General features: G+C 51.8%; 4 protein-coding genes across 15 annotated transcripts; 3 read left to right on the top strand and 1 right to left on the bottom strand.

The window, feature by feature from the left end:
* Positions 1–1,231: 1,231 nt before the first annotated feature.
* On the top strand, positions 1,232–44,630 carry DMC1 (DNA meiotic recombinase 1). Of its 10 annotated transcripts, none has more exons than XM_008257039.5 (14): positions 1,232–1,338; positions 3,875–3,958; positions 4,497–4,541; positions 5,738–5,884; positions 8,221–8,303; positions 16,317–16,369; positions 18,710–18,751; positions 20,217–20,289; positions 26,795–26,886; positions 27,248–27,321; positions 27,451–27,565; positions 27,911–27,971; positions 40,705–40,821; positions 43,347–44,630. In XM_008257039.5, the coding sequence occupies exons 2-14, from the start codon at positions 3,908–3,910 to the stop codon at positions 43,414–43,416; spliced, it is 1,023 nt and encodes a 340-aa protein (XP_008255261.1). In that variant the 5' UTR covers positions 1,232–1,338; positions 3,875–3,907; the 3' UTR covers positions 43,417–44,630. The 10 variants fall into 10 exon arrangements, 8 of the variants coding, with proteins under 8 accessions (XP_008255261.1, XP_089163766.1, XP_069907600.1 ...); XM_002711392.6 differs by having other exon boundaries at positions 1,248–1,371; XM_051845925.3 differs by lacking the exon at positions 1,232–1,338 and adding an exon at positions 2,098–2,223.
* Positions 44,631–62,835: 18,205 nt separating this feature from the next.
* Positions 62,836–82,443, top strand: DDX17 (DEAD-box helicase 17). Its single transcript, XM_008257043.5, has 13 exons — positions 62,836–63,262; positions 67,843–67,993; positions 69,259–69,358; positions 69,889–70,022; positions 70,229–70,294; positions 71,714–71,855; positions 72,178–72,338; positions 72,427–72,599; positions 73,727–73,837; positions 74,049–74,110; positions 74,734–74,793; positions 78,679–78,915; positions 79,557–82,443. The coding sequence occupies exons 1-13, from the start codon at positions 63,213–63,215 to the stop codon at positions 80,060–80,062; spliced, it is 1,953 nt and encodes a 650-aa protein (XP_008255265.1). The 5' UTR covers positions 62,836–63,212; the 3' UTR covers positions 80,063–82,443.
* Positions 82,441–90,561, bottom strand: KDELR3 (KDEL endoplasmic reticulum protein retention receptor 3). Of its 2 annotated transcripts, none has more exons than XM_002711393.6 (5): positions 90,380–90,561; positions 86,566–86,666; positions 84,833–84,991; positions 83,840–84,092; positions 82,441–83,174 (listed from the first exon to the last, which is right to left on the bottom strand). In XM_002711393.6, exons 1-5 carry the CDS (start codon positions 90,468–90,470, stop codon positions 83,134–83,136), a joined length of 645 nt encoding a protein of 214 aa, XP_002711439.2. In that variant the 5' UTR covers positions 90,471–90,561; the 3' UTR covers positions 82,441–83,133. The 2 variants fall into 2 exon arrangements, with proteins under 2 accessions (XP_002711439.2, XP_089163765.1); XM_089307639.1 differs by lacking the exon at positions 90,380–90,561 and adding an exon at positions 87,063–87,371.
* Positions 90,562–99,650: 9,089 nt separating this feature from the next.
* KCNJ4 (potassium inwardly rectifying channel subfamily J member 4) lies at positions 99,651–119,456 on the top strand. Of its 2 annotated transcripts, none has more exons than XM_051845911.3 (2): positions 99,651–100,210; positions 117,419–119,456. In XM_051845911.3, the coding sequence occupies exon 2, from the start codon at positions 117,458–117,460 to the stop codon at positions 118,784–118,786; it is 1,329 nt and encodes a 442-aa protein (XP_051701871.1). In that variant the 5' UTR covers positions 99,651–100,210; positions 117,419–117,457; the 3' UTR covers positions 118,787–119,456. The 2 variants fall into 2 exon arrangements, with proteins under 2 accessions (XP_051701871.1, XP_017197584.1); XM_017342095.4 differs by lacking the exon at positions 99,651–100,210 and adding an exon at positions 109,382–110,250.
* The last annotated feature ends 483 nt before the right edge of the window (positions 119,457–119,939 follow it).

Below are 119,939 nucleotides of genomic sequence, written 5' to 3'. Positions count from 1 at the left end.
TTTTATTTTCCATCCAGATGGGGTTCCAACTTCGCTGAGTTCACTTTCCCGCTGACTTGAAATGCCACCTTCATCATAGTCAGAATTTTTGCATGATATGAAAGACTAAGCTTTTCTGGTCCTCATTTGAATAGAAAGGCTTTCGTGCGCACTTCGTAACTCCCTGAGGGCTGCTGCTTTAACACTGGCAGGGTTGCACACAGCCATCGAGAGGGCAGCGACCCGCCATATATAAAGTTGCATGTAACGTCAGTGTGAACCCGCTGCTCCCACGGAGACGACGCAGCGAGCAGATTTCCATCCTCGCCCCGTGGATCTGTCAGCACCGAGCTCACTTCAGTTTCCCTCGCTAGCGCACGGCGCAGAACCCTCAAATATTATGAACACTTCTCCTCCCCAGCTGTCACTACACCGAGCCACATATGGTGCAGCTCCCTACACCATCTCGCTGCGCTCTTGGCAGCTCCTCTGCTCGCCGCATCCAGCCCCGCAGCTGCTGGGCCTGCGGAAGGGGGCCCGAGCAGAGCCGGCCCTCCCGCGGGGCGCTCCCTTCACGGACCGAGGACAGGCTCTCCGGTGGGCTCCGGCGGACAGTCCCCTGCGGTGGGAGGGGGCTACAACGCCGACAGCCTCAAGGGCGTCCTGCCACTTAAAAACTTCCAGTCAGGAGGAAACACTCCATCCTGAGTGGACAGCGTCGGCCCCAGAGAGGGAAACCGGGGACTCCGAGGCGGTGGGGACGGGCCCCGAACCAGCGTCGTGAAAGGTGGAAAAAAACCGCGAATCCAGCCTTGGCGGGGAGGAAAGGCGGCCCCGCGGGTCTCCGGCCTCCGGCAGCCACTTCCGCCCCTCCCCTCCCCGAGGGCGGCCAGCCCAGCGCCCCTCCGACGTCTCCCCCAGCCCCAGGGCCGCCCCAGCTCTCTCCTCGCCCCGAGACCCTCCTCCTCCCCAGCACACTTCCCGCGCGGCGCCCCGCTGCCCCCGCTGCTGGCCACCCCGCGCCAGGTCCGGTGGCTCCCTGCCCCTCGGCCGCAGCTCCGCCCCCTTGCTCTGCCCGCTCCCCACGGCCCGCCCCTCGGCCGGGCCCCGCCCCTCGCCCTGCGCCACGCCCCCTCGCCCTGCGCCGCTTTCCACGGCCGCCCTTTGACTTCGCCCCGCCCTTCGGCCCTCGCCCGCCCCCTCCCTCTGCGCCCGTTTCCTCGCCCCGCCCTTCGGCCCGGCCCCGCCCCCTCTGCGCCCCGCCCCGCGGCCCGAGTCCCGTTTTGGCGCCAAACCTCAGCGTTCTGGGTCGGCGTTAGAATCCTGTCAGCTGAGGGCCGGAAAGCCTGAGTGGGGGGCGTAAGAGATTCGCTTCGACAGTCCGGGGCCACCGTGGGTCTGAGCGGAGCGGGTGGCCGAAAGGGAGAGGCCGTGAGGCTCTGAGGGGCCTCCGCGTTGGGAGAGCGCGCCGAGAGCTGGTGTCGCTGGTGTCGCGTGGGTCGCGTGGGTCGCGGGGCCGGGGCCGGAGACCCGCGTTCCGTGCGCGGCCCGGAAGGCATCTCGGATCTCAGCCGTTTCCCGCCTCCGTATTTGAGTCGCGTGGAACCCTGGCGGTCTCGCCCCGTGACGGGAGCATCGGGGGTCGGGGGACGCCCCGGGGAGAGGAGGGTCCCCGCCGCCCCGCCACGCCCCACGGCCCGGCGCTAGGTCGGTTCCTTGAGAAGCACCGGGACGGCCTTTCCGTCTGGTGCGGGCAGGTGCGTGGAGTGATTTTCCCTCCACGAGGTCCGCTGCTGTGGAATTGGAGGGAATCCCACCCATAGCCGAGGGACGGGGTTCCAGAAGTTTCTATGGAACCCGCTGTTCCCAGGCACTGCGTGGTGGCTGCTGCACCTCTCTGCCTTGACGCGCCCCCTTTGTCCGGCTTCACCCCGACTTTGGTGTTAAGTGAGGAAATATAATAGACCAGAAAGAATGGGCATTTGCGCCATATTTTATTCTAATGGACACAGTTATGTCTTGTAGCTTCCTAAGATTTAAAAAAAAAAAACTACCGTGTTAAATCAAAGACTCTTTAACTTAAAAAAAAAAAGATTTATTTATTTATTTATTTGAAAGAGTTACAGAGAGAGGCAGAGACAGAGAGAGGTCTTCCATCCACTGGTTCATTCCCCAGATGGCTGCAACGGCTGGAGCTGAGCCGATCCGAACTCAGGAGCCAAGCCCTTCTTCCAGGTCTCCCAGGTGGGTGCAGGGGCCCAAGCACTTGGGCCATCTTCCACTGCTTTCCCAGACCACAGCAGAGAGCTGGATCGGAAGTGGAGCAACCGGGACTCAAACTGGTGCCCATATGGGATGCCGGCACTGCAGGTGGTGGCATTACCAGCTACGGCATAGTGCTGACCCCTAATCTATTTAACTTTTATGGGCTCTAATGTAACACTGGGTATCCATATTTTTTAAAAAAATATTTTTGAGGGTCCATCACCTTGGTGCAGTGGTCTAAGCCTCTGCCTGTGGTGCCTGCATTCCAAATGAGAGTTGGTTCTAGTCCCGGCTGCTCCTCTTCCGATCCAGCTCCCTGCTATGGCCTGGGAAAGCAGTGGAGGATGGCCCAAGTCCTTGGGCCCCTGCACCTGTGTGGGAGACCTGGAGGATGCTCCTAACTCCTGGCTCCGGATAGGCCCAGCTCCAGCCATTACGGGCACATGGGGAGTGAACCTGCGGATGGAAGAACTTTGTCTCTCCCTTTAACTCTACCTCTGAAATAAATAAATATAAAATCTTTAAAAAAATTTTTTAAGTTTCACTTTATCTGAAAGGCCAAGAGAAACAAAAAGAGAGCTTCCATTCACTGGTTCATTTCCCAAATGCCTGCAACAGCCAGGGCTGGGCCAGGCCAAACTGAAGTGTCAGGAACCCAATCAGGGTCTCCCATGTTGAGTGGCAGGGACCCAAGTACTTGAGCTTCTCAGGGTGTGTATTAGCAGGAAGCCAGAATTGGAGGTGGAGGAGCCTGGACTTGAACCAGGCATTTCCATGTGGGATGCAAGTGTCCTGAGTGGTGTTTTAACCGCTGTACCAAATGCTTGCCATAACTACCATACTTTTAAATCTAAAAAAGAAATCATGACACTAGTAAGAACGAAGAAACAAAGTAGTAGTATTCTGTGAAAAACAGCTAAGAGCACCCATTCATAAGGAGCAGCAGGAAGGAAGGCATTTATCATATATGAGAAAGATACAATCTATTGAAGTTAAGTTTGAGGAAATGACAATATCGAGATTCTTAGAGTGTTGTTAAAAATAAACACAAATTTAATAGCAATGTACAGTTCTAACAAACATTCTAAGCCAAAGGCAAGGATGTTATACAGTCATGATTAACTCTGCAGTCTGAAATCAGATTAAAAAAAAAAAAAAAAAGTATGGGCCCAATGCTGTGGCATAGCAAGTTAAGCCACAGCCCCCATATGGACTCCATCCAGAAGAAGTTCCTGGCTCCTGACTTCTGTCTGGCCCAGCTTTGGCTGTTGGGGCCATTTGGGAAGTGAATCAGCAGGTGGAAGATCTCTGTGTGTGTCTCTCTCTAGCTGTGTCTTTCAAATAAAATAAATAAATCTTTTTTTTTTTTAAAGTGAGCAGTGTTGAAGAAAAAAGAGAAGAAACAAAATAAACCTCATCCCCACCGCCCCTCGCATCCACACCCACAACAGAAATAATGCCCCGTGCCCAGCAGGAAGAAAATAGGCCAGCCCGGCCTTTCCAAACAATGTTGTGCTTACTGTGCTTCTCTGCTCCTTGGTGACTTTGAAATAAAATCAAAGCAGCCTCTGGGCAAAGGATTTTTTACTGTCCAATCTGACTATGTAAACAATATTTCTTATTTTCCCAGAATTGACTATTTTTTAGTTGCTCACCTTTCACTATGAAGGAGGATCAGATTGTGCTGGAAGAACCAGGATTGCAAGATGACGAGGTATGATGAGAATGCAGACATCCAGTCCTTGCTCAAAAAAGTTCCTTGTCTGTTAGCTACTGTTTTTAGAAACTGAGAGCAGAAATAAGACATAGTTATATATTACAAGTATGTAACAACTTGTTTCTCAAGGGGTGCTAAGATTAGCTACTTAGCAACTGCTATGAGAGTATGTTAATGACAACTGGATGGCCATACTGGTACCTGTGTTCACTGTACCCAGTAACACACTCTTCTGCAGGAGAAGAAAGTTGAGAAGACATATTTAAAATGTCAAATATTGTCCCACTCCTTTGGGTAACAGTTTTAAAGTTTTAGGGAGGCTATGACAAAGGTAATTGTCTTCCCAGCCCTTTCAATATTGGTGCTTTGAATTATGTAACAATGTGTTTAGAAAAAAATTATTGATCTTTTATCTGTCTAGAGATGTGGAATTTGAGACAGTTTTGGAGTGACTCATAGTTTTGAATTAACTCTTTAAACATGTGAAACAGATATGCAAAATTAAAACTATTTTTTTCTATTCCATCTCCTATAGGAATCTTTGTTTCAAGACATTGACCTGTTACAGAAGCATGGAATTGTAAGTAGTTTTTCAATGCTATATTAATCATCCAATTCATTTTTCTCCGCATCAGCCTTACTGACACTTGGGGTGAGGGTGGGGCGCTGTCCTGTTCATTCCAGGCATTTAGCTATATTCCTGGCCTCTATTCACCATATGCCAGTAGTACCCTTCCAGGTGTGACAACAAAAAATGTCTACAGGCATTGTCAAGTGTAACTTAGAGGGCAAAATTGCAAGTGTTCAGAAGTCCCTCCGCACCCATTCCCTAGCTCCTTATATGTACTGTTTTCATGAACAGAAAATGTAGTTCTTGGGGCCAGCTTTGAGATACCTCAGGTTAAGCTGCTGCCTGTGATGCTGGCATCCCATATGGGTGCCGGTTTGAGTCCCGGCTGCTCCACTTCAAATCCAGTTCCCTGCTAGTGTGCCTGGGAAAGCAGCGGAGGGTGTCCCAAGGGCTTAGGTCCCTGCCACCCACATGCGAGACTTGAATGGAGTTCCAGGCTCCTGGCTCGGCCTGTTGCAGCTGCTTGGGGAGTGAAGCAGCAGATGGAAGATTCTCTGTCTCTCCCTCTATCTCTGTAACTCTGCCTTTCAGATAAATAAAACTTAAAAGGAAAATGTAATCCTGTGTGCCAGGTGACTGAATAAATGATGTTGGACTTTGAGTAGCCAACTAGATGGATTTCAACTGTAATCAAGTAGTAGTAAAACTGTTGACATTATCTTTTGAAGCCCTCATATTTAATCTCTTTCAGTTGATTTTAGAAAATAGAAACAAGAGAAAATCCTGGTCCTCTGGTGATGTAGTTATTTGCATTCTCCAGGGGCAGATGAAAAAAATTTTACAAGAACATGTTGGAAATGAAATACTGTAGAAGAAAGGAGCTGAACTGAGGGGGTGAAATGTGTGATAAATTTGTTAGCTTTTCCACCAACAGACTTTTATTTTGAATTCCTCGTTACATTGCCATGGACTCAGTAACATTCTTGGGAAATCAGGGCACAGCCAGAACATTTGGCAACCTGCTGGGTATGTTCGACTTAGATATTTCCAGAACATTTGGCTACGTGGTGGGCGGATTCCACCTGGTTGCTTGTATAAAATTGGCATCCTGATGAGGGAGGTGGACACAAAAGCGCATGACATAGTATGGGAGCCTTTCAGCTTGGCGTTTTATCAATCTGCTGTGCCCATTCTTTTATTTGCAGAACGTGGCTGACATTAAGAAACTAAAGTCAGTGGGAATCTGTACCATCAAAGGGATACAAATGACAACAAGAAGAGCCCTATCCAATGTCAAAGGGCTTTCTGAAGCCAAAGTGGACAAAATTAAAGAGGCAGCCAACAAACTGATTGTAAGCAAAATCCATTCTTTGCCACTTTAGAATGACCCTGTGAGTCTTCATAGCCTTCCTCAAGAGAACACCAGGAACTGCTGTCGGAACTCTGAGTCCCTGTAGCTCACGACATAGTCTCCCCATGTGAACTTTTTCTCACTTCAGTTTCAAAGCAATAGCAATTCATTTCTGAAAGATAGAGGTGGAGGTTAAGAGACCTAGAACATTAACGAAGGTAATTGTTTTAACTGAAGCTTTTCTTTTGGTCTCCTTCTAAATTATGTCTCTGGCTTCTTTTTCTTTGCCTTTCCTTCTCCTTTTCAACTTGTTTGTTTCTACCTTCCTTATCCTTATGGCCTCCTCAAATATTATACCAGGAATATGCTCCGTGAGGCTGCAGAGCTAAAGTAACCCCTGTCTCCTAGCTGGGCCCATGAACGGTGAGGGGCCCTGCAGCTCTAGGCTGACAGACAGAAACACACATGCCTTTGACCAGGCTCCTGTGTAGAGCTTTGGGAGACCACTAAAGTACCAGCTCTGGCAGTAAAAAGCACAGGACGGAAGTCTGCAAGCCTCCTGCTTTGCAGAAGAACAAACCTCTCCATTTCTCCAAGTCTGTGTGAGGATCCCATTAGCAAGTCTAAGAGCCACTTTCATTGACAACCATTTGGTTTCCTTCTTCAGAGACAATCAAGACAGAGTGATACAGGTGGAGGTAGTTCTGAACTGGGCGAGTACCGAAATGAGCTACCCTGAATCAGGCTCAGTGGCTGTAGCTGAGTGTACTCACAGGTCAATTCCACAACTGCTAGGGTGGCTGCGGAATCCCTGGAGCAGCACCCAGAGTTAGGGAAACCGCTACTTTATAGCTCCTATAAAGGTTTAAAACTAAACCTGGTTTTCAAAGAAAAGACTCCCCCTCCTTTTTAAGCACCATTTAAACACCCAGAGTCTTATCCTCCCTTATCTAAAGCTGTTTATTCTTAAGGAAAGAGAAAGAGATTGACAGAGAGAAAGAATGAGAGAAAGAAAGCTGGTTTCATTGGACAGTGGTTTTAAACACTGGTGTATTTCAGAATCAAAGAGAGAGAAAAGAAAGCAAGCAAGCCAGCCAACAGATGGTCACTGAAGTAGGATAGGGCCTGGGCTTGCTGCCACCCCCACTCCCAAATCCTCCAGAGTTTGAGAGCCACTGTGATGCTGTCAAACAACACACACTGCAGACCCAAGCAGGGCCCATTTTCACTAGATTCTCCACTGCATCAGCTGTAGCTCAGTAATTCAGCGAATAAGTAGTCTATCATGTGAAACTTTGTCACGTGAACAGTGAAAACTGGAATTTCTGTGCCCCTTGAAATTTCTACAGTTAGAAATAAAAGATGGTGTTAAACAAAATCAGCTGAATCCTTCAGTAAAATGTTCTGATCAATGGTGTAAATATCTTTAATCTTGACAGCTATCCTATTTAAGAAATACTATTGTATCTCTATTTAACCCAAAAGAAGAAGCTGAAATACAATATTAAGTAGTTTAACTCCACATCACACAGCTAATAAGTATTAGAAATATATTATTTTATATAATATATAATATAATATAATATAATATTATATTATATTATATATTAGAGCAATAGGATGGTTCCAAAGCATGTGTTCCTAACCACGACCCTGCTATACTGCCTTCAAAGACGGATGAAGGTGGGTTGTTGGCAAAGGAGTTAAGATGCTGCTTGTGGGAACAGTGTTGTGGTGTAGCAGCTTTAGATACCTCATATGATGCCCTCATCCCATATCCAGGTACCAGAGTCCTGGCTATGGGACTAAAGAGCCTGGAAAGGCAGTGGATGTTCTACTTATGTGGCAGACCCAAATGGTGTTCCTGGCTCCTGGCTTCAGCCTAGTCCAGCCCCAGCCATTGAGGCCATTTGGGGAGTGAACCAGCAGATGGAAGATCTCTATCCCCTACCCCCATTTTTTTTTTTTAAATGCTGCTTGGTACACCTGCATCTGTATCAGAGTGCCTGGGTTCAAGTCCCAGCTCTACTCCCAGTTCCAGCTTCTTGCTATTGCAGACCCTGGTAGGCAGCAGGTGATGGCTCAAGTGATTGAGTCCCTGCCATCCACATGAGAGACCTGGTGTTGTGAGCATTTGAGGAATGAACCAGCAGAAGAGAGATGTCCGTCTGTTTCTCTCTGTATCTCTGCTTCTCAAATAAAAAAATTCTAATTAATAAAAAAAAGACAAATGAACCGTACTCATATTGACAATTGAGGATATAGTTTTTGTCAGTCTCTGAAAGTAAAACCATCATCTTACACATTTTTTGTACTTTCCTTTCTATGTTTCTGTAGGAACCAGGATTCTTGACTGCATTTGAGTATAGTGAAAAGAGGAAGATGGTTTTCCATATCACCACTGGGAGCCAGGAGTTTGAGTGTGTATCTCACATTTTTTTTATAACCATCAAGCAGTTTTTGGAATACCATGTTCCTTTTCCTGTAACTGGTTGTTATTTCTACTATAAGTACTAGAAATAGCTTCTTCTTTCAAAGTAGTTTAGTTTTTTCTTTTCTTTTCTTTTTTTTTTTTGAAAATGCAAACTGAAGCAAATTCCAGACTGTAGGAATGGGATTAGATTACTTATAAGAAATTCAGGTCCAAAACACAAATAGCTCCTGAATCAGCCTGTAATAATCTACAGACCACTTTAAGAAATCAGTTTAATTTTTCACTCTCGTTCCTTCTCCCTTGATGGGGGTCATTTCTTTTTACTTTTAGGTTTCATTTAAAGAATAGTTATTAGATTGAATGCTTTAAAAAGCAATGATCCAATGTTTGTTTTTTAGCAGCAGTTTTTTTTTTTTTTTTTTGTTTTTTTACAGGTAGAGTGGACAGTGAGAGAGAGAGACAGGTCTTCCTTTTTACCATTGTTTCACCCTCCAATGGCCACTGTGGCTGGCGCGCTTCAGCCGGCACACCACGCTGATCCGAAGCCAGGAGCCAGGTGCTTCTCCTGGTCTCCCATGCGGGTGCAGGGCCCACGCACTTGGGCCATCCTCCACTGCCCTCCTGGGTCACAGCAGAGAGCTGGACTGGAAGAGGGGCAACCAGGACAGAATCCAGTGTCCTGACCGGGACTAGAACCCGGTGTGCTGGTGCCGCAAGGCGGAGGATTAGCCTATTGAGCCACAGCGCCGGCCCAGCAGCAGTTTTAACATTCCTTTTCATTTACTATCATATTATTTCTAAGACATAGTCATCATCTTCCTAATGCAAATTGACTAGAATCTGGGTTTCTTTTTTCCTTACTAATTGCCAAGATCAATTAAAACAAAATCAATCTCCACAAAGTATTCCTCAAAACCCTGGCCTCCAAGAAAAAAGGATTTCATAGTCAGATATGCCTGTGGGTCAGATCAGACTTCACAGGTCTAAAACCAAACTTCTGATCTTTGCCCTAAATCTGCTCCTCCTAGAGGTCCCTCAACTCAGATCTGACTCCTTCCCAGTCCTCAGATGTAAAACTGCGGCGTCATTTGTGGCATCTTTCTTTCCCCTCACACCCTAACTATAATCCATTTACAATTCCTATTTGCTCTTTCAAAATGCAGCACACAGATTACAAGGAAATACAAGGGATGGAGTAAAAAAGAAGATACATAGATTAAAAGAAAGTTAAGATATCATGTAATCGTAATGTATAGATTTTATATGGATTCTGATTCAAACATCCTACAAAAAGCAACACATATGACACAGTTGGGAAACTGAATACTTAGTAGATAGTTGGTTTGAGGAATTACTGATTTTTAGGTATGGTAGTTATAGTGTGATTATGTTAAAAATGAGAGCTCTGGAGTGGTCATTTGACCTAGCAGTTAAGAAGCTGGTCAGGAGTGCCTTGATGTAATACCTGGCTCTGCTCCTGATTGTAGCTTCCTGCTAATGCAGACTGTGGAAGGCACAGTTATGGCTCAAGTGATTTGGTTCCTGCCACTCATATTGGAGTCCTGGGCTGAGATCCTGTTCCTGGCTTTAGTCCCAGTTGGTACCATGTAGGTATTTGAGAAGTGAACCAGTAGATGGAACTTTCTCTCTCACTCTCTCAAATAAAAATTAAAATAAGAGTACTTGTCTTTTAGGCATACATACTAAAATATTTAGGATGAAATGAGATGTTATCTCATATATACTTAAAATAGTATAGGAAGGGATGGAAATGACTGGAGGTTTATATGAAAAAAGATTGACCCTGAGTTGATAGTTGCAACCAAGTGATGGGTACATGATGGTTCATTATACTGGTTTTGTCTATGTTTGATATTTATTATTCACTTCTTAATGAGGTCTACTCTGACCACTTTACTTGAAATTATAAACTTCACACCTTCATCTGCTGTATTTCTTATATCTTTTTCTAGTCTTATTTTTATTGATGCCATTTAATAACATCTGACACACCACACATTTTGCTTATTTACATTTATTGGCTGATCTCCCAGTAGAATGAAAGCTCCATGGGTGAAAGATTTCTGTCTTTTATTCTTTGCCAAGTACACAAAACAGTCTCTGGCACACATCAGGTAATCAGTGTTTGTTGAGTGAATGAATAAACAAGTACTGAGTGGAAGAAGTCTGGGAAATACAGTCTCCTCTGTATTCTTCATGCTGGCTGAGTAAAGGCTCTAAAGTCCTGGAGTGAAAAATACCTGTGTGACTCAGCGTGCTCTCAGACTTCTAAAATCACAGAACCTTTTTTTTTTTTTTTTCAAGTAACAACTAAGGGAGAATTATTGGGACATCTCAAAGTAAAATTTTCAAAATCAGCTGGATCAACAAAACACTTGATCAAATGACAACTTGATATTCTCCAATTGTTCTACTACATGGTAGCTTAAGAACCATTGAAGGGCCAGTGCTGTGGTATAGTGGGTAAAGCTGTCACCTGTGGCGCCAGCATCCTATATGGGCATCGGTTCAAGTCCCAGCTGCTCCACTTCCCATCCAGCTACCTGCTAATGTGCCTGGGAAAAGCAGCGGAAGATGACAAAAGTGTTTGGGCCCCTGCACACATGTGGGAGACTAGAAGAAGCTCCTGGCTCCTAGCTTCAGAGCAGCCTAGCTCCACCAGCTACGATCATTTGGGGAGTGAACCAGCAAATGGAAGATCTCTGTCTTTCCCTCTCTCTGTAATTCTGTCTTACAAGTAAATAAATAAATCTTAAAAAAAAAAAACCTATCAGGCTAAAAAACTGATTACTATCATGGTAAGTTTTCTTTTTTGTTGTTTTTAAAGATTTATTTATTTATTTGAAAGATAGAGAGAGAGAGGTCTTCCATCCACTGGTTCACTCCCCAAATGGTTGCAACAGCCAGAGCTGAGCTGATCCGAAGCCAGGAGACAGGAACTTCCAGTTTCTCACACAGGTGCAGGGGCCCAAGGACTTGGGCCATCTTCCACTGCTTTCTCAGGCCATGGCAGAGAGTGGAGTCGGAAGTGGAGCAGCTGGGTCTCGAACTGGTGCCCATATGTGATGCCAACTCTGCAGGCAGCGGCTTTACCTGCTACACCACAGCGCCGGCCCCCATTGTAAATTTTCTAGTGTCGTTGATGCAGATACAGAAAAGATCACTCAAAAGTTGGGTTTTTAAAATTACTATTTGATTAATTAAAATGTTATACATTTTTCCCTTAAGCTTTAAGTCCATTTATAAATCTACCAATCTTTAATTGGACTTTTATAATTTGGTTAACTAGACTCCTTTAAACATTTTAAATCACACTTATACATTAAGAATATTTTATTTTGTTAGCCTGAAAAGAAACTCAGATCAGCTCTCTAGAATAAACAAATACATTTGGAATTACAGAGTACACAAGCTATGCTGGGCCATAAGGTGTAGCCAGAGCCTCAGAGGAAAGGGGACTTTTTTTAAAAGATAAAAAGTCCCTGTGAGCTGCTGGAAAACAGGGTTACAAAGACCAAAGGTTACAGGAGTTCGTTACAGGCACTGGTGTTAGCTGATTGGCTGAGACAACCATCCTCTAGGCCAGTGTTCTTGTGCAAGCGGCTTATCTGGAATACTGCATCTTGGTGAAGTTCTTGAGCTAAATCGATACATCGTTACCAGTCTACCTGCAGGAATGCCTCATGATAAGCCTTGCAGGAGGACTTCTTTCTCTCTTTTTTTTTTTTTAATTTAAAGCTTTATTTATTTACTTGAGAGGCACAGTTACAGAGAGGGAGAGACAGAGAGAAAGATCTTCCATCCACTGGTTCAGTCCCAAATGGCCACAACGGGCTGAGCTGGGCCGATCTGAAGCCAGGAACTGTTGCCGGGTCTCCTGTGCAAGTGCAGGGGCCCAAGCACTTCTGCTGCTTTCCCAGACCATTAGCAGAGAGCGGGATCAGAAGTGGAGCAGCCAGGACTAGAACCAGCGCCTGTGTGGGATGTGGACGCCGCAGGTGGATGCTTAACCTGCTACGCCACAGCACTGGCCCCGGGCCTGCTTATTCATGACCTCCTCTGATTCTGTTTTGTTAGAGTTTAGCATAAGTGACTCTATTTTAGCACCAGCAATTTTCACAATTTCCTTTACAAATCTTATTTGTCTAACTAGTAACAAGTAAAATCTTCCCAAATATCTAAATGTCTTTAGTAAATCTAGAAGTACAGTGAGTTTTAGGTACTCGTACATGTCGAAATACTATTTATAAACATATCATTTAACCTATCAGAGGCTAACTATTATTATAAGAAGACAAAATGTGCTTAAATTATGAATGTCCTTGGGGCTGGCAGTGTGGCATAGCAACTGGGGCTGTCGCTAAGGACACCAGCATCCCGTGTGGGTGCTGGTTCATGTCCTGGCTGCTCTACTTCCTATCCAGCCCAAGTATTTGGTGCCCTGCCTCCCATGTGAGAGAAACAGATGAAGCTCCTGGCTTCTGGTTTTGGCCTGACCCAGCTCCAGCTGTTGAGGCCATTTGGGGAGTGAACCAGTGGATGGAAGATCTCTCTCTGTCTGTCTGTCTGTCTCTCTCTCTCTCTCTGTAACTCTGCATTTCAGATAAATTAAAAAAAAAAAAAGTGTTCTCAAATACCAAATATGAATCACTTATTGCCAAATTTAATATGAAAATAGTAATCTTTGGGTTTGGTATGTGTCTAGGAATATTTTATTTTATTTTTTTATTTTTATTTTTATTTTTTGACAGGCAGAGTGGACAGTGAGAGAGAGAGACAGAGAGAAAGGTCTTCCTTTGCCGTTGGTTCACCCTCCAATGGCCGCCGCGGCCGGCGCACCGCGTTGATCCGATGGCAGGAGCCAGGAGCCAGGTGCTTTTCCTGGTCTCCCATGGTGTGCAGGGCCCAAGCACCTGGGCCATCCTCCACTGCACTCCCTGGCCACAGCAGAGAGCTGGACTGGAAGAGGGGCCACCGGGACTAGAACCCGGTGTGCCGGCGCTGCAAGGCGGAGGATTAGCCTAGTGAGCCACGGTGCCGGCTGGAATATTTTAAAAATACTATTTCTACACTTCATTCTAAATTTTACCAAGTTTCACAAAATAAACAATTATGTTATTTCAAGTAATTTGGTGTACCCCTCCAGCTAAATTTTGGGTTTACCTTTTTGATTGATTGAGATTGCATAGCAATCAGAGATTTCTTCTGGGATTTGGTAGAGCTATAGCCTTTCAGGGCGATTTTTCTCAAGCTGAGAAGGGACATAAAAGCTCTTAAAATCTTGCTAGGCCTGTAAGATCTCCAAGTGCGTGCCTTCCAAATGGGGTGATCTCTCAGCCCATGTTATTATTATTTTTTTTAAGATGTATTTTATTTGTTTGAAAGACACAGTTACAGAGAGAGGTAGAGACAGAGAGAGAGGTCTTCCATCCGCTGTTTCACTCCCCAGACGGATGCAACGGCCGGAGATGCGCCTATCCGAAGCCAGGAGACAGGAGCTTCTTCCTGGTCGCCCACCTGGGTGCAGGGGCCCAAGCACTTGGGCCATCTTCCACTGCTTTCCCAGGTCACAGCAGAGAGCTGGATCGGAAGAGGAGCAGCCAGTAGTAGAACCAGCGCCCACATGGGATGCTGGCGCTTCAGCGCCGGCCCCTCAACCCATGTTCTTTAGATTTAAATTATTCAGGTCAGCATCTAGAATATTCTTTTCCTCACTGAAGTCTACAGTCCTCAATAAGTTTGTGGTGGGGCCAGTGCTGTGGCGTTGCAGGTAAAGCTGCCACCTGCAATGTCGGCATCTCATATGGGTGCTGGTTCGAGTCCCCACTGCTCCACTTCCAGTCCAGCTCTCTGCAATGACCTGGGGAAGCAGAAGACCCAAGAGCCTGGGCCCCTGCAACTGCATGGGAGATCTGGAAGAAGCTTCTGGCTCCTGGCTTTCAATTGGCCCAGCTCAGGCCTTTGCAGCCGTTTGGGGAGTGAACCAGTGGATGGAAGACCTCTCTGCCTCTACCTCTCTGTAACTCTTCCTTTCAAATAAATAAATCCTTAAAATACGTTTGTGGATAACCTAACATGTGCAATTTACATTTAAATTGCTCTCTTAAAGCATGTACATGTAAATTTGTTGGATTATCTGTATCTCTTAAAACTTTGCTCTGTGATCACATCTCAAAAGTCAGGCTTTTACAATTTTCAAAGTGTATCTACTATGTTTTAGTACAGTTAACACAATTAATATTTATTGCATTAAAGAATGAATGAATTCATGACTTAATTTTATATCTTTTCATATCATGAACATTAAACACTAAAACACTTGGTCACTAACCCGCTGTTCCATAGTGCCAGCCCCTGAACATTTTCTATTCTGACATGTGTCCATAAAGTTGGTCTGTGGAGCTGGTGCTGAGGCATACCAGGTAAAGCTGTTGCTTGCCTTGCCAGCATCCCATATGGGTGCCAGTTCAAGTCTTGGCTGCTCCACTTCTGATCCAGCTCTCTGCTATGGCCTGGGATAGCAGTGGAAGGTGGCCCAAGTCCTTGGGCCCCTGCACCAGGGTGGGAGACCCAAAAGAAGCTTCTGGCTCCTGGATTCAGATCGGCTCAGCTCAGGCCATTGCGGCCATTTGAAGAGTGAACCAGTAGATGAAAGACCTCTATCTCTCTCTCTCCTCCTTTCTCCCTCTCTCGCTCTGCCTCTGCCTAACTTTTCCTTTAAAATAAATAAATAAATCTTTTAAAAAATTTGGTCTGTGTAAGATATGCCAACCATGTTGAGAGAGAGAGAGAGATTTCATACACTGGTTTATCCCCCCAAATGGCTGCAATGGCCATGGCTTGGCTAGGCAAAGCCAGGAGCCAGGAGTTTCTTCCAGTTCTCCCATATGTGTGCAGGAGCCCAAGCACTTGGGCCATCTTCTACTGCTTCCCCAGGCACATTAGCCGGAAGCTGGATTAGAAGTGGAACAGCTGGGACTCAAATCAGCACTGCAGATGGCAGCTTTACCTACTATGCCAAAGATCTGGCCCCTCTAATTACATTTCTTTTTTTTTTTTTTTAAGATTTATTTATTTATTTGAAAGTCAGAGTTACATAAAGAGAGAGAAGTCTTCCATCTGCTGGTTCACTCCCCAACTGGCCTCAACAGCCGGAGCTACACTGATCTGAAGGCAGGGGCCAGGAGCTTCTTCCAGGTCTCCCACTTGGGTGCAGGAGCCCAAGGACTTGGGCCATCTTCTACTGCTTTCCCAGGTGCACTTAGTAGGGAGCTGGATCAGAAGTGGAGCAGCCGGGACTCGAACCAGCGCCCACATGGGATGCCAGCACTGCAGGCGATGGCTCTACCTGCTATGCCACAGCACTGGCCCGCTAAATTACATTTCAATCTAAAGCATAGTGAGACATAAGGACCTTATTAACCCATTTACTATTGACATGCAGAAGTAAGAGTAGGGCTTATAAGCTTTTTTTTTTCTTTTAAAGATTATTTATTTTGAAAGCAAGATTTACAGAGAGAGAGAGAGACAAAGAGAGATCTATCCACTGGTCTACTCCCCAGATGACTGCAAGGGCCTGCACTAGGCCAGGTGGAAGCCAGGAGCCAAGAGCCTAATCTGGTGTCCCACATGGGTGATGGGGGCCCGATCACTTGGGCCATTTTCTTCTGCTTTTCCCAGGTCATTATCAGGGAGCTGAATCAGAAGCAGAGCAGCTGGGACATGAACCAATGCCCGTATGGGATGCTGGCATCACAGATGGTGGCTTTGCCCACCTACTATGCCACAGTATGGCCCCGCAAGTTGTTTTGTTGATCCACCTGCCCATTCACAGTAGACTTTGTGATCTGAACATGAGGAATGCCGTTTGTCCAACCTAGAATTACTGTTAGATAGGATACTAATGATATTAATATTTTCCCCCTTCTTGTTATCTCTATTTTGATTCCTGTTACTAATGCTTTCTTTCTATTTCCAGTAAGTTGCTAGGGGGTGGAATTGAAAGCATGGCAATCACAGAAGCTTTTGGAGGTAGGTACAACCTTAGTATTTATTGTATGAAATTATATCTACATAATTAAGGAAACAATCAATAGTGTTTGGTATCTGTTTGGGAACTTATGATACAGTCACTGTAATTGTGGAATCACTCTGGACTGCAGTGAAAATGCATACCAACACACACAGATGGGTTTCATTGGTATTTCCCATCCTTTTATCTTTGATTCCCATAGAAGAGAATAGAATTTTTCCCCTTTTAAGATAATTGAGGGGCCGGCGCTGTGGCACAGCGGGTTAATGCCCTGGCCTGAAGCACCGGCATCCCATATGGGCACCGGTTCTAGTCCTGGCTGCTCCTCTTCCAATCCAGCTCTCTGTTATAGCCTAGGAAAGCAGTAGAAGATGGATCAAGTTCTAGGGCCCCTGCACCCACGTGGGAGACCCAGAAGAAGCTCCTGGCTCTTGGATTCAGATCAGCTCAGCTCTGGCTGTTGCAGCCATCTGGAGAGTGAACCAGCGGATGGAAGACCTCTCTCTGTCTCTGTCTCTGCCTCTCTCTGTAACTCTGTCTTTCAAATAAATAAAATAAATTAAAAAAAAAAAAAGAAGAAGATAATTGACGGGCCAGCGCTGTGGCACAGTGGGTTAATGCCCTGGCCTGCTTGCAGGCATGCCATATGGGCGCCAGTTCGAGACCCGGCTGCTCCACTTCCAATCCAGCTCTCTGCTGTGGCCTGGGAAAGCAGTGGAAGATGGCCCAAGTCCTTGGGCCCCTGCGCCCACGTGGGAGACCCGGAGGGGGCTTCTGGCTGCTGGCTCCTGGCTTCGGATCAGCGCAGTTTTGGCCGTTGTGGCCAACTGGGGAGTGAACCATTGGATAGAAGTCCATTCTCTCTCTCTCTCTCTCTTTCTCTCTCTCTCTCTTTCTCTGTATAACTCTGAATTTCAAATATTAAAAAAAAAAAAGATAATTGAATAATGAAGCCAATCTTATGTTTAGACAGTGCATCTTCCAGGAACATAGAGATTAACTTCTCTCTTCCCTAACTATATCCTCTATTTTTTAAAAATCAGTTTTATGCATAGCTTCATTTTATACCACATCTGACAATTCAGTCTTAGTTGTCCTTTGTCCTTAGTCATAAAAAACTAAATCTGTTTTGTCGTTATTTTTTTCTACTGAGTTGGGAAATAAATCTGATTTCTGTTGACTCTGACTTACAGGTTTACCTTCTTTATTGATAGCTGTAAGCTTGTTGCTTGATTTTTTTAATATTTTATTTGAAAGTCAGAGTGGCAGAAAGGAAGAGACAGAGATAAAAAGAGATCTTTTATCTGCTAGTTCACTCCCCAAATGCTGCAATGGCCATGGCTGGTCCAGGCCAAAGCCAGGAGCTGGGAACTGCATCTGGGTATGCCATGTGGGTGGCAGTGGCCCAAGTAGTTAGGTCATCCACTGCTCTTCCAGGCACATGAGCAGGGAGCAGTATCAGAAGTGAAGCATACAGTACCTAATCTGGCACTCTGATTCAGGAGGCGGCATCACAAGCAGTGGTTTCACTTGCTGTACCGCCACACCATCTCCTGTTGCCTGGTTTTAGTCTGTGAGCATTGAGTGGGCCTCAGTAGGTGAACAGGATTCCTCTAGAGAGAACTTGTTTCTGCGGTACTGAGTGACGCCACCTGTTTGAGGGCACCTCCACTTCCCCTGAAGATCTCGGTTCAGAGGAGGCCCAGGCTTTCTTTCTTATGACAGGAGTCTTAAACTTTAATTTATCAGGCTCTTCCTAAGGAAAATTTGGTTTAGATTATTTTTTATTCTAAAAGACAGCACTGTGGAAAAAACTGTAATATTTTATATTATTGCTATTTATTTATTTAAATATTTATTTATTGAAAGTCAGAGTTGCACAGAGATAGAAAAAAAGGCAGAGAGAGAGAGGTCTTCCATCCACTGGTTCACTCCCCAGATGACTGCAATGGCTGCAGCTACGCAGATCCAAAGCCAGGAGTCAGGAGCTTCTTCTGGGTCTCCCATGTGGGTGCAGGGGCCCAAGGACTTGGGTCATCTTCCACTGCTCTCCCAGGCCACAGCATAGAGCTGGACCGTAAATGGAGCAGCCGGGACTCGAACCAGTGCTCAAATGGGATGCCAGCACTGCAGGCAGTGGCTATGCCATCGCACCAGCCCCTATATTATTGCTATTTATACATGTGGAATCCATTTATGATAGAAGAGATATTTTATGAGTGAGATTTGATGGTTGGAAAAGAAAACAGTAATATTCTGAGGCCATTTTTATGACATGAAAATATCTGGAAAATTAACAGTATGTGGTTTTATTTTATTTTTTTTCCTGTAATTCACAGAATTTCGTACTGGGAAAACTCAGCTCTCTCATACCCTCTGCGGTAAGGATATATGACAACACCACCACCACCAAAACTCATCACAGTTACCGTTTACTAAAAGTCCCTTATGTGTCTGGTACTGCATATAATTTCATGGAGTCTGAACAGACTTGCAAGGAAACAAGCTTAGGGAGATTAAAAAAACTGCCCGTGGTCACACAGAGACCAGAGCTGGTCTTTGAATGGGGGATGCTTGAGGTGATGTGCATGTGCTGCCCATGAACACTTCATGGAAATAGACAGAAGGTTAAAGGGCATAGGAGTGTATTGGCAAGGAGAAGCATCCACTCTCTCAATTGTCCCTATTCCATCTTTTCTACAAGAATGACAAAAAAAATCTATTGAGTCTTAGAATCCTTTACTGGTTTTTTGTTTTAAGATTTATTTATTTATTTGAAAGAGTTACAGAGAGAGAGAGAGAGAGAGAGAGAGAGAGAGAGATCTTCCATCTATCTGCTGGTTCACTCCCCAAATGATTGCAGCAGCTAGGGCTGGGCCAGGCTGAAGCCAGGAACTTGAGACTGTACTGGGCTGAAGCCAGGAGTCTGGAATTCCAACTGGGTCTCCCACAGGGTGACAAGGGCCCAAATACCTGGGCCATATTCTGCTGCTTTCCCAGGCTTATTAGTAAGAAGCTGGATTGGAAGCGGAGCAGCTGGGACTCAAACCATCTCCCAAATGGGATGCCAGCATTGCAGGCAGCAGCTTAACCCACTGCGCCACAATGCCAGTCTCAGAATCTTTTACTTTCCATTGAGTAAGGTTGGCCCTAAGAGAGACTTAAAAACAAATTTTCCTAAGACAAATTTAAAAAGATCTCCTTTTACAAAAATGCACTGAATTTATTTAAGCCTAACAAAGTGCTTAAGAAAGATCATAAAATCAAAATACGTGATCCAGTGTAGGCTCTGCCATTTATAGCTGTCTGAGCCTGGGCAAGTTGCTTCACCTCTCCAGTAAGTGCCAATAAGCCTAGTGCCAAATTTAGGGCTATTTTGAAAAATAAAAGAAATAATACATGTATCTGGTGTAAACTAACTCCTTAGTATTAACTACTACTAACTAAAATATAAATGCACTTAAAGTTTTTGGCAAACACTAGTTGAAAGGTAACTTAAATGCATTATATAGCATAAATTATATTTGTGATTATTTCTTCTAGAAAATTAAGAATATTTAAATTATATCTCCATTTCTTTGGAAGAACTATCTTTCATGAATATTTCCCATTGTGAGACATACTGAAATTCTTTGTTGAATTACTACTATGCTGGCAAAATACTTATAATTTCACCACTGGTTACTAATATGAAAATATGTCATGCTGTTTAGAAATTAAAGGACAGTGATTCTTCGCTAACTTTACTAAAGAATTGCAACCAACATAAATATAGTGTTTATTTATAGATTCATTTGTACAACATTTATTCATCCTAATTAATATTAATTTTCAATTGCTCCCCAGTGACGGCTCAACTTCCAGGAGCAAGTGGCTACCCAGGAGGAAAAATTATCTTCATTGATACAGAAAATACTTTGTAACCTTTTTATTTAAATAAGTTGCTAACACAATAATCAGTGTAATCCTCATCAAAAATACCAATGGCACTTTTCATAAAACCAGAAAAATCTGAAAATTCACATGGAGGCTAAAAAGAACACAAATAACAAAATTAACCTTGAAGAAAGGAACAAAACAATATCAGATTTCAGATATAGTACAGAGGTAGTATGATATAGTAGTGTTACTTCAAAAGAGTTTGTTTGCAATGTATCTTTTTTTTATAATCATCCCATAAGCTAACCATGAGAAAAATCAAGAGGAAAACAATCTCTCAAATCACTTTCAATCTCTTAAATCACTTTCTATTTAATAAGTTTTACTTCTTTACATGGGTCTGATGTAAAACTGACATTTCAAACACATGAGAGGAAATTATAACTTACTCATTTTATTATCTTTTCTAAAAAAAGACTTATTTATTTTATTTGAAAGGTAGAGTTACAGAGAGGCAGAGGCAGAAAGAGAGAGAGAAGTCTTCCTTCTGCTGGTACACTCTCCAGATGGCCACAATGTCCAGAGCTGTGCCTATCAGGAGCCAGGAGCTTCTGGGTCTCCCACTGGGGTGCAGGGGCCCGATCACTTGGGCCATCTTCTACTGCTTTCCCAGGCCATAGCAGAGAATTGGATCAGAAGTGGAGCTTTGGGGACTGGAACCGGCACCCATATGGGATGCTGGCACTGCAGGCAGCAGCTTTACTCACTATACCACAGCACAGGCCTCAAGAAAAAAAAATACTCATTTATTGATTTGAAAGGCAGAGTTACAGAGAGGCAGAGGCAGAGAGAGAGCGAGAAGTCTTCCATCCACTGGTTCACTCCCCAAATAGCCTCAACAGCAAGAACTGGGCTGGTTTGAAGCCAGGAGCCAGGAGCTTCTTCTGGGTCTCCCATGTGGGTGCAGGGGCCCAAGGACTTGGGCCATCTTCCACTGCTTTCCCAGGCCATAGCAGAGAGTTGGATCGGAAGTGGAGCAGCCGGAACTTGAACTGGCACCCATATGGGATGTGGCCCTGCAGGTGGCGGCTTTACCTCCTAAGAATCTCTTCTTAATGATAGGGAAGACCCACACAAGTTTTTAAGGCCATTTACAAGGCTGCATCTCTCCAGACTCATCGCTCACTCACTGTTGCCACTCTAGAAGGAAGGAGATGGGGCCAGCATTGTGGCATAGCAGGTGAAGCCTCCACTTGGGACACCAGCATCCCATATGGGAGATCTAAAGAAGCTCCTGGCTCTGGCTTTGGCCCGGACCAGCCGTGGTCTTTATGGTCATTTGTGGAGTGAACCAATGGATGGAAGATTCTCTCTCTTGGTCTCCTCCTCCTCTGTAACTCTGCCTTTCAAATAAAAAATAAATAAATCTTAAAAAAAAAAAAAAAAAAAGGAAGGGAGGCTGGTGCCGTGGCTCACTAGGCTAATCCTCCACCTGTGGCACCGGTACCCCGGGTTCTAGTCCTGGTTGGGGTGCCGGGTTCTGTCCCGGTTGCTCCTCTTCCAGGCCAGCTCTCTGCTGTGGCCCAGGAAGGCAGTGGAGGATGGCCCAAGTGCTTGGGCCCTGCACCCCATGGGAGACCAGGAGAAGCACCTGGCTCCTGCTGTAGCGGCCATTTGGGGAGTGAAACAACAGAAGGAACGGAAGGAAGACCTTCCTCTCTGTCTCTCTCACTGTCTACTCTGCCTGCCAAAAAAAAAAAAAAGGGGGGGGGGGATGAGTCTGTTCTAATCTGCTCCCGGTGCCTTTAAGCAGGCTTTGTTATTAAAATTTGAAGACATAATACATCAACAGTTATTTGTTTTCTTTGTTAAGGTGATTTCTTGCATCCCAAACTTTTCCCATATTTTTGTTTTACTGGAGTAAGTACTTAGGTACTTTCAGAAAAGTAATTTAAATAGCAAACTTTGAACCCTCTGAAAATCCCTTTATTTTGTTCTCACTCTTTTTAAAATATATATATATATATTTAAAATTAAATATATATATATATATACACACACACACAAGGGCAGCACTGTGACGCAGTGGGTTAAAGCTTTGTTCTGCAGTGCCGGCATCCCATATGGGCGCCAGTTCTAGTCCCGGCTGCTCCTCTTCCAGTCCAGCTCTCTGCTATGGCCTGGGAAAGCAGTAGAAGATGGCTGGAGTCCTTGGGCCGCTGCACCCGCATGGGAGACCCAGAAAAAGTTCCTGGGTCCTGGTTTTAGATCAGCTCGCCCGTGACCTTTGTGGCCTTTTGGGGAGTGAACCAATGGATGGAAGACTTTTTTCTCTGGCTCTACCTTTCTCTGTAACTCTATCTTTCAAATAAATAAAATAAATCTTTAAAATATTCATATATATATATATATATATATATATATATATATATTTGCATCTCCGTAAAGAGAGAGAAGAGAGACAGAGAAGGAAAGAAGGCGATATCTTCTACTTGTTTGAGAAGAGAGACAGAGAATGAGAGAAGGCAGTATCTTCTACTTGTTCACTCCCCCATTGCCTGCAACAGCCAGGAGCCTTGAACTCCATCTGTGTCACCCTCATGGGTAGTAGGGAATCAAGTACTTGAGCAGTCATCTGCTGCTCCCAAGTGCATTAGCAGGAAGCTGGATGGGAAGCCAAGACCTGATTCGAGGCACTCCCGATATAAGATGTGGGCAAGTGGCAGCCTAACAAATGGTACCACAATACCCATACCTGCTTTCACAAGCTAATCTCAAATGAACTTGAAGGTTAATTTGACTGGTCATAGGGGCATTTTCATGGGATATTTCCATCCTATTGGGTATCTCCTCCTTTTATCCCCATCTTTCTGAGTCACAGAAATCCTTTAAGGCTATCATTTAAAGGCCTGCTTTTTCTGATCTTCTCTGGTTACCTAATTTAGAAAACCTTGTCCTTCTTGACCTACTATAGAATTTTCTGTCTAAACTACTGGTGTAGGAAAACAAAGCAAAACAACCAACCAGAGAACTGTTTTAAGAAGACTGTATTGGGAAATTCCTGACCCAGGAAGTCTCTGAAGGAGACTTCTAACTCAGGGATGGAGGCTGGAACGGGCTTTAGGAAGGGGGCTCTGTTGGAGTTCAGCTAGTTTCAGAAATAGTTGATTAAGGAAGATTCTCAGGGAGGAATTGTTCTTGCAGATTAGCTGTTTGGGCAATTTGGATTTTATCAAGAAAGAGAGGACCAGTTGAGAGTTACAGCATGCAAGAGGAAGTGAGAAGAATGGGAGGGGCAGAGGAACCATGGCAATGGCCACAGAAGGTTCTCATTCTTCTGCTGTCCCCATGTCTGCTGCTGGGTTTTGATACTTTCTTTTCATGTTTCTATTTTGTCTGTAATTATGTTTTAAACTTACCTAGGCCATAGATTGTCTTATATCCTCCAGGATGCTTTGCCTTGATAATTAGTTAATATGGTAATAAATTCTATATGGTTATCAGTCAATAAATGTAGATTAATCTGAACTTCCCTTTAGAATAAACTTGGCTTTATACCCTTGATCGCATGGTATCCAGGCTTTGTAGAAACTGATGTGAAAAACATTTTTCATTGCCTCTTCCAACTCCTGTTTTCCTTGACCTGTCCACCAAAAAAAAAAAAAAAAAAAAAATCTAGTGTAAAAAAAACTTTTTAAAAATCAAGTGCTTTTGCTCCTGTACCCACATGGAAGACCAAGAAGAAGCTCCAGGCTCCTGGCTTTGGTCTGGCTCAGCCCTGGCCCTTGCAGCCACTTGGGAAGTGAACCAGCAGATGGAAGACCTCTCTGTCTCTTCCTCTCTATAACTCTGCCTTTCAAATAAATAAGAAATAAATCTTTTAAAAAAAAGTTATTAGGGAATGGCATTGTGGCATAGCATGTAAAACCATATGGGTACCAGTTCGGGTCTTGGCTGCTCCACTTCCTATCCAGCTCCCTACTAAATACACCTGGGAAAGCAGCAGAAGATGGTCCAAGTCCTTGGGACCCTGCACCTACATGGGAGACCCAGAGGAAACTCCTGCCCCTGGTTTCTGTCAGGCCCAGCTCCAGCCATTGCAGCGTTTTGGGGAGTGAACCAGTGGATGGAAGTTCCCTCTCTCTTTCTCTTTCCCTCTCTCTCTGCAATTCTGCCTTTCAAATAAATAAACAAATCTTTAAAAAAAAAATTTGACAGATAGAGTTAGACAGTGAGAGAGAAAGAGAGACAGAGAGAGAGGTCTTCCTTCCATTGGTTCACTCCCCAAATGGCTGCAATGGCCGGAGCTGGGCTGATCCAATCTGAAGCCAGGACCTAGGAACTTCTTCTAGATCTCCCACATAGATGCAGGTGCCCAAGCACCTGAGCCATCTTCTGCTTTCCCAGGCCATAGCAGAGAGCTAAATTGAAAGTGTAGCTGCCAGGACTCGAAATGGCGCTCATATGGGATGCCAGCACTGCAGGTGGCAGCTTTACCCACTCTGCCACAATACCGGCCCCTAGAAAGTAAAATTTAAAATAAAGTAAAATTAGAAGAAAGTAAATTTAGAAAGAAATAAAATTAGAAGAAAGTAAAATTTTAAAAAGATGGGCCGGCACCGCGGCTCACTAGGCTAATCCTCCACCTTGCGGCGCCGGCACACCGGGTTCTAGTCCCGGTCGGGGCGCCGGATTCTGTCCCGGTTGCCCCTCTTCCAGGCCAGCTCTCTGCTGTGGCCAGGGAGTGCAGTGGAGGATGGCCCAAGTGCTTGGGCCCTGCACCCCATGGGAGACCAGGAGAAGCACCTGGCTCCTGCCATCGGATCAGCGCAGTGCGCCGGCCGCAGCACGCCAGCCCCGGTGGCAATTGGAGGGTGAACCAACGGCAAAAAGGAAGACCTTTCTCTCTCTCTCTCTCTCTCCCTGTCCACTCTGCCTGTCAAAAATAAATAAATAAAAAATAAAAAAATTTAAAAAGATGTATTTGTTTTGAAAGGCAGAGCTACAAGGAAAGGGAAAGAAAGAGTTCTTTCATCCAGGATGGACTTGGATTGATGCCCCAAGTGGTTGAACAGCCAGGGCTGAGCCAGGCCAAAGCCAGAAGCCTGGAACTCCATCTGGGTCTCCCACATGGGTGTAGGCCCCAAGGTCTTGGACCATCTTCTGCTTTCCCAGGCACATTAGCACGGAGCTGGATCACAAGTGGAGCAGTTGGTACTTGGACCAGCGCCTGTATGGAATGCTAGCTTTGAAGATGGTGGCTTAACTCACTCTACCACAATGACTGCCTCAAAGACAGTAGATTTTAAACGCTATATAAACCAAAATCCTGGGTTGATAAACCCTTCTGGACGCTTGAGGTTACTGTTTTGATGCTTTAGTTCCTGCAGTCGTATTTATCATTTGTTGGCAATACATGATTAATGATATATTAAACTATTTCATACTGAACAGATGAGAAGTGTGAAGAGCGAATTATTTCACTTTAAAATGACTTGAGTTATAACTCAGTGATATATTTCTAGAATAGATCTATTTTTTATAGAACTGAGAACAAAAGAGACTCACACACCTTAGTTTCTAGCTTTTCTCTTGTAACTGACTTGCTGCATAATCTTCGGTCATGTACCTAATCTCTGGCAGTGTCCTCACTTGTAAAACGTTACATAGGCCATACCAACCAGCTTACATGCATTGTAAAATTTGATAATTTAACTTTTTTTGAATTATTATTTATTAGAGAGAGATCCCATATACTGGTTCACTCCCCAGTTACTGCAGTGAGAGCTGGGAATTCAGTCTGGGCCTACATGGACGGCAGGAGCTTGGCTGCTTGACTCACCATCACTGCCTCCTCCTAGGATCTCCATTAGTAGGAAGTTGGATTCAGGAGCTAGAGCCAGGAATCGAATCCTGGAGAAAGGTTTTGTCTTAACTGCTAGGCTAAATGCCTGCTGATAATTCAATATTTATTTTAAAATTTATTTATTTATTTATTTATTTACTTGGATGTCAGAGTGATAGACAAAACGAGAGAGTTCACTAGTTCATTCCTCAAATGCCCATTACAGCCAAGACTGGGCCAGGCTGACAGGGGCCCAGAACTCCATCCAGGTCTTCTCTCATGGGTGGCAGGAATCCAAGTACTTGGGCTATCAGATGCTGCCTCCCAGGCATGTTAGCAGGAAACTGGATCTGAAGTGGAGATGAAACTAGACCCCAGGCACTCCAACATGTGATGTGAGTGTCCCAAAGGGTGGTTTAACCCAGTGCACCACAATGCCTACCCCAAAATTTAATATTTAAATTCATTACTGCCTCATCATTTCTATGAGTGTTATCACTACCTAAGAGAATTTGAGGCATTTATGAAAAATAAAATATAATGTAGACTGTAAGTAATGATTAGCATCCTCTAGAATATCTCTGCAGGTATATTGTTTTACCATTCTTTTAATTTACTTACTTAAGGTAGGATGTTTTGTAGTTGTTGTCTAAGTTGTTCTGCAATTGACTCATTGAATCCTTAATCTTGGCTGCTGCAGTCGTCCGGATCGCCTTCGGGACATTGCTGATCGCTTCAATGTGGACCATGATGCTGTGCTGGACAACGTACTCTATGCACGTGCATATACTAGTAAGAGCCCATGCAGCTGGGTGTGTGGGTTATCATAAGGTTGGAAGCACTGATTTACTAATTGATTATACTAAATATTTTGACACTGTCCTTTTATCTTTTTATTTTAAAATAAAATTAATTCAGTCCACAAATTTTAATAGCTGGTAAGTTCTTGGATATTAAAATACCCTCAAATTATTTCTTATTCATTGTCTGTGAAAGGCAGAGTAGCATTTTTTGATAAATTGTCATATTTAATAAAGTCATAAATCATTAAGAGAATCCTTCCAGGATTCTTTTGCATGGCTCCCAAGGACATAAGTGATCTTAGCCTCTGCTTCTAGCTCTTAGAACATTTTCTCGCTGTATTTCCCACCAGGTGAACATCAGATGGAGCTACTTGATTATGTAGCTGCAAAGTTCCATGAGGAAGCTGGCATCTTCAAGCTATTGGTACAAGCTTCTAAGTATTGCTCACTCACAGAGCTCTTTAGCATATTACTGTTCTGTTGATTCCTATCCAAATTAATTTCTTCCTTCCAATTCCATAAACTTATTTATTTTTACATCAACCCTGTGCAGATCATTGATTCAATAATGGCACTTTTTCGAGTGGATTTCAGTGGTCGTGGGGAGTTGGCTGAAAGGCAGCAAAAATTGGCCCAGATGTTGTCACGACTCCAAAAAATCTCAGAAGGTAGATTTTTAAAATAGAATGGCTCTATCAGAGTAGCATCTGTGACTGTGTTTTAGGTGTGCTTGCAGAGATGTTCAGAGTGTCAGGAGGCAATACTTCTTAAAAAAATAAAATTACCTTTATGGGAATACATATTTTTTACCAAAAAGACTGATCCTAACCTAAATAATAACAATAACTTTAAATAAGTTGACTTATATTATCAGTGAGAAAAACAGGAATGTGATCTTGTTTCTAAAATAAATCTATAGTACGATGTTCTAAATACCAAAATCTACAATGAATGTTTTATATTTGTATTTCCCTTCTCTTAGCTTCTTTTTTTTTTTTTTTTTTTTGATACAGAATACAACGTGGCTGTTTTTGTGACCAATCAAATGACTGCCGATCCGGGAGCGACTATGACGTAAGCCTATTCTGCTTTTGTATTTCACGGTGGTTAATATCAAGATGTTAGAGTGTAAAATAGAAAATAATTTCAGGGAGTAGGCGTTTGGCATAGTGGTTCAGATTCTGCTTGGGACATCCATATCCTGTAAAGCAGTGCCTGGGTTCAAGTCCCAACTCTGCCCCAATTCCAACTTCCTGCTAATGTGGCCCCTGAGAGATAGCTGGTGATGGCTCAAGTGATTGGGTCCCTGCTACCCACATGGCGACCTGGATAAGTTATTGGATTCTGGCTTGGACCTGACCCAACCCTGGCTGTGTGTGGTCATTTACAGGGTGAACCATAAGATAGGATATTTCTATCTGCCTCTCTGTCTGCCTTTCAAATTAATTAATTAGTTAATTTTTTGAATTAAAAAATTTCAAAATAATTAGCCTTGATGTGTGCACAGATCTATCACACATAATTTTAGTACACATGCATATCACTTCATAATTGCAGATGTGAAGGGGCTTCAAAATTTTATGGAAAAGTTGAGTTAAAAGTTAATGTGGGCCTTTGCCACGGCTCACTAGGCTAATCTTCCGCCTGCAGCGCCAGCACTCTGGGTTCTATTCCCGGTTGGGGCGCCGGATTCTGTCCCGGTTGCTCATCTTCCAGTCCAGCTCTCTGCTGTCACCCAGGAAGGCTGTGGAGGATGGCCCAAGTGCTTGGGCCCTGAACCTGGCTTCGAATCAGCGCAGCATGCCGACTGTGGCGGCCATTTTGGGGGTGAACCAACAGAAGGAAGACCTTTCTCTCTGTCTCTCTCTCTCTGTCTCTCACTGTCTAACTCAGCCTGTGAAAAAGAAAAAAAAGTTAATGTGTATTTTTGACAAGCTTTTTTGTAACACCCTTTGAACCACTCATTTGTTATCTAGAGTCCATTTTCTCTACCTCTGTAAAAAGTAAATCATTTTCAGCAGTGTTTTGAGCTCTTCTTTAATCTAAAGCTGAAGGATATTGGAGGATAATAAGAAAAGGACGCTAGGGAAATGAAATTATATTCCAAATACATCAATGCCTTCTATTGCACTGATAGGCTGTGAGCCCAAAACAAAAAAAGCAGATTTTCTACAGTGTGAACATGAGGTATCTTTATAAAGGAAGCCCAGTGAGAGGATTCTCCTGTTGGAAGAAACAGAACTTCAGTCCATACTAGGCGTACAGAATTTGTTCAAGTATTTGTGCACATGCCATAACTATTGAAGGCTCTATTTGAAAGACATCAGGGAAGAGAAAGACAAAGAGAGATAAAGTACAATAGTAAAAGAAGAAAATTCAAGGAAACATTTATGGACACTGTCAAAAGTTTTGAGCATTATGGAAGTCAATAAACCAAAAAAAAAAAAAAAAGCCTGAATTCATAATAATGTTTTTAAAAAGAATTTTTAAACAATTTTTATTTTAAAAGTTTTTTTTTCCCAATTTGAGAGGTAAACCGAGAAAGCCCCAAGCCACAGTTCCATACCCCAAGTGCCTGCAATGGCCAGGACTGGGCTGGATCAGAACGGGGGCTGGAATTCAATCCAGGTATCTCTTGTGGGCATCAGGGACCCAACAACTCGAAATATCACCTGCTGTCTCCCATTGTCCACATTTGCAGGAAGCTGGGATTGGGAGCTGGAACCAGGAATCAAGCCTAGGCACCTCCAACATGTGTCTGGGCACGCCAATCATTGTGTTAACCAGTAGGCCAAACACCTGCCCCTAGAAAGTTTTTAACCAGAAAAAAAGTTGCAAGAGTAGTGCAATAAATGCCCATATATCCTTCACCCAGGATCATTAATTGCAACAGCTTGCCCCTTTTTTCTTCCCGCATGTATGTATATAAAATCTTTGTGTTCTCTCTTCGTCTCTCCCTCTTTCTCCATACACACACACACACACACACACACTATGTATATATATATGTATATATTGTAGTGAACCATTTAAGAGGTGTATTTTCTCCTAAACCATTGAAAATTATTTGCAGATATCATAACACTTTATCCCTTACTGCTTCATCGTATCTCGTTTAAGAACAAGAACATTTTCCTGTGAAACCACAGCACAATCACCACATTCAGGAAGTTCAGTATCAGCATAACAGTGCTGCCTAGCACGAGAGTCTCCAGCTTTCCTGACAATGTGATTTTGTGGTGTTGAGTTTTTTATTTTGCTTTGTTTTCAAATTAGTATCAGTTACAGATTGTGCATTATATGTAGTTATCATCTCTCTCTATTCTCCTTGCATCAGAAGAGCTCCTCAACCTTTGTTAGACTTTCATGGCATTGACATTTTTGAAGAACAGACCAAATGTTTTGCAATGTCTCTCAATTTGATTTTTCCTCCTCATTATTTAAAATGTTAAACATTTTTGGCAGGAAACCTACATAAGTGATATTATGGTCTTCTCAATCTGTCATCTCAGGAGGCACATGATGGTAGTTTGTTCCATTATTAGTGTTGTTAAGTTTGATCATGTGATGAAATGGTATTCACAGAATTTCTGCATTGTCAAAGAGAATTACAAAATTTTCTTTTGTAATTAAATAAATGATTTGTGGGGCAATATTTTGAGACTGTGCAAATATCTTGTTCTGTAATACCTTTCATTCATTTATTTTAACATCCATTAAATATTCTTGGATACATAATTTATTAAATTATATCATCCTGATGTTTGCAATACAGAGTGATAATACATTGAAACCTAGGCATCCAGATAGTGGCAGATAAAATGAGTCACTGACATATATAATTAAGAGATATTTGGTATGCTGCTATAAATTATATAAATTATAATAAAATATGTCTCTCTTTATTTAAGCATTTTCTAAACTTAACCCTAATAGTATTGCTGCATCTTCTGCAGTATTATATATCTCTCACATTTCAAAACACTTTTATGAGTATTTCCTACTTTATTGGAAGAAATTTCAATGGTATTAAGTTAAAAAGATTGAGGAGGGGAAAATCAGTCATTTATTTATTCAACAAATATTTATTGAAAATATACTATGTCAAGATTCTGGGAATTCACTAGCAAATGAAAGAGACAAAAATATTGCCTTCCATTAAAAAAAATGATGTCCGTTTGGTTCAAAATTGTAAAATCTTGGTAAGTCACACATATGGTCTGGAGTATACTCCTTGAGCAAGGAAGGCCATCCTCATTTTGTGGGGTATCTTTCATATACAGGACATAAAGCACCACAAAGAGAATAATTTTAAACTGAAGAGAAATGGAAGATTTTTAAGGTGCAATTTAAAGAGAAAAAAATGACTCATTGGCTCAGAGGGAGGAAGTGGGTTGCATTCAAATAAAAGAATGCTGTTCTTCAGGTGTAGGGAGGGAACATTGAAGAGGTGAAAACTGTCACTCTAGAGTTGGAAGGCAGAAGACATCGGTAGCAATTAGGTCAAATAGGGGTTCTTTTTCTTATATTTGTAGAAAGTTTCCAAAAGAGTAAAATCGTTTTGACTAACCCCCATAAGACAATGGAAGGAGAACTAGAGAGACGTCAGAAAGCAAATAAGAAAGCAAATAATCGAAAAGAGCACTGGAACAGGGAGGAGATGCATACCGAAGTGAGCTAGGGGAGGAAGAGGAGGGAACAAAGGCTGCTGTGTTCACTGGGCGACTCCGCCTCACAACATTATCTCTTCCACCTGGCTGAGTCGTAAGGAAACAAGGTTCACTATAATTAGGACATTCTGAGGGATATTAAATGATAACAATACAAATTAAATACATGTCTTCTTGTAAAACACAAAAATTGCCACATCCAGATGAAAAAAAATCAGGACAGTTTTAAACTAAAGGATTTCAAATGCTATTAGAGAACCTCCCATAAAGAAAATATCTTTGTTTCTCAGTGTGGAGTAACTCCAAGCTGCAGCTCGCCTGGGGCCTGTCAGAGAAATATCACTATAATTGGTATGAGTCCCCAAGTGCACTGACGATAATTGAGGCTTATATCCCATGCATTCTACTTGATGGCACATCGTATTAAAAAGAAACAAAATTATAGAGGCAAGGAGTTGCCATATGATACAGCAGAGCCCTAGACTCTAGATGAGACTTACAGATAGGGAGTTTAGAACTGGAATGATCTAGGCCCACAGATAAAAATCAAAGCATCAGCTTTTCAAGCACTACACTAGGGCAAATAATAAGAAAAGCGACAAATAAGATTGTGATAGTGCCCTCTATATCATTTGTGTATTTGTTTTCCTAAAAAAAAAAAAGTCTTCAGGGGGCCGGCGCTGTGGTGTAGTAGGCTAAGCCTCTGATCGTGGCACTGGCAGCACATGTGGGCACCAGTTCGTGTCCCGGCTGCTCCTCTTCCATCCACCTCTCTGCTTGTGGCCTGGGAATGCAGCGGAAGATGTCCCAAGTACTTGGACCCCTGAACTCCCATGGGGACCCTGGGAGAAAGCTCCTGGCTCTGGGCTTCAGATTGATTCTGCTTCGGCCATTGTGGTGGCCATTTGGGGAGTGAACCAGCAAATGAAGACCTTTCTCTATTGTCTTTCCCTCTCTATCTGTTAACTACATTTCAAATAAATAGATAAAATCTTAAAAAGTCTTCTTAGACCACTTGCAGTCTTATAAATGTGCAATCAGTTGGTTTTTTAAGGATGTCACTGACTTGACATCACTAGCATAAATTAGAGGTAATACGGTTCGAGAAGAAACACAGAACCAGAGTCACTAATGTGGTGACCTTATGCAAGTCTTTTAAACTGTTTGACCTTCATATTCTTCCCCTCCAAAACTGAGAGCTTTTACTTCTTACTTAACATGCATCAGGTACTTTCTTTTTTTTTTTTTAAGATTTTATTTATTTATTTGAGAGGTAGAGTTACAGATAGTGAGAGGGAGAGACAGAGAGAAAGGTCTTATGTCCATTGGTTCACTCCCCAAATGGCCACAACGGCTGGAGCTGCGCCGATCCGAAGCCAGGAGCCAGGAGCTTCTTCCCGGTCTCCCATGTGGGTGCAGCGGCCCAGGGACTTGGGCCATCTTCTACTGCTTTCCCAGGTCACAGCAGAGAGCTGGATGGGAAGAAGAGAAGCAGGGACTAGAACCGGTGCTCATATGGGATGCCGGTGCCACAGGCAGAGGATTAACCTACTGCACCACGGCGTTGGCCCGCACCAGGTACTTTCATGTATCATCTCATACACTTCTCATGTGATCTGCTGCAACTCAGCCTCCTGGAGCCTCCTTGTGCTTTTTATGAAACAAATCTCAGATGTGGCTGCACCCCACCCCACAAAAAGCTCAGAATTCCATTTTCAAAATGTTGAAAAAAGTATAGTTTTTTTTTTTTTTTTTGCATATTTTGGGAGCAGACATAAAGTGTTACTTAGCAAAACTTATTAAACATAACTTTTTTAAAAGATTAATTTTTTTTGAAAGTCAGAGTTAAAGAGAAACTGAGGGAGAAAGATCTTCCATCTGCTGGTACACTCCCTAAATGGCCGCAACGGCCAGCACTGGGCCAGTCCAAAGCCTGGAGCCAGGAGCTTCATCTGGGTTTCAAATGTGGGTAGCAGGGGCCCAAGCACTAGGGTTGTCTTCTGCTTTTCCCATGCAATTAACATGGTGTTGAATTGGAAACAGAGTAACCAGGACTTGAACTGGTGGCCATATGGGATGCCAGCATTGTGGGTGGCAGCTTTACCCATTTCAACACAACACTGGCCCCAATATCATTTTTTTGAAAAGCATTCCAGGCTGGTGCTGAGGTCCAGGAGGATGAGCCTCTGTGTGCAATGCTGACATCCCATATTGGAGCACTGGTTTGTATCCCAGCTGCTCTGCTTCTGATTTAGATCCCTGATAATATGCCTGGGAAGGCAGCAGAAATCGGCCTAAGTACTTGGGCCCTGAGACCTGGATGGACAGCCATTTGGGGAATGATTCAGCAAATGGAAGCGCTCTCTCTTCCTCTCCCTCTGTCATTCTGCCTTTCAAATAAATAAAATACATCTTAAAAAAAAAAATTCTTCTCTTTCCCTAAAATTCTTACATTTGACAGTTCTCTTTGTTCCCCATCTTGCTCTCATCTCAAAAGCTCCTCCTCACTGTTGGACAGGTTCAATCAGCTTCTCTTTCCTCAATGGGTCCTTCCTCAGAAATTCCATCTGTACCCCTTACAAGTGGAAGCATCAGGAGTATCTGTTGTCCTTCAAGTTTGCCCTTGCCCAGGCCCCTAAGGCACCACACTGCAACCAGTGTTTGAAGCAGGGGTTATGATTATTCCTAAACTGTAACAGTGGAAGAAGAGGCTCAGCGAACTTAGTGCTTGCCCACAACGCAACTTACAACTGAGGGAGTCAGGATTTGAACCCAGGCATCTTTGACTTCAAAGCTGACGTTCTGTGAGTCTCACCATGCTCTCTTCCCATCCATCCCATAACTATGTTTCATCAGCACATCATCCTAAGTGGAAGTAGACAGCCCAGGCTGTTCTGGGTCTCAGCTTCAACAATGTGCCGTATGCTGTTCAACCAGAGGGAGAGAAATGAAATAACCTTTCTCTGTCCTTTTTTATGCCAAAATCCACCCACCGCTCTTCCTCCTCCTCTCTGTACTCCTCGGTCTCCTGAGAAAAGGAGGAAGGAAGAGAAGAAAATGTGAAAGAAGGGAAAATAAGAGAATAGGCTAAAGGAGGCTTGTGGGTGGTTTGATGATGCTGTTTTAACTTGGTCAGAAATAGAAGTAAATTAAAGGCCTCTAAAGCGCTGTGGAATGTGACTGCACCTTCTTGTACTTTACCCCAAGACTTGGTTATAGCTGCTGGAAGTTGGGAAGTTCAAGTAAACTTCGAAAGGGCAACTGTTTGAACAGAATCATTTAGTTTAGTGATAACAGTTATCATTTATTGGGGATCTTTTATGTGCCAAGGTTACTGTAAGGGTAGAGCTATGTACATAAATGACTAGATGTGGTTCCTGGCATATAGTAGACTCCCAAAGAGCTATATTAAAAGCATCTTGAATCCTCACATCAGGCCTAAAAGGTAAGGTCTTTTTGTTTCCACTTTGCAGTGAAAGAAACTGAGGTTCAGAAATGTAAGTGTCTAATCCAAGGAAATGTAGGTAATAAGCCTTTGAGTCAGGATTAGGAAAGCAGAGGAATAATAATAATTGTAGCCCTGGGATAATGCCTTAGGTGAATTATTTCATTTTATTCTCACAATTATCCTACCAGACAAGCACAGTTACTGTCGTCCATCTACAATGAACAAACAGAAACTTGGGATGTTCAAACAATTTTCCTGACATCACACAGCTGACAAGCCAGAATTTGAACCCAAGTCTAATTCCAGAGCTCACACACCATACAGTGTATCAGAGCTGTTTCTGCTTGGGGAAAGCCTGGCATGCTGTCATCCAAAAGGCTTTGCAGGGGTGTGCCCATTACACTAGTGACTTGACCACAGCTCAGGACCCTCAGCCTTGCAGGCAAAGATTTGATTTGGTCAGCCTTTTGAGAACCAGTCCATCTCTCAGAGGCAGACTCACATGAATGAAACTCACAAGACTGAAAAACCAGAGGATCAGTCTATTGAAAATGAAAAATAGAGCTACATGTGAGGTCCATGTGACCAGTGCATTCCCTCACTGTATATAGGCCTCTGTATAAATCCAAATTTTAATCCATAATTATTTACTAAATATGGAATCCATGCAAAGAGAAATAATTAGATGACTTAAAAGAATGTTGGCCATATAGTAAAGACTCTAAATCTTAGTTGTGGTTATTATTAGTAGTAATACTTGCATACACCAGAGGGAGGTCATGAGTCTCCTAAACTTACTTTCAATGAAAAAGAATTTTTTTTTAAATCTTTTGTTATTTATTTGAAAGAGTTACAGAGGGAGAGGGAGAGACAGAGAGAAAGGTCTTCCATCTGGTTTACTCCCTAGATGATCACAACAGCCAGCACTGGGCCAGGCCAAAGCCAGACAGGGACCCAGACACTTGGGCATCTTCTGCTGCTTTTTCCAGGCCATTATCAGGGAGCTGGCTCAGAAGTGGAGTATCTGGGACATGAGCTGGTGCCCATATAGGATGCTGGCATCACGAATGGTAGCTTTATCCACTCTGCCACAATGCCAGCCCCACACAAAAAATATTTTATATGGGTGCATTTATGCATCTTTCCAGGGAAAAGTCTGTATCTTTAGTTAAAGTATCAAAGTGTTAGAGCTCTACAAGAAATGTTAAAAGCCATAACATACACTCAATATTATACAGAATCCTGGATACCTTGATGAAGCAAACAAAATTGGTTTGATATTATTTCAGAACTAAAGCTATTATGCTATGTTGCAGAATAGGTTATACTTAATCTATTTTGATTAATATAGCCTCTTAGTTTATGAGTCAGTTTTGAGGATTTTTTATCCACATAATATCTTTTTTTTATAAAGATTTATTTATTTATTTGAAAGTCAGAGTTACAGAGAGGGGAGAGGCAGAGAGAGAGAGAGAGAGAGAGAGAGAGAGGTCTTCCATCTGATGGTTCACTCCCCAACTGGCTATGACAGCCAGAGCTGCACCCATCTGAAGCCAGGAGCCAGGAGCTTCTTCCCAGTCTCCCACGTGGGTGCAAGGGGGCCCAAAGACTTGGGCCATATTCTACTGTTTTCCCAGGCCATAGCAGAGAGTTGGATCGGAAGTGGAGCAGCCGGGACTAGAACCAGCGCCCATATGGGATGCCGGCACTTCAGGCTAGGGCATTAAGCCACTGCACCACAGTGCCAGCCTCATAATATCTTTTCTTAAAAGCTTTATAGGGCTGGCGCTGTGGTGTAGTGGGTAAAGCTGCCACCTGCAGTGCTGGCATCCCACATGAGCACCAGTTCAAGTCCTGGCTGATCCACTTCAAATCCAGCTCTCTGTTATGGCCTGGGAAAGCAGTAGAAGATGATTTAAGTATTTGGGCCCCTGTACCTGCATGAGAGAACCAGACTGGAGGAGGCTCCTGGCTCCTGGCTTCAGATGGGCACAGCTCCAGCCGTTGCGGTCAACTGGGGAGTAAACCAGCAGATGGAAGACCTCTCTCTCTGTCTCTCCTACTCTCTCTGTGTAATGCTGACTTTCAAGTAAAATAAATACATCTTTTTTTAAGAAAAAAAAAAAGCTTTATGTATTTATTTGAGAGGCAGAGTGACAGAGACAGAAACAGAAAAAGAGAGAGCGCGAGCGAGCTTCCATCCACTAGTTCATTTCCCAAATGGCTACAACAAACAGGTCTGGACCAGGAAGAAACCAGGAAAGGGAAACTGCATCCGGGTCTTCCACGTGGGTGGCAGGGGCCCAAGCACTGGACTCAACATCCGCTGCCTTTCCAGGTGTAGTAGCAGGAAGCTGGCTGGGAGGCAGAGCAGCCGGGACTCAAACCAGCACTCAGATACGGGATACGAGCTTCGTAAGCAGCAGCTTACCCTGCTATGCCAGCATGCTGCCACCATGTCTCTTCTATAAGTTTCTAAGCAAATCCTGCAATCCTTTTTGCAAATCCAGTAATTTATTTCCCCTTAGTTCATTCAAAGGATATCCTTTCGGGGATGACATTGTTAACATTCAGTTCTTCAATTAGGGTAATCAATGGCACACAGTGGCACCTGTTCTCCTTTGTCCGTAGGGTGTTACCTTGGTAACAGCTAACAACAGTGCACTAAAAATCATAGCTTCAGCTTCCCACTCTTCCCTAGGTTATCTATAAAGGAAGGAAGAATATTTTAATTCAGGGGAGTCTATCTCTTTTTAAATTTGCCTTTCTGTCAGAACAGCCTTCAAAAGTCCCTTGAATTATAACTTTTTAAAGGATGTGTCACAAATCTGTGTCCAGGAGGACCTAGATCAGGGACATCCAAAGTTTGCTTCTCTGTATTCATCCTATGGAAGACCTACTATGTTATAGCACTTTTCTAGGCACCAGAGTTACAGGATGAACAGGGATTTAGCATATAATAAGGGAGTGAAACCCATGAATTAAAAATAAAATGGCGCATGCTTTAATAGAGGAATATGCACCATGGCAGGGTCAGGGGATGGAACAAAGGGTCCCAAGGGAGGTGTCTCCTGAAGGACGAGGAGCTGTGGAAGAACACGTGCTAGGGAAAGGGCTTTCGTTTCAAAGGGACCTCTTGTGCAAAGGCTTTGAGGAGACGGCTTCCCGAAATATGAAGGGTTTCAGAGGGAAGGAGGAAGATACCTGCAGGCGGAGATAGACAGAGGAGGACGTAGGGGAGCGTCTTCCTGAGAACCCTTGTTTTCTCTATGAAGCAGCAGGCAATGTCATCCGAGGTGAGGAGACAAGGATGGAAGAGAAGACTCAAAGATACCACAGACGTTTTGTGAAAGGGAAAATAGAGCTAACCATGCACACCGAGTAGTAGAGAGATCTGCTGTGAGAAGCAGTTAACAGAGCTCTGATGTCTCTCTGCCCATTAAGTTAAACTGACCATCCTTTCTTATCTCCTCTTTTTAAAAAATTATTTATTTGAAAGGCAATGAAAGAAAGGAGAGAGAGAGAGAGAGAGAGAGATCTGTCTGCTAACTCACTTCCCAGATGACTGCAACACAGCCAGGGCTGGGCCAGTCTGAAGCTGGGAGCCAGGAACTCCATCTGGATCTCTAGTGGGTGGCAGGAACCCAAGTACTAGGGCCGTTACCTGCTGCCTCCCAGGCACATTAGCAGGAAGCTGGCTTGGCAGCACAGAGTAGCCAAGACTCAAAACTCTGATATGGGCTGCGGGGTGTAGCAAGCAATGGCTTAATTTTGCTGCACCACAATAGCCACCCCTTCTTTATCTCCTCGATTGAAATTTCCAACTCGTCCAATCTTATTTTTACATAATTTCTGTAAAAGCGTTATCTTTCTGCAGCCCAATAGTCTCCTTGGAATTTTTGTCGCTTCATATTTTAATTTCAAAAGCCATTTTTGAGCACCCACGGCATAACTGGTTGCTACAGAGCAAAACACAATGTAGCCTGCTCTTAAGGAGCTTATTGATAGGGCATAGGAGATGGATCGAGAAAGAATATAATAATGAAGTAAATTATAGTTCTTTTGTATTTATTTATTTATTTGAAAGTCAGAGTTACACAGAGAGAGGAGACGCAGAGAGAGAGAGAGAGGTCTTCCATCCGCTGGTTCACTCCCCAAAAGGCCTCAACGGCCGGAGCTGTGCCAATCCGAAGCCAGGAGCCAGGAGCTTCTTCCGGGTCTCCCACACGGGTGCAGGGGCCCAAGGACTTGGGCCATCTTCTACTGCTTTCCCAGGCCATTGCAGAGAGCTGGATCAGAAGTGGAGCAGCCAGATCTCGAACCAGTGCCCATATGGGATGCCAATGCTTCAGGCCAGGGCGTTAACCCGCTGCGCCATAGCACCGGCCCCCTAGCCATTTCATCCAACTGAGATGACCTGAGATGACTTTATTGCTTTACTGCCCCTTCATCTGCCTGGTGTAGCAAACCAACCTTCCAACTTCCTGACTACTGTTAGTCTTAACCGCTTGACTGCTACTGCTTTGATAGCGATTCACTACAAAATAATTGTATGTTCTTCTTCCTCTGTGGACCTGATAAATCTTAGCCTATCCCATCCAACCTAGGGATCTTCTAGTCCTAACCTCTGAACCATTGAATCTAGCAGCAGTTTATCTCAGCAAACCCTTTACCAGAGAACGTCTAGCTTCATCAGCCCCCAGCCATGTATTTAACCTCATACCTGTCAGCCACGTATTCAGACACCAAGCCGCAAGCTTAGAGTGCCAGAACCTGAGCACTTTGATGGAGCAGGCACAGGCTGAATTGACTCTGTAACTATAGTGTCTCAGAGATAAAGCCATAATGCTGAGTACAGCTTATTTTGATCAAGTGTAGCCTTTTATTGATGACTTCTGAGCCCAGGTTGTTTTCTGCACCAGCTCAAATGATCAAGTTGCTTTTGTTCTTCATTCTGTTAATGTGGTTTATTACATTTATGATTTATGTTGAACCACCCTTGCATTCCTGGGATAAATCCTTCATGGTCATGGCGTATAGTCCTTTTAATATGCATCTGGATTCAATTTACTGCCTACCACCATAATTTTTTGAATCCACATAAGACCCTGTATGAGCTAATCTTTTCAATATCTAAATTAGAATAGACTTTGCCTATCCATAACAAAGATAGTTCCAAGATTGTTCTCACTGCAGATTTATAACCAGCACAACATCGAAGGATTCCAATATACAGTTAATGAACAAGAAAGAAATTCTTAATCTGTCCCATTTCATGGAGAAAGTTGGGTATTTCTTACTCATTAGTCTAGAATAGTGTCTGGTATGTAAATATTTTTGATAAATGAATGAATTAATTCAGTGTTTACATTTTGTAAAAAAACAAAATTTGCTGAAGTTTAAGAATTAGTCTAGGCCTGTGCTTTTTCAATACTAACTTATTATAAAAAAAAAAAAGTCAAACAAAACATGGACTATTTGCATAAGAATCACAGAAGCCTGAAGTAGGTGGTCATGGGGTGTATAGCAGTTCCAGACGACATCCTACTCCATGTTGGATGAGCAGGCTTGTTTGGAATATGCATCTACTCATCTCCTGTCACCTCCACAGAAAGCCTGCATTGTGATAGCAGACATGGCTGTGTGTAGCCAATATCATGGAACCTGAAGATGTGTTTCATTAATTCAGCTTTCAGGCAGATCCCAAAAAACCCATCGGGGGACACATTCTGGCTCATGCTTCAACAACAAGAATAAGCCTGCGAAAGGGAAGAGGAGAGCTGAGAATTGCCAAGATTTATGACAGGTAAATATTTTCCTTTTCTTCCTCAGATTCTTGTACATATGGTATTAAACAATTGTCTCTTGAAAGTCTATGATTATTCTACTGGAAGATGCTACCTGTTTGAATTCCTCTCCCAATTTTTTCAATTGATTGAGAAGTCCCTACTATGTGCTAGGTACTAGGGATTCAGGAATTCTGTTAACACATAGACATGGTCCCCGACCTTTGAAGGCACCCAGTGTAGCTAGATAAGGAAACATCAATTCCAACTAGAGTCCTAAGTACAAATGTTGTACAGAAGAGCAACATTTGGGAATTTAGTCTCCTTTCTTTTCACTTGGTTAACTCCATTTGCTTTTCAGATGACAGTTGATTTTTTAATATTTTTTCTAATTGACATAAAAAGTGTAGATATTTATATGTCATGTATGCCAGAATTAGCTTTATGTGTCTTCTCCACTAAAACTTCAGTTTTCCCTATCTCTACCTAAAAATGCTCTTAAACATTTCCCAGAAAGTGAGACAGATGTAAGGATGGCCATCAGACCCAGAGAGACCTTGACTTTGGTCTCACACTCTAGGCCTAAATACACACACACACACACACACACACACACACACGGATGTATATATACACACACATATAGATGTGTATATATATGTATATAACTACTGATTAGGAAGTATAAATTTAGTAAATTTGTACAGAGAAACCTACTGTACATCAGCTGTTACAGGTTCTTTGAGATAAAGCAGTGAATAAAACAAAAAGACAAGTCCCTGCCCCCACAGAGCTTACATTCATCCCATTGATGATTTTTTTAAAGATTTATTTTATTTGAAAGAATAACGGGGTGGGGGAAGATCTTCCATCCGATGGTTCACTCCCCAAATGGCCGCAATGGTCAGAGCTGGACCAGGCTGAAGCCAGGAGCTTCGTCCAGGTCTTCCACATGGGTGGCAGGGCTCAAGCACTTAGGCCATCTTCAGCTGCTTCCCCAGGCACATTAGCAAGGACCTGGATCAACAGTGGAGAGGCCAGGACTCAAACAGACGCCCATATAAGATGCTGGTGCTGCAGCAGCAGCTTTACCTAGTATGCCACAACACCAGCCCTGATAATGATTTTTTAAAAAGATTTATTTATTTATTTGTAAGGCAGAGTTACAGAGAGAAGGAGAGAGAGAGACCTTCCATCCACTCATTCACTCCCTAAATGGCCACAATGGCAGGGGCTGTGCCAGGCAAAGCCAGGAGCCTGGAGCTCCATCCAGGTCTCCCACGTGGGTGGCAGGGCCCAAGTAGTTGGACCATCTTCTTCTGCTTTACCAGGAGCATTAGCAGGGAGCTGAATCAGAAGTGAAGCAGCCAGTACTCAAACTGGAGCTCATATGGGATGGTGGTATCACATTATTTTTATAATTTTTCTATTTATTTTTATTTACTAGAGAGAGAGAGAGAGAGAGAGATCTTTCATCTGCTAGTTTGCTTCCCAAATACCTGTAACAGCTAGGTCTGGGCCAGGCTGAAGCCAGGAGCCTGTAACTCAGTTCAGGTCTCCCATGTGGGCGGCGGGGACCAGGGCTTGAGCCATCAATGCTGCCTCTCAGGCTGTGCATTAGCAGAGGTGGGACTTCAGCTCAGGCACTCTCGTACTGCATGTGAGTGTCCCAGAATGCATCTTAACCACTAGGACATAGGTCTGTCCCATTGATAATTTGTATACTGTATGCCATCCTCTCTAGACCTTAGCTCCACATCAGAGTTCAGCTCCTGGGTTAGAGCCCAGCCCCAGTCCTGATTCCAGCTTCCTGCTGATGCATACCTTAACAGGCAGAAAGTGATGGCCCAAGTGGTTGGGTTCCTTGCACCTGCACGGGAGAAGGATCGAGCACCAGCTCCCAGCTTCAGCCTGCTCCAGCCATGGCTATTGTGAGCTAGTGTATGGGAGATCTCTGCCTGTCTGTCTGCCTCTCTCTCTCTCTCCCTTTCAAAAATAATTTAAAAAAAAAAAAAAAAAAAAAAAAAAACAGGGACCAGAGTTGTGATGTAGCAAGTACAGCTGCTGCCTGCAATGCTGGCATCCCATATGGGTGCCCCACTTCTGATCCAGCTCCCTGCTAATGGCCTGGGAAAGCAGCAGAGGGTGGCTCAAGTGCTTGGGCCCTGCACCCACATGGGAGACCCGGAAGAAGCCCCTGACTCCTGGCTTCAGTCTGGCCCAGCCTGTCTCTTCTTCCCTCTGTGTATCTGACCTTCAGATAAATAAATAAATCTTAGAGAGAAAGAAAGAAAGAAAGAAAGACTGCTGTGAAATCAGAGAAGCCCCCAAGGATCTGCGAGGTGACGCCTGAGACCACACTGAAGAACACCCGGTTACCCCTTTTGCCTATTTCCAAGCTTGGGATAGAGTCCACATTTAGCTGTACCAGCTCTGAGATGTCCCTGGAGACTCAGACTGATGGGAGCATGATGCCTGTGACATGATTATAGTATTTATAGAAATAGCGCTTTTTATAAACTTCTGTTCCCTTGTATTTTGTTAGCCCTGAGATGCCTGAAAATGAAGCCACCTTCGCAATAACTGCTGGAGGAATTGGGGATGCCAAGGAGTAGGTGGCGAATTGATGCAGATTGCCTCTCAGTGCTCATTAGGAGCTCAAGAGACGGGAAGGCAGTCTTGAATTCCAGATCTTGAAATAAGAGTTTGTTTTCTTCACTTCTTTTTAAAGGAAAGTCAGCAAGAGAGGTTTAAATCTTAAATTAATCTTAAAAGTTCCTGATTTATAACTATACATTGCATGTATATATATATATTCTGAATTATATATGACATCTAAAATATATACACTTGAATATATATACATGAATATATATATATACCCATACACAAATTTAAAACTAGTTGAGAAAGAGATACCTGCTGCCTTCACTTACGCTTTTCAAATTAAGCCACGAAGCAGATGGACAGTCTAAAAACTCAGCAGTGCCCCATGCTCCTGCAGACGTTCCCGGGAACACTGCTGGGGGTACAGCACCACTAACGTGGAGAGCCGGTGCCTTCCGCAGGAGGGACGTTTCAGGGAGGAGTGCTCATGGGACACACACCAAAAACTCTCTTCTTATTTACAATATCTAGCTGTAAATCAGCTTGATAGCAATAGATAAGAAATATTAAATTAAACCAAATTTTAAATGATTTGGCTTTTTGACAAGTTGAAATTACTTTTTTTTAAATGTAATTTTTTATTTTTTAAAGATTTATGTATTTATTTGAAAGGCAGAGTTACAGAGAGGCAGAGGCAGAGGCAGAGGCAGAGAGAGAGAGAGAGAGAGAGAGAAATGTCTTCCATCAGTTGGTTCACTCCCCAAATGGCCACAACAGCAGAAGCTGGGCTGATCCAAAGCCAGGAGCCTGGAGCTTCTTCCAGGTCTCCCATGCGAGTGCAGGGGCCCAAGGCCTGGGGCCACCCTCCACTGCTTTCCCAGGCCATAGCAGAGAGCTGGATTGGAAGTGGAACAGCCGGGTCTCAAACCGACATCCCATATGATTTGGGTGGTGGCTTTACCCACTGAGCCATAGCACCGGCTCCAAAAAATGTATTTTTGGTACACACATATTCTCTTGGAAAATAAAGAGAATCTAGTTACAAAATTTACAATTTAGGCTACAAAGCATGATTTTTATAAGTTTTAGATACAGAATTCAAGCTATTTTTTAAAATAGTAAAGTTGATTTAAATGTAAAATTTCTAAGTAGTGATTTTAGAAATGTGTAAAAGAATATTGTTTTTCTGATTGTTAAAAATAAAATCTGTATTCAAAATGTATGTATGATGAAATTATTTAGAAATTAAAATACTAATGATGTTTACAATGATAATCTTACAGACTTCGAAAAGATTTAATGTTTTCTGTTGTATCAACTTAAATGAAAATCCGAGCATTGGAAGTCCCATTTGTAACAGAAGGTGTTTGGCTGCTGCTAAATGCTAAATGATGAAGAGGAGGAGCGGGAAGGAAGGTGTGGCTCCTGCCCTCAAGGAGGTGCACAGTTAAAAGACTAACAAACAGTTATAAAGATAAGACAGCAAACGATGACGTAGTTGACTAGTAGTGTGGTCCTGGGTTGACCCTTAAGAAAAAGTAGAAATCTAAAATTGGCAGAGACAGCAGGTGCAAAGGTGCAGAAGCTGGGGTTTGGAAACACAGAGGAGACCAACTTGACAAGCAGAAGTGTTCACAATGCACAGTACTGGGAAATAAGCTTTTCCCCTTCTTTTTCCCTTTTTTTAAACCACAGAAGCTGTTTCTCTGAATAAATAGAGATAAAGTTATCTAGGAACAGATATTTCTGTATTCTGCAAAATCACTTAGATGGCTTCTTTGGGTGTGCAAATATAAAAGCATAGGTTTCCTAAGGAAGGGAAAGACATTGTTACTTGATACCTTGTACATTTTTTTATCTTCTATATATTCTGATGTCTTGAAATCTTAAATCTTAATTTGGGACTAGCCAACTCAGAGACTGCAAAGCCAGCCAGGAGCATACCTTTGACATGCAAACTAACCAGTCCACAGTCACATCCTGTATCTGGTCCATACACCTCAGGGGGCAGTATTCCTCCTTAATCATTCTATGACCTAATTCCAGGCAACCGGGACCACCCCTGTAATTTAGAGCCCGGGGAGACATCATTCAAACTGGCCCATCCTAACCTGGTTACTCTGCCCTGCCTTGCCTTGCCTGGCTTTTCCCTCCAAACCTTAATAAAAGCCATGGTCCGTGCTCTCCCCTTGCCCCAGTCTTCTGCCTCGCGACCCCCTTGGTGTTTTCCCTGGGGACCCTCCGTGGCATGTGGTGGCTCCTTCTCTAGGCCCTGTGGTGGAATGAACTTTGTCCTGGGAGCCTCTCCCGCAGCCACCTGGCTGACCATCCTTCTTTGGAACGCACAATCCAAATAGCTTTGACGTCATCCTTGATAAACCTCAGTAAACACTGGACGTCTCTTAGAGATTCCCTGGCATGAGGCTCTCTGGAGAGGAAGTGGGCCATTGACATTAGGACTCCCAAAGACCTGAAATTCCTAAGACTTGAGAATCAGAAAGTATTCCTGAGTAAGCTGAATACCCCCAACACAGAATTTACAAGAGGTGGGCAACAGGGTTGGAAGCCAGGACTCCAAGGCCTGTGTGGAGGGCTGGCTTCCACGCGGCATGTGGCTACGGCTGGAACCCTCCCTGAGCCCAGCCACTCTGCCGTGTCTGTGTGGGAAGCGTCTGGGCTCTCCAGTCCTGCTCTCCACCAGGTGAGGTCAGTCTGGCCCCTCATTCTAAGGTGGTGGCAGTGCTCAAGAGAGCGAGCTTCTTGACCATCACTCTTGTTTGCAAGCCACAGAAACGCAAATCAGCAAATGCAAGACAAGGATTTCCTGGGTTCCTAGACTTGAAAGGTAGAGCTGACCTCAGCCACAGGGGGAGCCAGGATCTCGCGGTAACATCAGGACTTCCCTCCCACCACTCCGGTCCCTGCTTTGCTCGTTCTGCCGCTGCTATTGTTCTCGACAGGCCCTCCCCTTACCGGAGCCAAGGTGCTGTCTGCAGATCCAGGCTGACATGGCAGGGAGTGAGGAGTTCACTAGACAAAGTCTCCTCACAGAGCACTCATTCTGCGGGACCAGTGAGGGCCACCCAGATGAAGACCACAGAGGCCATTTATTCCGAGCGAGCTCCGGCATAGAGTCCGTGACCATCACTTGCTTTCGGTGGACTCAAGGCAGGCCGAGGGGCGGGAGAGGTTTGCGGCGGGACAAAGGAACGCTTCGGTGATGCCCTGGAGGTGGTTGGCGTGGGGCAGCGGGAGGTGGAAAGATAGATGAAGGAAATACCACTGGTGGTAGGGAGACACTGTAGGGCAACTTCAGTAATCCAGCTGTGAAACGATAAAGGACGGGATGGGGAAAAAAAGCTGTGATTTGATGTGAAATGGAATATAGTGAGAGAAAAGAACAGTTAACTTTTTTTCATCATAATAGCATTCTGGCTTCTTTTAGAGTCACCATCCCCGTTTATGTAGTATGTTGGAGACACTGGATATTGAGTGACAGTTGCAAGGATGAGTCACAGGTGACCTTTGACAGAGTTCTCTAACCTGTGAGAAGGGATTATGTCTGATTATGAACAGTAATAAAGTGTCAAGTAAAGATTAGGACATTAGGAAGGTTACTGTGTTAGTTTGCTAGGCCTGCCATAACAAAGTACCAGAAACTGGGTGACTTAAACGATGGAAATTTATTGCCCCCTAGATACAGGGGCTACGAGTTGCAGGTCAAGGTTCATTCTTTCTGAGGGCTGTGAGGTAGAAGTTAGGTCTGAGCCTTCCCCCAGCTTCTGGTAGTACCTGGCAGTCCGTCATTTCTTGGCTTGTAGAAGACTCACTTTGATCTCTGGCTTCATCTTTACATGGTGTTCTCCCTGAGGACATGTCTGTGTGTCCAATTTTCCTTTTATATGGACACCGTTCACACTCAGTTGGGAGCCTACCTTGCTCCATAATGACCTTAACTAAATACATCTGCAACAACCCTATTTTCAAATAAGGTCACATTCTGACCTTATGTGGGTGGTTAGGACTTCAACCTGAATTTGGGGGAAATGAACCCTGACAGGAGGTATCAGGCACAGGGGCTGCTACTGTGGCTCAGCAGGTAAGCCATCACCTGCAGCGCCAGCGTCCCATATCAACAGCAGATTGAGTCCTGGCTGTTCCACTTCCAATCCAGCTCCCTGGTTATGTGCCTGGGAAAGCAGCAAAAGATGGTCCAAGTACTTGGGCCTCTGCCACCCACATGGGAGCTCTGGATGGAGTTCTAGGCTCTTGGCTTTGGCCTTGCCCAACCTCACTGTTGCAGCCATCTGGAGAGTGAACCAGCAGATAAAAGATCTCTTTCTGTCTTTCCTTCTCTCTGTAATGCTGACTTTCAAATAATAAAATAAATGTATCTCTAAATTTTTTAAAAATCAGATACAGTCAAGAGTCCAATACCAGGATATATAAGACACAATCTGAACTCAAAACTGGATAAAGTTGAAGATATGGAGGAAACACAAAATCTTTTTTTTTTTAATTTATTTATTTGAAAGACAGAGTTACAGAGAGGCAGAGGCAGAGAGGGAGAGAGACAGAGAGATCCTCCGTCTGCTGGTTCACTCCCCAATTGGCCGCAAGGACAGGAGCTGGGCCCATCAGAAGCCAGGAGCCAGGAGCTTCTCCCAGGCCTCCCACATAGGTACAGGGTCCTGAGGACTTGAACCATCTTCCACTACTTTCCCAGGTGTTTTAGTAGGGAGGTGGATCGGAAGTGGAGCAGCCAGGACTCGAACTGGTGCTCATATGGGATGCTGGCAATGGAGGCAGCAGCTTTACCTGCTACGCCACAGCGCCAGCCCCTGAAACACAGAATCTTTATTTAGAAAATGAAAAGGTTGAAGTTGATGATCTCTACCATCCAGCTCTAACTTTCTTGTTTAATCATTTTTAAAGAGAGAAGAAAAAACAAGGACAGAAAATCAGGAAATCAGAATAAAAAGTAGAGAATAACTTAGACCAGCCCCAAAAGGTTCCTTGCATGAGCGGAGAGAGTGGAAGAGAAGCTGAGACGCCGAGCTGAGTCGGCCATCTCTCAGCTGGAAGGACGATGGCGTCCACGCTTTGTTTGAACAGTGAACATTCCCCACCATAATAGCACTGTGTTTCCCTTCCGCCTCCCCGTTCCCCAGTTCATGTAGTATATCCTAGACACTGGACACTGAGTGACAGCTGCAAGAATGAGAGCGTGAGTCCGAGGCCGCTCACAGGTGCCGTGACAGCACGGGCAGCAGGGGCAGCAGGGCGGGCAGCAGCGGCGCTGACCTGAGCGGGCCGTTCCTGCTGCCCGCCTGGAGGCTTCTGACTGACTGCAGAGCAGCTCAGACGCTTGTCCATTCCCAGGCTGGTTCTCCAGCCCCCACCTACCCAGCGAGCCCTGACGTCCTTGGGATAAAGTTACCTTGCTTCAGTTAGCCCAAGTTGCATTCTCTTACCTGTCATCCAGGGCTTTGACGGGGTCACTCCCAGTGCTGATTCAGGCGACTGGAAGGACTAGCTTAACACTCAGGTGGGAGCCTCCTTGTTATGCATACTCTTCTATACTCTTCCATACCAGTCTTTAATAGTTTGTTATTATTTTATTTATCCATATTATCTATTTTCATTAATAGGGTTTAATTTGTCTATTTGAGAGAGAGAATTGCCATCTGCTAGGTCACATCCCAGATGCCTGAAGTGGCCAGGTGGGAGCTACAGGACGAAACTAGGAACCAGGAATTCAGTCCAGGTTTTCCATGTGGGTGGCAGGGACCCAAAACTTGAGGTACCCCATCTGCCTCCCCGGGTCTGCACGAACAGGAAGCTGAAACCCAGAGCTAAAGTCGGCATCACACCTAGACCCTGTGATGTTACACTCAAGCATCCCAACTGGTATCCTAACCACTAGGCCAAACACCTGCCCACAGGTGTTAAAATGGACGTTGTTAAAGGGACTATTAATCAGCCGGCGCCGCGGCTCACTAGGCTAATCCTCCGCCTTGTGGTGCCGGCACACCGGGTTCTAGTCCCGGTCGGGGCGCCAGATTCTGTCCCGGTTGCCCCTCTTCCAGGCCAGCTCTCTGCTGTGGCCAGGGAGTGCAGTGGAGGATGGCCCAGGTGCTTGGGCCCTGCACCCCATGGGAGACCAGAAGCACCTGGCTCCTGCCTTCGGATCAGCGCGGTGCGCCGGCCGTGCCGGCCATTGGAGGGAGAACCAGCGGCAAAAGGAAGACCTTTCTCTCTGTCTCTCTCTCTCACTGTCCACTCTGCCTGTCAAAAAAAAAAAAAAAAAAAAGAGAGAGAGAGACTATTAATCGGGATTTTACTTGACTAGATAGAAGGGAAAACTCCAAAATGAGGTCTATTTTACTCTCATAGGAAAGAAATCTGAAGCTCGGCAGTGCAGAGCTGTTGTGGAGGTTCTGCTTTGTCATCAACACCCCAGGCTCTGTCTTCCTGGCCACCTTAGCTACTGACTTCCATCGTCAAGGTCAGCCCACGGCCTAAGATGGCAGCTGGAATTCTACCCGGAGAAACTAACTGGGGAGAAAAAGCGATGAAAGACAGAAGGGCCAAAAAAAGTTCCTTCCATCTGAGTCAGCTCCTGGGAAGCAGCCCTCCCACACAACATTTGTGCTTCCATCGCAGGGGCCATACCTACACACAAAGAAGTTTGGAAAATACAGTCTTTTGTTCCTGGCAGCTCAATTCCCAGCTAAAACCTGAGTTCTGCTCTTAAAGAGGACTGGAGGACGGTCGGGGGGTAAACAGCCAGCCTTCCTTCCACAAAGCCTCCTCTACTTCCTCATCAGAGCTGAATTTATCAAGTGCCTATTAGATACCATGCCAGGCATCTCCGATTTTTCCCTTGTACCAGGCTTGAGGAGTATACTAGTTAGAATGCCTTCAGCTGCAAATGACCAAAACCCAACTCAAAGTAACTTGAGTAAGGAAATACGTCACCTCCTACAGGAAGTCCAAAAGTCAACGGCTCCATAGCCGTCAGCTCAGAGGCCGGGTGTCGTCAGGGGACCAGAGCCTTTCCTTCTGTCCGTTCCCACCCTCGGTGTGCTACAGCAGTTCCATCGCCACATCCTAATAGACGCTGGAAAGGAATCCCTTTAGGAAGAACGGAAACAGCTCGCTCGTGCAGCTGCCTTCCGCCAGAGGATTAACTGGAGGCCCTGGATGGCCTCACCTGTGTGTCTGGGGTCCTGGCAGGGACGGTTGAAAGGGTGTGACCTCTCTTCATGTTGTCTGTGACGGATGATTCTTGACCAAGTAGTCTGGATCAAGCTTCCTGACATGGTAGTTGGGTTCCAAGAGAGCAAATATTAGCCAAAGCTAACACAGTGCTTGAATTCCAGGAAGCACGGTTCCCTTGAAGCCATCAGTGGAACAGTCCACCCTGCCTACTGTGCTGGGCCCTTTGGGGTTAGACAGAGTTTATCTCTAGGCATGTACAGTGTGTTCAGGGACATGAGATGTAAACTCTTGAAAAGTGAAATAGCAATAGAAGATTGCAATACTTAATAACGTTTCTAAGACTATGCAGTGGGAAGGCAGCAGGCACAGGGAGAGGCGTGTCAACCTGTGCAGGCTTAGTTGGATTTTTTCCCAAGGCCTCATGTGGTGGGGTGGGTGTTCCATGGCCCCGGGTCAGGCCTTCATTCTTGGTCTCTGCTGTTTAGTGCCCCGATTGATTAGCTTCTAAAGAGATGCCTCTCAGTCTGACTAAGCTCAAACAAGCCACTGAGAATTCCAGTAACAAAGAAAAACAGAATGTAATGTCAAACAGACCAGATGTGAAGACTGACCTGTACCAGCAACCTATTGACTCGGTGGACAAGTTTATATAAAGCTGAAGGTGAATATGCAGGAAGTTGTTGGACAAGTATGGAATCAAAATAAGGAATGTGGAGTAATGGGATAATGTGGGGAGCAATCCGGACTAGACTAAGTTACTCGAATTAAGACTTATTCTATGCATCTGCTCTCCCACAATATGGCGCTGGGAGAGAAGTAAACAGCTTCTGCACAGCTGCCTCCAGTTCAACTAATAAATTGTAGGACTTGCTCCTGATTGGAGGAGAGCAGCGTACTCGGCGTGTGGGCAGCCGAGTTGGGATTGGCGGAGGAGGACTATAAAGGAGGAGAGAGATGGCATGCACGGGGGAACATCTATGGGGAACATCTAAGGGAACCCGTGCAGCCCCCGAGAAAGCCGGCCGGCGGTGTGCCGCTCCCCTGCGGAAGTGGGGAATGCGGCCAGGGGGAACTGCCCTTCCACGGAGGTGGAAGGGATAGTAGCCAACCCGGGAAGAACCAGCAGCAAACCCGGGGAGGGCCGAGCAGACAAAAGAACAGCGCAGGGTCCTGTGTCGTTCCTCCACGAAGAGGGGGAGCGACAGGATAAGCTGCCACCTGCAATGCTGCCATCCCGCATAGGCTCCAATTTGAATTCCAGCTGCTCCACTTCCAATCCAGCTCCCTGCTAATGTGCCTGGGAAAGCAGCAGAAGGTGGCCCAAGTACTTGGGCCCCTGCATCAACACGGGAGACCCGCTCCTGGCTCCTGGCCTCAGCCTGGCCCAGCTTTAGCTGTTGCGGCCATTTGGGGAGTGAACCAGTGGGTGGAATATCTCTCTCTCTCTCTTTCTCTCTCTCTCTCTCTCTTTCTCCTCCTCTTCTCTGTTACTCTTTCAAATAAATCTTTCAAAAAATTTAAAATTTAAGGCTCCTTAAAAATTATACTTGAATTATTGCCAGCACCGTGGCTCAATAGGCTAATCCTCCGCCTGCAGCGCCGGCACACCACGTTCTAGTCCCGGTCGGGGCGCCGGATTCTGTCCCGGTTGCCCCTCTTCCAGGCCAGCTCTCTGCTGTGGCCAGGGAGTGCAGTGGAGGATGGCCCAAGTGCTTGGGCCCTGCACCCCATGGGAGACCAGGAGAAGCACCTGGCTCCTGGCTTCGGATCAGTAAAGCGCCGGTCGCAGTGGCCATTTTGGGGGTGAACCAACGGCAAAGGAAGACCTTTCTCTCTGTCTCTCCCTCTCACTATCTAACTCTGCCTGTCAAAAATATATATATATAAATGGCACAGTCAATACTTATGAAATAAAACGTTACAAGACAACTGAAGACCCTTGGATATTCTCTAGGATAAAATCCCCTTCATCGCCACACCAAACTACTCATTTCCCTGAATTTGTTGTCAAATGCTTCCGTTCCTTTATTTTTACACTACTCAACAGGTATTCCTAAGTAATGAATCATTTTGCCCTGCATTTAGCCAGTACTGAGATACCAGTTATGTGCTGAGTTCCATGGACGGACATAGTAGTGACTAACCAAGACCGTCTCTGGGACATGGCATTGCGGGAATAATCCCCCCAATGACCAAGTGCAATGGTGCTGAAGTGCAGCTAGGCTGGTGCGCCGGCAGTCGGCAGAGCCCTCACTGAGGGGCTGTCTCGTCTGTGGCTAACCTTGTCAGGTGAAGGGCAGCGAGTGCCCTACACTGGGCACCCTGGGTGACTCTGGGGCCAGCCTCTTCTCCAAACACCTTGTCCCCAGGAGTTCCATCTCCTTTGGCAGAGAGCAAAGAGCTGGTCCCAGTTCAGTCCACACGCACTGCCGCAGGAGCCAGCTTGCTCACTTCCCAGCCTGAGAACCGGTTGTGCAGTGACTCCAGAGTGGAGAAGGCGAAGCCGCCTGCGTGAGCCTGTGCGGCCGTGTCTGAGCGGCAGCTGTGTCAGGGAGCAGGCCTGCCGCGTCCCCGACCGCCCAGCACTCAGACATGCCTGTAATGACCTTTTTCTGCGAAAGCAAAAGGCCTTCCTTTCCACTGCCAGTTTGCAGCTTGTCCTGATCTGAGCTGCTCTCACATCCGGGTGTGTGTGTAGGTTCAGTGTATTTGTCTGGCACAGTCCCTCCCTGGAAATAACCCTAACTCTAGTTGGTTTTCCTCCAAGTGTGTGCAAACTGTATTTTGCCTCTGTGATCAAAATTATGTAAATACCAGAGCCTCCCTTCTCATTATGTAAGAGCTCAGCTGCACCAGTTGGTGTTTAACTGACCTATTGATGTTTTCACTGCCTTTGTCCTTCTGTTCTGAGTTTTGGTGCCAGCCTGCCTCCTCCCTTAGCCACAGAGAATTTGTTCTGAGACCTTCCTGTGGATGCCTGAAACCTAGTAACCGAACCCTTTAGGTATCGTGTCTTTTCTGTACATACAAACTTGTGATGAAGTTGAATTTATAAACTAGGCAACGTAAGATATTAACAACACTAAAATAGAACCATTGAGATGGGCATTGCGGCCCAGCAGGTCAAGCTGCCGCTTGGGACACCCAAATCCCCCCACAGTACACGTCCTGGCTGCTCCACTTCCAATCCAGCACCCTGCTGATGTGCCTGGGAAAGCAGCAAATGGTCACTAAAGTATTTGGGTCTTTGCCACCACCCATGTGGGAGACCTGGACAGAGAGCATAGCTCCTGCTTCAGCCTGTCCCAGCTCCTGCTGTTTCAGGCGTTTGGGGAATGAACCAGCAGAGAGAGATCTCTGTGTGTGTATATGTGTGTTTTGTGTCTTTCTCTATCAGTCTACCTTTCAAATAAATACATCTTTTTTAAAAAATAGAAAAACATTATAACAATCTATTCTTGAAAAATTGCCAGCCTCACCGTTCTTGCACGTTGCGGCCATTATTATGTAAAATAGGGTTATGTGGGCATGAACGCTGCAGTGTCAGGAAAGCTGATCTGATGGCAGAGCCAGTCAGTAGGCGACTGATGGCCACGGGCGCACCGGCCAAGGGGTGCTTCCCCTGTGGCGTGGGCAGAACAGGATGTTGTAAATTCCATCAACTATTCAGAATGATACACAATTCAAAATGTATTAATTGTTTATTCCTGGAATTTTCCATATAACATTTTTGGCCATTGCTGACTGCAGGTCACTAAAACCTTGGACAGGGAGATCACAGATAAGGGAGGACATCTGTCCTGGCTCCATGCTTTTCTGAAGTACAGTTGACTGTAACCTAATTATAGACTTCATGGTCAGTGCTCCTCCCGCCCGGCTTCAGCTGCTGTCCTTGGTGTCCTCAACTTTGCTCTTGGACTCTGCACTCCGCCGTGTCTGGTCAGCATCACTGTATCCACCCGGGGAACACGAAAGAATAAGAACCATGAGCTTGCCCTTCTAACTCCTCCTGCTCAGCTAGCACGGAACTTGGTCTTGATTTAGTCTCTCTGCTCCCTCCCCTCCAGCCTGTCTTTTCCTGCTCTGGCACGTCAAACACTAGAATCCCAAACACCCATTCTTCAGGAAAGACTTGTTTCTACCAAAACAAGGGCCCACTGCAATTCAGGCACAGGTGCACAGCCCTGGAAACTCTCACCTTTACCTCAGAGTCCTGCCCAGAGCAACAACCCCACCCAGAATGAAAGCGCAGAGACAGGAGCCCAGGTGAAGAACCTTAAAAATCAAACCAAGATGGAGTGACCTAAGCCAATACCATTAAAAACAAGAAGTCACCTTTCCCCCAAATAAAAATTAAAGTTTAAAATTACAGCCCTAAACTTTTTCCCCCAGAGCTAAAATTAGGTGCAGCTATAAAATAAGGGACCCTACGCTTAGCTAGCTGTGACACTGTGCCTGGCTGTGCTAAGACCTAACCCAGTTTGTATACCTCCTAATACTCAAATAACGGTGTGGGAGGCGGGACGCCGCTCTCCCACCAGGGGAACAAAGGGAGCAAGACGTTGCCGCCCCCCCCCCCCCCCGCCCCGGGTGAACAAGATGGCGCTGGCAGGGAAAGGCACTACTAAAGAAGTAAACAACAAAATGGCGACGAGGTGCATGCCTCCCATGTGATCCCGTAGCTGACTGGATAGAAGACGCATGCCCTTCACATGATCAGCTCGCGGATTGGACTGCTGTGTGCACGGACTCTATAGTGCTTTCGATTGGTCGCTGCGGGTATATAAACCGTGTGGCTTGTACTGGGGGCGCTCTCCGGACTCCCGAGTTCAGGAGGCCCGTCTGCGCAGACGCTGAATAAATCCTCTTGCTTTTGCATTAGCTGGTCTGGAGTCTGAGTCTCTGGGGTGTGCCTCTCGACGTGTTAGCATCCTCACTCCGAGGGTCTGACACAGGGGTGATGCAGTAGATGGCCCCTGGCCACCGTAACCCAACACGCTGCTCTATCAGTTAATGGCTTCTCCAGGGCAGGAAAGCTGCCGCCAAAATGGCCTTGGCCGCTTGTGCTCTGGGCAGTCGGAGCCTGCAGGCAAGGCGGGGCAGGTGAAGAGAGCTGCAGAAAGACTTCAACTGGGAGGAAGTCCTGGCTGGCTGAGCCGGGGCCACAGTGGCACAGCGGTGGGAACGCAGGGGTGAGGGAAAAGCAGGAAGTGGGGGAGCAGAAATCTAAAGGAAACTACACCCCTGTCTCTTAGAATCTGCTGGAATACCTCTGAACTTTCTCCTGGGACTGAGAACTGGTTCACTTCGGTATGGCTGCACCCACACTGCCGATCCATGTGCCCAATGGTGTCCATCTCGAAGTGGCCCTCAGCACTCACGGGGTCTCAGTGGCACCTCTACCAAGCACCAGCAAGCACTGCTAATGTTATTGAAGCGGGAAGCATTGCCTCATGGCCTCTTTCCCCGGTCTTACCCGTGCAATTTTTTTTTTTCCACTTTATCTCGCTTCTTGAATTCTGCATCCCTGTACCCATCACTTATCACTGTCTTTAAGTTCACTTCCATTTAACAAGCCAAAGGGCAACCATGATCTCCATGACTCAGACAGCTGCTGGGGTACGCTAACAATTTTTTTCTGTCCCACACACTTAGAATGATCCACTTGCCCAGTGCATTCTGAAAGTGAAATGCCAAGCATTTGTGTGCATGACGTGGGATTTGTCACTCCCTGTGAATTATAGCCCCACTTCTGATTTCAAGTAAGTCGCATTAACACTGCTCATCTCTGGGCTTGTGAGTCATCCTGTCTCTTCAATTCTGAAGGTTTCACTCCCTCCTGAACCGTGTAGTCTGAATCTCTTCTTCCTCTACTGTGTGGTATGTGTTAGGGGAGAACCGCACTGCTGCTGCCCCTGCTGTCGTCCGTTACCTGCCAGGGCTAGGAAGTGTCCAGCCCACATATAAAGCCCATATGAAGCCCGTGTGAGCATTTGCCGGGCCCTGCCAAGGCAACCGCAGTCAGGACTCAGAATTCAACAAATGGATATAGCAGGCTAGTTTTGAAGTGGATAATTTTGTATGTTCCATGGATGACGTTATGAATATCCAAATGGGTAGGGGGACAGTGTCGTGGTGTAACAGGTCAAGCAGCTGCCTGCGACACTGGCATCCCATATGGGTGCCAGTTCAAGTCCTAGCTGCTCCACTTCCAATCCAGCTCCCTACTAATGTGCCTGGGAAAACCAGCAGGAGATGGCTCGAATACTTGGGCCCCTGCACCTACATGGGAGACCCAAATGAAGCTCCTGGTTCCTGACTTCAGCCCGGCCATTTGGCGAGTGAACCAGCAGATGGAAGATCTCTGTGTCGCCCTCTGTCTCTCTCTGTAACTCTGCCTTTCAAATAAATAAAAATAAATCTTTAAAGTTAAAAAATAGATAAATAAATATCCAAGTGGTCTTTGGCTGAAAAAGAATTTCCCTATTTGTGAAATGAGAACAGGAAAAAAAATCGTTTTCAGGTAGGATAGGATTAATGCCCCAAGTGTCAAAGGACAGAGGACCACTTCCCCAGGGCTCCAGCAGGCAGAAGCAGACCCTGACCAGCCTGCTTTTACACGTGGAGAGGAGTAACAAAATCTCAGAAGTTGCCAGAATAAAAGCCATGTTGGGGAACAGAGGTGAGGTTTGCTGAAGCAGGGGGACCATGGCGTTACAGCTGGGTCTCTAGGTCTTGGGGAGCCATAGAAAGTCTTGAAGCAAAGACTACACAGAATAGCGAAGTTAAAAGGCACTCAGTGAGGACGGTCTCTGTCTGCTCAGTCACTAACATGGGATGTCAACAAGGAGCTCCTCCGCCAACACCAGCTAGACAGCGAGGCCCCACTGCAGGTGGCACCGGCTCTCAGCAGCCCTCGGCCCACCTGCTCCGCCTCTGCCTCTTTAGATCGATGACTTTCAAGTATTACCCGCTACGCAAATTCTGAAGAAAAAAATTATGTTGCTACCCTTTTCATAAATCATTTTAGGGGATATAATTTTTGACCTGAAATATTGACATTTAAAATGAAATAGTAATATCGCTCTTTCAAGTGCATCCTAATGGAATTTAAACACCATAGCAGTTTGATATCCATCAACATTTTTTTTTCTTTTTGACAGGCAGAGTTAGACAGTGAGAGAGAGAGACAGAGAGAAAGGTCCTCCTTCGATTGGTTCACCCCCAAAACAACCACTAAGGCCGGAGTGCTGTACCAATCCGAAGCCAGGAGCCAGGTGCTTTTCCTGGTCTCCCATGGGGTGCAGGGCCCAAGCACCTGGGCCATCCTCCACTGCACTCCCTGGTCACAGCAGAGAGCTGGCCTGGAAGAGGAGCAACCAGGACAGAATCCGGCGCCCCGACCGGGACTAGAACCCGGTGTGCTGGCGCCGCAGGCGGAGGATTAGCCTAGTGAGCCATGGTGCCGACCTGAACTATTTTCTTTCTGGAATTTTATCCTATTTTTTATACTGAATATATTTTACTCATCACTTAATCCTATTTCTCTACCATACAAAATTACGGTGTAAAAATTTGAAATTTAAAAATTGTTTCCTAAGGCTATAACTATTAAAATTTCTTCTGGATTAAGTGATAATTACTATTTATTATTAGAACACAAAGTAATATAAATATATCACCATTTTTAATGACTATTACACATAATAATTTTATTGAAGATGCATCTTTTAATAAAAGGGAGAAAGTTAAGAGAAAAAAAATCCTGGGGCTGGCACTGTGGCTCAGCTGGTTAAAGCCCCAGCACAGCGGGCACTGTTTCGAGCCCCGGCTACTCCACTTCCGATCCAGCTCTCTGCCGTGGCCTGGGAAAGCAGTAGAAGATGGCCCAAGTCCTTGGGCCCCTGCACCCACTTGGGAGACCCAGAAGAAGCTCCTGACTCCTGGCTTCGGATCAGCTCAGGTCTGGCCATTGCAACCATTTAGGGAGTGAACCAGTGGGTGGAAGACCTCTCTCTCTCTCTCTGGCTCTACCTCTTTCTGTAATTCTGTCTTTCAAATAAATAAAGTAATTCTTTAAAAAAGAGAGAGAGAGAGAGAGAGAGAGAGAAAATAGATCCTGTATCCATGGAAGAATATTTTTTGGCTATCTTTTTCTCCCATTTTTATGGCCATAAGTGCTGAAAAACATTGATCAAATAATTTACTAGGTAGAAATGGGAAGTTTCGTTATAGTAATGTTACTCAATTCTTTGATCTTCCAAGTTATATGCCAAAAATCCAGAAATCCTTTGTGTGAAGTTATTTTTCATCTATCTTTCTTCCTCCTACATTTTGGAAGCAAGGAACAGGAATTCTTGTTACAAAACAACATGTCCTACCTATTCATTGGCATTATTTACTTGTTCCATGTCCACATTGACATTTCCAATTGTTCCTGCATTTGACATATCAGAGAATTTTACATCCATGGCAAGGCTCATGGCAGGATGTGGGGTAGGAATGTTTGCTTTCTTTTGTAAAGTGGGAGGATTAAATTTGACCGAATTTCTGTCATCAATTTTAAGAGAGTATATACGGGGGCCAGCACTGTGGCATTGATGGAGGCAGGCAGAAAGATAAAATTGATTAGATTGGTGAGCTGGAAGGCCACGCCTTCACCACGCCCCCCTGTGATCTCAGGCCCCTACATGACTCCACCTGTATGCCCACCTGCCAATCAGGCTAAGTAACCACGCCCCTTGGGAAGTGGATAGAAGGCCTGGAACAAGGTGGGCCTGGCCCTTTTCCCTTCTTTGCCCTTATTTCCCTGTGCCTTTGGGGTGCATGACCTTCAAGCTGTCTGGTCTAGTTGAGCAAGTATTCAGAACTCTCTGAAATCGCGGCAAGAGCCCACACCCTTATTGATATGAGAAATATTGATAAGCACATCGGTTTCAGCGTAGCCAGTAAAGCCACTGCCTACACTGCCGGCATCCCATGTGGGCGCTGGTTCAAGTCTCAGCTGCTCCACTTCCGATCCAGCTCTCCGCTATGGCCTGGGAAAGCAGTAGAAGATGGCCCAAGTTCTTGGACCCCTGCACTTCTATGGGAGACCAAGTAACTCCTGGCTTCGGATCAGCGTAGCTCAGCCCATTGCAGCCATCTGGGGATGGAAGACTCCCTCTCTCTCTCTCTCTCTCTCTCTCTCCCCACCTCTGCCTCTGCCTCTCTGTAACTCTTCCTTTCACATAAATAAACCTTAAAAAGTATATATGAATATGTTGGGCACCAAAAAGGATGTTGTGCCCAGATCGTTAGATCCCCGCAGAGAGTCGATCACACCGAACTGCAAAAGCAAGGTTTATTCGGGAGTACAAGCCGCGACAGGGACCCCATCCAACCACCCGGCACAGCGGAGGAAGGAGTGAGGCCCCGGTCTTCAGGAGAGTTTTTAAAGGAAAAAAGGGCTACATCAGCAGGAAAAAAGAGTTACACACAACACGGGAGCTCTGGGCACAGGGAGTGACTTTGTTCAGCAGTCTCTACTGTGCTGTACCGAGCCAGCTGTCCCTGGTGAGCTTTGACGTCTCCGGAATGCCTGAATGCCTGCTTTTACAAGGACCCGGGTCTGCTATGGGAAACGGAGGCTGCTTTTTTTATTGTTTTAAAATGGAGTCACTTTGGTTCTTCAAAAGTTCAAGTTCTGGAAGTAGATTTCTGAAAACATTATTCCTTTGCATCCGTTGTCCACTAGGTTGGTGGCATCTGCTCTAGGTTACAGCGTTAAGGTCATCAGTCCTCTCAACTCTCATGTCGGACGTGTGATGAACTCAGCTAACCAATGTAACGTCTACCACACGAGAACACAGGCGTTGTGGTTCACATTCAGGTGAACTGAGTGACCACGAAATTGGGGAGTTGTGAGAAGCAGACAACAGAATGTACGTACAGCACTCAGCCGGCTCGCAGTAAGTGAAGAACAAAAGCCAATGGCTTTGAAAGCTAAAACAAAAGGAAAAGTTCCCTCAGTGGCTGTGAGGTGCCTTGAGTCCTGAGTACACATTTTATTGCTATAATAATGAAACAGATGAAATGAGTAACAGTAGTGGTATTGTTGGCAGGTGGATTCTGCAGAAGGCAAACCAAAACCTGCAGAAAAGCTAAGAATGAGAGAGATTCTGTGATCCCACCCCGAGGCCAGGGAGCCGAGTGGTTCCAGCGCAGTGGTTCCCAGCCGGAGAGGGAGACGTGGCAACGCGGAAGACTGTCTTCCCTACGCTTGCCACTCATTTAATACACTGTGGAGGTTTTATGCGGATCCACAGCCAAACCCAATAAGCAGTATTACAAATGGTAGAGGGGGACTGACGCCACGTGTGGTGTCACACTTGGGGCAGAGGAGAGACTTAACTCAAATGCAGCAGCTGAAGTCAGGGGTGCTGCTAACGCCCCCGGCACAGGGCAGCCTCCCAGTCACTCATCCGCCCCCAGATGTCAACCGAGCCAAGAGCCTGCCAGGGCACTGAGTTTGGGTGACCCTGGGTGAGCTACTTCGCCTTTCTCAGCTCTGTGGTCCAGAGATGCCAAGAGTTAACGCCGGCTCTGTTACACACCAGGCACCGTGTGCTCTTCCCAACGACCCTGTAAGATCCTTTTATTTCACTCACAGATGAGGATAAAATAATGAATGAGAAATACTAAAATAGAGCTCTTAGCACATGCCTGGAGCAGTGCGCAGAGCACTCAACTGTTTTTAAGGTTTTCAAAAAGAAAAAAATGAACTGAAATAAGCCGCATTTTCACTCAGGCCAGCGGCCTCGGCTGTTCCTCAGGAGATTCCTACGTTCTCCGACCTCTCCACTTAGCGATTCAAACTTCCTCCGTGTGCAGGAAAAACCTAGCAAACATGGGTTGTCTGCGGTGTGAAGAATGCGAAAGGCACCCTACGGACTCTCAAACGTGTTTGCAAGCCCTCAGATAAATTTTAAAAATTGTTAATTTTCTTAAAGACACGTTTGCTAGAGGAAGTCGGGAAGGCGAGACGAGTCAAGCTGCGAGGTACGCGAGGAAACGCGCGGCGCTGCCGCACAAACGGAATCAGGATTTGGGCGCCCAAAGCGAGCGCGGGCGGGCACGCGGCCCCTGCTGGCACCGTGCGCTCGCGTGTGCGCGTCCTTTTAATCCTTTCCTTTCCGTTACAGCAGCGTGGCCTTGGGCCGTGTCTCCCGAGCAAAGGGGCCCGCAGCCGTCCCCGCATGCCGGGGTCCCCTCGCGCGTCGGCCCGGGCCGCCCAGCGGTCTCCCGACGCCTGCTTTATGCCGCCAGAGGGGAAGACGCGCCGGGCCCCCACCAAAGGCCCTCCATCTGCCCCTGCTGCCCCGGGCCCACGGACGCGTCGCGCGTGGGGGAGCCGGAGGCGCTGCGTGCAGGGGCGGCCTAGCGCGGGCGCCACGTCTCACCCCGCTCCGCTCCGGGCCCCTGAGGAGCGCCGCGTAATGGCGGCCAGGTGGCCGCGGCGGCCGGCTCGAGGAGGGCTCCCGGCACGTTTGCCTCCTGCTACACAAGTCAACGGCGACGATACCGCCTTCAGGAAACGCACGTCGCTGCGAACCGAGCGCAGCAGGGAGCGTTTCACCCGCACCGCAACGTCGCCGCCGGGCCAACTCCCTAAAGAAAGGGACGCGGCGCATCCATCATGGCTGCCGGCGACGGCGCAGCCGGGCCACCGCGAGGAAATGGCGCCGGGGCGCGCGGCCAGGCTCGGGAGGCGTAGGGCGGCCGGGCGAGAGGGACCCCGGGGACAGCGGACAGGCCAGCCAAGGTCTTTAGAAACCCTCTGGGCTTTTGCCGCCTGAGGACCCGAAGCCTGACGCTAACATGGAGGACGGTTATTGTCTGCAAGGCAACTCGCGCAAGGAGGCGCCGGGTTCCGGCCCGCGGTCGGAATCCAGCAAAATACTCTATTCTCGAAACAGAATGCGTTACGCAGACTGCGCACCTTCGCAATAGTGGGCCGGCTAACGACGCAAAGAATGTTACGTCGCACCGGAGGCTCTTTCCCCCACCCATCGCACGTTCTAGTTCGGGTGGCGCGAGAACCCTACGCCCGCTGCGTACTTTGTTTTTCCTTCTACCGAGCGCAAAGTGCGCCCAGGTCCGCAAGTGACGTAACACGCTTCCGAGAATACCCGTAGCACCCTGCGGGGCCCTCGGGCTATTCCGAGACGCTGTTTACGTAGCGCCTCCGACGTACGTAGCGTTAAGTTGGAGCAGTCTCAGCGGCCGCCGCCATTTTGTGCTGTCGCTGGGAAGGAAGGAGACGCTTGAGCCGCGGCCCTGCCGGGTTTGAGCGTAGCCAAACCTGCCCACCGATTTTATATCCCCGATTCTCTGTGTTGTGCTCCCGTCTCCGACGAGAGAGGCGGCGACGGTGGCGTCTGCGACGGGAGACAGCGCGTCGGAGCGAGAGAGCGCCGCGCCTGCCGCCGCCCCAACAGCGGAGGCGCCGCCGCCATCGGTCGTCACCAGACCGGAGCCGCAGGCCCTCCCGAGCCCGGCCATCCGTGCTCCGCTCCCAGATCTTTATCCATTTGGGACCATGCGCGGTGGCGGCTTCGGGGACCGGGACCGGGATCGTGACCGTGGAGGGTAAGGGGGGAGGAGAGAGCAGACGAGAGGCCTGGCGTGGGGCGAGCGGCTTCCGGAGGCGGCCGCGCGGGAGGGCCCCGGCCGCGGCGCCCCCGGCCCCCGGGGCCCGGTAGCGGCTCCGTGCGCGGGCCTCGGCCCCGGGGTCACGCGGGGCGGCGGCGGGGGCCCTCCCGCGCGGGCTGTGAGGCGGCGCGGCGGGCTCCGCCCCGGGGGCCGCGGGAGGGGCGGCCGGGCCTCCTCGGCTTCCCGGCTGGCGGGCCCGGCCGCTCCGGCCCGGTCATTTGATCTGCCCGGGCCGCCGCCGCCGCCGCCGCCGTGTGTGTCTGGAAAAATCGGAACGCGAAATGGCTTCCTCTGCGAGGTGTCCCCGGCGAGCACCGTTGGGGGGCCCGCAGGCTGGGGGCAGCAGTGCTTAGGCCGCAGCAGATACCTGGGGAAGCACCGGTGCCGCCCGCACGTCGTGTTCGGGTGGTTTTTTTGTCGGTAGCGGAGTTAGTTTTTGAATGTTTTGGTGCTGCCATTGGCCCGCGTGAACTTCTCGTTCTCAGCCTCCCGGCCAGGAAGTTCCTGGTGCTGCGTTCCCTGGAATTCCTCGCAGCACACGGGGGCTCAAGTATCTCAGTTAGCTTGAAAAAAAATAAATTGCCATACTTTTTTTTTTTTCTGGCCTGCCACTGTTTTTTTTAAATAATGTAACGAATGGCATCTGGATGGAGAGTCCTGTGGCTGCATAACGCAGGTGCGGCGTTGAAGAGCCCTCGCCTCTCAGCCTGTTCTGAGCCTTTACGCGGCTGTCCCGTAGAGAACCGAGAGACAATGTGCGTGATTGTGCTCAGTTTCTCCCCCGACATTACTCTCGCTCGTGGTTCACGTGCATAAGTACCAGACTTACCAGTCACTTCAGTGACCGCTTGATGGACAGAAAACGAATTATTTTGCTGTGTTCCTTATTAAAGGAATAAAAAGATTTTATCTTAGTGTTAAATTTGGAGGCCAGAAGTGAAATGTTCGCTTCGTGTTAAGTTTAGAAATTTGCAGAACAAGCACTTAGAAAAAGTGTATAGACGTTGGAAATGTCCCAGTTCCCCAGTGTTATACTCAAGCCTGGAGAAATCCTTGCCCACAATGCCCTGGGAGCCATGTACGTGAAACACGCTTGAATGACATGTTCATAACAACAGAATATTGGAAGCGTGTGTGTATCGTGGGTCTTCATGCAGTTGAATACAACACAACAGTGACAAAGAATAGTTTGCGTCAGCATGCGTGACACAAGCGTGTTTAGTGAGAAAGCGAATCGTGGTAGGTTGGGAACGTTCCAGAACGCACATAAGTAGGGCGGGGTATACAAACCAAGAGAGGGCACAGGTCACGGTAGTCCTTCTGGTGAGGAGTGTCTGCTTGGAGTGGGCAGGCACAGGCTGCCTGCCAGAGTACTGTTACATTCTGTTTCTTCACTGTGAGTGAGTGATTTAATACTTCCTAACGGTAAGAGAAAATTTGAAAAGTTGGCAATCCACACTATCAGACAGCATTTCTAAAACTTTGAAAATGTATTTGAAACAAGATGACATTCTTTGGTAAGGTCTGTGCCCCTCCCTACCTTCACTGTGCACTGTTATTTCTGATTGGAGTTGCTGCTTCATTTGTAACTAAATTACTGCTTTGAAAGGGGAATGGGTGCGGTCAGTGTGTGTGCATGCACAGTCCAGAAATGATGTGTTGTACATGAAAACTAGAAAGATTTGCTTTGTTAGTATGTGGCTCTTCAAAGCTGAATTCCTTGCAAAGCAAAATTAAACTTTATAGTGAGTAAACACTGAATGAGCAGGATAACACCAAGGAGTGGGATGGGACGTGTGTGATGGACATGTGGATAGGCTCAGTTCTACAAGGGTAAAAGGCTCTCAAAGGGTGAGGTCAGCTTTAATTCTAGACGTAGAAGGCAGTGTATTTTCCAAAAAACCTTAGAATTCAAATGATGTCTTTAAAATGGATTTTGAATAAAGAACAATTGGCAGAAAAGGAAACAATTCTTAAAATATCTTATTTATTTTTTTTAAACTTCCATAATGACTTGAATTAAGATTTATTTTAAAAGATGTATTTATTCATTTGAAAGAGTTACACAGGTAAGGAAAGGCAGAGAGAGAGAGAGTTCTCCCATCCGCTGCTTCACTCCCCAATTGGCTGGAGTGGTGCTATTCCAAAGCCAGGAGCTTCTTCCAGGTCTCCCACACGGGTGCAGGGGCCCAAGGACTTGGGCCATCTTCCACTGCCTCCCCAGGCCATAGCAGAGAGCAGGATTGGAAGTGGAGCAGCTGGGTCCTGAACCGGTGGCCATATGAGTTACACAGCGAGAGGCAAAGACATCTTCCATCTGCTGGTTCACTCTTCAGTTGGTCACAATGGCCAGGGCTGCACCAGGCTGAAGCCAGGAGTTTATTATGGGTCTCCTACGTGGGTGCAGGGGCCCAAGCCCTTGGGCTACCTTCCCCTGCTTTTCCCAGGCCATTTTTAGCAGGGGGCTGGATCAGAAGTGGAGCAGCTGGGATCTGAAGTGGTCCCTATGTGGAATGCTTGCATTGCAGGCAGTGGCTTTACCTGCATGCTGTGTCCCAGTGCTGGCCCCAAGAAACAATTTTTTAAAATAACAATGATAAGCTTCAAATAAGCCTTCAAAGAAAACGTATGTGGTAACAGCAGTGGAGTCACACCTGAGATCCGTGTGAGAGCAGGCTGGCGGTCTCTGCAGACTGTTTCTTGAGCACTTTACAGTGTTTGCTGCTTTACAGGTGTGGGCGACAGAGCCACTCCAGGTGGCCTTTGGTCTGTGTAACATTGAGCCTTACACCTGAGTGCGTATTCAAAATGTCACTGATAGGTGTCTCCCTGTGCTTTCAGTTTTCTTTGCATTCCTAGTCTCTTCTGGATAAGCAGTTCAGTCAGCGGCATTAGCCCAGTTCCTGCCTGTGGGTGTGACTATGCAGTGAACCCGGGGCACTCACGTGTAGAGAAACGTCTGGCTGACTGTTCTGACTCTTGAAACACCACTCACTGTCTTGGGACCAGCCCTGCCTGCTGTCTGAGCCGAGGGTTCTGATGCTTTCAGTTGTAGAGAGCTGAGGGCCCTTAGAGGAGTGCAGCTACTGCCTGTCCGCTGCAGAATGGAACTTTGTGCAGGTGGGTTAGGGTGGGAAAGGGAAATTCAGTTCAGTGAGGTGATTCACAAGGAGTGAGGAAATGGGATGAAAAAACACTTTATACAATTTGTGTGCCAAACACAGCCCCAAACTTTGCGTAGGTTGAAATAGGGGAAATGAAGGCCATCTTACTGTTAGGATTTTTCTAGGGAAAGTAGCTTGTATTTTCTATTTCATTTTCGGTGGGTGGCCATATTTGTATTCCAGTTGAGCTTACCTGCTACAAAACACAAAAGGGGCCAGTTCTGTGTGATGGGTTAAGACGCCACCACCATGCTGGAATCTGGAATTACGTGAGTGCTGGTTGGAGTCCTGGCTACTCTTGCTTCCAGTCGTCCTCCCTGCTGATGCCTGCGTGGGCCCCTGCCAGCCAAGTGAACAGTCTGGGTGGAGTTGCAGTCCTAGCCCTTGTAGCATCTGTGGAGTGGAGTAGGGGAGGGAAGTTTGTCTTGTCTCTTCCCCTCTCTAACTCTGCCTTGCACAAAAATGAGTCAATTTTTAACCACAAATTCATTTTAAAGCATTTTTAATTTTTTATTTTGAAAGGAAGAGGTCTTGTATCTATTGATATATTCCTATGTGCCTGCAACACCCAGGGCTGGGCCAGGCCAAAGCCAGGAACCTGGAATTCTACCCACTTTGGGTAGTGGAGACCCAAGTACTTTAGATATCACCTGCTGCCTCGCAGGGCGCATGCTAGCAGGAAGCTGGATCAGGAGTGGGGCTGGGATTGAGCCCAGGCACTCTGTCTTGAAGGCCCACTCCTAGAAATGGATTTTAATAATCTGTTTGCTTTTAAAACCTTAAGTAACTTACTAATAGCTTTTTCTTCATATGAGTTCTATTTGAGAGCAAAAGTAAAAGGTGGAAAGAGGAGGAAGAAAAGGTCATACATCTTAGTTGTGGGTCTTTGAGTAGCGTAAACGAGGTGAAGACCAGCCCAGCAGTCTGTCACAGGTCCCAGTGGTCTTCCTGCCCAGGTGAGCAGACAGTAGCAGGGCTCGTCACAGGGGAGAGATCCAAGAAGCTGCTCCGAGTGTGGGCTCCACCTACATTGGCATTTTCCCGCTGTCCACAGCCTGGCTGTTGATTTAAGCTCGGTATTTCCCTGCATGTCTGTTACGCGGGAGTAGAGACTTAGGTCTGTTTCATTCACAGTGTCTTTAGCACTACTTAAAACAGTGTTTGGTGTACAGTTGGTACCCAGTACCGCTTGTTGCTAACTTGTACTGTATTTATTGTCAGATTCTATTTTAAGCACTGAAGAGTAATAAAACAGTCTGGGAGACTGCTGGTGTATACTGGGAGTCCACCTTTGTGTGTGTGTGCGCCATGTAAGGTACAATAATATTAATTGATTTAAAATGCTGATTCTAGGTTTGGAGCAAGAGGTGGTGGTGGCCTTCCCCTGAAGAAATTTGGTAATCCTGGGGAGCGTTTACGTAAGAAGAAATGGGATTTGAGTGAGCTTCCCAAGTTTGAGAAGAATTTTTATGTGGAACATCCAGAAGTAGCAAGGCTGACTCCAGTAAGTTTGTTTTTATCTTTTTATGTGCAGTATGAGCAAGAGTTTGGTTGTGTACTGCTGTTGCCCTTGAGGTTTCTCTGGGGGGTGAGAAGTCCCTTGGGCTCTTCGGAAGCCCTCTGATGCTCCTGAGAGGCAGACACCCCGTGGGCGGGTTTCTCGTGCTGAGTGCTCTCTGACCTATTTACCATACATGGTTTTAACGGTCTTGTACATTGGGCAATGTCTTTTCGTCTATGAAGTGTAATTTTAAAACAACATTGTATAGTCTTTTTAACCTCATTATGATTGCTTTCCATTCTATCCATAAAATGGTTACTTGTTCAGAAGAAAGTGTATTGAAAACTTGGGCCTGAACTTCCTTGTTATATTTTTTCCTCTCTTCCTAGTTCTGACCTTGGGTGGGTGAATAACTTTTTTTTTTTTAAGATTTTATTTATTTATTTGAGAGGTAGAGTTATAGACAGTGAGATGGAGAGACAGAGAGAAAGACCTTCCATCCTCTGGTTCATTCCCCAAATGGCTGCAACAATTGGAGCTGAGCCCGTCTGGAGCCAGGAGTGTCTTGCAGGTCTCCCACGTGAGTGCAGGCAGGGGCCCAAGCATTTGGGGCCAACCTCTGCTACTTCACTAGGCACAGCAGAGAGCTGGATCAGAAGAATAGCAGCCCGGACTAGAACCAGCACCCATATGGGATGCTAGGGCCGCAGGCGGAGACGTGACCCGCTACACTACAGCTCCAGCGCCATGACTGACTCTCTTGAGTTTGTTTTCTCCTGTGGAAATAGAACCCTTAATCACCTACATTGTTAATTAACTCACAAAGTTGAATATATATAAAACCAGTAGTGAATACAGGGCCTGCAATTGAGTGGTGGATCAAGCCCAGCTGATCCAGTTCTCTGCTAGTGCGCCTGGGAAAGCATAAGATGTTCCACGTGCTTGGGCCATTGCAACCACGTGGGAGACCTGACCGGAGCTCCTCTGTTTTTGGCTTTGCTGTTGCGGCCATTTGGGGAGTGAACCAGTGCATGGAAGATAGATCGCTCTTGCTCTCACTCTCTGTGTGTCTATGTTGATATATATAACTCTGCCCTTCAAATAATTTTTATTTTTTTTTCTTTTTTCTCAAATAATTTTTATAAAGATATTACGTATATTTGCCACTGTGACTGTGGATTGGGTGTTGATTTTCCAGCTGACAGGAATGTAAGTTTTAAGTATTTGAAATAACTTGTTTACTAATTTGTCTTCATTTACTTCCATAGTATGAGGTTGATGAGCTACGCCGGAAGAAAGAGATCACAGTGAGAGGGGGAGATGTTTGTCCTAAACCTGTGTTTGCCTTCCATCATGCCAACTTCCCACGTGAGTGTTCTTCATTGCATAAGCTTAACTATTGAGTGGTAAACATGAATAATAGGTTAAAGTTTTGACCTAGGCTCAGAATTGCAAAGACAAATGGAATCGTTTTGCAAAATTGTTAATGTATTTTACATAATGGTTTAAATTTTTCTGAAAAATCTGTTCATGGCTAGCAGTAAATACCGTGTTGGTGCTTAGAAATTTTTGTGCTCATATGTTCTCCAGTTTAGACTGTGAACTTTTTTCTTTATTTTCATTTCATTTGAAAGGCAGAAGAGAGCGTCTGTCTTGCTGTTTTCACTCCCCAAATGCCCACAACAGCCAGAGCTGGACCAGGCCCAGGGACCAAAATACTTGAGCCATCCCCAGCTATCCCCCAGGGACAGCAGTCCTCTCAGCAGTAGCTGTGAGATTCAGTAAAGATAAAATACTTGGATAAATCCTGCCTTCAGGGAGCGTAACAGTTTTTAGGAACACATTTTGTCTGTGTCCTTAGTTTTGCTTAGAACAGTAGCATATTTATTCTTTTGCAGAGTATGTAATGGATGTGTTGATGGATCAGCACTTCACAGAACCAACACCAATTCAGTGCCAGGGATTTCCATTGGCTCTTAGTGGTCGGGATATGGTGGGCATTGCTCAAACTGGATCTGGGAAGACATTGGCGGTATGTACTAGAAAGTGATTCTTACTGCTATTAGGGTTGTCCATATATTCTCAATTTTTATAAAAGTATAATTCAGATAATATAGGGAGTATTTCAACTTCTAGCTATCAGTGTGGAAGCCTTTTTGGGTTCAAATTTGCATGGCTCTTGTGTTTTGTTTTTTGTTTTTGTGATGATGTAAGACTGTCATTCTTTTTCCACTCCAGTATTTGCTGCCTGCAATTGTTCATATTAACCACCAGCCATACTTGGAAAGGGGAGATGGCCCAATTGTAAGTATATTTCAGTTTGTTTATAGTTCTAAGAAAGATGTGATTTATTGATTATTGCTTTACATGCATTATCTGATTTCATTCTTAATTCCACCCTCCATATCTGGAAGTACGTTTAAATGATCAGCCCAGCATCACACACCAAAGTCTACTCTTAAATGATAAACAATCTGTGTTCATCAAAATGCACTTCTATGCGGTAAATTCAAGAGCAATTTTTAATCGCTCAATAATGAGAAATACAAAAGAGATATGAAAGAGATCCCTGTCCTGTGGTTTTTAAAATCAGGTTGGGGAATATGTATTCTTTGTGCATGCATTTTTTTATAAATGTTTGTAGGGCAGCACAGTTTTCTGGTCTGATCATTTTCACTTAGGCTATTTGGTATAAGGTTTGCATCACAATCTCCAAGCATTTGGATATATTGCTTTTTTAAATTGCCATTCAAATTTAGAAATATGTATATTATACCATAATATATTAGTTTGTATAGTAGGTGATGTGTTTTGTATAACTGATTGTTAGCTGTATTGAATTAGCTGATGTTAATGGATAAGGGCACAGAATCAGGATCATTATATGTCAGTGGTATGTATGAAAACTTTAACTCAGAGTCTGGATTTTGTAGTTTTGGCCGGATTCTACAGAATTGTCACATTATATGTAAGTTGTCTGTTTTTACCTAATACACCTGGCATAGAACCTAACTGAGAAGTGTCAGCCCTGCCATTATCTTACTCACGTGTTTCTTGCTAAATTTTTTTTTAAGATTTTATTTATTTATTTATTTGAGAGAGTTACAGAAAACAAGAGAGAGAGAGAGGAGACAGATCTTCTTCTGGTGGTTCACTCCCCAAATGGCCACAGCGGCCAGAGCTATGCCCATCCAAAACCAAGAGCCAGGAGCTTCTTCCAGGTCTCCCACGTTGGGGGCCCAAGCACTTGGGCCATCTTCTACTGCTTTCCCAGGCCATAGCAGAGAGCTGGATTGGAAGAGGAGTAGCCAGGACTAGAACCAGTGCCCATGTAGGATGCTGGTGCTGCAGGTGGAAGATTAATGTACTACACCACAGTGCCGGCCCCTCTTGCTAATATTTTAATCCATGTTTTTGTTGCTTTAATATTTTAAAGCCACTTGTCCATTTTTTTAGTTACCCCTTTATGACTGGGTAGTACCATTTGTAAATCTGCAGGTGACAGGTAGAGTCGTAATCTATCAATAGTATATGCCAAATACTAAAATTAATAATTTCACACATTCTGGAGTACTTGACTCCCTGCCTGCCACTTCCCTTACCCAGTCGCGTATTTTGAGATTGCCATATCGGACAACAATGAACGATTGCCTTGAGTACTTGGTTGGTGTGCGTTTTCCTTTTCCTTGCGTATCAAGGTTTCGCTTTCCCTTCCTGTTGCAGTGTCTAGTGCTGGCTCCTACCAGAGAGCTTGCCCAGCAAGTGCAGCAGGTGGCTGACGACTATGGCAAATGTTCCAGATTGAAGAGCACGTGCATCTATGGTGGTGCTCCCAAAGGGCCTCAGATTCGGGACTTGGAGCGAGGTAATGAGGCGCCGGCCGGGGAGCTGCTCTCGGGCTCGCTGTGTCGGTTTCTGTGAATGAAGCTGAGTCGTGTGTTCTAGTGGAGTACTGAGTGTTCCAGCAGCTTAGCGACTCTCAGGTGAGGTGAAGACAGCTGTTTGAGGGAGAACGAGCTTCACCACAGCTAGAGGCTTGGGTGCGAGTCTGGTCCTCTGGAAGCTCCTTCTGCCCGCTCTGTGGCGCCGGGCACAGCCGCCGGCGCTGCTGCTGCGGAGTTTATTTGGTGAGGCTTGGGCAGTGTAGGTGTGAGTCTTAATTGGCTGGATTTAATTTTATTTTACAGGTGTTGAGATCTGCATAGCTACTCCTGGACGCCTAATAGATTTCCTGGAGTCGGGAAAGACAAATCTTCGTCGGTGTACTTACCTTGTACTGGATGAGGCTGACAGAATGCTTGATATGGGCTTTGAGCCCCAGATCCGTAAAATTGTTGACCAAATCAGGGTACGTGAAGCTCATGCGTTGCCTCGTTGCACTCAGAGGTTCTTGTGCAGTTCCTTAGCCTAAAAGAAAACCTTTCTTTTTCTGCTAGCCTGATAGGCAGACTTTGATGTGGAGTGCAACCTGGCCGAAAGAAGTCCGGCAGCTCGCGGAGGACTTCCTGCGTGATTACACCCAGATCAACGTGGGCAATCTGGAGCTGAGCGCCAACCACAACATCCTCCAGATTGTGGATGTCTGCATGGAGAGCGAAAAGGACCACAAGTACGCGGGAGATGGCACTGTCTTGTTCTGCTAATGCTGATAAGTCTTTCCTAATAATCCAGAAGTAAAGAATTTGAGAAGCCACTGGTTTTTGAGGCCTGAAAACATAAGCATTGGCTAGCTTTCTAGTTGCAGACAATGAGAGGGAGAGACAGAGAGAAAAGTCTTCTTTCCTCCGGGGTGCTGGTTCACTCCCCAGATGGCCACAATGGCCAGAGCTGCACCGATCCAAAGTCAGGAGCCAGGAGATTGTTCCAGGTCTCCCATGTGGGTGCAAGGGCCCAAAGACTTGGGCCATCTTCTGCTTTCCCAGGCCACAGCAGAGAGCTGGACTGGAAGAGGAGCAGCCAGGACTAGAACAGGCACCCATATGGGATCCCAGTACCGCAGGCGGAGGGTTAACTTGCACCGTGGCGCCAGCCCCAATTGGCTAGCTTTCTAAAATACCATCTTGTTTAGCATTCACCAGAGCCCTGTGGTTAAAGGCCAGAGTTCTAGATCCTTGGTTTTTGGTTTTTGTTTTTGTGAGAGAGAGACAGAGAGAAAGGTCTTCCTTTACCGTTGGTTCACTCTCCAGTGACCGCTGCGGCCAGTGCACCGCACTGATCCGAAGCCAAGAGCCAGGTGCTTCTCCTGGTCTCCCATGGGGTGCAGGGCCCAAGCACTTGGGCCATCCTCCACTGCCCTCCCTGGCCACAGCAGAGAGCTGGCCTGGAAGAGGGGCAACCGGGACAGAATCCGGTGCCCCAACCGGGACTAGAACCTGGTGTGCCGGCGCCGCTAGGCGGAGGATTAGCCTATTGAGTGGCTGCACTGGCCGATCCTTGGGTTTGAATCCTGGTCCTGCTAATTTCCAGCTGTTTAATGTTAGGTTTAGGCTCACCTTCTCTTTAGTTCTTCCATCTGTGAAATGGAGATGATTGCACCTACTTCAGACTTGCCGTGAGAGTAGTGTGAGTTGATGTTCCTCAGGAACATAAAGCAGTTGTGAGTGAGTGTCCAACATGTGTTTACTGAGCCTTTTAAAGGGTAGTGAGAAAGCAATTCCTTAACTTGGGGAGAAGACCTATCTTCTGCATAATATATAGGGAGGTCTCTGACACAGTGGCTGTAACACGGTCTTTCAGGTTGATCCAGCTGATGGAGGAAATCATGGCTGAAAAGGAAAACAAAACAATCATATTTGTGGAGACAAAGAGACGCTGTGATGACCTCACTCGGAGGATGCGCAGAGATGGGTGAGTGCAGCACCGGGTTTTGAGTGGGGATTTGTGGTCAGTGTTGCAGAGGTCTCACTTTAACGCTGGCGTGCGGCTTACTCTTCGATGAAGGCTGTTTCTAGGAGTCTTAGGAGTTCATCAGAATTATGGGCAGCGTTTCTTTTTATATATAGCTTAGTTTTGTTTATTTTAAAACCTTCTGAAACATTGGTCACTTTTCTTTTCATAGGTGGCCAGCTATGTGTATCCATGGGGACAAGAGTCAACCAGAAAGAGATTGGGTTCTTAATGGTAAGTCCAGAACTGAGCATTTTTCCATGGGCTTTTTTTTCCTTAATCTGTTGAGGACCAGCTAGTAGACATTTTGTCTCTGCAGGCTGAGTAGTGGTTTCTCACAGCTGGGTATCTGTTAACACCTCATGGGCAGGCCGTCTGGCACAGTGGTGCGGAAGCTGCTGCATCCCATATCTGCGTGCCTGGGTTCGAGTCCCGGTTCCATTCCGCGTTACAGCTTTCTGCTCGCGGATGCTCTGGAAGGCAGCAGAGGAGGGCCCAAGTAGGCGGGTCCCTGCCCCAGCTAGGAGACCCGGCTTGAGTCTGTGGCTGCTGGCCTCAGCCTGGCCCAGCCTTGGCGTTTGGAGGCATTTGGAGCATTAGCAGTGGGAAATCTTTTAAACACTCCAGACACAAACACACTACACTTGGGACATAACTTCTAGGGGAAATAATACTTGGGCTTACGTTGGTTTTTGTTGCTAACGGACATAGATTGTCATTTATCAGTAGAAGTTACTTCCTGGTCTATCGTCCCTCTGCTAAAAAAATGATGAGGATTTTTAACAATCTCATGTAAGAATCTGCCATTTTAAGATGTGCCACTTAACCTTGACAGAACTTCTTTTTGCTCCCCACAGAGTTCCGTTCTGGAAAGGCTCCCATCCTCATTGCCACAGATGTAGCCTCCCGTGGGCTAGGTTTGTATAGATAGGTGTCTCTGACAGTGGTATATGTACCTTTTTTGTTTAAATATTCATCATTTCAAATTTAGAGTTGTATGTACATACGTTTAGATAAATATTTAAAAGAGTTAAAAGCAAGAGTTTTCCCTTCCCCCCACGATTTTTTTAAAACCTTGGTTTTGTTTTTTCTTTCATTTTCAAAGTCTCTTCCTGCTCCTAACAAACAGGCTTTGGTCTGCAGCAAGGCCTAGGCATGACTATTCAGTTAGGGGGAGAGGAGATACACAGTTGGACAGCTCAGCTTCTTCCTGGTTTTCCTGTTTCCTGGCTGGGTGCAGTGATCCTGATCGAACCTAGGTAGCTATTACGAGCTAGTTTGAGTTAACTTTTTTTCCAATACCAGTCTGTCAATGTTAGATAGATACATAGATTTGAACATAGAGGCCTAGTTCCCAAATGAGATTAAATAGATTTATGATACAATATCATTCAGCAATTACATCTTTATTGCCCGATTTTCCTTAAAATATTCATGGGCATTGTATCCCCTCCTCCCCCCCATTCTCGTATCATGGATGTGTTTCCTAATTTGAGCTTCATATGAAGTGTTCTTTGAAGTTTGAGACCCACTCTGGCTTAAGATCTATGCAGACAGCTTGTGGCGTGTTACCCATCATTACAAGATAATCAGTAGATCTGACTCACAACTTTTCTATTTAAAAAGTGAGATTATTTCTCTGACCAAGAAATCTTTAAATTGTTGGGCATTTAGTGTCTTGCCCAGTAAGGTGAGAAGTACTGTATTCCCTTATGCTGTTGAGTAGAAGCCAGTGTTCAAGTCAGGGCACAAAATGATGAAGCCTTTGTATCCCTTGAAATGTCCGTCCCCTCCTTCAGAGGTGGTGGCTCGCAGCCATGATGGGAGGTTGTCTCTGCCCTCTGAGGTCATGTCTGGATCTGTGCCGTTAGAACTTGGGCCTGTTGGGAGAGGAGGTGGAGGCCTGAAAGCAGTTTCTATACAAGCTTTCAGTAATGGTGGTTTTTAAACAGGCTTGCTATGTGCTGGTAGCTTCTTTGTGCATCTTGCCTAGACAATTAAAAACATGCTCCATGTTCCCTTGCATATCGAAACCAAATCAATTGGCTACCATTAGAATGACTTAGACTCTTCACCCCACCCCTCGCTCGCGCAGTGAGGGAGAGGGAAGGTCCCTCGAGTCTGTTTCTTGTTACTCATCATCAGTGCTTGTTTCGGGCCCCTTTGTGTGCTGCCTTGTAAAAATCAAAGGAGGGAGAAAACCCACCGCAATGGCAGAACTCTGACCAAGGTCCTACAGGATCCTGGAAAGTGAAGGCTTCTACCTCACAGACAGGGGCGCAGTTTTCAGCTGAGTCACCAGGCCTTTTTTCACTTCCTGTCAAGCGATGGCCTCTTAAATGTCCCTTCAGGTAAGTTCTTTGATTCCCACGATTCTGTGATAGTCATACTTATAACAGGCAATCACGAATCCCTTTCCACTGGGATTTTTTCTTTTTTTGTTTAAACTACACACTGTTAAGCTAAAAATATTGAATTTATTTTGTTTTGTTTTTTAACAGAAGCTTTGATATCAGCTGCAGATCACTCAGTACATGGCCGAGGCAAATCTACATTGGGCCGAAGTAGCTCTAGATGAGCCTGTTGGCTGGTCTCAGTCCCTCCTAGTTAGCGATTGGAGTTAGAGGCCATGTCGTAGGACTTCCCAGGGCAGTTTCTTATCCTGGGCAGCTGGCCAAAGCACGAACTTGTCCATTTCTTACCCTGCTACAGCATCTTCTCTAAAGGCGGCAAGCTGGTATTGTGGCAGTGCACAAGTAACATCAGGGCAGGCCTGACTCGAGGAAGCCCAAGGTCCGCGCTTGCTCTTACGTGCTCTCAGCCAGCCGTGTGCACACAGGACGCCTTTCCAGTGTGAAGAACTTGCACCATGCCTCTGCCCCCCACTGAACCCCTCTAGAACTCCCTCCAAGTGTTAGCGTCTGAACTGTTGATCCCAGAGCCCAGTGCTTCCCGTCCGGAAAGCCCGCCTCTGTGCGTCCAGCGCAGGGGCTGAGCCTGCTCTGCTTTCCGTGGTCGCACACACTGGGATTGACTAGGGAGCCTTGCTCCAGCTCTGAAGATGTGGTCACGGATATAACCCCCGCCTTGCCCCAGCCCTCCTCCCCGCCCACCCCGTCTTAACGTCCTTCCTGGCCCTGTACATTTTTTTAATTGTTGCATCAACGACCCGAGCCGGAGACTCACGCTGCCCCCTGTGATAAGTGCCTTCTCGTCTTTCTGGTGTGATTCAGGACTTAAGGGTCAGTAAAGACTGAGGAGCCTTTATTGTAATAAGAAACAGACATAATGCCCCTCTTCATAAGCCCTGTACCAACAGCTGATTTTTAAAAAAAAAAAATCATCTCCCCTTCCCCCTGAAATTAATCCAGTCTGGGCAATAGATGCGGTCTGACCCTTTGGATGTAACTTGCTTTTTTTTTATTAATTATTTTTTTCTACAATCACCCCAATTATCCTTGGGGGAGGCGTTGGAGGACCTGAAATTTTTACCCGAACCCAGGTTCTCCGGCGCATGGCAACCAAATGGGGCTACAGAGAAGCATCTAAGCCAGTTCACAGAGCGAGCGTGTGTGGGGACTTCTCACTGCCACGGACCCTTGATGCATGCTCCCCGCGCTCCAGTGGTCCCGTGTCAGAAGGCGGAGTTTTCGAAAGGAGGCCGCCAAAAATAAAAGGCAAAGAGACGGGATCGGCTGCAGCGGTTTCCCAAAGGAGGAGGGAGTGTGCATCGGTCTGGTAACAAACAGAGAATGTTTTTTAATTACTTATATCACAAAAATCTGTGTTTTATCTAGGATATTTTCTGAATATTCTTTGTAAAATGCAGATTTTTCCACAAAACATTAGGATTCTTTGTTATATTAAATTTGTTGTTTAAGTAGGTTTAAAAAACATTTAGCTGAAAGCATTACACTAACATTTACATACTGTAAGCATTAGGAAGTTACTCAGCCCAATTCTCAGCAGTGGACAGAATATCAAACTGTCTCAAGGTTTCATGGTTTTTCCCACATTCTTTGGCTATTTATATAATTTCCCAGGTCACATAGACAATCTGCAATAATTGAAACAAGTACTGGGTTAAAATAACCTTGAGTTGAGCAAAACACTCATTTGGCAGAAGCTGGGCTTGGTAGAGTGAAATTTTAGTGTAATGTGTTCTTGTGGTAATCGAGAGAAAAATAATCAGAATATTTATGCAAAAGAAAAATCGGTATAGACTTGACTTTGGCTGTGATCAGTGTTTTAAGATGCAAGAGCAGAAAGGAATCAGCCTAACGTAAATGTTTGGATTAAGTCTGCAAAGCATAGTAATGAGTCTGTGAAACTCCTTTTCTCATTTTGCTCTGTGACTGGCTGGAAGGTAAGTTTGTCGTGGTGTTGGTAGAGTTTGCCAGGCTTCTCCCAACAGAGTAGAAGTGATTTGGCTTTGCGAATTAACGCCTCTCTTCTACGATTCCAGTTTCGAAAAGGAATTTGTTAAAGACCAGTTCTGGTGTAGCTCCTGTCAGTATATTGGCCGCATAGTAGAGGCAGGAGTTTGAATGATTGGAGTTTGAATGATCGGGGTTTCCGTCGGCTTTTATAGTGTCCCATGCATGTCCCAGGAACCACTAATCAATCCTCTTTTACTCTGTTGGGATGAGTCTTGTTTTGTTCCTGCTCAGAGCGGTTACTAACTTGATCTTCTCTCCTCTTGCTGTCATCTGCATTCGTGCTTCCCACCTGTTGTTGGCATGTCCTTTCTCTTCTCTTTCCCTGCCACATCCACCTGCACACTGACGCGTCGCCGACTGCAGATGTGGAAGATGTCAAGTTTGTGATCAACTATGACTATCCAAACAGCTCAGAGGACTATGTGCACCGTATTGGCCGAACGGCTCGTAGCACCAACAAGGGCACTGCGTATACCTTCTTCACCCCAGGGAACCTGAAGCAGGCCAGAGAGCTGATCAAGGTGCTGGAGGAGGCCAATCAGGCCATCAACCCCAAGCTGATGCAGCTGGTGGACCACAGAGGCGGCGGCGGCGGAGGGGGTAAGGCTGAGCCCTGGAGCTCTGCAGGCGCTGCCGAGGTGTTTTCCTCCTGACGTTGCTGTGTCTCGTCTTTCTGAATACTGTGAAGGCTTTGAGGTGGATGTTTAGTGAAGACAAGAGGACAGTGTTCAGTAGTTTCCATAAGCTCTGCTAAATAAGAAAATGTAAAGTTTGTCGTAATTGTCCTATTTTTGCAGCACAGTATTTTTGTAGATGACAATCTGAAACTCATCTTTTGAGTTTTGAAATGTATAGCGCATGTTCAAAAATTAAGCTAAATTACCATTGCTTTTTAATACGTTCAAAATACTTACCTAGTGTTTTTGGTCCTCTTTATGGAGTGAGATGTGACAGTTGGGACGACACAGTTCTAAAATACAGTAGAATCTCCAGATTGTCCCAAAACACAGTAGAATCCCAGAAACTCCCAAAATTGTGTTGGTTGGTCGTCCTCAAGTAGTCGAGACCCTAGAAGGGTGCCAAGTTGGAAGGGTGCCAAGCTGGGTATCGTTGAATGTTACTGATGTTACCAGTTAGAGGCTGCTTTCAGGGATCCAGGGAACGTGCAGTCACTCGTGTTGATACAGCTGTGGCTGGATCGCGTTCCTTGAATTTAAAGTTGCCTTCTGTCCTTCCGTCAGGAGGCCGTTCTCGGTACCGGACCACTTCCTCAGCCAACAATCCCAACCTGATGTATCAGGATGAGTGTGACCGGCGGCTTCGAGGAGTCAAGGATGGTGGCCGGAGAGACTCTGCAAGCTATCGAGATCGTGCTGAAACCGATAGAGCCGGTTATGCTAATGGCAGTGGCTATGGAAGTCCAAATTCCGCCTTTGGAGCTCAAGCAGGCCAATACACCTATGGTCAAGGCACCTATGGGGCAGCTGCTTATGGCACCAGTGGCTATACGGCCCAGGAATACGGTGCTGGCACTTACGGAGCCAGTAGCACCACCACAACTGGGAGAAGTTCACAGAGCTCTAGCCAGCAGTTTAGTGGGATAGGCCGGTCTGGGCAGCAGCCACAGCCACTGATGTCACAACAGTTTGCACAGCCTCCAGGAGCTACCAATATGATAGGTTACATGGGGCAGACTGCCTACCAGTACCCGCCCCCCCCTCCGCCCCCGCCTCCTTCACGTAAATGAAGCCACTCGGTGGTAGTGACTCGTGCAGGCTTAACTACATGTAAAGGAGCACTGTCCTCCCCCCTCCCCCGCTTTGTGTTCTTTCTTTTTCTTTTCCCCCAACCATTGTGATTTGTCTTTCATGCAGATTAGTTAGAGCTCACTGCCAGGTTTCTTCTGCCCACCAAAGTGATCCAGTCTGTAATAACAGTTTGTAAAAATATATCTAGCCGACTGGAAGAGATTCATTTCCCCCAGCTTTTTGCATGTTGAGGATATTGAGCAATTTTTCATCTTAAGAGAAAAAGTAAGGTGTTAGGCCATTGTGTTGGAGCCCATTTTTTGTTGTCCTGAGTTTGGGTGGGTGGGTGGGGTGCTGATCAAAAAGAAGACAGCGTTTGTGTTTACTGGGTTGGAAAACCTAGAGGGATCTCCCTGCACACTTTCCATAGTGCTGCTTCGTGGTTCTCGAATCGGAATGGGGTTCCTCAGGCCTGATGAGTTTTAAGACAGAGCTTTGCTGTTGTCGTTCTGGCTGATGAGGACTTCAGTGCATTTCACATTTAAAATTCCTAATTAGTTTTGCTCTGTTAACACTTTGCCTTCCACTCTTTTCCCTCCCTCAATTACTGAAAAATAACAATATTAGTGTCAGGTTAGAAATGGAATGGCTGGCTCAGAGTGTGTCTGTCTTTATGTTGCAGAGGTTGGATGGTAGCATCTGAGTCTCTAGGGGGAAGCTGCCCATTTTTCTTTGTCTTACAACCAGGGACCTCCTGTGAGATTGGTTTTCTAGCCCAGACAGCTGCTGTAGCAGATGAACAGTAACGCTCACTGGAGACAACTTTAACCGGTGGAGTCTGCATCCACCTGCAGTGCAAACAGCCCCTTGATCATAAACAACGTGCTGAAAATGGGCACATCATTTTCAACTCAGTATTCGTAGAGCTAGAATAAAAGCAGCCCCTTGACAGTTACTCTGCCCTTTCGGCCAAGTTACCGTGAATGAAGCATCTTACACACTTAGTGAGAGCGCCTGTCTCGTGCCCGTTTGCGCAGTGCTTTCCAGCGGCTTCGGGACGCACGTCCTGCGCCTCCTAGCACTCGGCTCCTGCCGGGTAGGCAGCGCTTGAGGCTCAGTCCTTTTCCCGCACTGAAGGCAGGTGAGTTCGCCCCTTTGTAGCGCTCCTGGTGCGGTGACATCTGTCACAGGCGGACCTGGAGAGGCCTTTCCACTCTCTGTCACCATTACAAAAGAGCAATCAGACAGTCCCAGAACCCCCGGGCCACCCGCTGTATGCTCGTAGTCAGTGTCGCTCACCGAGGACCCAGCTGAGGGGGAGGAGCCCATTCCATTCTTCGGCCGTGGTCTGAGAGTGCGTGCTGGTTTGTAAGAACGCAATACCTAGATACTTGAGGGCTTTTTGTGGGGTTTTGGGGTTTTCTTTGTTTTGTTTTTGTTTTTGTTTGTTTTGTTTTTGTTTTCCCTTTAAAACTCCTCAAGGAGAAGGAAGGGAGGGCTCTGAGGGGTCTGAGTATCCAGTGGCAGCGTCCAGGTAGGTTGTCAGCGCCAGCTGAAGGACTGCATGTGAGGGCGTGGGCATCCTTTTTATTTTCCACTTTCTTCTTCCTTAACTTCTCTTTTTCTCCCCATCCTGCAGAAGTTGAGGCCGAGGGAGGCTGGTAGGCACGGAAGCACGCGGCAGACTGCTCTGTGCGTCTCACCAGAGCGCCCCTCCCCCAGAGCGCTGCCCAAGCACTGACTGTTGTGGACGTGGTTCCCAAGGCCAGAATCTGATTGTTTTTTCCTTAAGCATAGAGGTTCCCCCACAGGGGGTGCTCTGCGCACGCGGCTCTGAAAGCATCCGCTGGGGAGGAGTCTGCTCCAGCAGGCAGTGATTGGGCTGCTTGCTTCCCTCTTCCACCAGGGACTTGTGATCCTACAACCCGAGTAACAGCAACTTCCAGACCTCAAAAGCTCTGTGGCCTGGGCAGCGCCGAACTCTAGCTGTAGAGCGACTCTCCTGCCTCCATGTCCGCCCCACGCTGGCTCCGAACATGGGCAGAAGAGTCCTCGCGGGATGATGATGATGGCGTTGCGGGGAAAGGGGTTTCAGTGCTGAGCTAGGGGCTGCTTCTCCCAACCCTTCCTTACAGTCATTGTGTGGACTTAGATCATCTAAAAGGTTGGTGGCTTTTGCTTGGGATCAGTGCTCTCTGTTCATGTCTCTGCTGGTCTCTGAACACATTCCTGTTGTGTTACGACGTGAAAGATTCTTAGACGTGTGATGCTCAGCCACAGGATGCCGAGAGCTATGTTAGTATTCTTAGTTTGTAAATTGTCCTTTTGATACCATCTTGTTTTCTTTTGTAGGTATAAATAAAAACACTGTTGACAATAAGCTGTGAGTTTACTTTATTTAAAAATTGTTCTGTTTCTGGGGTGGTTCCCTTAACAATAATTTGTTTGCTTCAAGACAAAGTGAGGACGCAGTTTGGGTTCAGAAGCACCGAAGACCAAAAGGGAGGTGGGGCTGATAGGTCTGCATACAGAAACGAGTCAGAACAGGCCTGTGGGGTAGGCGCTTCCAGAAACGGGCACCCTGTGAGCGGCAGCCACACGGGAGGGGCTGGAGGGCGGGGCACAGGACCACCCAGCCCCTGCCAAGCTGTGGCTTGAGGGCCGCGTAGAGATGGCACATCTCACACCTGGCGGCTGTCGCCTCTGGACCTCCCACCCGGAAAGTGAAAGTCCCACAAGAACATGCATCCTCCGCGTGGGCGAGGCTTTGGCCAGGGCCTTGGGGAGCCTCCCACAGCTTCTTCACCCACTCAGGCTGGAACAAGAGAGCTTGTTCAGTGGACGTGGGCACCATATGTGGGCAGCTGGTCTAGGTTTCTGGCTTCCTCTAGAGGGTATTTAAGGGAGAGTACTGATGAGGTGGTCTTCTAGATTAATAACCAGTGCTTTGCTGAAATCCACACGAGCCAGTTTCCGAGCCCAGTCACGGTTAGGTTCAGTTGCCAGGAACACCGGGGAGGTTTACTCCATGTGCTTGCGGAGGTATGCGCCGTCTCATCCCCGAGGCGGCTCAGATGGGCATTGGAAGGCTTAGCTTCTTTCCTTTAAGGACTGGGAAGGAAATGGAGGGGGGAGTGTCAGCGATGCAAGGACTGCTTCAGGAACCGCCACACCTTGTGCTGGCCACGCCCCCTTCATAGAAGCTGTTAGGCTGTTGAAACCAAGCTGGTTCGGGATTAACCCCCCTCCTTTTAATTATGTGAAAGGCAGATGATCACTGGTTTGCTCCCCAAATGCCCACACGAGGTTGAAGCCAGGAGTCCAGAGGCCGACCTGGGTCTCCCACATGGGTGGCTTGAGTCACTGCTGCCCCCCAGGCTGTCCGTTAGCAGGAGCATGGATGGTAACACCCAGAACTTGAACTTAGGGCATGGGTGTGGGGCGATGGCATGACCCCTTCCAGTGCCTGCCCGTGGCCATCTGAATATGGTGCCAGCCCCGTTGCCCACCTGTGAGGCCCTGGGAACTGGTACTGACTTGAGGTTTAGAGACTTGGCCACATGGTTTCGTGTATCACACCAAGCTGGTTCCTGCCTTGCCCTTCGTACACACGCTCTGGCCTGTACATTTCACAGAGTACGCAGAGTATCTTGGTGCGTCTCACCTTCCATGGCACTGCTTGGTCCCTGAGAATACCCCTGCCCCTGGGAGGGGCAGCACCCCCGCGGCCTCATGTCCAATGCGTAACTCCTTGGCCCAGTGCCAGCAGCACCTACCTTTGGTCACGTACAAGTAGAAGAAGTCACAGTAGAAGATGGTTTGCACTACTCCAGACACCACAGCAATTTGGTCGTAGAAATTCTCCGTCTGGTACCGCCTGATCCAGTTAGCCAGGTAGAGGGCCCGGTACAGGCCCAGGAAGAACAGGTAGTGAGTGGTGATGGTCTCGGCCTCTCCCGTCTTGCTGATCATGAAGAGCTGAGGCAGGATGGCCACCGACTCCAGGTAGATGGAGAAAGTCCAGAGGATCTGCCAGAGCAGGGTGCCGGGGACTGAGCGAGGCGGGAAGGGCCCGCTCCCTACGAGGTGACAATGCACTGCCCGGGGGGACGGGGAGAGCCCACGTGTCAGCGTCAGCCTTCGGCGACTGGGAGAGCCCACGTGCTCAGCGTCAGCCTTTGGCGACGGGGAGAGCCCACGTGCTCAGCGTCAGCCTTCGGCCTGTATCCTGTTGCTGTGCAGGTATCAGACGTGTGCGCACTACCAGTCTGACTACAGCGTGAACCTTCCCATAGCCCCACGCTGTGGAGCCTTGTTACATGCATTTGACAGAACTGACGCCAGTTTTCCAAACAGCAGCCCATAACCACCAGCTTCAGGTCTCGGGGGTGCTGGGTGCCCAAGGATCCACGGGCCCACTAGTCCTCTTTCGGGGTGTTATTTATCGGAGCATTAGTGCCCCGTGTGCTGGGAAGCTAAGTCATCCCACAGTCAGAGCACACAGCCATGGCCCGAGTCAGGTTAAACATCAGCTGCAGGGAACATGAGCTGTGGCCTTGACTTGCTCCTTTGGGACCACAGCCCCAGGCGGGCTGACGGCTGCTGGGTTCTGCACAATACTGCATGAGCCGGTTCTGCAGCAGCGCTGTAACTTGTTGCCAATTCCTTCTAAGCTCAGGGCAAGCCCAGCATCCCCCGGGGCGGAGGGCAGGGTGCCGAGAGCGTGCCAGCGTGCCAGCTGGGGGGGTGAACACCCGGGTGCCCCTCACCTCCAGCGGAGTGAAGCTGTAGTTCTCCAGGAAGGAAAGGCCAATGACCGGGACCAGAAGGAACTCCAGGCGGAATGTGTCATTCTCATTGTCGAACGTTTTCCGAAACTTCCCATAGATCATGTACACTGTGACGTAGGCACAGAGGAGAAAGACCACCTAAAAAGAGAGCGGTGCTCAGCCCACGTGCCAGGTTCCGTGTGCCCCCGATCCCGAGGGTCGTGCCCCCACCCTGGGTCTGCTGGCCTGGAAGCTAATGGTCACAGCCCTGGGGCGGCCGTTTGGTGCAGCGGTTAAGACCCGAGGCTCACATCCCAAAGCCAGGTTGCCTGGGACGGTGTCCCAGCGCCACGTGACTCTGGCTTCCTGCTAATGTGTATCCCGGAGGCAGCTGGCGACGGTGGTTCAAGTACTTGGGTTCCTGCCACCCACACAGGAGACCAAGTCAGAATTCCCAGCTCCTGGCCCAGCCCCAGCTGCTGGCCATGTAGTGAGTGGACCAGCGGATCACCGTCTCCCTCCCTCTCTCTCTGCCTTTCAAATAAATTTTCTTTAAAGCCAGGGTTTGCCCAGTGGGCAGGTGTCCCGCTGCTCTGTCCCTCCTCCTTGCTGCCCGGTGGCTACATGGAGGGCAGAACACACTCAGGACTCCCCAGGCCCACTGCACAATGAAAGTCCACTGTTTAAGGAGCCGGGGGCCGGGGCCGGGGGGCTGGGAGAGCCGCACCCCACATCGGAGCACCTGGCTCTGAGTCCAGCTTCCTGCCACGGCACATCCTGGCTTCAGCCCCAGCCCAGGCCTGACCATCGCAGGCATCTGGGAGTGAACCAGCAGACGGGAGCTGGCTCTGTCGGCTTCTGTGTCTCTGTCTCTCCACCTCTCGAGATAAAATCTCAAAAAGAAAACCAGGAATTTCGGGACCACCACAGCAGAGCATTAGGCCAAGTGTGGGGCCCAGGTCACACGCCAGTGAGTGGTGCCAGCCCCAGGATGGCGGGGCAGAAGGCGACGGGACCTAGGACACGCAGGGGGCGTCTGGACTGCCTGCCCCCAGACTGCGGGAGACGAGAGAGAGAAAGGAGACCCTCCCGGTGTTAAAATCATTCCGCGACCGGCACCCCGGCAGTCGCCTCCCACTGTACTTGCTCGGGCACACGGCTCCCTCTGCTCAGCTGTGGCGCCTTAAGAGCCAGCATGGATAGGGAAAAGCTCAGAGAAGGCTCAGCCCAACAGACCTGAGTCCACGGCCCAAGGCCCCTGCACCGGCGTGGGAGACCTGGGTGGAGCTCCAGGCTCTTGGCTTTGACCTGGCCCAGGCCCAGCTGTGGTGGCCATTTGGGAAGTGAACCAGCCTCTCTCTCTCTCTCTCTCTCTCTCTCTCTCTCTCTCTCTCTCCCCTCACCTTTGTAACTCTGATTTTTCAAATCAATATATATATATATATATGTTTTTTTTTTTTTTTGCTGGGTGGATGGCCAGATACGTACTCTGGAGGTGAACCATGGCGACGGCCAGCCCTTAGTGCTGGCTAGCACGAGGCCTGGTGTCCGCATCAGAACCCTCAGTTGTGCGGCCAGCCCCTCTCTGGTACGCCTGCGCTCCACTGGGCACATGGCTAAGCTGAGGTCTCGCCCGCGCCCAGCGGAGCGGGCACTGATCCGGCTGGCCTGGCAGCATGCCCTAGGCTCTGAGGGTCTCGGAGGCCCCTCCCCGCCCCAGCCCGCCGCCTCACCTTCATGACCGTGTTGTAGATGGAGATGAAGTTGGTGAAAAGGTCCAGGTACCTGGTGGTGAAGACGAGGGCAAACAGGACCTGGCTCTTCCCCGAGATGCCTGCGGCAGAGGGGGCGGGAGGCAGTGAGGACGCAGGCCCGCGGCCCACCCGCACCCCCAGAGAGGTGCAGGGGCAGGGGCTGGGGAGGCCCCCGGAGTGTCCGCCCCGCCAGGCCACATGCCACACGCAGGCCAGGCCACGCAGCCCTCCCCTGAGCCCACGGAGCCGCCGTCCCTCTCACGGAGCTCCCAGGCGCCAAATTAAGACACGAACACCACGTTCCCAGTCCCCCGTGTGCGCGCGTGCCTGCTCTGGCACGGACGTCGGGGGTGGTGAGATGCGGCTTGGTGCGGGGTGCCGAGGCTTCTCTCCGCGCCGCCCGCAGAGCCCCAGGGACAGTCCCGAAGCCCCGTCGCCGGGAAGGAGCTCACGGCCGCTCCGAGGCGCTGACTCACCAGGGGCGCGGAGCAGGCTGAGACCGGCGGAGCGTTCTGCTTTATTTTCTGACATGTAAAGACTGAAAAAGCCCTTTTCCCAGTTACGAAAGTCCCACCTATGTTTGCTCCTTGTGAAACAAAAATCAGACACTACGGAAAAGCACAGGGAGTGGGGGCAGCCCGGGCGCGGGGTGCAGCCCCCCCCCGGATCCCGCTGTTGCCCACAGCCCCCCACACACATCCGGGGTGCTTCCAGCCTTGTGGAAAACAATCCAAGGTCGGCTTGGTTTGGGTGCAAAAAATTGGGAAATCCACGCACACAAGGGATCCTCAGAGGGTTCACGAACGATGCATACGGTGAGATCCGTGCGTGATTTCCAGCTACACCGCGCCCAGGTCGCTGGCCTTTGCTTCATTTTCCATGCACTTTTTTTTTTTTAAGATTTATTTTTTTGAAAGGCAGAGTTAGAGAGAGAAGGGGGGCGGGGGAGAGAGAGGGAGAGAGAGGGAGAGAGAGAGAGAGAGAGAGAGAGAGAGAGAGAGATATTTCCCATCCACTGGCTCACTCCCCACATGGCCGAAACATTTTGGCTGGGCTAAAGCCAGGAGCCCGGAACTCCATTCGCGTCTCGCACGCGGGTGCAGGGACCCAGCACTTGGACCATTTCCCACAGCCTTCCCAGGCGCGTTAGCAGGGAGCCGGATTGGCCCTATGGGCTGCCGGCAGGAGAAGCTGCGGGGCGGGGAATGTGTTTCCTGATCCACCAGCAACTCCGCATTGCGTGGTAACGCCGGGGAGGGTGCTGGCTCCGGTGCCAGCTTTGCTGCCAGCGCGCTCCAGGCACGTCCGGGCCTCACCTTGCTCACCTGTGAAGTGGGCACCCCACACAAGGCAGAACCGATAAACGGGAGTTGAGCCTGCCAGTCCGTCCTGGCCAGCCCGGCTTCCCTGCACCTGCTGGGGCGAGGGCAGCAGGGGGGCTGGCTGTGTGTGAAGAAGCCCCTGGCACATGGCGGGCCTCCCTAACCCACACCCATGGGTGCCCACCCATGGATTCGACTACTGCAGGTGGAAACCACTTGGGGAAAAGCCCGCACCTGCCCTGAACAGGTGCACAGCTCCTCTTCCCCGCCCATTCCCTAGACAGCAGGCTGTAAGAAGCACTCACTCCGCATTGCGTGGTATCAGCCAACAGTCACCCAGACAGGACGTAGGGCACACGGGGATGCGGGGGACCCTCGGGGACTGTGCACTTTTGGGATTTGATGTCCAACAACAAGGGGCGGGGGTCTCTGAACCCGAGGCCACCCCCGCGCTCCCCCAGACACCTTGTCCGCAGCCCTGGTGGGGCACGCAGCCACCGCCTCCGTGGTCTTGGCTGCCCATCTCCTGGCTTCATCTGCGGCGGCCAGGTCTGGCTTCTCAGATTTCCCTCAGCGCTCCGGGAGCCCTGGCAATCTTGCCCACAAGGTGTTCCCACTTTGGAAAACAATGAGTAATTCCTAGAAAAGCCAGGGGCACGTACAGACCCAGGACAGAGAGGAAGACTTGAACCTGTGCCTGGCCAGGGTCCCCGGCTCCCTCAGCAGGAAAGAGACTGATCAGGCACAGCCTTCTGTCCCATTTGACAGATGGGAAAACAGAGGCCTCGGGTCACAAGGCAAGGCAGTGGTGGGGCAAGAACAAAGCCCAAGGGGCCAGCACCGTGGCACAGCCGGTAAAGCCACCGTCTGCAGTGCCGGCATCCCATATGAACACCAGTTCGTGTCCCAGCTGCTCCTCTTCTGATCCAGCTCCCTGCTAATGTGCCTGGGAAAGCAGCAGAAGACGGCCCAGGTGCTCAGGCCCCTGCACCCACGTGGGAGACCCGGAAGAAGCTCCTGGCTTTGGATTGGCCCCGCTCTGGCCGTTGTGTTCATGTGGGGAGTGAACCGACAGAGGAGCTCGCTCGCTCTCTCTCTCTCTCTCTCTCCGTAACTCTGCCTTTCAAATAAATATATAAATCTTTAAAAAGGGGGGGCCTGCTCCCGGCCCACCCCTCCGGCCCACATCTGCCCTGGCCCCACAGCACTTGTCCCCGTGGGTCAGTTGCTCTGACAGCCCACCGTGGGCGGTTTCCCACTAGAACATCTGCTCCCCAGGGGTCAGGCTCCGGTGTCTCCACAACGGGGCCTGCGCAGTGCCTGGCAGGGAGTGGGCTGGACAACGGCGCCACCTCCCGGTCACAAGGGAGCGTGGACACAGGTGGGCGCTGAGTCCCCCTCGCTGGGCCTGCTGCCCGCTGCCCTGCTCGGCCCTCCTGGTCCACTCCCGCCATGGGGCCTGCAGGACCGTGAGCGCCTGCCCCTCTGCAGATTCCACACCCAAACAGCGTCCGGGTGAGCGGTCACTCCCTCCACTGGGACCCTCACCCCAGCACCCACACGCCCCTGCGGAGCAGCCTCCACCCCACTCTGCACGGCTCCTCGGGACCCCTCCCCTGCTCCCAAACCTTCCACAGCTCCAGGTGCCGACGCCCCGGCCGCGCAGAAAAGGGCGTTCCACATCTGGACCCCGCCCCTCCTGGAGTCCTCTGCCTCTCCAGGGACAGGCCCTGTGTCCGGCGGCCTCTGTGTGCCCCCACCCCAGTGCCCTCCAGGACCAGCAAAGGGGCTGCTCTCTGCACGAGGCCTCTGGCGCCACTCGCTGCCCCCACCCCCGGCTCCCACGGGGCAGGAGCTCAGCTCTGTAGCCCCTCATCCGGGACACCAGGGACAAAGACGGCTGCGGCCGCCTCCCCTGGCTCTGGCTCTGTCTGGCCACCATGAGCAGAGCCCAGGGGGCTGCCCCAGTGGCAGGCCGGACAGCGGGCAAACAGGGGCAGCCCTGAGTCTCCTGGGGCCCTGCTCAGGGACAGCGCCACGCCCAGGCTGCCACATCACAGCCTCCTACCACTCCCAGGGAGGGGGGAGAGGGCCCAGCCTGAGAGGGGTGCAGAGCGGGGAAGGGGACAGAGAGAGTCAGGGACCCCTTCCTGGGGGCAAACCCCCTCTGGCAATGGTGACAGGGCAGGAGATGGTGGGGAGTCCCCTCCTCAGCTTCCAACCAGCAGGGTCGAGGCCAAGGCGGGGGTGGGGCGGACAACGGCCGCAGCAGCCCACCCTCTCCGCATCCCGCGGTCTCCTCCTTGGATGGACTTCACGGCTTTGGAAGCCGGACCGTACACAAAGCGTTTCAAGGCCTCCCAAGCCGAAGTCGCTGCCCCGAGCGGACACTGAGCAGCGAGCGCCCGGCCGCAGGCGAGCGAGCGAGCCCCCCGCGACCCGCCCCCGCCCCCGCCCCCGGCGCCCCTCACCCGCGCAGCACTTGGACCGCCAGATCTTCGCCAGGAGCAAGATCATGGCCAGGAGGTGGCTCAGGTCGCCGAGGATTCGGAACACGTTCATGGTCCAGCCTGCTGGCCCTGCGCCCGCGCCCAGCAAACTTGCAGGAAACTTCCGAGCGGCCTGTCGCTGTCGGGCCCTGCCCGCGCTGCCCGCCCGCCCGCGCCGCCGCCAGCGAGCCCTTGGCCGCGCGGTGACGTGGCCAGGCCGGCCGGGGCGCGCGGTGGGGGCCAGGAAGCGGCGCCGCCGGGATCCCGCCTCTCGCCCATCCCAGCGCACGGCTCCCGGGGCGGGGCGGCCGGCGAGGCAGGGGGGCTTCCGGCCTGCGCCCAGCGGCCCCGCCGCCCCGGGCAGTGTCTGCGCCGCGGTCTCTGGCCCTCAGAAACCGGAGTGCCCCGCGCGGGAGCCCGCGCGGCCCCTGAGGCGCTGGCTGCCTCAGTTTCCTCCCGTGCCCAGGCCCGAGGACGTGGTGCCAGGGCTGGGCCTGAGGCCAGCAGGTGGGGAGCGCCGAGTGACCCACTGTCCTCACCGTTCTGGGGTTTGAACCCCAAGAGCTGGACCCCGGCCAGATCCGCAGCTAACTGGGCAGCCACTGGTGTCCCGACCTGACCCTGCTGGGCTGGACAACAGCGATAATGACCTCAGCGGTGCTACTGGCCTTCCCCCTTCTTGGCCTCGGTTTTTCACCCGTGAAATGGGGCTGCTGTGAGTATGAAACAGGTCAAGTCGGCCAGAGGGACCCAGGGGCCTCAGTGGCGCCCCCTCTCCTTGGCACGCAGCCAGGGAAGACCCCACGGGCTGGCAGGCAGGAAGCATGAAGGACAAGGCCCTCTGGAGGTGGGAGCTCCCCCAGTGCTGCGTGGCCCTTTCTGGGCATCCCTCTGCCTCTGTAAGAGTGGTGGGAGGGAGCCGGCGCCGCGACTCACTAGGCTAATCCTCCACCTTGCGGGGCCGGCACACCGGGTTCTAGTCCCGGTCGGGGCGCCGGATTCTGTCCCGGTTGCCCCCTTCCAGGCCAGCTCTCTGCTGTGGCCAGGGAATGCAGTGGAGGATGGCCCAAGTGCTTGGGCCCTGCACCCCATGGGAGACCAGAATAAGTACCTGGCTCCTGCCATCGGATCAGCGCGGCCATTGGAGGGTGAACCAACGGCAAAGGAAGACCTTTCTCTCTGTCTCTCTCTCACTGTCCACTCTGCCTGTCAAAAAAAAAAAAAAAAGTGGTGGGAGGGGCTGGCACTGTGGCATGGCAGGTAAAACCACTGCCTGCAATCCCATGTGAGTGCTGGTTCCAGTCCCGGCTGCTCCACTTCCCATCCAGCTCCCTGCTAATGACCTTGGAAAGCACTGGAAGATGGCCCAAGTGTTTGGACCCCTGCCACCCATGTGGGAGACCCCGGGGCAAAGCTCCTGGCTCCTGGCTTCAGTTTAGCCCAGCATTGGCTGTTGTGGCCATCTGGGGAGTGAACCAGCGGATGGAAGATCTGTCTGTATCTCTCCCTCTCTCTCTCTCTGTAACTCTAACCATAAATAAATAATTAAATAAAAATTTTAAAAAGTGAGTGGGAGACGCTGAGGACCCTTACCATCCCTCCTTGACCTCTATCTGTCACTCTAGTGTTCCAGAACCTTCCGTGGCCTGCCAAGCGCCTCCCCGTGAGCCCCAGCATTGCCACTGCTGGTGGGGGTGCAGAGTCCCAGCTCCCAGGGGATGTGTGTGCGCGAGAAGGCGGCAGAGGCCCTGACCGTGACATGTCAGGGATGGACGCTAACTCCTCTCATTGCACACAGGGAAACTGAGGCCCAGAGGGGTTAACTTGCTTGAGGTCACACAGCCACTGGGCAGTCCTGGAGCCTGACTCTGGTGGCCATGGCGGGTGACAAGCTCCCTGTCCTGAGAGGTGGGTGAATGGGCTGGGGGGTGCCCATTTGTTAGGGGCTCAGCCCCAGGAGTCCCTGCCCAGGCAGGGAGGCCGTGATCACCCAGCCCTCACGCACGGACCCTCTCTGGGGTGCAGGTGGGCTGGGCAGGTCCCCGCCGTTCAGCTTGGATCCTGCCCTTGCAGGTGCCGGCTCCTAAGGCCCAGGGAGGTGAGTGAGGGGCACAGACCCAGGCCCTGTTCTGAGCAGACCCCTCTGTCCCCCGCGTCACCCACCCGGCTCTGCCCAGATGCCTCCCATGCGCGGGAGAAGGCGGTGGCTGTTTAAATCCTCAGGTGCGGTTCTCTGGCATCTGCCGCTGGCATCTGCGCTCGGCGCCCACCTCCTCCCCAGGCCCAGGAAAAGCACGCGCACTTGCCATTTGGTGAAACGTCTGTCCTGCCGGGAAGCGGCTCCACCTGGCACCGGGCGGCTTGGGTGCCATGGCTGAAAGGAGGCTGGAATGCCCCCCCTCCTTTCCCCGGCGGGGGGACCACAGGAGGCCTGGCAGAGGCCCGGGCCCTCAGAGGAGTGACCACCACGGCGGTGGAGGAGCAGGAAGCCGGGCTGGCGGCCCTGGGGCCTGAACCTTGCCCGGAGCCTGCCGCCGCGGCTGGAGCCGTCCATGCTCCCTCCCAGGGCCTCAGTGTCCCCATCTGTGCAATGGGGAAACAGTGGCAGACGTCCCCCTGACTGCCCGCGCGGAGCTCCTTGCCTGCGCGTCCCTGGTTTCCCGTGAGGCTGAAACCAAACCTCCTTTACAGAGGACGAAACTGAAGCCCAAGTTTCTCTCTTGCTCCTCCGAACTCGCGGAGACGCCCGATCCCCAGCCCTGTCTCCAGCGGGAGCATTTTCAGAGCAGCCCTGGGAAAGGCGAGACCCCCTGGACTCACCAACCCCTTCGCTCTCGCCCCTGCACCCTCATTCGGGTGGATCCGGGCAAATCTCACCCATTGGAGCCCCAACTTCCTACCACCCAAAAACATGCCTGCCGCAGGGTTGCAAATGAGGGGACGCCCACCCGGAGGGGCCCGATTCCTCCAGCTCAAAGAGCAGGGGTGGTTCACTGCCCGTTAACCAAGCAAACTGTGCGAAGTCGGAGGATTTACCGCAGGGAAGACAGGAGACTCGCTCATTACAGAAACATCATGTGCCCATGACCTTTCTTTCGCTCTGGTCCTAACTGTTGTATTTCACCCCTGTGTTTCACATCCCGCAAACCTCCTGGGATTCTGGGTGGGAGGAAATAAGGGTGAAAAAGTGAAAAGCCAGCCCCACCCTGGACGCCATCGGGGGGCTCTCCCCAGGGGAGCTGTGGCCCAGCCTCCCGGAACTCCGCGGAGGTCCCTGGAGGCCACCAAGTTGTCGTCTGGCCTGGTGAGGAGTGGCCTGGGTCCGGCCCTTCTCCTGAATAGGGGCGGCTGCGGGCAGCAGATCTGCCTCTCCCTAGGGGCAGGCAAAACTTTTTTTAAAGATTTATTTATTTGAAAAGCAGAGTTATGGAGAGGCAGAGGCAGAGAGAGAGAGAGAGAGACAGGTCTTCCATCCGCTGGTTCATGCCTCAGATGGCCGCAATGGCCAGGGCTGAGCTGATCCAAAGCCAGGAGCCAGGTGCTTCCTTCTGGTCTCCCATGCGGGTGCAGGGGCCCAAGCATTTGGGCCATCCTCCACTGCTTTCCCAGGCCACAGCAGAGAGCTGGACCGGAAGAGAAGCAACCAGGACTAGAACCCGGCACCCATATGGGATGCCGGTGCCGCAGGCAGAGGATTAACCTAGTGTGCCACCGTGGCAGCCCCGGGGGTCGAAACTCTTTGAGTGACCCTCGCTGACCAGTTTTCAGAGCCAGGAGCCCAGCGTCGGTGGCCAGCGCATTCACGGAGTGCCAAGAGCCCCAGGGACCCTGTGGGAAGCGGATGCTTTGGCAAGGCTGGGACGTGGCAGCTGGGAGCAAGGACCTCCGGTCGCATCGAAGATCACAAGGCGGGGGGAGGGGGGCTTCAGGGAAGGAATCCCCTAGCTGGTTTTGAAGAGTGTGTAGGAGTTTACCGCAAGGACAAAAGTGGGAGGAAGCAGGAAAGCCCCAAGGTGCCTAGGTGAAAGGGGCCAAGGGTTGGGAGAAGGAAAAGATGGAATTGGGAACTCCAGCTCCTCGCTGCGTGCTGTGCCAGCATCTCTCAGAGTCTCCCAAGGGTCACCTGAGTGTAGACCCAGTACTGACCACACAGGGTCAGAGGCAGCCGCGTGTCTGGGGCTCTTTGCAAGGCGTGGGCCACGCAGCAAGTGTCAGATCCAGCGCGCCGCCGGAGACAGGTGTCTTCCCGAGACCCCCAGCGCCGCTCTCCGCGCGGGCTGGCGGCTCCTGCCCAGCGCGGGAGCCTGGAGACGTGCGCAGAGCGCTCGGGCCCTGGCGGAGTTCCCACGGCAACCGCAAGCCACTCTCCGCGTCTCCCGAGTGACGAGGCGCGGGTGAAGACTCGGAGCCGGGATTCCTGGACTGGAGCCTCCCCGGAGCGAGGCTGGCGAGAGATCGCGCGGGCCGCGCGTGGACGGACCGCCTCGGCCGCCTGTGTCCTTGCGCTGGCTTTCGGAGGGCGTCTGGCGAGCGCGCTCCCCGCCCTGCCTGTGGCCACGCGCCGCCGTGCTTGCCTGGGGATTCAGGTGGTGGGATGGAGGCTTTGGCTGTTCCCCCCACCACAGGGCAAACCAGGGGCAAAGCCAGGCCCTGGCCGGGGTGGCCACGCGGGGCTGGAGGCTGGCACTGCCTGGGGTTCTGGTTCCAGCCCTATCAGTGACCCCTGTGTGTTCTTGACGTCCCCATCTCCTCTCTGGGCCTGGCCATCCCACAGTAGCTGTTCCCTGGTGGATGAAACAGGAGCGTAATAGCTACCTGTAAGCCTGCAGAGTGCCGGGCACACGTCATGGACCAGCACAGTCGCCCCCCTATTGCCGTCTTGCCCTCTACATCGTCCCAGCCCCAGGCAGCCTGGGTGGCAGCCGGGGTCTCAGAACTGCGTGCCCAGAGCTTGCAGCTCTGCCGGTGAGAGTCGGCGCCGCACCCCTTCCTGGGCGCCCTGGGTCTCAGACTTAGAGGGGCCCACAGGGGCCCAACCCCGCGTCCACCTGTCTGTCCACTTCCTCCCCATCCTCCACCCCACCCCCGCCATGCTGGGAGCATAGGAGTCCCCCGCTAAGTGAGGATGTCAGGCAGTCTCAGGACATGGCCCCCGACGGCCTCCATCAGGGTCCTGAGTTCCACATACTGGGCAAGGGTTTGGGACACCTGTGCCTCTATGGGCGTGTGTGTGTACAGGACTGGCGTGCACAGACCGGTGTGTGTGTGTGTGTGTGTGTGTGTGCGTGTGCGAGCGTGCTTGGGATGTGTAATGTAATATGTACATGTGGCTTTGTGCACCTGGCGCAGATGTGTCTGCTGGTGTGTGTGCACACTAGGCGGGCACGTGCGGGGCTGTACCGCAGCGTGCACAGGTGCAGGTGTGTAACTGAAGATTGCAGTGGCGCGCGCGGGGGGTGCACTGAGGGTCTCCCCTCATCTGGCCCAGGTGACAGACATGCCCAGGTCAGCCCCTGCCCGTGCCTCGGCCCTGTGGCTGCCCACATCTTGGGTGGGGGAGCCTGGGGCAAGGCTCCTGTGCCACCCCCCCTTTCCCACACAGCAGGAGCATCAGCAGGAAAGGTTGGTGGAGGGGGCTATTTTGGGAGCGTCTCCTTAGCAACAGCTGCCGCGGCCGTCTGTGGCAGTTTTTCTATAGGTGCTAAAATATTCCACCCTGGTGACTACTGAGTGCTGAGGGGTGGGCGAGGGTGGGGGTGGGGGGTGGGAGCGACCCCTAGGTCGGTCCTCCAGCCCCAGCGAGCAGCCCACGGGCTGAGTCCTGGCTCCTGGACCCCCAGTGGCCCCGTCCCCACCTCTCGACCTCAGTTGCAGACCCGTGGGGCCGCGGGAGCTCCGAGGCAAGCCAGCTGCGCCCTGGTCGGATTTCTGATCCAAGCAGCTGAGGGCCTCTGCAGAGCCGGCTGGGCGGCACCTCGGGGGAGAAACCTCTGGACTTTGTGACGGCCGCTCCAAGCGCCCGTCCCTCCCCTCCCCGGCTGCCCCCTCCCTCCACTCCCCGCAGCCCGCTGGCTGCACAGCCCAGTGGGACTCAGGAGGCCGGAGCAGACTCCCAGACTGAGCTGGTCAGCAGGTGCTCGGCCAGCCGGGAACCTTTCCCTGGAAACCAGGAACGCACCCGGTGCGAATCCCGACACAGACACTTGCTTCCTGCCTGCGTGAGCCCCAGCAAACACGCCCTCTGTGTGCCAGCTCAGTGTCCTCACCCATGCAGTGTGGTTGCTCCAGCCTCTGCTCACAGAGTGGCCGCGAGGACTGACGGGAGGCGGCAAACATCCAGAGGGAGGAAGCCTCTGCAGCATCTCACTGAGCCTCCGAGCCCGGAGCGCTCTTCAGAGAGCTGTCCGGGGCCGCCCAGGTGACACCGCTCACAACAAGGCTACCTGTGCCTCAGTTTCCCCATTTGGTAACAAGGGTCTGTGTCACAGAGCCCCTGTAATGGATTCAGTGAGGGGTGGCACTGTGCACTGTGGCGTAGGGGGTAAAGCTGCTGCCTGCAGTGCCGGCATCCCATATGAGTGTTGGTTCGAGTCCCGGCTGCTCCTCTTCCGATCCAGCTCCCTGCTGTGGCCTGGGAAAGCAGTAGAAGACGGCCCAAGTCCTCGGGCCCCTGCACCCACATGGGAGACCCGGAGGAAGCTCCTGGCTCCTGATTGGCACAGCTCTGGCCATTGCAGCCATTTGGGGAGTGAACCAGCGGCTAGAAGACCTTTCTTTCTCTCTGTCTCTCTGTCTGTAACTCTGCCTTTCAAATAAATAAGTAAATCTTTTTAAAGAAGTGTATACACTTTCACCTATATTTTTAAAAAAAAAGATTCCGTGAAGCAGTGGCTGCGAGGGTCTCAGATAGAGCTGGGCTCACAGCTCGCGTCCACTGGAGGCTGGCCCGCCTCTCTCCGCCCAGGGGTGACCCTGTGCTGGGTGATGACAAAGTTTCCTTGCCCTATGCGTGTGCACCCCAGACTGTCCCCTTACAGCTGAGGCCTCTGACATACAGAGAGGAGTAGCGACTTGCCCAGGGTCACAGGGCTCCCTCCCTCCTTCCCTCCCTCCCTCCCTCTCTGTCTGTCTGTCTCTCTCTCTCTCACACACACACACACGGGCATCTGCACCCCTGTTTCACGCCATCCATTCTCACCACCTCCTGCCTCGCACAGGTTGGAGGCCACTCACTCATCAGATGGACAATGGCAAAGTCTCCCTTTCATCTTTCCCCACTCTCAGATCAGCCACTCCTTCCCAGGTTACACACGGGGAAACTGAGGCCAGGTCACAGAGGGCTCCGTGGTGGAGGAGGGACCTCCCCTGGGGTCCCTGAGCCCCCTCCTGCCTGCAGCTGCCTGTCCCCACCTCCTCCCAGTCCATGGCCACAGGACTGAGCAGCTGCCCCCAGGGTAGCCAGCAAGGTGAGCATCCCTCCGCCCAGCCCCGACTCCTGCCCAGTGACCAAGCAGCGGAGGACTGAGCCCGTGAGACAACGCCCTGTTCCACTCTCCCCCTCCTCCACAGGTCATCTGCCTCGGCGCATCGGCCTGCCCGCAAACCACGGGAAGGTGTGCTAGGAGCGCACGTCAGGTTGCTGGAGCCCCCCTCCCATCTGCTCACCCAGGAGCAGCATGATGTGGCAGCATCAGGCCCCCCTGGTGTCTGCCTGTGACAGGCGCGGGACCAGAGGAGCCCTGTGGACGCCTGCGCGGAGAAGGGACAGCACGTTTGCTAAGCACTTACTATGAGCTGCACATTAACCTGCCTCTGCAGGAGGGGGAGGGGAGGGCCCCCATTTTGCAGACAGGTCCAGTCAAGTCTCTCTCAAGGTCACGCAGAGGTCCTTTGGAGCCCAGGCTGGCCTGTCTGCTAAGCTCACCAAGCCAGAGCCATGCCCATGCCCAGCCTGGGGCCTGGCACGCAGTGAATGACCTCTCTGAGGGCATCGGGAGGGCCTCTCTGGGAAGGGGCACGGGGCTGGGCTTGGAGAAGAGCAGGGGTTCTCAGGGGAAGGCGGTGGGGGTCCCTGCGCGTGTGGGCCCCTGGCTCTGGGAGCTGTGGGGACCAGGGTGTCCGTGTGGGCATGCAGCCGGCAGGGCTTGGGGCTGGGTCCTCTGGGGTGGGGGAAGGGAAAGGTCACGACCCTGGTGCTCCGTGTGACCTGTGCTGGACTCCCCCCTGGGCTTCAGCTTGGAGTAGAAGCCAGACTGCATTTCAGAGCCAGCCAGCTCTCCGCTAGCCACCCCAGTCTCCCTGTCTGCTCTGGGGCGCCAGGGCGGCTCTCCTGGCTGTCTACCCCCAGGGGTCCTCTCTCTGCCACCCTGGGGGGAGCAGGACTCTGGCCCGGCTCCTGAAAGGAGCGGCTGGAGGGTCCCCGGAGTGCCTGGGGAGCCGGACCGGCTCGCTGGCAGTGGGGCCGGGTGGCAGGGTGTGGACCCTCCTTTACGAAGACCGCTGAGTAAGACGGGTTTGGGGGGACCGCAGACGACACGGGCCTGGCGTTTGGCCACGTCTGGGTGACCTTGGGAGCTCTGACCCGCTGGTTGTCACTCTCCCGGCCCTGGCGCTGCCGAGACGGTGGTGAGGGTCCCTCCAGGAGGGCTGCCCGACCTCCCAGAGGAGGTGCGCAGGGCTCCTCACTGTCCGGTCTTTGGGACGGAACGGGGAGCGCCAAGAGGAGGGGGCCGGGCCCACGGGACTCCAGACTGGCCGGCTCCCACCCACCCGCTCCAGGCTCGGAGGAACCCTCCCCACCTGCCCCTGGGGGGGCTACAAAACCCGGGAGCGGATTCTCGGAGCGGCTTCTGGGAGGAGCGCTCCCGGGGCGAGGAGGAAAACCCGCGCAGGATCTCGGGCAGGAGCGGGGCACGCAGCCCCCCAGCCCCTGCCCCCGGCCGGCGCCGCAGGCCCCGCGGGAGCGGGTTGCATGCCCGCGTAGACTGAGCGAGCCGGGCCGGGTCGGGCCCCGCGGGCCGCCGGGGCTCCGGGCCGGGCGCGTGGCCTCCGCAGCGGGGCGCGGGTCACGTGTGAGGAGGGGCGAAAGTCTCGCAAAGCGGGCGGCAGGCGGCGAGTTGGGAGTTCTCGGCGCGCCGCGGGCCGGGAGCTCGGGCTCCAGGAGAGCCGGGGACGCGGCGGCGGAGCGGGGCGGGGGAGAGCGCCGGGCGCGGGGCGCGGAGGGGACGCTGGAGACGCGCGGGGGAGACAGGCGCGGCAGAGGCGGGGGCGCGGGGGAGACGGAGACCCGGACCTCGCGGGCAGAGCGCGGGAGGCGGGCGGCGCCGCGAGAGGGCAGAGACCCCCGCGCAGCCGGAGCGAAGCCGGGAGCAGCAGCGGCAGGGGGCGGCCGAGCCCGCGGCGGGAGCGGGAGGGTGACCCCAGGCCGGCGGCGGAGCGGGCAGCGCGCGCCAGCGGGACCCGGTGACCGACAGAGCTCTCGGCGGGGGCGGCCGAGGCGCGGCGGCGGGGCCGGGCGCCCCCGGAGCCCCGCGCTTTGAGCCCGCACCCGGGGCCGGATGATGCTGACGCCCCGGCTGCGCCGAGGGCGCGGCGCGGGGCAGCGCTGAAAGTTGGGCGGCCCGCGGGGAGCGGCGCAGGACGGCGCGGAGGTCCCGAGACCCACGCACGGACCGACCGCAGCCGGGGAGGGCGCGGGCCGGTCGGCCGCGTCCGCGGGGAGCCGCGCCGGGACTCCCCGCTGCCCGCGCGGACGCCGTGGGATGTAGCGCCCGCTCACCGCCGCCCGGACACCGTCGGACCCTCAACCCCGGGGTAAGCCGGGCGCGCGCCCTCCGCGGCCGCTGTCCGTCCGTCTGTCCTGCCGCGTGCGTGTCTGTCTGTCCCAGCCCGGCCGCTCTGGCCCCCACGGCTCTTCAACTTGTCCCTGACCTGGGTCCCGGCGCGCGTTTGGCGCGGTCCCGTGACTTCCCAGGAGCTAGCGGGCTGTCCGCGTGTCCGTCGAGAGCGTGGCGGTCTGGGTGGCGGCTGGGGAGGTGACTGGAGGAGACCCTGACCTCCTGGCCGGCCAGTGACCCTTTCCCGCCTCCGCCCACCCCCACCTCCCCAACCCCCACTGTCAGACCCAGAGCTTCAAGGCAGGTGACTGGGGCAAGGGGGTGGAGGTGGGGGTGTCTCCTTCCCACCTCCCCCCACCTGGCACGTTTGAGCACCTGCTGTGTGCCGGGCCACTCCAGGGCAGACGGGCAGGGACCCACAGTTCACAGGGTGGGAACCGAGGCTGGGCAGAGGGAGAAGTGGTGCTTCCGTCACGCAGGCAAGAGAGGTGTGAGACTCCCCCCACCTGCAGAACGGGCCCCCACCCACACTCCTGTGCCCTGCCCAGGCTGTAGGGCCCGGCGCCCAGGTTCAGTTCACCATGGAGGGCTTCCGGAGCAGTGGGTTGGCAGCAGCAGGTGGGGGGAACCCAGAGGGGCTGCAGCCGTTCGTGTGTGTGTGTGTGTGTGTGTGTGTGTGTGTGTGACATCCCCTCCTCCACACATACAGTCCGGTGCCCTCCAGGGCTCTAGGGTTTGGGGGCCTGAGGGGCCCCGGAGTCACATGGTGGCCCTGCCTGGCCTGCGCTGGCTGGAACAAATGAAAGAGGGGTGCGAGGGGCCCGAGCAGAGGCTGTCAGCCTGCCTGGGTGGGTCCACATCCACGCTGGAGCCGGGAGGGCTGAGTCTGGAACATTCGACTCTGTTCCAAGGTGTGGGGGGGGCCCTCTGTGGGGTTGTCTACACTGGGCAGAGAGCCTCATATACCCTGCATTCGGGTTCCTGAAGTGGGCTCAGCTACTGAGACGGAGCACCCTGGGCGAGCCACTTCCCTCCCTGACTCTCAACTTCCAAATCTGTGGAATGGGGTCATTGCTCCGTGCCCCACTGCCCTCCACTGGGGGGCGCTGGGCTGGGGAGTGGCTGGGCGGGTGGGAGTAGGATTTTTTTCCTTTAGGGGCCGAGCAGCTCGTGGCCAGGGGCAGGGTGAAGGGACACTGCCCTAGGACAGGAGTGTCCAGGAATCAGAGGGACCTGTGGCTTGGGAGCCGTACCTCGTGGACCCTTGGGTTCCCCTTGAAAAGGGTCCTCTCCCGAGAAGGTGGAGCTGTCCGAGGTGACTCAGAGCTGGGTTAGGGTTTCTGCTGGCTGTCCTTGGGCAGCTGGCTTGACCTCTCTGAGCCTGGGGAACTGGACCTGGACGGACTTCGAGCTGCGCGCACGAGGCCGCAGGCTGGCAGCATCTTCGCGGATGTGTGCGGGAACTCTGGGCGAAGCAGCCCTGGGAGATGCTGCGAAAAGATTTCTGTGCTTTAGGCTAAGCGGGAGGGGGCAGGAGCCGTGTGGGCTCACAGGGCGGCTGCTTCTTAATGTGGATCTGGGGGAGGCGGGGGCGAGTGCCAAGGGGGGTGTGAGGAGGAGGGGCCCCTCTGCGGGGACTACTGAGTCACGAGGACAGGGACGCGACATGACAACCAGCAACATGGTAACCAGGAAACTAGCGGCGGTGGGAAACGGAGCCGGAGCGCGTGTTGGGGGGTGCGGGTGCGGGGCAGCGCTGGCTGGAGGGTCCCTGCAGCAGCCCGCCGGCTTCCCCCAGACAGGAAGGGAGGCCCGGAGACCCGGTGGGCCGGGGAGGAGCTGGGGGCCCGAGTGGAGGGAGGGGTCCGCAGGGCAGGGGGCTTCTCCTGCCTCCCAGGCTCCTCTTCTCCTCCACATCTCCGCTTTTCATGCCTCTCCCCCCCAGGATGCCAAATTTGGCTCACGCAATCTGTCGTCTCTCTTCTGAGATTGGCACCGGGACGAACGCCGAGCGCATTACATCACCGCTGCTCCCCTGCACGAGGGAGCGGGAGGCGAAGGGCCGGGGCCGGGGCCGGCGGCCAGCCCCCAACTTTCTCTCCCGTCTTCCTGTCTCCTCTTCCCACCTCCGCTGTAGGTGGCGGGATCTTGGGAGGCAGCTGGCTGCGGCGCAGGGCCCAGAGGCAGGACGAGGGGCGGGCAGTCAGGCCGTGGCGCTGCCCCCTGGCTGTGGTTGGTGGCCACCTCGGGCAGGGTCCACATCTGTGTAGAGAGCAGCCGGCCACGCCTGCAGTGCCCGCTCCCTGGGCGCGGAGGAGGCAGCCCTGGGTGAGAAACTGCTGTCTGTGACCTTGAGCAAGCCGCTGCACCTGCTTCTGCCTTGGGCTCCCCAGCGGTACAATGGGAACCCTAGAAGCCCTAGCGGCAACCCCCCACCCCACCCCCGCAGGGCAGGCGTGAAAGAGGGGAGGGAACAGGCGGGGAGTAGGGGACAGACCCACAGGCACTGCAGGGGGCAGGGGAGACGGAGCAAAGGGGTCTTAGTTGAGACAGGTGGCTTGGAGCTTCAGTCACTGGTGCCTCCCCGGCCAGGGTCACGGTGATGGTTTCAGGTGGAGGAAGCAGAGGCAGGCCTGAGTGCAGGAAGCGGACAGACAGACAGCGCACCTGCTCCGAGGGAGGGACTCCTTTCAGGCTCACCTGAAGCCAGCCTCAGTCCCAGGCAGGGACAGGTTGCACTGGGGGTTAAGCTGGGTGGTTGTGGTTCATTCTAGAAAGTTCCCTGCACTGGAGGTAGAGAAAGATGGGGAGCCGCCGTGGCTGCTCTGGGAAAGAGGGGGCTGCTCGTTCCTGGAGCCGTGCCAGCAGGACCAGAGGCGCACCTGCCAGCCAGCCTGGTCAGCTGACGCCTGCTTCACGGGCAAGGCTGAATGACATTCCCACCTACAGGCTCCTGGGAGACTTTGATGTCCCCAAAGGAGGAGCTGGGACATAGCACCCACCACGCACCTGCTCCCCAGCCGGAACCCGCACGCTGTCCCACCAGGCACCGGGCCAGGAGGTTTTGCAAATTCTTTCATCGTCCCTGCAACACCCGCAGGGTTGATCTGAAATCCCCGAGTAGTTACAGACTCTTCCCAGGGTCACACAGCAAGGAAGCCGAGGGGTCCGGACCTGAGCTCAGATCCGCCTGGTTCTGGGGGAGGGGGCTGCCTCCGGGAAAGAGCGGGAGACGCTCCTCCCCCAGGCCTCGGTGTGGCCAAGAGGGTCTGCTCGCCCCCACAGTGCATCACCTGTGCAGGGATCCTCTGGGGGCTCCCACCCCACCCCCTGCTCTAAAGACAGAGCCACGCAGGAGGGGAGAGCTCATTTTACAGATGGCAAGGCTGAGGCTCAAAGACAAGGCAAGTCCTGTCCTGCGGTGCCCGGAGAGTCCTACTGGACGCGGCCCGGGGCGCCGTGCCCTGCACCACTGGGCAGTGACATCTTTGGGATGAGGGTGGGGCTTGGGGCACAGAGGGCTGAGGAGGGCCAGCTCCAGGCGAGGGCTGCCTGTGCGAACAGGCAGAGAAGCCGGCAGGGACAGCAGGTGTCACACACACACACACACACCCCCACCCTGCTGAGGTCACAGGAAGCTGAGTGTGACACCTGCCTGGCAGGAGAGGGTCCTGAGTAGCCTTGAGTGCGGTTCCCTGGGTGACCCCGCGGCAGTCCCTCACCCTCTCCGCGCTTGGTCCGCCGTGGGACAGAGGAGCTGCCGAGGCGCCGTCCCACGCTCACGAGGCCCCTGGGCCCTGGCGAGGGGAGGCGGGAAGCCTGGATGCTGGCGTAACCTTTAAGCCTCCTGGGCGGCCCCAGCGCTCCTTGGGGCGTGGGGGCAACTGCGGGCTCAGCCCTCCTTCTCTTTCTCATCTTTATTTTTCTGCTGCTCCCTCTCCCCTGGCTACGTGGGCCGATCTCTGCTCAAACTTTTAATTCAGATGGTAATTGGAATAATAATATGGGCTGAGTCCCCTCTGCTTGTGACGCCGCAGCTGGCGGAGCACGGCTATGAATAGACTTTGAGTCACACACGCGCGCTCCTGCAGGCGCGCACTCGGCGGCGCTCACAGCCTGGTGGGCGGGGTGCAGCGTGGGGGCAGGGGCTCACGCTCCGCCTGGCTCTGGGTCTTGCTCCCCCAGCTGCTGGGGTGCCCTGGCCAGCACTGCCCTGTGTTGACCTGGAAGACGTGGGGTATCGGTGGTTCTCCTCGTCTGCAGAAGGGGAAACTGAGGCTCAGCAACGGGGGTGGGGGGAGGTGCCGGCCCCACGGAACAGCTGGAAGGTGTCTGGACTCCATCTCCATGGGTGGGTTCTGCCTGGTGCCTTTGCAGGCTGTGGTGAGGAAAATAAACCGAGGCTCCCTGGGGAGCAAGAGTTGCCCAAAACCTCAGGGGAGGAAGCAGCCACATGCCCCCGTTGGACTGTGCACCCGGCCGCGGCCACGCCGGGAGCCCCGGGGGGCTCCTGTCTCTCCCTGTGACAGTTTACCTGCTCTCTGGCCAGTCCTCGGCCAGCGTGGTACCAGCATGTGGCTCCTGTGGCCTCGGTGGGCCTGAGAAGTGGGCTCTGGCGGATGGAGGAGAGTCCTCCATGGGTTCTCGGTGTTCCCACCCCCAACAGGAGCTGTGCGGGGAGAAGGTGGCGTTGTCATGGTGACCCGTCAGCCGGGAGCCGCGGTGGAGGCCTGCCCAGGTGGGCTGTGGCCGGGTGCAGTTGGACCTCTGTGTGTGTGGGGGGCAGCTCGGGACTGGGACAAAGGAGAAAGCCCCCCAGCTTTCCCAGGGGCCCCGTGTGCTCTGCATCTGCATTTTCTAGTCCTTCTCCGGGCACTGTGGAGAGGCCACGGGGCTTTGCCCAAGGTCACAGTGATGGTGGCAGAGTGGGGGCTGGACCAAAGCCAAGGGCCACTCCCTCTGCTCCTCTCTCTCTAGGGCACCCCCTGTCTTTGGGGCTTGGAGGGGACCCCCAACTCCTGGGAAAACCCCCAGGTTGGGGAGAGGGCAAGGGGCGGCAGCCCCTTATCACAGCCGGAAGAGGAAGGTGCTCAGCCACTCACTGACCTGCGTGACCTTGACCAGGTCACGGTCCCCGCCCCCCAGCTCTCTTGGCCCCTCCCTGGCTTTTTCCTTCTGCTGCTCTGTCTGCGGCCACCCCAGCTCCCCCCAGGCCACAGGCGTGGAAGGGGACCCCAGCTTGGCCAGAGAGGAGGGGGACACGCCTGCTGTGGGAAGCTGATGCCATTCGGCTGGAGGGAGAGTGAGGCCCAGGGGAGGGGTCTGCCCAACCTCTCTGGGGCCGCCCTGCCCCCTCCCCTGCTGCCCAGCCTCGAGGACAGACAGGACTGGACTCCGGGGCTGACCAGGGGAGGTGGCAGACACAGGCCGGAGGGGTGGCCGGTGTAGTCCCAGTCGAGGCCCATGGATGGGGGACAGAAGGACTGGGTTCGAGTCCAGCCCTACCGCTGAGCAGCTGTGTCACCTTGGCCAGGTTTTCCGCCTCGGCGAGCCTCCGAGCCCGAGCCGCGGGGGCAGCCTCGTGTCCCTGCGTCTGCAGCTTGCTGGGAGGACCCGGGAGTCTGCACGGGGGCCGGGGCTGCCGCCCTACTCAGTGGCCACCGAGTCCCAGCCCCCCCACTCACCGGCCCTGACCCTCAGACACTGTGCCTCTGGACAGCTCCTGTGTCGGCGCGCGGCCTCCCCCGGCCCCCGGCCGTAGGGCAGGCGGGGCACCAGGGCCAGGCCCTGCAGCTGCAGACCCCGAGGCCACCTGGCTTTCCAAAGAGCCTCTCGCTGTCTGGGCTCTGGGGCCGTCCCCCTGAGAGTAGGCGGCGAGTGAGCAGTGCAGGAGAGGGAACAGGTGGGTGGGGGTCCGTGCTGTCCTGGGTCCTTGAGGGGACAGGCCGGAGCACAGAAAGGAGCATGGCCAGCCAGCACGGGAGCTGCCAGCTGCGTGGACTGCACGGCACCACCTCCCTCCTCACAAGCAGGCGGGCCGTCTGAGCAGGGGTGAGCTCCCTGTCCCGGGAGATATGTAAGCAGCTACTGAGTGGCACCTGGTGGGGACAGCAGAGGGTCTGACACGGGGCGTGGTGAGGCTCAGACGCAGAGTTCCCATTGCCTGGGCTGCAGTGTGGAGGTCCCCCCGGGGGGGGGCTCGCACCTGTTCCCAGCATCCCCCTTGGCCTCCAGCAATACCACCCGTGGGTGTGCTGCCAAAGGCCTGTGGCCTGCGCCTGAGCCGTCGCGGCTTCAAGACAAGCCCTGGGCCCCCCTTCGCCCCATTCTCGGGCCAATGCTTTTGAAGTCGCACTGAAAGTCGCCTCGCTATGTAAGGTGGAAGGTGAAGTGGAGTTGGTGGTTCCACCACGTAAGCCAGTGTGAAGGCCCGCGCTTTTCTGGATGCTCCTGTGTCAGGGAGCACAGGACAGGGGACGCTGACCTGTGTGTGCCTGCACTCCGGGCCTGGGTAGCACCGAGAGAGGCCAGGTGACAGGGCGCCTTGTCCCCTCAGTGCCAGCTGCCTGGAACGGCAGTGTCTGCTCGGAGCTCCCAGCTCACCCGGCCCCTCCAGGTCAGCGACCCCAGCCCTGGGCCTTGAACCCAGCCGGACCCAGTTCCCGGCCCTGCCCTGCCCGTGTTCCCGCTCACGCTCGTCCCACGTCTCCCCGGGGACCCTCGCTGGGCGCCGTTGGCTCCCGTCCTCACGCTCACACGGGGGCTCGGGGAGTCCCTCTCCCTGGCACGTGGCAGGCGCTCAGCGAACGTTGCTTTGGCCAGCAGTTCCTCTGCGGCCGCGCGCTGTGGCATGCCAGAGGGGCCGCTGTTCCAGCGCAGGGTGCGTTAGGGACGAGGAATGAATGAATGAGTGAATGAATGAGGGGCCTGGCTGGGCCTGGGAGTCTCTGGTCTGAGGAGCCAGCAGTGAGATGGTGAGAAATGGGCCCGCCTGGGGCGCCCTGCCCACACACAGCAGGCGTCCATTAGTGAGAGTCCCTTAGGTGTGACCGAAAGAGCACTGGGGTGGCGGCCAGGCCGAGTGCTCCACAGGCAGCCCTGGCCCGGGTCCCATCTCTGCGGCCCAGCACCCGAGGTCCTTGGGCGCTTCCCGCTCCCCCGCCCAGGTGCTCTGTCCCATGCCCGAGGACTCCTCTGAGAGGGGCTCCCTGACTGCAGCGTCTCCATGGTCACGCCGCGTCACAACCCCGGGCTCAGGTGCTGTGCCGTGCGTGAGTGCGTGAAGCGCTACGGGCTGGGCCCAGGGACGCGGGGAACAGCAGAGAACCCTTAAGGATGGCGTGAGTGGGATGGGTTTGGACCAAAAGTACTGGGAGGAAGATCAGGCGACTGGATGGAGCGGCCCTGGAATCGGGACCGCAGGGTAGGGGGCGTGAGTGCCAGAGGCTTGGAAGAGAGAATCCCAACCAGGAAGGAGCGGCCAGTGCAAAGGCCCAGGGGTAGGAGCTAGGCTTGGTGAGCCCAACGGACAGGAAGAAAGACCCCTGGGGAGTGCAGAGGGGGTGAGGTCAGAGAGCCAGGACCTCGCCCAGGGCTGTGAGGTAAACCCCAGGCCATGGGGAGCCCTCGGCCTTGCGGGGCTGGGTGGCAGCAGCTGTGGGTTGTCTGGGCAGTGATGGGGGGTAGTGATGGGGTTCTGCAGGTGTGGGGGTCCGGGCCCATGGCTCCCTGAGCCCCCTGCGGGGTGATACCAGCAGCCCCTGCCTCGCAGAGGCTCAGAGGTGAGCCTGGTACCCGGCCCACAGTGCCCACCCAGCCTGGGCTAGCGGCTGTGGCCATTACAACCTGGGCTTGGAGAGGTTTATGGGTGGGTGCCCAGGCCTCCGCGCCTCCTGTTGGGGAGACAACCTGGGGCTGGGGGACGGAGGAGTGAGGATGGGGGTGCGGCTGCGCCTTGGCCGCGCGGTGTGTGGTGCCCCTGAGCCGACCCCTGGGGGCAGGAGTCTGCCTGTCGCTGGCTGGCTCAGGAGGGAGATCCGGCGGCGGTATTTTAAGCCGCAGGACTGGATGAGGTCACAGGGAGGGCTGCGGAGGAGAGAAGGGAGGTCGATGAGATGGCCGAGCCTGGGAGCTGCCGGGTGAGTGTGCGTGGAGGTGCGGCCGGAGGGGCGTGGGGCTGCGGCCCGAGCGAGCGGGGCGCCCTGGCTGGGGAGCGAGAAGGGGACCAGCTGAGGCCTCCAGCCGAGGCGGCCAGGCGGGCGGCGGGAGGCCGGGCAGTGTGGGGGAGCTGCGGGCCGCCCCCTCCAGATGGGCTCGTGTCTTCACAGCCGGCCACGGTGCGTGTGTCACTCTCCACTTGATGCCTGTGACTCAGAGAGGTTAAGGCAGTTCCTCAAAGCCACACAGCCCCAGGTGCCGCCCTTCTGGGGTCCGCGTCCTTCTTGGGCACCCGGCGGCACACACATGTGCACGCCGACTTCAAAACTTCCCGTGTAGGGGCTTCCCCAGAAGCAGTGGGCTCCGAAGCAGAAAAGACAGAGGCGGGGGTGCCGTGGGAATGCCGGCCCTCCCCAGGCAGCCGCTGTCGCCAGTGTCCCGGGTCTCCCAGGGCCAAGCTGGCTCATGTCTCTGCACATTGCTTTTCTGCTCGGTTCACGCGAGCCGCAGCCACTCTGCCGTCCTCCGGCGCTGCCTCTTCCCGCGCAAAGCCGCCCTGGAGGCCCGCGTGGCCCGTCCAGCGCGCCGCCCCCCGCCCGGTTCCCTGCCTGCCAGGTGTGCTGGCGGCGGGTGGCAGAGCCGCCGCGTGGGCCGCCTCCCGCCCTGCGTGCGTGCACATCTCGGGCTGGAGTCCCAGGCGGTCCTCGGGCCTTGCGGACTGACCCAGGAGGAAGGAGGCGGGGCTCAGGGCAGCTCCAGTCCCCATCTCCCTGCCCCCATTCCTCAAAGCTCGGGAACCCCCGTTGCGCCTACCTGCCCCAGGACCCGGATGAGGCAATGGGCATAAGGACAGTCAACACCCAGCACCTCCTCTTCTCCCTATTGGCTGTAGAGGGGGGAGGGGCTTCCAGGAGGGCCAGTGGGGGCCCCTCCACCTAAACCACCCTCTTCTCTTGCCTCTGGGACCCTGGCCGGCCGGCTGGGACACCCCTCTGCTGCTGCCTCCGAGGGGCTGTGGGCTGCTCTGGGAAAGAAAAACCTCCAGAGACCCACTCTGGCTTTCGGGTATTAGGGGTGCCCTTCGTGGGGGCCAGGGAGGGCAGCAGCCAGGCGTCCGCAGTGCAGCCAAGGGCACATCTGTGGTTGGGAGCAGGTGACTGGCCCCCCATCCCCCATCCCCCATCCACCGGCTCCTGCCCTTTGCTCCTGACCTGAGGCCTCTCTGGGGAAGTTGCTTGCCAGCCCGTTCACCTGCCCCCCTGCCAGAGAGGCTGGGACAACGGGGGAGGGGGCCGCTGAGCTGAGGAAGGAAGCGGCTGCTCACTGCCCACCCGGAGCCCAGGCTGGCCTCTGTGTGCAGGCCTGGCTCCGGCCTCGTAACCCGGCTCCTCTGTTCCCGGCAGGACTGACTTCTCTGAGCCCGGCACACAGGGGGGCTTGGCCACGCTTCTCAGGGGAAGCGAACGTGGCTGCGTTTCTCTAAGGCAGGAGCAGGTGCCTCGTCTGTGCGCCCTGGTGCTGGCTGCTCCGGTCCACATTCTGGCGCTCGCAAGCTGTGTGACCTTGGTCGCCACGCTGAGCCTCTCTGTGCCTTGTTTTCCTTCCTTCTAAAACGGAGAGGATACAGTAACTGCCTCTGAGGTCACCTCGGGGAGAGAGGCATCGATCGATCCCCGTAAAAGCACTCAGAACCGCGCTGACTGCCCGGAGGCTCAGCGTGGGGTTTGCACTGGGGCTGGAGGGCCTGGAGGAAGCTGTGGGGGAGGCGCAGCCTTCCCTGGCCCCTACGGTGTGGCGGGCACCGCAGTGACCCCTGGCACCTCCCTGCAGGCGGGCGGCATGGAAAGATGGAATTCAAAGGTAAGTTTATTTTGGCACAAAATTTTTGAAATCTATGCCGTATTTTTTTCTTAGTACACATTTGCCATGAATTTTTTTAAAAGATTTCTTTATTTATTTGAAAGAGTTACACAGAGAGAGGAGAGGCAGAGAGAGAGAGAGAGAGAGAGAAACAGAGAGAGAGGTCTTCCATCTGCTGGTTCACTCCCCAGATGGCCTCAACCGCCAGAGCTGTGTCGATCCGAAGCCAGGAGCCAGGAGCTTCTTCCAGGTCTCCCTTGTGGGTGCAGGGGCCCAAGGACTTGGGCCATCTTCTACTGTTTTCCCAGGCCACAGCAGAGAGCTGGATGGGAAGAGGAGCAGCCGGGACTAGAACCAGCGCCCATATGGGATGCCGGCGCTGCAAGCCAGGGCATTAACCCACTGCGCCACAGCGCAGGCCCCATGGATTTTTTTTCCTACAGACCCCCCTCCTCTGCCCCATGTTCCTGTTGCAAATGAGATGGGAGACTCAGAGCCAGGTGGGACTGTCCCTGGCAGTGCAACTCACGCTGGGCAGGCTTGTGGGTAGCACAACCTTGATCGTCTCTGTGCGGGCGTGTGACACGCACGAGGCCCTCTCTCTCCTTGTAGTCGCATGAAGGAAGTGCCATTGCTAGCTTGGCTTAGAGGTGAGGTGTGCAGGGCTCAGAGAGGTTCAGTAACTCGCAGTAGGTCACACAGGTGGAAAGTGGAGTGGAGACAGGAGAGGTGAAGCCACTACGCTGGGAGAGCAGAGGTGTGGGGTCTTTTCTATTTTTTATTTTCTTTTTTAAGATTTATTGATTTGGGGCCAGTGCTGTGGCATAGCAGGTAAAGCCACCACCTGCAATGCTGGCATCCCATATGGGCACCAGTTCGAGTCCCAGCTGCTCCATTTCTGATCCAGCTCCCCTGCTAATGCCCCTGGGAAAGCAGCAGAGGAGGCCCAAGTCTTTCAGCCCCTGCACCCACGTGGGAGTCCCAGAAGAAGCTCCTGGCTCCTGGCTCCTGGCTGTGGATCTGCCCAGCTCCGGCCATTTGGGGAGTGAACCAGCAGGTGGAAGACCTCTCTCTCCCTCTCTGTAACTGTTCTTTTCAAATAAATCTTTCACATTTTTATGAATTTATTTGAAGGACAGAGTTACAGACAGCGGTAGAGAAATAGAGAGATCTTCTACCCACTGCTTCACTCCCCAAATGACCAGGAGCCTGGAACTCTGTCCGGGTCCCCCACATGCAGGGCCACCCTCCACTGCTTTCCCAGGCGCATTAGCAGGGAGCTGGATCAGAAATGGAGAAGCTGGGACTTGAACTGGCGCTCATAAGGGATGCTGGCGTCACAGGCTGCGTCTTAACCCACTGTGCCACAATGCTGTGAGTTCTTAAGAGTGATGAAGAGGAGGGAGTCAGACCTCCTAGGGTCTGTGGAGCAGACTTGAAGGGGGCCGTGGGCAGCGGAGACAGCCTGCCACTTTCCCCCGTGGCTGGGACCATCCCTGGCTCTCTTTGGCTCTGCGGGGCACAACTCAGGCTCCTGGGGCTGACTCTGCAAAGCCTGCACGTGTGAGCAGAGCGCCCCCCGCCCCCCGCAGCGGGGCCCAGGCCAGGGAGGGCTCTGAGCTGGAGTGGGGTCGGTCTGTTTCCTTCCCCGTCCCCGGGGACAGGGTCTCTCCCTCCAGGACTTCTCTGGGTGCCCTGCGATCCCCCTGGCGCCCACCCCAGCAGACTCAAGGTTGCGAGGAGCTGGCCTCCATGCAGGCCCAGGCGGCACAGGACCTGCCACCGACCACCCGCCATACTCCAGACGCTGGGCCCAGCCCCGCACTCCCTGGATTCCTGCCCCCCCACACTGTGCAGCTGGAGCGGAGGGTACCAGGGCGGGGGGCGTGAGGCCGGGCCTGGCAGGGTCCCCGCCGTCACCCACGTCGCTGCCCGGGCATCTCCCCTGCAGGGCGCCGCGGAGCCCGGGCATCAGCTGGGGTTTCTGTAGCGCAGTGGTTGTCCTGCAACTGCTGAGTGGGGGCCGGCACCGCCGGCACCGTCTCTGTTTTACAGGAAACCAAGGTTCACAGAGGCTGGGCAAGGAGGTGGCAGAGCCGAGACTGAGAACCCATCTCGCCGCCCCAAACGTGGCTGTAACCACCACGTTATTATAGAGAAGCCGGGGCCGCTTCTCTGTGGAAGCCGTGGCTGCCGGCTGCAGCGTGGCCTGGGGAGGCATCGGAGCAGCCAGGGTGCGCGGGAGGGCCCGGAGGACTTGGGGTGGGGTGGGGTGGCAGCGCAGACAGGAGCCAGGCCCGATACAGCAGTCAGGCAGGTGAGTGGGGGTGGGGGGCGTCTGGAGCCAGCCAGACCTGAGTGTGATCCTGGCTTCATCTTTGCTGTCTCTGCTGCCTTGAAACACCCCCCCCCCACTCTGCAGCCTGCAGGCCTTCAACTGGGAAGACAATAGCCCCCCACCCCCGGCTGCTGCTTAATAAATACTTGTTAAGTAAATGAAGGCATGCAGAGATGAGACAGACGAGGCACCGCCCGCCCGCGACGAAGCTGCGCTCCCAGGGTGCTCCTTGCCGCCAGAAGCTGTGCGGGGGGCACTGGCTAAGGGCTTCTGCCCTGCCCGCCTCCCGTCCGTGGTAGCTGCGATTGGGAGCTGTGGGGCCTGGGAGAGGTGCACCTGCCCCACCTCCCCCACGAGTAGGGGGCTGCTGCCAGTCGACTGGCTTCCGTATGGCAGAGGCGGTTGCGGGCGGCCGGGGTGTGTGTGTGTGTGTGTGTGTGTGTGTGAAGTTGTAGTGAGAACTCACAGGACAGCAGCAGCGTGGTCATCTTCCTGCTTGCCCCAGACCCCCCGGCAGGCAGAGCCCCCCATCACCCGGCCCCTTGTCGCTCCGGCAGGGTGAGCAAGGCAGAGGCCCACTTCACGGCACCCCTGGGACCCGAGTTTCCTTTGCCTCGGACACTGTGTCACAGTCCAGTCCTTGGCCTCAGTTTCCCTAGGGAACTAGGGGCTCTCAGGCTGCGTGCGTTCGCAGCACAGTAAAATCAGAAGAAAAACAAAGTCGGGAGATGGCAAAGCGACATCAACGCCATCAGCAGAGAAAGGGCAGTGGCCAGCAGCCCCCTCCCCGCCGGCCGATTCCTAACCCCGAGAGCCCCGGACGCAATCCGGGAGGAAGGCTTCCGCCGGTTTTGCCCTGGGCTGGAGGCCTGCGTGGAGTGGAGGGGACTGGGGAACCGCGTCTGCACTCCCCAGTCCGCCTGGTTCTGTGATGTCACACAAAGCTCTACATGTGACCCTGGAGAAAACCCCAGCGGGGGGCTGCGGCCACCCCCTGGAGGGAAACTGAGGCCAGGAAGGGCAAGGACTCACTCAGGGTCTGGGCAGAAGGCAGCGGCGGAGGGGCTGAACCCTCGCCCCTCCGCGTGCACTGGGTGCGGGGGTGCGGGACCGGCTCCCGTCTTTCAGAAGAGCGGTTTTTGGGAGGCGATGTGCAGGCGCCTGGACGGCCGGGCTCTTTCCCCCTCCAGGGGTCTCTCTCGCGGGGTCTTCCCGAAGTTCCTGGGAAATGCACGTTGTGAGAAAACGGTGCACGGAGCTCAAACCTTTTTTCACGCCAGGATGCATTTATCGTTGACTTCTGCTTTTCCGCCAGCCTTTGGAAGTGCCCTCGTGTGTGCCGGGGTGGGGGCGGTGCTTCTTGTCCCTCTCCTGCCCAATCCGCAGCTGCCCCTGGGCGCGGGGCCCTCCCTCCGCGATCGTCCCTCGGGCACGCGGTGCCCAGTGGGCGCTTTCCCCCGTGTCGCCGGGCTGGCATCCTGTTCCTGCCGAAGGGTGCGTGGCGGCTGGGGCTTTGGCTTCTTTGGGCAGGACGTCTGCAGGGCCCAGGAGGGGGCATCACTGGGCATGTGCAGGAGCTTGGGAGCCCCCTGCAGCCCCCTGCAGTGCCCAGCACATAAAGGGGTGAACGGTGTCCCCGTGGGCTACACTGGGGGGGACCCTGGGATGGTGGGGGCTGGGGAGTGAGTGCTGAAAGTGGGGTAAGTGTCAGGGGAGGGCCGGCCCCATAGCCTGTAGCCCTGGGGCATCTGCGCCTCCTCCCTCCCCCCAGACCCCTGTACACCAGCCGAGGGGCCAGGCCCATCAGGCAGAGAACCAGAAGCAGGGGGCGCCCAGGACCCTGGCCTTGGGCAGGGCCCTCACTGTCTCAGGAACTCAAGGGCCAGCCTGTGGCACTGTGTCCACTCAGCCACTGCCCTGCAGGCCTCTGGGACTGGGCCCATGTGTTCTCTGCCCTCGCCCCGAGGATGAGGCTGAAGGGGTTCCCTCCCGGGGAGGGAGTGAGCAGGCCTGGCTCACCTGGCTCTGGGACCACCCCCTAGCTCTGGGACCACCCCACCTGGCTCTGGGACCACCCCCTAGCTCTGGGACCACCCCACCTGGCTCTGGGACCAACCCCCTAGCTCTGGGACCACCCCACCTTGCTCTGGGACCACCCCACCTTGCTCTGGGACTACCCCACCTGGCTCTGGGACCACACCCTAGCTCTGGGACCACCCCACCTGGCTCTGGGACCACCCCACCTGGCTCTGGGACCACCCCCTAGCTCTGGGACCACCCCACCTGGCTCTGGGACCACCCCACCTGGCTCTGGGACCACCCCCCTAGCTCTGGGACCACCCCACCTGGCTCTGGGACCACCCCACCTTGCTCTGGGACCACCCCCCTAGCTCTGGGACCACCCCACCTGGCTCTGGGACCACCCCACCTGGCTCTGGGACCACCCCCCTAGCTCTGGGACCACCCCACCTGGCTCTGGGACCACCCCCTAGCTCTGGGACCACCCCACCTGGCTCTGGGACCACCCCACCTGGCTCTGGGACCACCCCCTAGCTCTGGGACCACCCCACCTGGCTCTGGGACCACCCCCCTAGCTCTGGGACCACCCCACCTGGCTCTGGGACCACCCCACCTGGCTCTGGGACCACCCCCCTAGCTCTGGGACCACCCCAACTGGCTCTGGGACCACCCCCTAGCTCTGGGACCACCCCACCTGGCTCTGGGACCACCCCACCTGGCTCTGGGACGCTTGCCCTCTGACCCTGGACTCCCTCTGCCTCAGATGTCAAGTGAGGGTCTGGGGTCGCTGTCTTCCTCCTGCTGGGTCAGTGGTACTGACTGAGGCAGTGGGACCGAGCCCTGGGGCAGGGGCGGGGTTAGTGGAGGCAGCGGTCCCTGTCTGCCCTGCAGTTACTGACCAGCAGGGAGGCCACCTGCTGCTGCTGAGACCTGGGAGAGGAGGCAAAGAGAGCCTGGGACCCCTCCCAGGCCCCGCTAGGGCCCCCTGGAGGGGCGCTAGAGGCCACGCCTGCACAGCCTGCTGGTTTGTTGGCAGGTGGGGCTCAGTGGTCCCGTTTTCCGGACAGGAGAAGAAACAGACTGGGGGCAGCCAAGAACTCGCCCAAGGCCACGCAGCGGACTGGGCCTGCGGGGCGGGGGGCGCCTGTGTGCTCTGGGGGGAAGGGGAGAGGCGCAGGGGTCGGGGTGGGGTGAGCGCGGGGGAGGGGTGGGGGCAGGGCTCCGTCTCCCTGGGCCAGGAGAGGGAGTTTCTGGGGGGAAGGCAGGCTGCTGATCTCTAAATTACAGCGTCGCCGGCTCCGGTTGCTGTGGCAACCGAGCGTCCTGCACCGGGGAGTGTATACACATTGCCGCAGATGCACAATTAGATCAGCCAGAAGAATGGGATAGAAAATAGAAACCCCCAGCCTTGTAGGGTTCTGGGCCAAAACATTCTCGGGCACCCAGGCCCGGCGCTGGCCCTGGCAGCCGCTGGGGGCCCCGGCAGCACCGTCTCGGGCCCAGGGCTGCAGAGGCACGGAGGGGCGGACGGAGGTTTGCCTTCCCAGGCCCAGCTGCCACCAGCAGGGTGAGGGCCTCCTCCACCGCGACAGCTGGGGGCGCTGACAGGCGGCCCTGCCTCTCCCCGGCTCCCGGCACGTGGGGAGCAGGAAGGCGGCCGGGAGGGTGACTGGCTCTCAGCCAACACCTGCCAAACCCTTAGGTCCTGTGAGGTTGGAGTTTTCTTAGTTCCATTTTACAGATGGAGCAACGGAGGCCCGAGTGGGGGACATAGCCAGGCTGGGGGTGGGTCTGCCTCTGCCGAGAGCCAGCAGCGTTCACAGCACTGGGGCTGGAGCCGCTTACCTGGCCTCAGTCACGTTCCCGCTCTGAGCCGCCTGTGACCTGGGAACGGGGATGCGTGGCGGGGGGGCAAGGCTCAGGGCTTCCTGTCCCTCTGTTGCCACCGCCACTGCTCCAGGTTGGGGACAGGGCAGGAATCTGGGGCTCAGGGAGAGGAGGCTGGACTGAGGCGGGGCTGCCGTCAATCTGCAGCGGTGGGGGAAGTTTGTGTCTTTCTGCCCGTGTGGCTGTGAGTGCTCTGAGATGTGCCAGTGCAGACGAGGGTATGAGGTTAGCCAGATTCTCACATATCTGAGAGAGCGGGCAGGGCCCCCACCCATTACTTTACTTCTCAAATACCCACCTTGGCGGAAGCCGGGAGCCAGGGACTCCAGCCAGGTCTCCCCGGTGGGCGGTGGGCGGTGGGCGGTGGGCGGCAGGAACCCACTGACTTGAGCCATCACCACTGCCGCCCAGGGTGTGCATCAGTGAGAAGTTGGAGCCAGGGATCGAACCCAGACCCCCTGATGTGGGACAAGGCCAGTTCGCTGCAGAGAGCCACGGGGGTCAGTGGCTACTGCGAGGGGCAGCAAAGGAGGCCGCTCAGCCCCCAAGAGACCAGAGGCAGGGGCTGAAACCAGGGAGCAGAGCCGGAGCAGAGCCGGGCCAGGCAGCCCCGGGGAAGCATCTGGAACAGGAACCAAGGTGGGGCCGAGGGCAGCCTTTGGGAGACTGGCTCCTGGAACTACATCCTGGTGGTCTTGTCTGCCCAGCTGGGGGGACTCCAATCCCAGAGCTGGGCCGGCCTTGGGGGGCGCTGGCTGGGGCCCCGTCCTAGGAGCCACCGCGGCATCGCATGCCCCTCCCACACCCCGCCGCTGCGGGGGTGAGGTGGGGAGCCGTGGGCTCGGATCCCGGCTGGGCCTCCCTGGACAGGCGTCTCTCTCATGCTGCCCAGCGACTCACCTGCCCGCCTCTCCTCCCCTGCAGGCCCTGCGTCTTCCCAGGTGACCACGCCGGCCTCAGGACATGCACGGGCACAGCCGCAACGGGCAGGCCCACGTGCCCCGGCGGAAACGCCGCAACCGCTTCGTCAAGAAGAACGGCCAGTGCAACGTGTACTTTGCCAACCTGAGCAACAAGTCTCAGCGCTACATGGCCGACATCTTCACCACGTGCGTGGACACGCGCTGGCGCTACATGCTCATGATCTTCTCCGCGGCCTTCCTTGTCTCCTGGCTCTTTTTCGGCCTCCTCTTCTGGTGCATCGCCTTCTTCCACGGCGACCTGGAGGCCGGCCCGGCGGTGCCCGCGGCGGGGGGCCCGGCGGGCGGCACGGCCTCAGCGGCCCCCAAGCCTTGCATTATGCATGTGAACGGCTTCCTGGGCGCTTTCCTGTTCTCGGTGGAGACCCAGACGACCATCGGCTACGGCTTCCGGTGCGTGACGGAGGAGTGCCCGCTGGCCGTGATCGCCGTGGTGGTCCAGTCCATCGTGGGCTGCGTCATCGACTCCTTCATGATTGGCACCATCATGGCCAAGATGGCGCGGCCCAAAAAGCGGGCGCAGACGCTGCTCTTCAGCCACCACGCGGTCATCTCGGTGCGCGACGGCAAGCTCTGCCTGATGTGGCGCGTGGGCAACCTGCGCAAGAGCCACATCGTGGAGGCGCACGTGCGGGCCCAGCTCATCAAGCCCTACATGACCCAGGAGGGCGAGTACCTGCCGCTGGACCAGCGGGACCTCAACGTGGGCTACGACATCGGCCTGGACCGCATCTTCCTGGTCTCGCCCATCATCATCGTGCACGAGATCGACGAGGACAGCCCGCTGTACGGCATGGGCAAGGAGGAGCTGGAGTCCGAGGACTTCGAGATCGTGGTCATCCTCGAGGGCATGGTGGAGGCCACGGCCATGACCACGCAGGCCCGCAGCTCCTACCTGGCCAGCGAGATCCTGTGGGGCCACCGCTTCGAGCCGGTGGTCTTCGAGGAGAAGAGCCACTACAAGGTGGACTACTCCCGCTTCCACAAGACCTACGAGGTGGCCGGCACGCCCTGCTGCTCGGCCCGGGAGCTACAGGAGAGCAAGATCACCGTGCTGCCCGCCCCGCCGCCCCCGCCCAGTGCCTTCTGCTACGAGAACGAGCTGGCCCTCATGAGCCAGGAGGAAGAGGAGATGGAGGAGGAGGCGGTGGCCGCGGCAGCCGTGGCCGCGGGCCTGGGCCTGGAGGCGGGCTCCAAGGAGGAGGCGGGCATCATACACATGCTGGAGTTCGGGAGCCACCTGGATCTGGAGCGCATGCAGGCCACGCTCCCGCTGGACAACGTCTCCTACCGCAGGGAGTCGGCCATCTGACCTCCCACGCTCAGGGCTCCGAGGACCTTCGGCACGAAGGCGCGGGGGCGGGGTGGGGGGCTTCCGAGACTGGCAGAGTCCATTCCTGTGCACTCCAGAGCCCGGGCCTGGGAGAGGGCCCAGGGTCCCCCAGCGCCCACCCACGGGCGGCTCCGGGCCCCCAGACCCACTGTGCTCCCCGCACTGACCCTTCCAGGACATGCCCCGGACTGCTGCGGGGGGGAGGGGGAGGCGGCATCGTGGGGTCCTTGGGGGGGCAGGGGCTTCGGTGGGGGGAGGGCGGGGGGCTGCTTTTTCTTTGCATGACTGTGGCCTGTTGCTCATGACCGTGTTTTGTAAATATTTAAAAGGGAGAGACACGGAGACACCCATCCACCTTCTGCCATTTCTACCTGCAGGACGAGGAGATGCAGTCCCGATCCGCGCACCCCGCCCCGCCCCGCCCCTCCAGCCCAGCGCCTGCCCTTGCCCGGCTGGCCCCGTGCGGCCCTCGGGGCCGGCCGTCTTGGCCCCTGGATGGCTCTGGGTTTGGGTGCAGAGGGAGGACCCCAAGGGGCAAGGGGGAGGGCCCTTCCCTCCCTCCTCGTGGTCCCTCCAGGCTCCCAGGCCCAGCCAAGACTGACAATGGAGTTTGTAACTATATATTTTTAATAAAGTATATGGTCCAGGAGGGGTAGGCTGGTTGTAGACGGAGGGGTGAGAAAGAAGGAGAGAGAGAGAAAGAGAGCATTTGGGAGTGTGTCTGTGCGTGCCTGTACCAGCACGCGCACTCGTGTGTGTGTGTTCGTGTTTGTGTTCATGCTTGTGTGTGTGCCTGCGGGATGCGTACATGCCCACGTGTAAGTGTGTACCCACGTGTGTCGTGCACGTGCACGTGTGTGGCCCGTCCTCAGACACTGACCATGGGGGACTTGTCACCTGCGTTCTCCCCCCTGGGAGCTACTGGGGAGGCTCCCGTTGGCACCACAGAGCCCGTGCCGGAGTCGAAGCTGAGTTATTACCTCCTGGGAGAGCCTGGCGAGGTGACAGGCAGCCCTCCTAACCGGGGTGGGGGCAGTGGGGGAGGGGACCTGACGCCGGCCACCGTGGTCACACGGGCTCCAGGAGCAGCAGGCGGCCTGGTCCCTGCCCTGCTGTGGGGTCTCCAGGAGGC

Source organism: Oryctolagus cuniculus, chromosome 11 (genome assembly GCF_051225735.1).
Source record: "Oryctolagus cuniculus isolate XC-2025 breed Fujian yellow rabbit chromosome 11, ASM5122573v1, whole genome shotgun sequence".
Classification (NCBI taxonomy): domain Eukaryota; kingdom Metazoa; phylum Chordata; class Mammalia; order Lagomorpha; family Leporidae; genus Oryctolagus; species Oryctolagus cuniculus.
This window is presented reverse-complemented; position numbering and strand designations above follow the sequence as displayed.

Coding starts and splice junctions, on each gene's coding strand:
- KDELR3 (XM_089307639.1), bottom strand. CDS start 87,285: ATGTGTGTGGGGGGCTGTGGGCAACAGCGGGATCCGGGGGGGGGCTGC. Junction 86,667..87,062: donor CAGCCTGCTCCGCGCCCCTG/GTGAGTCAGCGC, acceptor CCTCTGCCGCAG/GCATCTCGGGGAAGAGCCAG. Junction 83,175..83,839: donor CTACTTGTACGTGACCAAAG/GTAGGTGCTGCT, acceptor TTTCCTTCCCAG/TCCTTAAAGGAAAGAAGCTA.
- KCNJ4 (XM_051845911.3), top strand. CDS start 117,458: ATGCACGGGCACAGCCGCAACGGGCAGGCCCACGTGCCCCGGCGGAAA.
- DMC1 (XM_008257039.5), top strand. CDS start 3,908: ATGAAGGAGGATCAGATTGTGCTGGAAGAACCAGGATTGCAAGATGAC. Junction 16,370..18,709: donor AATCACAGAAGCTTTTGGAG/GTAGGTACAACC, acceptor TGTAATTCACAG/AATTTCGTACTGGGAAAACT. Junction 27,566..27,910: donor ACTCCAAAAAATCTCAGAAG/GTAGATTTTTAA, acceptor TTTTTGATACAG/AATACAACGTGGCTGTTTTT.
- DDX17 (XM_008257043.5), top strand. CDS start 63,213: ATGCGCGGTGGCGGCTTCGGGGACCGGGACCGGGATCGTGACCGTGGA. Junction 69,359..69,888: donor CCATCATGCCAACTTCCCAC/GTGAGTGTTCTT, acceptor ATTCTTTTGCAG/AGTATGTAATGGATGTGTTG. Junction 74,794..78,678: donor TGTAGCCTCCCGTGGGCTAG/GTTTGTATAGAT, acceptor CGCCGACTGCAG/ATGTGGAAGATGTCAAGTTT.